This window comes from Ammospiza caudacuta, chromosome 2 (genome assembly GCF_027887145.1).
Source record: "Ammospiza caudacuta isolate bAmmCau1 chromosome 2, bAmmCau1.pri, whole genome shotgun sequence".
Taxonomy (NCBI): domain Eukaryota; kingdom Metazoa; phylum Chordata; class Aves; order Passeriformes; family Passerellidae; genus Ammospiza; species Ammospiza caudacuta.
In genome coordinates this window covers 11,374,307-11,518,485 of record NC_080594.1, presented here as the reverse complement: position 1 = coordinate 11,518,485, position 144,179 = coordinate 11,374,307, and the positions used below count along the sequence as shown (strand labels likewise).

General features: G+C 39.1%; 1 protein-coding gene and 1 long non-coding RNA gene across 3 annotated transcripts in view; both read right to left on the bottom strand.

Moving 5' to 3' along the window:
- Positions 1-34,579: 34,579 nt before the first annotated feature.
- Positions 34,580-122,150, bottom strand: USP25 (ubiquitin specific peptidase 25). Of its 2 annotated transcripts, XM_058800480.1 has the most exons (26): positions 122,002-122,150; positions 100,779-100,856; positions 99,514-99,658; positions 90,493-90,616; positions 84,242-84,404; positions 72,666-72,752; positions 67,939-68,076; positions 67,013-67,089; positions 66,140-66,213; positions 64,529-64,677; positions 62,152-62,279; positions 61,304-61,399; positions 60,856-61,017; positions 58,609-58,817; positions 58,328-58,398; positions 54,671-54,899; positions 53,221-53,418; positions 51,704-51,843; positions 48,968-49,081; positions 47,126-47,221; positions 43,675-43,853; positions 42,839-42,917; positions 40,998-41,077; positions 36,515-36,638; positions 35,632-35,827; positions 34,580-35,176 (listed from the first exon to the last, which is right to left on the bottom strand). In XM_058800480.1, the coding sequence occupies exons 1-26, from the start codon at positions 122,044-122,046 to the stop codon at positions 35,004-35,006; spliced, it is 3,354 nt and encodes a 1,117-aa protein (XP_058656463.1). In that variant the 5' UTR covers positions 122,047-122,150; the 3' UTR covers positions 34,580-35,003. The 2 variants fall into 2 exon arrangements, with proteins under 2 accessions (XP_058656463.1, XP_058656464.1); XM_058800481.1 differs by lacking the exons at positions 47,126-47,221; positions 48,968-49,081 and having other exon boundaries at positions 122,002-122,149.
- Positions 122,151-136,183: 14,033 nt separating this feature from the next.
- LOC131554856 (uncharacterized) overlaps positions 136,184-144,179 on the bottom strand; it is a 9,591-nt gene continuing 1,595 nt past the window's right edge. Inside the window, exons 2-3 of the long non-coding RNA XR_009274454.1 lie at positions 141,495-141,616; positions 136,184-137,360 (exon numbers count right to left, since the gene is read on the bottom strand). This is a non-coding gene — a long non-coding RNA (uncharacterized LOC131554856). The remainder of the gene's footprint in view (positions 137,361-141,494; positions 141,617-144,179) is intronic.

The following is a 144,179-nucleotide window of genomic DNA, read 5'->3' as shown; positions in this document are numbered from 1 at the left end:
ATCTCAGGGACACCTTATAACTCTCTAGAAATACCTGAAATGTGGGTGTAGAGAGATGAGGGTCACTCTCTTCTCCCAGGCAACCAGTGAGAGGGAAAGAGGACATGGCCTCAAGCTGTACCAGAGAAGGCTGAGGTTGGACACCAGGAAGAATTTCTTTTAACAGAAAGGACTGCTAAACATTGAAATGGGCTGCCCAGGGAAGCAGGGGAGTCATCCTTAGTGGAGGTGTGCAAGAAATGACTGGACATAGCACCCGGTGCCATGGTCTGGTTGACAAGGTGGAGCTCAATCAAAGGTTGAACAAAATGATCCTGGAGATCTTTTCCAACATAAATGATTCTGTGATTCTGTGACTGTGAGGAGCAGCAAAGGGAAGATCTGTAGTAATGCACACACTGAGCAGCTGAAACCAGTCCCCAGCCACACAGGTGGTGTGTACTCTGCACACTCCCAATCAAAGCCACCTGAAGCCATCTGGACCACGCAACAACACAAAGTCTGGACATAGCACAGCAAATAGGGCTGTTAGAAAAACCAGGGCTTGGCCTGCTGCAGAAACCAAAGCTTTGGCAGAGAGCAAGAACCTTTCTGGTAGGAGCATTTGACAAGAACAGCACTGAAACCAGCATTATTTTAAGAGAATGGAATGACTGGATGTAACCTGATATTTAAATGGAGCAAGCTCATATCAGTGTATAACCAAATGTTGCATATTCTCCCACAGAAAAATCTGGCACTTTGGAGGCTGAACTGGGAGTGTGGGGGTCTCCTTCCTACCCTTACAACTTATGGAGCATCTCACATGCCAGCTTTCTTCTTACATAACATAAGGTGATAAATCTGCTTGTCACAAATCAGTTATGGAAGAACACAAGCTTACTAAATGCATCTTCAATCAAGGACAGGATTCTCCCTCAGTACTAGATCAAAAGTTATATTTGAGCTCTAATAAGAAGAAGCCTTATTTATTGGTGGTTGAGGCATAGGGCCAAGAAATCTTCTGTGTTCCAAATCTGTAGCATACCAAATTCTTTACAGTTTTGAACAAGTCTGTGGCTCCATTTCTCCATCACATAAATAGAGATTATAGTATTTGGTTACCTCAGTCTCAGAATAATATATATAGTCCTTTTGTTTTGTAGTTAACAAACTCCTACACTACAAGTTCTGCCATTTAAATCTGTAAATTTTCAGATTTCATTGAAAAGAAAGCATAGGGAAAGATGTGAAATAGAAAAATAAAGTGATTCTTACATTAGAAAAACACAACTTCCGGTCTGATGGGTTATATAAAAATATCCATAAGGGAGAGTCAGAGAGATCCTTGTTTCTCCAACTGGCTCAGCAATAGGGGAAAACCAAACAACTCCCCAAATGATAGGAAACAAAGAAAGCTATTCATTCCTAATTCTTTCTATATCTGTTGGTTTCATACACAACGGATATTTCTTACAGAAAATTATGCCTTCAGAAACCCACAGAAATCCATGCCCGAGGATATGACTTGCTCCGCGTGCCTCTCCCCACCATGCTCAGAGGGAGTGATTCCTGTGGGAACCCACTGGGAAACAACAACAAAGCCAAATATTGGCCTTTGAGGGAAGAGCAGGCACACTGTGGCTCTCCATGGAGCCACACATCACTCCAGAGGGCACCATGGACAAGAATTAGTGCTGAGGGCAGGGAATAACCTGGCAGCAGCTCCGTGTGCTGCACCAAAGGCTCCAGGGCAGGCTCCCCATGTGCATCCATGGCCCCAACACTGCCATTCCTGCCAATCCAGGCAAGAAGAGAGGCTTTCCACTTTCCACCCAGTGTTAAATATAAGGAGACATGGAGGCAAGCACGACTTTCCCAAAGGAGCTGCATGGTGTTGCACTAAGGACAGAGCTGGAGATGGGGATCTGGAAGATCTGGGATGCAGGTTCAGTGTGAGCCACCCACACAAGATACGCTCAGGCACCAGATCCCAATGGAGTACAAGCAGGTGCTAAATCCATATGACTTTAATAACAAGCATGTTTGTGGTGGTGCCTTTCACACTTTGTCACTTGAAGCCTATCCAAGCACTCCCATGACTGACATTCTGGTATCATCATAAAGGATAGGGACCACCTCTCCTTTTGAATAATCTCAAAAATATACACACGGTAAAATTTCACTGCATGCAGCAAAGAGAAGAAAGGGAGGAAAAAACCTTTCCAGTCTCAGACCAATTTTGCACTATTTCTTGAACTGAAACAGTTTCTCCCCTGAAAATTTACAAATCCAGTGGAAGTGTTTGATAAGGAGAAAGTGATAAGAAGGAAGAGAAGTGATGGCCAAAGCTCACATTTGTAGACACAAGCTCAGGAGACTGACAGACATTGCTGCAACAGTCTCTATTTACAAACATGATGAAGTCAACTCACTGCATCTGGGAATTGTGAAGAAAAGTCTGAAGGACAGGTATTCTACAGGAGCAAAGAGCAAAAGATTGTACATACAACTAAAGAGAAGATTATTAGGCAATAATGCCTTTCTCTGGCTATATACAACACAGTAAAATTCCTGCTACTAATTATGATATTGGCATGAAAGTTATTCCCACTATTATGTCAAAAATGCAAATTTAATGTCAAATAGATTAACAGAAAGACTTTTAAGATGTAACAAACATTTCAAAGTCATGTCTTTTGTTTCCAAGGCTGGGGTATTTAAGTGGTTTTTATTTTTAATTTTTAATAGTAAGATCAGGGCAAGGTACCAATAAAGGTTCTAGACCAGAATAGCTTAATGAAGTAGTACTATTTATACTTTAAATACAAGCAACAAACAACTTTTAAAAAGAACAGCAGATAATGTTTAAATGTGAAAAGTTTCTTTCAAGTTAAAACTGTAAATCCAAAGCTGGAAGCCAAGCCACAATTCTTCATGCACCAGCTGCTTAAATAAGATGGGGGTTATTTCCTAGAGTAGTCCTCTACCAGTAGGACTCCCAAACTTAAAAAATATTTTCCAAAAACCCACTGATCATGCCATAGATTTAAATTACATGGAAAACAAAGGGTACAAAGAGATGCCTTGAACTACACACTGAAACTCAGTGAGGTTTTTCCCACTTCTGCCAAAGATTTCTTATGTTGCCTTTTTAAAATCAAGAACAAGCTGACTTCCCAATATCCAAAACTCAAATTCTTCAATCAGCATTGTCAATTTTTTCAATAAGTATTTGGTAATTGAAATACAGAGAAGATATATATATATATATATATATAAGGAGCCTACTGCTCCTTATGAGTGCTCAGAATCTGAAATTTTAAAATTTTAATAATGTAAAACTCCTTGTTTTGAGGCCATGAAAATCTCCCGCCTGTGTTTTTTATTTTTTTCTGAGTTTCATTCTACTCTCTCTGCAAAATAAGCAATACTATTCTTTTTTTTTATCTCAGAGTCTTCTGTAATGAGACAATAAAAAAAATCAAGTTTTGCTTCTTTCCACATAAAGTGAGTCAGCAAAACCATAATTGTGAGTGGAGTTTTCAAGCACAACTACAGTAAAAATAACACTCAAGTCCTTTCTGTTTATTACTTTTTCTTAAGGGTCTCTAGGAATGAAGGAAATCATATAAGTCATGTAGTAAACTAGAATGTTTTGACAGTGGTCATTGATAAACTCTTTCCATCTAAGCACAAAAGATGAATAATTTGTAACTTGCTACAGAATATATATTTTAGACAATATGTCTATAAATGGAACTGCCTTGCAGAGGGGACAAAAGGCTTTCTAAATATAGCTGAACTTGGATGCAGATCACAGGACAGAGCCTATGATAAGCTGTAAGAGCATTCAAGGTAAGCACAAAATGGTCCTAAGAGCAAATCTGTGGGCAGCACAACACTGTCAGTGCTCAAATTGTTTCAAGTGGACAGTCTTGCCTATTATTTCTACATAATGATATTATGTAGAAACATAACAGCCACTGTTCCCTGATGTATATTATATTTAAACATGTGCTACTGTATTTGCAGCATCTGCTTCCTCCTCAGGAGGAATTAGGATAGGTAGCTTCTAATGAAATTGACTAAAGGAAAATTATCCAACTTCTCTAATTTTTCCATAAAAATAATAAATAAAAAGAAAATCATATGCAAAATCATACTTGTACATAACACTAAGTTAAGCAACTATGGAAAAAACAAAACAAACAAACAAAAAACCAACAAAAAAGACCCAAAATCAGCTGCACCATTGCTAGATTCTCTATTCCTTTTTTTCCTGTTGAGTCAGCATCTCCCCTCACAACTTCCCATGTAAAAGCTGTAGGATCATTTTTGCTGCATCATTATTCTTCTTCCTCTTGCTCTCCTACAATAAGGATCTCAAGGAAATATCAATCAAAATACCACCTTTCAAAATATATTTTCATGCCTGAATTTGCATGTACTGTAATATTCAGAAGTAGAGACTGCCAAAAATGAATCCTCAATAAGTACACATAAATCCAAGTAAGGAAACCATCATCAGATCTGAAACTGCAATCCAGCTCTGGAAGAAAGCAATCTCTCCCAAGCCTTTTTGAACACTCAGGTGCATGAAGGTTTTTATTTTTCAGACCATTCTGATCATCTTTCAGAAGTTCAGCACGCTTTGGCTCACAAGTGTTATCAAGGGGGACCTTAAGGCATTTTCAATGGGGTTGAAAGTACATGGGAAGCAAACAGATTAGAGAGCACTGTACAGAGAATGTTAAGGGTAAATTGCATTCATGTCACAAAGCATTTTCACTTTTTCAAGGATTCCAAGCTGCAGGCATTTTGCTGTCACTAAAATAAAAGATTTTTTTTCTGAACATCGCATTTGAAGAACAGGATGTTAAAAAAGCACATTACAAAACAGCATCAGCAGCCACTACAATTTTTTTCAAATCTGAGGGTGAGGGGCCATACTATCTATTACAGATCACATACACCATATGAAAAAAAAAAACTCACAAAAAATCCATACAAAAAACCCTCTTTAAATTGTGTGGAGCTGCAGAAACGAGGGTAGGTTTGGTGTAATAAAAGTTGAGTTTTACCACTGTGCAGTTTGTGCTGGTCCCTCCTTTCCTACTTGCCCTTTCAGTTTCTGGACAACTGAGCAAGCTCATTTTATTTACAGTCTAAATTGTTCTCCTACTGAGAAGGACAATATTGCACTTCTCAGCAGAGCAAGATCAGTATATTATTTATAGTCCAATTTTAATTATTTAATTTTTCATAAACCACTGAGAAAAACACACTAACCAAAAATACAAGCAACTTAATTGTCCCAATTTCTCCCTGTGCACATTTGGGAGTGAAATTCCCTGGTGTCTACTGCCTGAGGAATAGAAAAGTTAATGCTACTCCCCAAAAAGAAGATAATGTGTGGACGCTATCTGAAAAGTATGATGTTATATCACTATGATACACAGACCAGTACTCAATGGTCTCTGAACAGTTTAGGAAGAACTAAAACTCACTTCACCCAGGTATCTCTAAAACTCATGCACCTACTTCTTAGACAGACAATAATTTTTTGTTTCAGAGGCAGAATTACACAATCAGCTCTCTTGTGGCGAGCTACCTTTTATGTAACAAAATCAAATCCTCAATCAATTGTCCACAAAGATAAATTAAGACCCCTTTTCCAAACTCTAGAAGAAGAATATTCTTTTTCTTCTGTTCTGTTTTTATGATAGGACACAGCGTCTTATTGTTTAGAAAAGAGGAGTAACACTAACCCTGTTTTACACATAATATATAAGCTCCAAAACAAATCTTCAGCCAAAATTTTTGTCTCAATCTTTATGAAATAGAAATTCTAAAAAATATTAACTAAATATTCCTAAACAATATTAAAGATAGCAAGCACAGAAGCTTCCAGTAAATAATGCAAGCATCAAACAATTGACAAGTTTTTCTGCATTTAAACCAGAATAACTTTCCCTTTCTTGTATGTCTCTGCTTCAGTTTAGTCTTAAAACTAAATGGAGTATTTTAAATTACACTAAAACCCCACTGATTTATGAAAGACTGTATAAACAACATCATCTTGAACAGGCCAGCACTAAAACATCTCATGGTGACTGGTTCCTGTCATTTACATTTTCTCCTTTGAGGGGAACAAAGATTTACAGGGCTTCATTTGAGTGCTAACTTTGAATACAGAGACAAAGTGGCTTAAGTGCCTTGTCCTGAATGGATGAAAATTGAAACCCTTTCAACACAGCAAAGGCTTGCAGTACATACAACATTTACAATTACTAATGACCAATTATCTGCTAATTAAACATAAGTGGCATTGCATGCTAACCAGTGGCTGCACTGGGGTACCACAACATTTCTTTTATTCTAAATGGTAATTACTGCAAAGCTTAATGTAAGGCTGAGGAGGCAAAGTTTGAATATTGGTGTGTAACTTACATCTGGGTAACATGAAGTGCTGAGACTGAAGGAAAAAACCCATCTCTCCAATCTTATGTCTCACCTGGAAATTAAATATTTTAATCAGAATTTCAAGAAAGTATCTATATGCACTGGGGATCCAAAGCTGAAAAAGGAAAATTATGTCCACAATTTTTCCTGAGTTTTTTTCTTGTGGCTTGAAAATTTCTGGCTGATTTGTCCTTTGGTTACCTCATCTCTTATCTCTTGCTTTTTCCTTTTAATAAAGTTGGAAATTTCCATGAAATTTATCCTAAAACCAAGTTGCACCAGAGACGGTGCAATAGGTAGATTATACAGTTACTACAGAACTTTATAGGTTCTATAGTAAAGAGAAAGGTGGATTTAAAAATTAAAGGAAAGCTGTCAGATGCCTTGGCACAGTTTTGCTGTGAAATTTGACATATATCTCAAAATATTTTGGTTTACTACTTTTCTAGCTTAAATTGAAATCTTTGCAAGAAGTTAGCATTTCTCTATCCTAAAAAAGTACACTGAAAGAAGGCAGTAGGAAGAGGGCTGAGGCACCTGTGCAGCCTTCCTTCCATTCTACATCATAGCACAGCACAGAAATGTTGTGCTCATGAGGGGATGGAATGGCAGGAGATGCCATCCAACCAGGAAGTCTGGACACAGGAGGCAAAATTAAACATAAGGAAGAATAGTGAATAAACTTTTTGATTCTTACATAAAAATGGGAGTCCTTGATTAGAGAATGCCAAGTGAAATAATTATTCTAACCATTCTCCTGAGTGCTTCACATTGTAGTGAAGAAATAAATAAACATTTCTCTCATTTCAAAGATAACTTATTCCCCCCCATGGCATAAAATTCCAAACCTTGATATAATATCCTGATCTTTCTCTCATAACAAGAGAGTTATTCTCAGAAGAAGAAAGTTCTTCCTAAAGTTTTGGAGCTATTCATCTGACTGAACTCTTCCCTTACCTAGCAACCCTCATATGAATTGTGAAAAGATCTCTCAGCCATATGCACAACTTCATATTTTGATGGAGTTTAAAATTCCTAATTCCTTCTAAACAAGGGTAAATCACTTTAAAAATAAGCATTCTTTGGCCAAAATCACATTAAAGTAACACTTTCTCTCAGCAGTTTCTCTCATAAGTGATGGAAAAAATTATAAGAAAAGGTAGAGGGAGGGAGAAAGGAAACAAAATAAAATCAGATTAAAAAAAGACATGAAGAAAAGCTTGAGGAAGGGGAAGCCATAGTTTCCTTGGGGCACAGGAACAGTAAGTGTGTATGTGTGTGTGTGCAAATAGCAGAAGCTGTATAGGCAAAGAGTAATGTAAAAGAATAAGGAGTTTGTTTTGCTTGTAAAATATACATTGATTTCTTTCCAGAAATGATACTTCAGGCTAATAATTAACTCTGAGTTTTACATGCTGCTTGTTTGGGTTTTTTTTTTTTTATTTTCTCAGAGCACAAAACAGGTAAAATGCCAAAGAAGTTCTGATTCAAGTTGATATCCCAAGACCTTGTTGGTAGTCAGTACAGAGAATTCCTCTGTAGCATGGAAAAAGAAATATTTCTGCCTTTTTGTACCAAATCTGTTTTATGTCTTGCTATAGTTTAACTATTAACAGGACTCTGAGACAGTTAATGCAACAGTAAGTCTCCTAACTCAGAAAATACTCTATATTTTATACTGGGTTGCAACAAAACCATCTTCTGAAACAGATACTGACAGAGACTAATAGTAGATGCTGTAACTTAATCTCAGAACCCCAATGATGTCAAACCTCTTGAGCATCATATACAGTTTATGGTAGGGTATTATCACAATCCTTCAATGGAATTACAGTTTTGTAACTAATCTCTCCCTATCAGTTACACTGCACAGAAACTGTGAAGTCCAAATACAAAGAGGCCATAGGTGTGAATGATTGCACTTGAGTCTTTCCCCCAAACCATATTTCTAAGCCCCAGAGTGATAAATGGCACAGCAGTTATAAATGGGCCACAGGGTCAGTGGAACTAAAAGCTGAGAGTTCAAAGAAAAGTCACAATTCTTCAGAGTTCAGCAAAAGGCCAGAGACTGATGTTGCAATGCTCAGTGATGAATGGCCAGGGTTGTTATGCTCCAATTAGAGAAGATAGGAGATTGGCAAACAACCATGGCAATGGGAACACTACAGCCTCAGACCATCCACATCACCTTGCAGGTCTCTAAGTGTTATGGCTTTCCTGCATTTGTCTAAAATTCTTCATTGACAGAAGCTTAAAAGTCACAAATAAACCAGCCATAAGAGGGAAATTATGTACACAAATTTAGCATAAATTGATCACATCTACACGAGTTCACAAAACAACTCTGAAGTGTGAGGAGAGGGACTTTGTCACCAACAAGAATTATCACAGGAGACTGAAGGCCAAATCTGCTGACAATTTAGGTACCTAAAGGGAGAAAAAAATCAGGAACTAGAATTGAGGCACACATGAGTTCAAAAGGCTGATTCAGCAATAAACCTAAAGATACCTGAATCTCTACCTGTTCCACTCAGAGAAGTGGAGGCCAACAGCATCTTTCTTTTGTGGAAAAGGAATCATATTTAAAGCATTTTCTTAGGCACTGAAACTACTGGGTTCCAGACACATGCACATTTTACAATACACTCTTACAATCCAAGTGAACACCCTTCCCACCAGGAGTGTTTTCCATCCTGCACTAGTTGCAGTTGGGAGATGAAAACTGGTGGATCTGTAAGGATTGCTGGCAGGAGGACCTGGCCTTTTGCCACTCCTGTGCAGGAAGGAAAGAATTTAAACTCATTTAAACTCCAATATTACTTCTATTTTTTAGACAACAGGATAATGTGTAAATAGTCACCATTGAAGTGAGGCCTGCAACAAATCTCCTTCCTGCTAGATAAAGATTCAGATTCCAGATAGGCTAAATTGGAAAGATCTCCAGGCATCTCTAAAAAAGATTTCCTGAAGAGACTTTCCAAGTGTTTGTTCATTGCTGAAAGCACCAGATTTCCAGAATATTCTTACTGTGATCTTTCATGGTTGAATTTTAAGGACCATGGTCTAAAACTGGATCTCAAAAGTGATCACACAGTGATATACAGAAAGAGTTGCAATTTTACATTTATGAAATTATCAATATACAGAAAGATTTGCAATAGGAATTAAATTACATGCATTTTCTACATATTGGTCTCAAAAAAAAAAAAAACACAAATGAATCTTTGCTTATTACTTTTCATTGCATCTCTGCAATAACAACAAAAACAAATAGTTTTATGTTGAATATTTTTACACAAAATCTTGAATAGTGATGAACGAAAAATAGATATCTATTTGTCAGAAGATTCTTAGAGACAGCATATGAGGAAATTTTGCATGAAACAGCTATTCAGGCTGTCTGAAAGTATTCTCCAGAGATGTGTATCAGTGCCTACAATGAAATCACATAAACAGAATAATTGGTCATCCTCACTTTTGTATTATTGTCTCACATGATGGATTAAATGTCCTACTAATGCTAAACCAATTCACCCATAAATGAATGATCAGGCTCCCAGACTTTAAAAAGTTTACTCACCTTTAAACACTAGAGCTGCAACAGGAATAGGAAACACCGGTCACAATATCCAGAATACTTCTTAACATTTTTTTAAATATGACTCTTTGATTTCCCCTATCAAATCACTCGTTACCATGGGACTTCACCCTTGTTTTCAGAACTTAACTAAAATTACTACAAATGTTCTTAAGTAAAGCATTCATAAGGCAGGAAATGGGAAAATTAATTCCCCATCTCATTTGTATATACAGACTGAACAGACCTTCTTTATGTGCTCATATAACATTTGCTAAATGAGAGTTGACTCCCTCACCACAAATACTCAATGTGCAGCTATTTGGTTTTTCACTGCAGAGTCACTATCCCTGGTTCATAAAGTTCCTGAACTGCAAATTGTTGAAGGTTAGGAAAATATTCCTGGGAAGTTTTACTGTTTGCTGATAAGTTACACTTTCTTCCTTCAGCAGCCAGTGCTGGTAACTGCCAGGGATGGAGCACTGGGCTCTGTGCTCCCAGGAACTTGGACTGGTTTCAGTGCTGCAATCTCACACACACTGCACGTGCAGTTAACACTGCTGCCTTTATTTGCATATGTCAGAAAACTGCATTTACTGCACCAAGATTTTTTTCAATTTGTTCTGGAATACATGGTTACCTGAGTGCAAGAAATTTGTCTTTGTCTAGGTGTACATTTTGATATTTTAAAATATTTAGAGGTAATTTTCCAATTTGGCCTTCCTCAGAAAGACAGAAAGCCCAACTGATCTATAAATTCTCTGCAACTTAAAGTGCAATCATTTAATTTCATTTTATTGAAATCACTGAAGCATGCCTGAACACACACCTCGGTAGCACATGGGCAAATCTTGTTCAGTCTGATTTCATAGTTTGGGTGGGAAGGGATCTTAAAGCTCATCTTGGTCCAACACTCCTGCCAGGGAGAGGGACACCTGTCATTAGACCAGACCTCCAGGCTCAGAGACCCATCCAACCTGGCCTTGAACACTTCCAGGGATGGGGCATCCACAAGTCCCCTGGACAACCTGTTCCAGTGCCTCACACAGCAAAAAATTATTTCCTAATATCTGGTCTAAACCTACTTTCTGTCAGTTTAAAGCCATTCCCCCTTGTGTGGTCACTACATACCCTTGTAAATAGTCCTCATGCATTCTGTAGGCTCCCTTCAGGCAACAGAAGTCTGAAATTAGACCACCTCAGAGCCTTCCCAGGCTGAACAATCCTAATTCACTCAGCATCTCTGCAGAGGAGAGGTGCTGCATTCCTCTGATCAACTTATTGACCCTTGGCAGCAGTAGCCCAGGCAGGGCAGACAAGGAGGCAAGGAGCAGATGGCAGCTGTTTGATTGGAGGCCTGGAGTGGACAGTGAGGGAATAAAGCCAGGAGGATGCAATGAGGAGAGAGGTGCAATGAAGAGAACAAGGCTAAAGGAACATGGATGTGTTGCTACAGATTGATCTGTAGGAAGACAGTGGTTCCCATTTACTGAAATAAGAATCAGTTCACAGAAGTCCACTATCATGCAGTCATCATCTATTTAGCCAGCCAATTTGTGGTTCACTTAGTGGGGACCACCCTTATTTTAGGCAGGAATACTTATTTCACTGTGTGTGGGATAATATTTAATTTATCTATTCCTCTTTGCCTTCTTTTGCACTTCCCTCCTTTTCCAGTTCCCTCATTACCTCCATACCTTTCATTGCAAAGCTGGGATCTCACAGACAGTCTAACACCCTCCACAACCCTGACTCACCCCTAGCAGGTGATGGCAGCAATGCCTGGCATTTAGCAGGCATTTTGCAAGAGCTAGGAGGGAGGTAAGAGAAGGTCGTGTGGCCACCTGCCCTTTTCACCCTGTCAGCAATAGCCATGTGATGTGCTTACAGACTGCCCTACCAACAGAGACCAACAGAGACCAACAGAGAAATCCTGTGGCAGATCAACTGTTGAACAACAGAAGTCTCATCAGGACAGAAATCAAGGAGTTCCAAGTTTTGCTATTCACTCACAATTATGGCCCCATATTCAGAACACCCTGGTTCTCAGGGCTCATCTGGCCTCCTGAGACAGAGGCACAGACACATCTGATTTGCTCAGAGTGTGATTTTACATGACAGAGAAACATTGTGCTCAAGCTGTTCCAAAAGGGAATTCTTCTCAGTGATTCAGAAGGAGGTTTTCAACTTTGCTCTCCAAGATCCCAAAGCTGTAACCTGATCACCAGTTATTTTGGATAAAGTACCTCTGGCTCTGCTGGAGCTATCCCACTTTGTATAAAGAGTGCAAGAAGACTCTGTCTGGATAGCTGGTGGCTGGGGAGCCTCTCCATTCATGCAGGCAAGGCAGAAACCTCAATATGAACCTCAGCTTCCTGGTGAGATGTTTCACAATGGTGTTACTTGCTACCTGACAGCCCAACCTTCCTCTCTTCTCCTCTTCCACTCACCCAAAGGGTGGTCAGGAAGATTTCTTATGAATCAGATCTGGTTTCTTTAACTAAAAATATTCCCATCAGCTCCACTTGTACAAGGCAGAGCTGTGCAGGCATCCTGACAATTCCTACCTGGAAGCAGGCTGCTGAAATGAAAGCTAGAATTCAGCTAAGGAGGGTCTGGCATCTCTCTGACAGTTTCAACCTCTGAGACAAAATGAGTAATTTTGAGAGCAAAGATCAAACTCACTTCAGAGTCTGGACATCAGAAACTGGCAATTGTTGCAAGGCAAACACTGAACTTTGAAGTCCTTCTCTTTCATTTAGTACAGCAAAAAATCCTTACCACTCACACTTAAACCACAGTGACTTCCCTCCAAAGTGCACATTGCACTGAAGCTCTCCTGCAAAGGACTCTGAACTCATCTCTCCCATTTTGAGAATACTGCTTGAAAAAAAAATACAATTTGGCACTTCAAAAGAGACATTTGACTTTTCCTTGTCTCAAATGATTGCCCCTTATAGCCCTTGAGCAGCTGCAGCTTTGGGAGCATTTCAAAGATAAATGCTCTAGCATTTGATATCAGAGAAAGTAGTTTGAGGTACTGTAATCCCCATTATCATATTCTTAAAAAATATACTATTGCTTAGTGAGACACAGCTTTTCTCAGTCCTATTTTTAAGCTGTGGTACCTAACAAGGCTGATGTTTAAGATGAAGAAAAGGTAGTTTCATGTATTTAGTTTCATTAAATCTGAAGAAAATAATAGCTGCATCCATTTGGGGTAGGTATAGATAAAAAAACATCATTAAGTTCCTAAAGCTTGTGTTAAAATACAATCTGTTATCCTTAAGAAAACAATCATTATCTTCCATCACTATGAAATATAATGTGTGTGCACACTCATACATATGTATGCCAATGCACAAAAACACAGGGTTTTATTTTCTAAATTTAAGTGACAGCATATGAAAACAAACACACTTCGATGTACACACTTATGCTCCAAAATCATTTACCATACTTGAAGGGCCAAAAACCCCAACAACAAGAATAAAATCCCATCCCCAAACTGAAAGTTACCAATATTTCTCTGCATTTCATTTAAAACACTTGATTATCTATTTTGCTTTCTATTACATTCTCAAATATGCTCCATCTGACTTAAAACCTTATAGCAAGGTTACCAGGAGGAACAGAATCAGGTCAGCACATTAAACTAGATTTTTCTTTTACAACAGCTTCCAGGCAAATCTTCAGATTTTCCATGTTATTTACAAGGACATTAAGAAGGTCTTGGGCTTTCTACCTCAGTGATTTATTCTTCCCATATGCAGATGTGGTAATTCTTTAAAAGCTAGTTAATTAAAAGTTCTAGCAATAGCAGTAGGATCTTGACAGACTAACTTTGATTTACCAACCTTATAAAAAGTCTGTCCTTACCTTTCAGAATCTGACTTTACCAGGGGATGTGCTAAATGAGAATAATAATTCTTAAAATAAATTAGCTAAAAAATTTAGTGTCTTACACCCCAAGTGGCTGCAAATACAGTAAATGCTTTCACATAAGGATTTGACGCTTTGTTATATAGTATTTATGAAAACTATTTGTAATATCAGGGGTATCAGAAGTTAAGTTATTATTAGAAATGACTTGGTGATAAGACATGCTCTTAAACAGACACCTACTGCTTTTGTCAAATACAATTTGCAGAGCAGCAGTACACTCCCACACAGTTTTGTAAGAGATAAGGGAAAACAAAATCTTCATTCAGATAAGCTTTTTTTTTAACTAGTATCTATTTTGTAGTCTATGTGGGCTCTCTTCATAACCTTGTTTTGATACACATCACAGAACATCTGGAACCACATGTGTTTTCTTGACTTCCTTCATGCTGGATTTGAATATTTTTATTTTAAATGATACACAGTACATGATATACATATGTAACACAATATTAACACTAGAAAAATTGTCAGAAACCATCTCCTGTGTATCCTGCCTCCCCTTTCCAATCTTCTTCCCCACATCCCCTCTGCTGCAAAAGAATGATTCACCAGGATTATTAAATGTTAGATGTGTGAACCACGATGCCCCTCTTGCAGAGTTGTAGGTTGGTTGTAAGAAAGTTTTCAATAATTACTGGAGGATTTGTATCATAACTAAGTGATAAATCTGGAGTTACCCATTCTCATTCAGTTTATTGATAGAAGCAATAGTGTTACAGCTTTAGATAGTGAATTCACAGGAGAATTAATTGCTTGCAGAAGGTTTTAGACAAGAAGAATTCCTCCAGAAAAAAATATCTGGGTAATATCAGATTTCCATGAGAAGAAGTGCAAGTGGCAAATGCACCAATGTGTTCTGAAAGATATTTAGGTAGAGGCATCTTCTTCAGGAGGTTATTTCCTGAGAGCGTGATATTTCTGAATTTACATATTCCATCAGGCCCAGCAAAAAATTCAAACCTTATCTAAATTGTAACAGCCTGTGCAATCAGGGAGCACGTTCTATAGCAAAGATGCTAATATGTGCTACCTTAAATGCAAATTGGAAATTACAATTTTTCACATCAGATAATGGCACACCACCAGTCAGTCATACATACAATCAGATTTTATCTATCAGCTTTATCACCAGACTGGCAATAACCAGAATACAAGTACTGGGGTCCTGCAATTAATGGTGAGATATAAATCCCACCACTCTTGCTACTACCTAAACATGCTCAGCAACTTCCACGACTGGATACTAACCACAAAACCAAACTGGGGCAGAGTCTTCCCTAGGCTGCTTTTGTTTAATTTTAGGAAAAATAATATTCTTCAGTTACTTTAAGTTATATAGCTCAACAAAAAAAAATTATTAACATTCTTCCTACAAAACTTAATAGTACATTTATATCAAAGACACAATTAGCTTGTCTGGAAAATCCCTTAGGAAAAGTCTTACCTTACGTGGAGGAGACAAATTAAACCCAAGTTTGCAGTTTGAGACTTCCTTTTTTCTTCTAAAGATGAATTTATCTCTTTTCAGTTCAGTACCTCTGTGCTCTCTTCTGACCCAATTTTGTCTGTGATATATGCCAGAGTTTCAGTGGAGTCACTTGAGCTCCTGTAAGAAAAGAACTGAAGTAAAAAATGAATGCTCTCAACATTCCTGCTCTGACAGATTGCTTGACAGGCCACTAAAAGCCTTGCAAGGCTATAGGTGAGGTAAAGCCTCAGAACTGCCATTCTCTTAGACAAAATTGCATTTTGGTTTTCTGCTAATTATTCTGTACTAACATAACAAAGTTAAAGCTCATCCAGATTAAGCAGGTCTACAATTTGTACAGGCCTGATACAGGCTGTTTTAAAGGATTCATTCCCAGGGTATTGCATGACAAGAAGACATTCAAATTAAATTTCAGTCTTAGTTTAGACAGGAGAAAGACAAAAAAAAAAAAAAAAGGCTTTCTACTGAAAGGCACTGCAAAGCACAGCTGGCACAGAAGTTTCTCAGTTTCATTACTTTCTGTTCTTCCCCTATCCAAGCACCTTGCTGGGATTGGTTTTTCACTTGTTGATGGAGGGTCAGCAAATTGCATGGAAGACTGAGCACAGGTGCACCTGCTCTTGCAGAAATGGGCAGAGAACAGCCATAGAAGGTGCAGAGAGGTTTCCCATCCCAGCCCTTCTGGGGGGATCCCAAGGTGTGTCAGAGGAGCCACCGCAAAAGTCCACATTGCAGGATAAGGCAGGCAAGATGGCTCAGACCCTCAGGTAACAACAACATTTAAAGGGCTCTACTGGCCCGAGTCAAAAGCTCTTCCAGCCCCATATCCTGTTCCAAATGCTGTGCTAGGGGTAATACAGGAAAGCACACCATGATTTTTACTCTACTGTTTGCTCCCAGCTTCCAGCACCCTGCAGCCTTGGGGCATACAGAGCCAGCAGGCATTTCTTTCCAGGGCTATAGCAGGGCTAAACCCCTCCTGAATTCATAGCACTCATTTATCCCCACCTCAACAAGCAAACTCCCTCACAGAGCAATGAGTTCAGCTGGAGGGAAAAACTGAAGAAACTAGATCAGATAAGCTCATCACTAACACATTTAGGAAGGAGTCTTTTTCTGGAAAGCGAACCAAAGCATGTGACACCTTATGAAGTAATTGGTGGGGGGGCCAACAGTTAAACAATTGTGGTTATATGTTATACAATCTTAAGCCTTAATATGATGTAATAAAACATTTTTAAATGTTTGCTTATAGCACAAACTTAACCAAGTTGGGCTATTTCAATGCCATGATCAGTTTCACTGATTCACTGTAAATGCTCCAAAGTAGCTTTAATTTCCCAAAAATCATGCAGGTATATTCTGAAGTCTCAGTTTGTTGAACAGACAAATATTTTGTTATGTAAGATCAAGGAATCCCCACTTCCATCTTCTATCAGCAAAAAAATCCATAAGATACTTTACCTGAATCATATGAGAACAAAAACTGGCTGGTTTTGCTGCTAATGAACAGCTGCTTCATATCAAAGGAGCAAGAAAATATATTTATCAGAAGAGCAAGATTTCCTTTATTAAAACTGCTCCATTTTTTTCTTAGTGTCTCCTCAGTCCTCTGGAGAAAAAAAACCAAAACAACAACAACAACAAAAAAAAACCAACAAAAACCAAACCCACAACCCAAAAACACCACAAACCCTTTTTTAAGGAATACGATTATCAGATCTTTGAACTAGTATTAAAACACAGTATTGCAGACATATTAGGAGGACGGTGTTTCCCAAGCCTGTGTAATAAAATTCATCAATATCTTTAAACAATTCACGGAGGCTCTGAAAAGCCAATGTTTAAAAGTACTATTCAAGTCTGATTTGCCCAAGTGAACAGTGGAAAAAAAACCCAGTATTTGAAAGACTACAGCCAGAGCTTCTCTCACTCCATTATTGTTAGCAGATGAGTACATTCACATGAACACCATAAAACAGCATACCCACACTGTTTAGGTGTTATCAAAACTTGCAGATCTACATAAGAGGAACAAATTCATGAAAGCATTTGTAGATTACATTCTAGCTTTTAAATGAAGAACAGAAAGTTTTCATGCATCCTACCACTTAAATACTTCTTCAATTCCTAGAAAACATTTGGATTTTTAAAGGTTTAAGGAAATTTAGTGTTGTTCCCCAATGTCAATGATGCTAAGGTGTTTACTGAAGTAGTGTCACTTCTGAAAGCTCACCTTTAATTAAAAAGAAAATGTGAAAGGCACAGACAAAGATGTAGCAATCATTAGTACTCATTCTTCACCATTCTTCTCCATCTTTTTCACAATACTTAAATGTCTAGGTGAAACAAAAGGAATCTGATCATGTTACATTTAGGAGACAGCTGTAAAAACCAAAACCAAACAAACAAACAAAACTCCCAAAAATTCAAACAAAAAGCCCACCCAAACAAAACAATAAAAACAAGTTAAAAAAGGTGGGGTATGACTAGACATCAAAATCATTTTGCAGAAGTGAGAGTTAAAAACCTCATACTATCATTCACTTCTAACAGCAAAGTAAAAGCATTTCTTTTCTAATGAACTTTTCTTACAGTGAGAAAAAGAAAACATAACCTTGTATAAGTAATAGGTAACAGTAATCAGAGTACCAGCTATAGAAAACACAGCAGCAATATATCCATAGTTTCATATTGCTGCTGTTACACATTTTCCCAGTTTTGGCACTCCTTTTATAAACACTTTTTACCCTGTGCTTGAATTTTTCTAGCACTTAAAACTTTTCCCCAAAGTGCTGATATGATTCTAGAAAAAAGAGTTGGGACTGTACCATAGAAAGGTTAAAAAAGTCATGTTCTACACATGTGTCTAATGTTGCTCTCTGCCTTCCACAATTATATAAAAAACAGGATTTCCAAAACTAGTATACAAAAACTGCTTGTTTCCTCCACTTCCAAACCAAGCAGGGCATTTAGCTCTGAAGACTGGAGGAGGGATTTAAAGGACTACATTCAGCATTGGTTTGTAAAGCAAAATGGTAATAACTTTTGTCAATATCACTACTCTTATTTTAGAAGAGGCACTTCGTGATGCCTCAGGTTTTAACTTTTATATTTTTCAGATTCTATTCTGCTTTAGTGTGTAAGGCTAGGCTTCATATTAGGAGATAGTAAGTCTCTTCACAGAATAGGTAGACAAGGCAATCCCTTCTCTAGCTGGGGACCCATGGACAGATCCAGATCTCAGGCCCAAGGGCATAAACAATGGTGGACTGAAGAGAGAAAACAAGAAGGATGGGACTTCTAGGATGTGCTAAAGCTGTAATTGGACAATTAGCTCCAATATGCTAATGGACCAAAACTTATAAAAGGGAGAGACCCTGTGACCTGTTGTCCATTTTGTGGCCATTTTGGGTTGTGCTTTTCAAGGTGGATCTATTTGAGGCCTCTTAATAAATCCCTACTTTATTCTTTAGCTCCATCTAGTCTCTGTTCTAGGTCAGCCTTCACGAGGCATCACTGGCACCAAACACTATCATGGCTAAAGATTGCTAAGGCCCATCCTCCTCACTCATCAGTCCCTGTAGTCCTGGTGGGGCAATGGGCCTTACTATTAATTGCAATTACTATTACTATGATTGTATCACTGCTACCAGCAATTGCACAGCGCAGTGCTGAAGATTTTTTGCAAGGAAGCATCCCCTGTGTGAAAGCATCTCCTGTGAGCCTCTCTGGTTTCTGCAGCATCATCAGTACCATGCCAGCCAACTCTCCATTCAATTCCTCTCAACTTCCTGAGGATCATGGGATGGGAGTTGTTTATTGTGAGCTGCTTTATTCCACCTGCTCCCAAGAGGAGCCAGCACAGTGATTTGATTTAATGTGAGACACTCATAGTAGCTCAGCTGGGCAGAGCACTGAATTAGTAACACCAAGGCTGTGGCTTTGATTCCTGCCCAGGCCATACATATAAGAGCTGGACTTGCTGATTGATAGTTGTGCACAATATTCTGTGCAATCTGAAACAGGACTGAAAGGACTGGAAAGCAGCTCATTCTGACATGAGTGATGACAGAAAGCCTCATCCCCTCTTCTTCCTTCAACTAAATAAGGACTAAAAGTTGGCTCCTAGGAGGAGTTGCCACTAAATGGTCATTGGAGCAAGGGTGTTTTGCATTGGTATCCAAGTGGCTGCTGCTGTTTGTGCAAACAGGGATCCATGGTAGCCATGCAAAAAGCCACACACAAAACACTTCTGACCTCTGGAATCTTGTAGTTCACTTGGAACACCAAGGCTTTAACAGAGAGGAAAAAAAGGTACAAATTAGAAGCTGAAAATGACAGCTTAAGTCCACTTTTATCTTTAGCATTACCCTCCCCAAAAATAGCTTTTTTTGAAATTCCATTTAGCACAGAACTGTCTAATAGGTGAATAATTCCCCATGGTGCACTCGCTCCAATAGTTTTAATATCAGCATAATAAACCTGAATTTTAATTGACTTTGACATTACAGTTACCCTAAAACGAGTCTTATTCTGTTTCCAACTAAATCATAAGTAACATTTGCTTTATAAAGTGATAAAATTATTCAAGACTTGTGATGTGAACATATCAGATACTCATGGTAACTAACATTCTGGAGAGTGTTGGCACCACACAGCACTCTAAAATCTGGACACTTGTATTTGACCTATGATCTCCATAGATTTTTTCAAGTTTTTTGTGCTTTTTATATGGTTCATTACTTTTGAAAGAGATTTTTTAAAGTATTAACTTTTTAGAAGTCAAAACAAACAAACATAAAACCTTTAAAGTTATTTTTAGGCTGTGTTCTTGCAGATGTTTGAGTCACTTTGAATTAAAATATTGATTATCAGCTTTCCAAGTGGAAGTACCAAGCCCTTGCAAACAAATCTGCTAGAGTGGCAGCCTACAGCCATCCAGGACTGTTAAAAAGCTAGTCTGAAGGGTTTTGCCTTTTTCTGAACACACAGCATATTCCATTTCCTGCTTTGTGGACAAAGAATCACAATAAGCACACAAACACATGCATGCATCTATGTCTATTCATACACACATTTGTGCAATCCCAGATTACAGAGAGCAGCTGTTCTGTCTGATCTACAGGAGGAGCAGATGAACACTGACTTGATAGCATATATTCAAGACTTTTTGGTTTTAAACATATTTTCAGTTTTCCTGAATGGGAAAGAAGGACCATTCAACCAGCTTCACTAGAAGCTCGTGGCTCTAGAAGGAAGACAGCACTCCAAATAGAAATACAGTCCTCAAACACACGGCCCAACCTTACCCTTCTTTTATTTCTGCTCAACTTCCTTTCCCTACACTGGAGAGGACACATCTTTCTCCACTGTGTCTTTTAAAATTTAAAGATTCTCAAGGTCATTATTCACTCTTACCATTGCTGGTTTTACTACACTAACAGCAGAAGTTTTCTCTCAGCTGGGGTTTCAAGAACATATTCTAACACAAACCAGAAGGTGATGATGAGACTACACATCCCCAGGTCTTGTGGCCCTCCCTGCCTCAAGTGAATGTCAGGTCCAATTGCTGCAGGGTTGGGTTTGCCCTGGGGTACCTGCTCATAAACCACAACTTGGCTCTCCAAAATTGAAACCACACTTCCAAGAAGCATATAATCAATCTTTCAGAGGAGGAATAGGGCAGCAATCTATTTTTCATGCTTTTATAACCCCTCATGACAACATATCACATTAAGATTTTTTCCAAGTGTGCGTCATTTCAGACTGTACAGGTCACAACTACATATTCCCAGTGAATGTTTCCATTACAGCACAAACTCTGCTGAATGAACCACACAGAAGACTTACAAGCCTTGAGAGGTGAGGGGGGAATAGCACTGCACTATGGTAGTTTTAACACACAGGACAACTAATCAGTTCAGAAACCTCCCAGTATATTCTAGAAAGAGTTTAGCAACTGCAGGAACAAGGACTATAATGGAAAAAAAAAAAAGCAATTTACTGCATGCTTTGGTTCTGCAACAAGATACCAATATAGCTGGAAATAATGTAAGGGAAGGCAAAGTACTGGGGGTTTTGAGTTTATATTAAAGAAAATTGTCCTTTTTATTTTACTTCTTCCACCAGTGTAGGTGCTCCATTAAGAAAAATTCCATATCTCAGCCTGTAATTCCATAGCTACAGGTTTCTCACTCGGGGTGGAACTCAGCAAATTTGCATAAAAAAGAACAAAGATAAAAGAGCTGAGTGTTATCATTGAGTGCTACTACTGCACACATTAACTCCATCCTTGACTCTTGGCACTCTTCTCTCTGAATATTTCCCAGTGAGTACATACAACGTGCAGCTGAAGAAAGTCCCTGATGCTTCTCAGCAAAGCATTTGGAAGTGAAACCATGGAAAAAGCTCGGCACCAGAAGCATGACATATTTCCTTCTGTTCTGTGCTAGAGAGCAGGCTGGCAGCTGGGCTCTGCTGTCAGCCCTGGAGCTTTGAGCACTGACAGAAGTCCATTGTCACCAGGCTGGCAGCCCTGTGACGTGCTGCCAGCAAAGCATGGTGTGACAGGGCTGGGAAAGTCAGGCTGAGCTCTCTGGAGCAGGTAGAGCATGAGCAGCAGGGAGGGGAGCAGCAAGCATGGAGCAGCTGCTGTTAATTAAATCCATTAAATGGCAGCACTTTAGCATGAACACAAATGGCTCAGTGCTGGCCTCAAGTCTCCAGCTCTTGCAGAGTAACTTACAAGCCATGGAAAAGTAATTATGATGGCAAGAAAGAAAAATGCAATAGGTCTTGGGAGTTGGGGGGGTTAAACTCCTTGTTATATGAAAACTGAATATCAGAGAGACTTTCTTCTGTAAGTTGGCTTCTCTTTCATAGGGCAACTTTGAGTAAACACACATCTATCTTTTTTCTTGCCCATATGACCTCATACACTGCACATTGGGAAAAAAAGAAAATTTCACAAGTCCTAAAGCACGCTGGGTAAGGAGAACTGCCTGCAGGAAAGCTCCATGCTACAGCAACACAAATTCATCCATCTCTATAACTTTGACCACGAGTCATGATTATCTAAACATCTCAGGTTATCTCTGACATGTTCATGTAGGGCTATTTTGGTCTTGCACACGTGGGACTGAGTGGCACAGAATCACAAACACTGAAGGCCACTTAAATTCATCAAGAATTAAAAATTCCTCACAGAGCTGGTCCAAAAATTCTAGAAGACTGATCATACCTTCCAGTATGCCCAGAAAATAATATTTTTTTTTTTGTAGCTTTTCACACACACACACCCCTCCAGTCTGGCCAGTACTCTGTAATGTGCATCTCAGAGGAAACCCCTTACAGTCTGTGGGAAGAAGAAATGCAATATATGCCACAAGAGGGGCAAACACAAAGGCAGGACAGCATCAAAGGTGAAAAAAAAAGCACTTTCTTTGTGAGAAAGATTTTCCTTGTAAAATCTCAGCTGGTTCCATGAGTGATGGAGAATGTAAGGCAGCAGCTACTTGGGCACACTGAGAACCTGCCCCACATTCCTCTCCTGTATCCCTGCCACTGCAGAGCAGGGACACAGAGTTTTCCCTGCCCTCCCTTCCCCAAGGAGCAGCTCAACCCTGCCTGCCCTCTGCTTGTCAGCCCTGCAAGTGGAACCAATAGCTGGCTGCACATTAGCTCAGAACATGCTGACATGCCACTCTGGAGAGCCTATTTGAAAGGTTAATAACTTTTAAAATCCAATTAGAGGGCCTAATTAGCTAAAGCAATCTTTGACCTGCCTACTGAATCTCAAACTAGGTGAGAACAATAAAGATTAATCAGTTCTTCGTTCTTTTGCAGGCAAAGCAAAGAGGATGCTGGAGCTCCTGAATGCCTCAGTTTTCAGGTGGGCACCAGAATGGCCTGAGCTAGCTCAGGTCTGAACTTCAGAGCAAGTTCAAACCCAGCAGAAAAGCTCAAGCCACAAACTTTGTGTTCCATTGCCACGACATCATGATGCTGATACTTTGATTGTGACAAGCACAGCCACACATGCTATTTTTGCCATTCTTGAGCACATAAGGTCAAAATGATCTGATTTGTTAGGAAGAGTAGCAGAAAAAAAAATCAGCAATTTTATTTCTCACTCAAGTATCTCTGTGGAACTTTTCCTTTGTAACATCAACTGTGACAAATCATCTTGCATGCAGTGTTGCTCCTTCACATGTACACACTTCCAAATACACAAGAAAACCATCCGTTTGTTATTAACACACTAACTCCTAGTTAGCCTGCTCTAGGCATCCAAATGAAACTTTATTTCATTATTTCACAAGCTATGCTTTCTCTTTCCTGCTAGACGTCATTAGCAGACATAAAAAGTGAATATATATAATATATAAAGTGAATATAAAAATGTACTATTTTCATAGACATTTAAGACATACCAAACCAAAAATGACCTTCAACACAAGCTCCTGAAAATTTCCAGTGTATAGCTGTCCCAAACCCCCATTTATACACAACCTTAAAGGTAGAAAGGCTAAATTCAGAATGTCATATTTTTTTAAACATCTACTAATAAAGTATCCAAAGTATCCTAAATTCCCTTGTTCAGAGGCACACCTGAATCTCAAAAAGCCCTACTGATTTTCCTAGGAGTGCTTCCTGAGGGGTGGCACATGCTGCCAGAGCCATGGCAGCGGTACCAATGACAAAGTGAATTTCAGAGGAAAAAGATCAGCTGCTAAGAGCACCACCCCAGCCTGTTTTAAATTCAGAAAGCAGCTTGGTACGAATCTGTCACAGGAACTGCAGCCATTAGAACAAACTACTGAGAAAAGCTGCCTGTACTAAAATAGCCCCTAATCACTTCAGGCTTTCCCTGGTAAAAAGGGAAATTTCATTTCCAACCCAAGAGAAGAAAGGAATCGTTCTGATTCACGCGGAAACTCCACTAAAAGTGAAAATGCTTAAAGTGCCGAGAGAGCAAAACCTGCTCCCATGGGACCTCTCCGGAGCCCTCGGCCCAGTGGAGCTTTCACTGCGGGAAACACCAAGTGTCCGAGTTTATTTACACAGCCCGTCCGGGTCCCGGCGGGCTGGCAGGGCTCTGGTTCTCCCGCAGGAACCATCCCGGAGCTCACGGAGCTCCCGGCCGCTCACGGAGCGCGGCATCCCGCCCGCAGTGCCGGCCAAGGCCCGGCAGGGGCCGCTGCGGCCCCGCGGGAGGGCCCCCTGCCCGGGCTGCCCGGCACCGGGAGCGGCCTGGGCTGGAAAGGAGCTGGAGCTGAGCCAGGCTCCAACCCCTGCCATGGGAATGGAACTGGAGCAGCCTGGGCTGGAAGGGGCCTGGAACTGCACCCGGTTCCAGGCTCTGCCATGGCCAGGGAACCGGAACGGCGTGGGCTGGAAGGGATCTAGAACTGAACCCGGGTCCAAGTCCTGCCATGGGCACAGAACTGGAATGGCCTGGGCTGGAAGGGACCTGGAACTGCCCCCAGTTCCAAGCCCTGCCATGGCCAGAGACAGGGAACGGCCTGGGCTGGAAGGGACCTGGAATTGTACTCAGTTCCAACCTCTGCCATGGGAATGGAACAGGAGTGGCCTGGGCTGGAAGGGACCTGTTCCAACCCCTACCACAGGCACAGAACGGGAACAGCCTGGAAGGGACCTGGAACTACACTCAGCTCCAACCTCTGCCATGGGCAGGGACCGGGAATGGCCTGGGCTGGAAGGGACCTGGAACTGCACCCGGCTCCAACCTCTGCCATGGGCATGGAACAGGAATGGCCTGGGCTGGAAAGGACCTGGAACTGCACCTGGTTCCAGCCCCTGCCATGGGCAGGGACCGGGAACAGCCTGAAAGGGACCTGGAACTGCACTCAGCTCCAACCTCTGCCATGGGCAGGGACCGCGAACGGCCTGGGCTTGAAGGGACCTGGAACTGCACCCGGCTCCAAACCTTGCCCTGGGAATGAAACTGGAGCGGCCTGGGCTAGAAGGGACCTGGAACGAAGCCCAGTTCCAAGCCGTGCTGTGGCCAGGGACACCTTCCACCGTACCAGGGTGCCCAGAGCCCTCTCCAGCCTGGCCCTGAGTGCTGCCAGCGATGGGGAGTGCACGAGCTGCCTGGGCAGCCCACAGTTCTCACCATCCAAATCCAGGCTTCAATACTCTCAGTAAATACATACGGACTGAGGATATTCAGAGTGTTCCAGAATCCTTTTACCCTGGAGGTCACCACAGCCTTCCCAGATGGCAGAGGTGTCCATGGCTGATGGCAGCATTTTTGTTTTTCGTGGAGCACAGCAGAGATACACTTCAGCCCTCAGCAGATCCTATACCCTGGGACAGTGCAGCATCAGAGGATCTGAAGAGATCACTGTCAGCATTATCTCTTCAGAAAACAAAAAGTCATAAAAGCAAACTAACTCCAACCCAGACAAACCCTTAGGTTCTTAAAAAATTGCAGTATAAAAGCATTGTCAATAGCACACATATTCTATACATTTACAGAAAAAATGCTGTCCAAATTAATGCATTCATTTTAAACTATTTCCTATGCAGGTCAGAGGGAAAGGTCAACAAGTTTTTTAAAAAGATCAAAAAGTATGTACATTGCTACTGAGCACTCCAATGAAAACTTCCAGATTTTTAGTTTAACTAGATGGGACATATAAGAAATAGAAACTTTTAAAATATCAAAATACAAACTGAACTTCAGGTCAAAACTGAAATTCAGATATTTTAGCTGCATTCCTAATCATTAGGCTGTCACCATGTAATATTTGCATTTAAGAAAATTTTCAACATGTAAAGTAGCAAAAGTTTCAGTTTCATCACATCTGTGTTCATTTGCAGTGTGTTTAATGTCATTTTAACATTTTTATCCTTCTCCAGTGAAGGAGGCCTGAATCAGTAGGACTGATGCTGAAATTTGTAACTCTGAGGCTTAACATGTAAAAGTAAATTCCCACATGCAGTCCTGATAGCAAACGTCAGAACATTTGCTATCACTGCAGACCTGTGCACACTGTGCTGGTGTCAAAGAAAGCCTAGTGCTAAGACCAACTCTACCAGGTGATCAATAATTTCCCTTCAGGGAGACCACAAATCACCAGAGGAGCTTTCCCATTACAATCTCATGGCTTTTAATGCTGTCTGAAATGACTACAAGACCAAAATTTATGATTTATTGCAGAATCACAGACTGGGTAGGGTTGGAAGGGAGGGACCACTGGGTCATCTGGTCCAACTTCCCTCCTCAAGCCAGATCAAACTAGAGCTCATGGCACACGATTGCATCCAGATGGTTCTGGAACATCTCCAGTGAGGGACAGTCCACACCCTCTCTGGGGGATATGTTCCCGTGTTTGGTCACTGCAAAGTGAAGAATTTCTTCCTCATGTTCAGGTGAAACTTCCTATGCATCAATTCCTGCCCATTGCTGGGCACCACTGAGCAGAGCCTGGTCCCTGCTCTGACCCCTCCCTGCAGGCACTGATGAGGTTCCTTTCTTAGTCATCTCTTCTCAAGGCTGAACAGTCCAAGCTCCCTCAGCCTTTCCTCATAAGAGAGAAGCTCCATCCCTTCCTCATCTCTGCAACCTCTGCTGGAGCTGCTCCAGGAGCTCCCTGTCTCTCTTGCCCTGAGGAGCCCAGGACTGGGCACAGCACTCCAGATGTGCCTCACCAGGGCTGAATAGAGGGGTAGGATCACTGCCTGAACTGCTGACAATGCTCTTCCTAATGTACCCCAGGATGCCATTTGCCTTCTTGGCCACAGGGCACAGAACTTTTTTGTTTATTCCATAGACATTTTTGTGATGTCATGACAGGAGGGGTTTCTTCTTACTAAGAACTTCTTTCCAGAGGAAGCACTACTAGTGAAGGGAAGGAGTCATATCCTGCAGACCTCTTCATCAGGGAGCTGAAATACCAGCAATGACTACAGAGATCTGAAAAACCTGAAGGGTACATTTTGCCATGAGTCAGTCAGTCAATCACAAAATGTAGCTGAGTACTCAGTGAGCTGAATTCAGTTGAGGACAGAATAAATTAAATTATTAATTTTATTTAATTAAATTATTATTAATTAAAACAGGATATGTCCCTTCACTATTTAGAAAGTAAATTTCCTTATCCAAGAGGGCTTGTACCCTAGAAAGGAGAGAGGGCTCAGAAGGGACTTGAAGTAAAAATGAGCTCACAGGTGTGACACTAAACAGGAGTGTGGAAAAGCTGGCACTCAGCTGAGGAAGCAGAAGGCTGAGACACTCAGCTGGTGACAGGGAGGGGAACAGCCAGTGTGCAGACAGTGACTCTGGTGGAAAAGACAGGGTTTTGCCCAGCTGTATTCAGCTGTCCCTATTCCAAAGAAAGGCATGCCTGTCCCCTCAAGGTTACTGTCCAAAATACACCTGCTTCCCCTCTTCTACAGCAGGGAGCCCCACTCCATCATTTCTCACAAACAAACCCAGCTTTGCCTACATTATTGAGAAGCACTGAGTCCCCTCTGGGCAAAGAGCCTGTGGTTAATCAAACACAGAAAGAAGGAATGAAGCCACTTGCAGAAATCCTGCAGATATCTCTGTCCATTCACACCTCTGAGTGTCTCTGTAGTTGACACCACCTGTCTTTTCTGAACTCTGCAGGGATCAAACTCCACAATACTCTCCCTCTGGAAAGAGGTGTTGGACAACAGTACTCAGAAGCCCTCAATACTTACTCATCATCCAGAACTTCTCTGTAGACATTCTTTGCACAGCACCCTTTTATAGATGGCTTGTAAACAGCATTTGCAACCACTCCAAATTTTTCAGTCTTAATAGCAGAAATAAGACAGGTAAGTTTAAACCTGGCTGTGTCTCTTCCTCTCTTAGCCAGAGCTTACCAGGATTTGGTATATATATTAAACCTCTTGTAGCTCTTTGCCACACAACTGGTCTTTTCCTTGAAAAAAAAAAAAAAAAAAAAGAAACAAAAAAGACCCCTAACAATCAACAAAATTATAGTTTGCCCTGAGCCCACTACTTAGTTTTAGAAGACGCTTTGTTGAGGACAGTAGGGAGTTAACCAGGTAACAGCATAGACATAAGAGAGAATAATTACTGCAGTTTCACAGCTTCACTGAATTGACAGAAAAATCCCATTGGAATGCATCATGCTTTCTTGCTTAACACCAAGAACTGAAATTAGGTATTTACAAAACAAGCCTACCAAAAAAAAAAAAAAATTACTACAGACCAAATAAAAACCCACCATATATACTTTTAAATCAATGTGTTTAGAACAAAGACAGGAGGACAAACACACTTTCCATGCAAGTGCCCTCCTGAAGGGACTGTGACCAGTTTGAACACTTACCAGCTCTTACCCAGAAACTTCCCCTTTTCTTGTGCGAATATATGTCAAGGGAGAAAATTATTTCATTTTACTTTGTTATTAAATAAAAAACAACATTATGGCTCTTCTCTGTCAACTGCAACCAAAAGGTAATTAACTCCATTACCTTCCATTTCACATAAATTCACAGAGCACAGAGCACCATAAAATCTCTTAAGAAGTCGAAGTAGCACAGAGATGTCTCTGCACTATCTCCAGTGGAGTAGAACACTGGCAAACAGAATCAGTGCTGTTTCACTTGCTCAATGCAAAGCATTTGAGTAACAGCCTTAAACTGAACCAAGATAAGAGAGGAGTAAATTCCTAAAACACAGCAGTATAAACCTTAGTATGCAAAGAATGTTGAGGATTACATCCCACAGAGGGAAGCTGAAGTAACAAATCGTCTGTTCAAGCTTCTTGCAACAACCACATAATTAAAAATCACCATCACTTGAGAGTGGAACAAGTGCCAGTAGTGCCAAATACAATGACAGGTCTTAATCTCACATTGAAAAGTATCAGAGATGACAAGTTTTCCTTCAGAAATTCAAAGAGAAATTATATGCATTTCAAAACATAATGTACTTGTTCAAACAGACTGAGCAAGGGAGGGAGGAAATAAGTTTTTTTAAATATCCAAACTAAACTTGGACTTCACAGAACAGAATTATCTTCCTGGAGGAATTGGGGTGGGAGTGGGAGGGTCATTTGATTCTGTGGAGACAGTTTTTTTTTTTGGGTTTTTTACTTTCCAGATAAAAGACTTCATAAGCAGATTACAAGAATGTATTACCTTGAGCTATTAAAAGTTACAAGTTTTTCAGTTTCACCAATCAAGGTTGCTAACAAAAGCCAAACATCTTCCCTAAGAACACAGGAGGTTTTCTTCAAATTGCATTATGTAACACTGACTTCTTGGCTTAAAACTTAATTCAACAAATTAAGATTTTTTTTCTAATCCACAAAAAAGTTTACTATGTTTACACAGCCATTTCCTCCATCTCATGATCCTGTATTATTGATAATTTTTTCTTTAAAAGGAACCCCTCCCCAAACTCCCCCAGGTTTCCCAAGCCCTTAGTCCACATCCAACTGAAAGTTCTGCTGTTACAAATTAAAGGTCACAGACAGCAAGGAAATTTTGTTTCTTAGACAATATCTACAGGAATTAGTGCCCTTCCCCTTTTGTCTGTATATCCACAAAGTACAAATGGGTCCAGGGAACCTCCACACAGATAACAAAGCAGGTACAGTTATGGGCACTGATAGGCAACACCCAGACACAGAACACAGACAGGGGCAAGGACTGCAGAGTTACTGACTGAAATCAGCATAGCAGGAAAAGCTGCTTTTTGCCAGAAGTTGTTTGAAAGCAGTTTTAATAATTCAAGACAAAGTATAAAGATCAGGGTAAACTGAAAACTATTGCACAAGAGTAACAGCCTCTATGACCTTCATAAAAACCAGGATAGTGCCAAGATACAATGCACAAGACACCCCCACATTCCTTAAGTGCTCAGTTAGTAAATGAGTTAGGCTCAGTTAGGCTCCAACAAATTATTTCCTTTTTTCTTTTTTTTTTTCTTGATATGTCAAGACATTGTACAGAAAACTCTGGTGTAGTTAGCTTTGGCTAACTATCCATAACTTTCCTCTTTCAGACTCTCAAATGCTGAGGTGCCAGACAGTATGCATGTGGATGGTGTTATATGACCTGTACAGGCATTTCCAGGACAAGACAGAAACTGAAGCCCACACTAATCAGATGGAAGCAGAGAAATCCTGGTTCTGTATCCTGCTGGTGAAGGTACAGTTGAAACTGATGATGAATCAGAGACTTCATCAACTACAAAGCCTGAAAAGTGAATATTTCCCCAGTGACCTTCACCGGGGGACAACATGGGAGGGAGAAATAAAAAGTGAAAGAATGAACCATGGAGCCCAAACTTTATTTAAGAGGTACTTCACTTTAGATATTAAGAGAGCAATGAAGAATGACCACATCCTGACATTCATGATGAATGCATCCTGTGACCATCATCCTGAAAACAAGCCTTTCCCACTATGCATTTCCCAGCCTGTGAGAAGGGGATTTGGGTTGATCCCAACCACCAGAAAGCAAGCCAAGCTGCTCTTTCAAAGTGCTACCTCAAGAAACAGTTTTTGAGAGGCATGAGTCCTTTCCTGCTATTTACAGAAAAGATGTGAAATTCATAATTGAGAACATTCCATGGCCAAGGCCAAGATTTTAAGGGCATGACAATTAAGCTGGAGCACACGTGTGTATGGCAGCAACAGACATGTCTGCAAAAGTCCAGAGACTTTGCTCTCATATGGATCAGAACAAAACTAGAAATGCTGAACCAAGCAGGAATGTTCTGCTGATTCTTGCCTACAAAGATACTCTTTAGGAGTTAAAAGTGTTTCCAGTTAATAACTTATCCACTAAGACCAGGACCTCAAAAGATTTTCAAGGACAGAGTAGATTAAGAAAAACTGGATCCCAAGCACATGAAATATAATTGTTTCACTTGAATCACTCCCCTTTGGAATTCTACCTACTGCACTTTGCTAAAAGACCTCTTTAGATAGGAGCATTTTCATATCCATATTATTGTCCTCTCCAGAAAAGAAAAATGGAAAGATACCACCACTTTCACTGAGAGGACTGTTACTCACTTTTCTTGCATTCTTACAGGCTCACACCTAGAATATATATATATTTTTTTTAAAACACACATTTCTGTTTAAAAATGCTGCACAGATGAGGTGACTCATTGCAGACCTAGAGTGGTGCATTGTTCCATGAAAATTCTTTACCTTGTGCTTATATAAGGCCTCCCACAGACATCTGGAGTCACTGGAAATTGAGAGAAGGAAACGTGACAAAATGAAGAATATGGGCAGCAACCATTGTCTCCCTTTATGAACCTTTACATTTGTTGGACATTATCCAGCTGTCTCCTGTGTGCTACTGATGGTGTTCAGTTCCTTCTGGGAGCTTCAATCTTCACAGGAGTAGCCTAAAAACAACCTGAAAGATACTTAATGCAGATATTATCAAATTGTGGTATGTTAATGCTTGAACACAAAGCATTTTGGGGCTGCTCATACTTCACATTTTCTCAAGCAACCCTGTTCCCTGGAGTAAAGCACAGACTGCCCACAAAGCAACACTGACTCACTAGGGAAGGTCAAGTTCTTCATGTCTGGTGTGATTCCAAATGTTCCACATCTAAGAAGGACTAACTGACTCCATCCACCCATCCTCTTTGTTTGTTCAGCTCAATTCTCCTGCTGCTCATGGTTTTCTGCTAGGCTGAGACTGACAGGCCTGCTATGGTAGCTTGAACTAGAAACAACAGGATTCCTGATACTACCAAAATATCACTTCAAGTAAAGCAATAGGACTGGGCAGCCAAAATGAAGATACATGTTTGGGAGAGATTAAAAAAAGGCAATTAACTAAATCAGGGTAAATTCAGGCTTTTTCTCACGATGAAGCAACAACTGGAAAAATCCCCACATTTTACTTGATGGTACATATGATTTTGTAAATGAATTTTGGTTAAATTTCCTTAATCTTTCTTTGTTCTATTAACTGAGAGAAAACCCTAATAAAGCACTTCATAATCCCCATGCTGAAGAGACCATATCTCACATAATTCAGCCCCAGATTACCAGGTAGCCACATGGACTGTATGCTTTCCTACCTTACAGTTACTTGTAGAGGTTTTGTGCTGGGCATTGTGAATCCAAGCTATCAACAGCAGTGAGAAAAGCAAGGCTTTCAAGACAAAGTTAATGCAACCATTAATGATTTCACATTAACATAATCATTAATTATTTCACATTAATGTAATCATTAATGATTTCATTGAAGGCCTAAACTCAGATATTAAAAATATATTCAATATATATTTATTTCTTCTCTTCTACCTTCTCAATTCAACTCAAAAATCTGTCTTTGCAAAGGAATACACATTTATCTTCACCGCTATGAACTTCAGTGGATTATTTTCATACTTTCAGAAACTGAATAAAAAAAAATCTGAACCAAAAACCAAGTCTCATCCTTCCTGTCTTCCTTTTAATTTAAAAATCTTAGTTATTTTTCCCAGATGAAATAATTTATTTTTCTTTTTTACCTTAGAAAGTGCCTTTCCCCATGTGTTTACCCATGTGTTTGTTGTCAGAAATTAAGCAGATGAGGGTTACTGGCTCCTTTGGGGTAAGAGGGGAGCTTTCCTTAAAACTTCCACAAACAAACTCAAAACCTGTTAGCCATAATGAAATAAAGCTGCTCTTTCACATCTAATTCTTTTTACTATTATTAAAATGTAGCAAGTCTGATCTGTTCAAAACCTTGTTTAAAAATACAGTGCTAAGTAGGCACATTCTTGAGTTTCAAATCAAAGTTGAACAGGTGCAAAATGTAAAAGCTTTTAAAATGTATCCTCTCCCACTTCATAATAAGCATACCTTTTTCTTTAAGAGGGATATTTCACACATCAACATTCTCAGACCTAAAATAATGCTCCTTTGCAGTATATTTCACTTCTAAAAGGTCAATATTCTTTTTTTTAAAAAAGAAATTTGATAAAATAAATGGGTGGTTTGAAAAAGCATGAAGCACTGCAATACTGAAAGGAGGAGCGGAGAACAGCCCTGAACAGACTTGGAATTGAAGGCCACATTCCATTCCCTGTACATTGTGATCCAGTGTTTCTCCAGAGAGAACAAATTCTCAGACTGATACGTGCTAAGATTGAACTCTGCTGCTTCTTGCTTATGAGATGCCCACATTTCTGCACTTCTAGGTGGTCTGAACTTCATCACTCCTTGCATTCCCTTCCCTCTGTGGTTTTTATTAGCAGATACTCAACCACCACTTGAAAATCTGTAAGGAAAAGTTGTGTCGCTCCAATAAAAACATACAAATAAATATTCACATATTTTACTGATCTAACACAAAACGTTCTCTAAAAAGAGAAGGAATCAAAATAGTGTCAGGTAACAGGATTACCTAAGGACGCATTAAATCTCTTTTTCCACAAAATAATTAAGTTTCTTCATTAAAACCAGACAGTATTTCAGTTCTACAAAACAAGCCCGATAGATATGTTCTTTTACTTCCAACAGAAATTTAATTAGGACAGATAAAAGATTTTTGAGATATTTTGTTGCAACAATAGCAACCCATTTCAAGTAAAGAATTAAAATTAGGATTTTCTTTCTGGTCATTTACATGACACAAAAACCAATTAAAATTGATTAATCTTTAAGCTTCATAAATTCAGTTTTTTAAAATCTTTATTTTCTTCACTTACACCAATTCAAAGAAGCTTTGCTTAGAGGGTGTAATATATTTAGACTGAAAATATTTTAATTTTTTTACTTAAATTTTTTTCTAAGAAGAGAAGCAAGGTGCCATTATTGTTTTGCTTCAGAAGCCAGTCCCTACCATTAGAAAAGACTTGGCATGGCCATTCACACGCACACTAAAGTGCTCAGGTGCAGTATCAAACAGACCAGTGAAGAATATACAAAACACCATTGTGTATAATACTGTGACAGTTTTTCAATATATTCACATACAGTAATCTCTGAGTACCTGAAAGGAAACTGGCCATAAATCCTAAAGAACCTTGTCTATAAAATTGAGTAACCCATCAATATACTGTATCTCTTCTAAAAATACCCATATTTTACAATAATATACAAGGTATCTGCTTGCAAACACAGAAGTAGCCATAAATAAAACTTTATTCTTTCTTTTCATTTACAAGCTACCAAGTACCATGTATTTACACAGCACTGGACACTTAAAGTAGTTGCAGTCACAAAATGATCCAGACAGCTGTTGATAAAGTAAAGGATCTTAAGATAAAAGCAAAGTAATACTGTAACAGATAAATGGCAAAAAAGCAGTTTTGCCATAATGATCAGACTTGCATGTTGCATCAATTCTGGTTGAAACGACTGAGCGCCATGCGATTCTCAGCTTTAATCGTTTGCAGTCTGGCTAAAGTTTGTACAGTCATTTCTCTTTTGCAGTTATTAAAATAAAAAAGTTAAAAACTATAGCAGCAACAAGCAAACCCTGTGACAGGAAGGCAAGGTTTAAGAACTAAAAAAGTTTATACAATGTGCTTAGGAAGGTATGCAGAATTTATCTTCCATCGGCTGGAGTTCGACTGAGTGACAGCATGATTCGGGCGTATCTTTCACACAGTTCATGTGTGGAGTAGGAGGGTAACTTTGGCGGGTCATTGAAACCTTTAATCTCTGTAGAACAATCTAGCAGTTTTGGCAGGAAATCTGTCAGTTTTTCTTGCAAGTTGGCTGCAAATCAAACAGAAAAACAAACATAAGCATTGATGTCCACATGTAGAATTGTCCTTTTTCTGCCCAATGTTGACTTCTTTTTAATTAGTGGGTAGAAGAGGAAGAGTTTCACTTGGAATAATTCAGATTCATTAGACCTACCAAGCAATAACTAGGACATACCAATTCCTAGTAAGATGTTGATATAAACTCCCCTTTAGATAGTCTAACATCACAAATCTTTTCCCATTTGAAAAGCATGTTTCCTTTACAGCTTGATAGTGCAACATATGAAAAAATCTTTTATGTGTACAGAAACAATCTTAAATGTGTACAGGATTATTCAAAAGTCAAGGTAGCTCAAAAAACATTAATGAGGTAAAAAAGATACAGGTTTAATTCCAGATATTGAAAACATCATACTTATAAAAAAGGTGCACAAGAGCCTTTTACCTTGATAATAAATTACTTACGTTCCATTTCTTGTCCAAGATAGGAACACCAACGGTTCCTCATATCTTCCACAGCAACAATATCTTTCTCTTCCATTTCATCCACCAGCAGTAATGGCAAACAGGGGACAATAAGCTCATTCATTATGATCAGGCCATTATTTACTTCCTGATCGTCTCCCGATTCAAACAGTGCTGCAGCATGTTCATTCAGTTTCTTCAGAAACCACCACAAAAAAGGAAAGCTTTTAAGTCCACAGCATTTCACAGTCTACCATGCATCATTATCACTTTGTTTTAAAGCACAGTCTTCCTACAGAATTACCTGGCAGTTTGTATTAATCACAGCTGTATTTTAACATTTACTCCATGATGCATATGGTGTACTAATCCACTTGAACTTGTGCTGTTCCTCAAGCCACTTCATTTCATACCTGCCAACTCCAATTTTGCAGCTGTTTTGTTAAGACTGAGATTCTATCAGCAGCTTTTATTTTTTCACTATTGTTAAAAGTGACATAAACAAGGAAAAAATCCCTTGTTCCAGGCAAGGCATCATTGCTGATGCCTTTGCCAATATTTGTCTCCCCATCAAACCATGGCAGCAGGGTGAGTCTGCTCACCAGCACTACCAACCACTGCTCCCACCCAGCCCAGACATGATTGCAGTGAGCCCACTATAATCATAAAGAAATTTATTTGCTCCTCACAAAAAATCAGGGGAATAATGTTTTCTTTTTTACTTGTGGTTTTTTTTTTCCTCTTACAACTTCACTATTAAATTACTAATGCAGGGAGGTTTGAGGTTTGTTGTACATGATGGCAACACTTTACTATTAATTAATATTATTAGAGATATGCAGCAAACTCAACATTTTGAGACATACAGTTCCCCTTCACTTACTAGCAAACACTCTCGTCTGTAGTGAGATATCAGCTCCTCGTCATGCCCTCTGTAGGGGCCTTTGGACAAGAGTTCTTTGTTATTCTGGTAAGCATAGATAAGGTAGAGCAAGGCTTCCATGTAACTGAAGTGAAGAAACAAAAGCATTACGTGCAATATCCACATACCACCTGCCTCAAGGTAACTATTCCAAGGACAGATAACTCCACCTGCTGGATGGCAAGTCCACCCCTTCCCACCAATCTCTTCATAATTTTATTTTTAAACCATACAATTTTGTCTTTTACACACACTAGAACAAATCATTTTATTATTAGGTTAGATCATTACAAATGATGTCTGATCCAAAGCTCACTGAAACCAACGGGTATCATTTCACTCACTTCAAAAGCATCTTTAGATTGGCCTTGAGTATCTATGAAAATTTAATTTTTCCTGACTGCATTTATGTCACATTGGGTTTGAGTTTCCATTGCAATGAATATCTTGACAGCATTCTACACCTCAGCAAATAAGATTTAAAGTTGTCGCCTTATTTCTAAAACAACAAATGTGAATTTTTAAGCTTCACTAATTGAAAATTCTTCCAAGTTACTTGAAATCTAATGTGATGGAAGAAGCCATCACAGAATTTCAGCAGCAGAAGTGCTGTCAGACTGTTGATATTTCTGTCTTTAATCTGAATGCAGCAGATAAATGCAAGGCTAATTGGTAGAGAAGGAATAAGAGAGCACCCAAGAACCTGTCAGTTAGTAATTGACAGAGATCCCTTCATGCACAGATGAACAATCTCCCCTCATACTGCTGCACATCATCTCCAGCTAACACACCTGAAATGGTTAATTCTCTTATTTACAAAGACCCAGTTATGACAGACAAGCACTGAAAGCAGTTCCGGTAGCTACCCTAAAAACAGGCAGCTTGATATCTCATTTTTATTCAAATAATAAAAAATAAAATTTAGGAAGAGAAATTTCCTAAGGGAGTGGTTAAAGGAACATGAAATTGTGCACTCCCTCTTGATGAGATTCAAGTTGAAACTACAAAAACTACCAAGCTACTGAAAAAGGCTAAAAATTATGTGGACACACAAAGCATATCTGAATGCAAGTCAAGAATTTTCCAAAGTAAATAACTCAGGATGTAAGGTAATACCTCCCAATGAGACAATATAAAAATAAAGGAAAAGGCTACTTCAACTCCATTTTTCCTAGCCACGAAAACTCTTCATACCACTGGTCACCAATAAAACTGACCAGACAGCTGGAAATTTAGTATGGGAGGAAAGGGGAAGAAAAGATGATTACAAGAACTGAAACTGCTGGTTATAAAGCCAGAGGGGGCGGACCTTCTCCTGTTCTTAGTTCAGTTATTTGTGAAACTGCAGGTTGGAGCTACAGTGTCAATAGCTCTGTTGATGCAAATTAAAACTCAGTGGTGGTAGTGACCTTATTTCCAATCACCCTTTCTTGCTCCTTCCCTCACCTATGTGTGACCCTTTCCTGAAACAACTGTGGTGCCATTTAACACCAAGGTAAATTATATTAGATTATCATGACCATATGTCCAAACTCAGACTCCTTATATATCTTGGGTCTGAGGAGTGGGACTACAGTAAAATTAGCAAACAGATCCATAGAATCATAGTGTGGCCTGGGCTGAAGGCCATGGGCATGGGGACACCTTCCACTTGACTAGGCTGCACAAATCCCCATCCAACCTCGCCTTGAAGATTTTCAGGGATTGGGCAGCCACAGCTCCTCCAGGCATCCTGTTGCAGTGCCTCACCAATGTTAGTGTAAAAAATTTCTTCCTGATAACAAATCCAAGCCTTCTCTCTGTCAGCTTGAAGCCATTTTCCCTTGTCCTGTCACTCCATGCTATTGCAAAATGTCTCTCCTCATCTTTCTTGTAGGCTCCTTTCAGATACTCAAAGGTTGCTTTCAGGTCTCCATACAACTTTCTCTTCCTTCAGGCTGAACAGCCCCAACTTTCTCATCCTGTCTTGACTGGGCAGCTGCTCCACCCCTCTGATGCCCTTGGTGCCTCCTCTGGCCTGGCTGCATCAGGTCCCTGTCCTTGCTGTGCTGGGAGCCCAGAGCTGGATGCAGCCCTGCAGAGGGGCAGAATCCCCTCCCTGCCCTGCTGCCCACGGGGCTCAGGACGAGCTTTCTGCCTTCTCACAGCTGAACTGCACATAAGTTCAGGTGTGTGCAGACTAAACCTAAAATCACTGAAGCTGCTCATAAATTTCTGGAGCGCACTAGGTTGAGGCATTGGAAAAGACAAGCAAGCACAGAATGGCAAAATTTTAGCACTGCTTTCAAAAAGGCATTTCAGTCAAAATTGAAAAGCTGTACTGGCTTTCCAAGTAACTTAAAAGGCAACTGGTAAAGCATACAGTTTGTTCACTTTTAAGTTGCTGCCACAAGAGTGAGCTGCAGGCAAGGTTCATTAGCTGCTGCCTGGGTTGATCTCAGCCAGAGTAGGTTACTGCTCCACACTAAAGTCAGAGACCTGCCTGAAAGACCCCTTAATTCTCCACCTGCAGTGAAAAGTGGGCCTTGTCACTCACCATCAGGCATGAGTGACAAGTGACCACTGAAAGTAGGCATGAAAAAGATATACCAAACTAATGTTGATTTCTGTGTTTGTTCAACACATTATAATTAAAGAAATAAATACTGCTGGAATAAAGGCTGACTTTTGGCTCCATCAAGACATTGAGTGCTGCTAGGTTATTGCTTAGTGTTATTGAAGCTAAGAAAAGTTTGTCAGCAGAGAGGTGGGTTTGTGGGGGAAAAACAGCCTCAAAACAGTCCTACTAATGAAGATCATATTTCTAGTATGAAAATCTATCCTTTCATGAAATATTTCTGAAGTTATGTTTTTATGATTTTAGTGTTGAATGAACTGACAGGGATCAGCAGTTTAGTCTTGTTTCTAGCACAAGGATGGTACCATTGCTCTCTCAAGTGTGCAAGGTGGGCATCTCTGTAAATCTCTGAAACCTTTGGGAACCTGAAGCTGAAACACAGGTATGTATTTGCACAAGATGTCTTTGGAGCAGGCCACTGGATAGCCAGATCTCACTCATCCACTAACTATATTTCAGTCCTACTATCTTTGTATCAGAAACTTCATGAAGCACTTCTGAAATTGTACCTTTTATTTCTGACCCATATTAGAGTGTAATATTATCACCTTGGTGATAATAGGCTTGTTTTTTAAATTATGAAGGTGCTTTCTAACAAAAGAAAACCTAATTCTGCAAGTTATTGTAAATAGTGGAGAACGTCATTTAGCACATAGTACAAACCTGTGCTTGCCTCTCTCCTCCATGACATAACCAGATTATATTATGGCAAGAAGGAATTTATTGAAAACATTGGTATTTTATAATTGAAGGTGCCACTCTGGAGTCCCAGTGCCAAAGAACTTGAAGATGTTTCACCCTCCTGTAATCTTAGAGAATGCATGAAGGGCTTCCTATAAACAACACCAAGGCCTGTAACATTTCTGCCTCTTTAAGGAATGAAGCATCACCAGACTTCAAATAAGCCAGGCAATCTTCTGACTAACCTTTGTCCACAAATTGTTTAGGACCAATAGTGTAGCATATTTCAATTCAGATTATTAGTAAATGTACTGTTTATTACATGGTGGTAACCCAAGGACAACCCAAGACTCTGGGCTCATGGTGTTAGTCACTATTAAAAGAGGTATCGTCACAAAAGCAATGCTGTGTCTTTTGCAATTAATTTTCCTGTACTGTTTGGGGCCTTTCTTTTTTGGGAAGATATAAGATGAGAAATATGGAGCAATTTACTACTCAACAAAGAGAGAAAGAATTAAATTTGACTCCTGCTACAAATTTCCCTACCTATTGTTTTATACATGAAAAATCAGTGATTGACTACATTTATACTGTAATCAACATTCTTGTTGCATGTGTAGATCAGAATAAATATAAGCTGTTCTGAATTAAGTACATAAATGTCACCCATTTTATACAGCCACAATTTCTGACTTGGTTCAAAAAGAGAAGGGAATGAATCACCACAGAGTTAAGGACAATCAGCTACAACTATGACAGCTATGCATGACAGTTTTTCTCAAATATGTTGTTTTCCTGACCTTTAAAGGCCACCATAGGTGAAGTTTTGGCTCAGACTAATGCAGAAGGTAAAACTGCTTCAGTGGGAAGTCCCAGCCAAAAAGCAGGAAAGACACAGCCTTGACTAATTGTATCTGCTAATGAAAGCAAATAAAAGTATGTGCACAGAGTGACACCCAGACCATTTAAGAACAGAAGGAAAAATAGGGATGCATGTGGAGGGTGCTCTGAAAAGAACCCATAGCTTGACAAAAGATTGGAAATGGAAATTAAACACTTCTTATTTTATAAAACAGCTTTACTTATTAATATTACATTTTGCTTTCACATCATTCCACTACATTTGAGTTCTATACTACCACTTACCTCTTTTTTTGGAAAAACTCCAATCCTACCATGAGAAACATGGTTGTTTCCCTGAAATGTCTATAGTCTTGATGCCATCTCTGCATGTAAAAAGAGGGTAAATAGAACTTCATCCACAAAAATGAAATATAATTTTTTTTAAAACATAAAACCGCCTCCAGTTAAATTCAGTGTCCAGTCACAGTAAGTACTAAGGATGCCAGTAGGCTTGCATATGAGAAAAGTCCACCAGAATCCACCCTTCCTCAATAAAAAAAATTCTTAAATGTCTTAAACATTTCTAGATGAGATTATTCTTACAGAACCTATTACCATTTGAAAGGAACACAAAGCATCTTTGGAGAACCACAGGTAAAATTATACAAGATCTTGTTTTTTCTTCCCTACATTACTCAGGTGGTGTTGGCAAGCTTTTTCATACGCCAGATATTAACCTTAATTTTCAATACAAGAATGACACAGAAAAAGCCTGAACACTTTACATGGGAAGTGCTAAAAAAACCCAAAGGCAGCTCTGATGAGATGCTGGTGCTGAAGCAGAACATTTATCTTACTGCATCACCATTTACACCAAGTGACTCCTGGTTCACTTTACAAGTAAATGGCCCAGGTGAGAAAGGCACTTTCTCTACAGAGGGTTAAGTGCTGACTTTCAATTTATTAAAAATAAAATAGACATAAGACACAGCTACTAGGAGATTCAACAGAAAGAGCTTGAGAAAACATCCATAAAATGCCAGCTCACTATACCGAGCTGACACCATCTATGGTGAAACCCCCAACTACCTATTGCAGAAGCTAAAAAAGGGGCACTTTTCTGCAGAAGAACAGAAGATCTCCCCACTCTTAGAGCCAAATTCAGAATTGTTTATTCTCTCTGTGCAGCATCATTCAGAGAATGGTAAAACAATGAGCTCTGCAAAGCCAAGAAAATGCAATTAAAATGCCACTCTGAGGGTCCCCCCCTCTCAGTGGCTAGGGAGGCACACTGTAATGCAGTAGTATCTACTGTAGGTCTTAAACCTAGTAATGAGAAGTGGAAATTAAAATATTTTTCATTGGATTTGTGAGGGGAAGATTACTCTCATTATCCTCCTGATCAAGTTGTTTGGACCTACCAACACAACAGGGAGGTTCAGGTGCTGCACTGGAATCTGCCCAGGACATAAATACCCACTGTTAAGAGGTCTTAATGAACACTATTACTCAGACTTGAAACTGAGGCTGGAAAATCAGCTACAGCTTAGCTTTAAATGTGAGATGAACTATTTTAGTAACTATTAGTCACGATTATTTAATGTCCAATTTTCACTCTCACTTTCCCTCCAAGTTTTTCTAAACAACCCAGGAGGAAAAATTAAATGCATAAGCTGGTTATGCATGGTCTCAGCAAAGAAAAGAATCTGCTGCTCATAAGACAATGGGAATGGCTGCAGCGATAGCTGGAGGAGAAGCACAAATGGGACTGTGCCTGCTATGCAGCTCTCAAGATGAGCAAGGCTGGGCACAGACCACTCTCCTCCTTCCTTGCCAGCTGCCTAGACAAAGCCATGTGGCTCATGTGGTGATAAATTACAAAATATTGTTAGTGACGTCAAGACTGGTTAACAAAGTAAGGACAGATTCCAACCTGACACTTATTAATGGCTCAGACACTGGAATTACAGAAGTGGAAAAAACAGCTTTGGCTCAAGAGCAGCCTTTAGACAAATAAGGGCTTTAAATAAATAGCCAGTTTTAACTTCTCAGTCTGAGACATGAAGAAATTTGTAAAAACAAAATTCAGCTTTACTGATAACTATTTCACATTACAACTTCATTTAAAGCATAGAAATACTGACCTCATATTCCTCCATGTTTACTTCATCTGGCTTTATCATTTCAAGTTTGGCTTGAGCAACCTTCATTATGTTACGGCACCTTACGAAAAGCAAAAAAATAAAATCATTAAATATTACTGGAAATTCACAGAGGATATTATCCTTACAAAGACAGGAGCCTCAAACAGTATGAGCTACAGCCTTATGCAAACCAGTAGGAAAATGCCTTGGAAAATGTACTTTTTATTATGCATGGTATAATCAGCAGGAGAAGGAACACTTTTGAAGTATGTGTGATGGAGGCCTGTGCTATTTAAAGGATTATTTCTTTTATTTCACTAAATTGCCACATTGCTCAGTCTTGCTTTTAATTTTAAATTTCAGATAATTTGAAACTCCCTGACAATTACTTTGCAGAAGTTTAGAAGATTATTCCCTACACAGAAATCAGACTGTTTTCTAACTTTTAATTTATCTATTTATATAAGTAAGTAGATGAAATTTTGAGTGGAAGAAAGACATAGTCTTGATCTGGAGGCAGTCACTCAGTTGGAAAGGCTTTGCTCTCTCTACTGCCTTTCAGAGCAGTGAGAAAACAGTGAAAGAAAGTACAAAAAACTATGTGAAAGATTATGAACAACACTGAGCATTTCTACTTATTTTAGATGAGTAGAAACTCAACCTCTTGATTAGTCTTTTAGCAGGGATTTTTATAAAGATGATTTGTTTTACAAAGTAAGCGTGCAAGCTATAAACCAGGAGATAAAGCTAAACACACCAGCCAAATATGAAGGGGTGTTTCCACACATCAGAGAATATTCATGAACACAGGAAATGAGATGTGCAGATCTTATTACCTTTCATCAAAGCTGAGATTGTGATCTCCAAACTGCTCCAGTAATGTCCTCTCAATTATCTTCTTTGGTGCCTGGTTTTGTATGAAGTAAACAATGGCATGACGCAAACGATAATCACATTCAGGTGGCGGATCTTCCTGGGCTAATTTTAGCAGACGTGTGTATTCCAACTTAATTGCCTACATAATTTAAAAGAAAAAGATATTATTCCTTCTGGCTTTCAACTCAGACATCACAGACACAAGATACTTTATGTGCCATAACATTTTGCCTATAAAAATTTTTAACAGTTCCACAGACTAGTCTTCTAAGACATCTAAACTATATTTTTAAAAACTCCACAGACAAATTGTCAAGTTGGTACTCTCTCTCACCAATTAAGCCTGACAATATCCCAAGTAAACCTTCCCTTTAAAAGTAGTTCCAATCCTGTGCTATGTCTCCCTGAGAGGAGATTTATCCAATCCTTAGAAAGGTTTCTTTAAACCCAAGAACCCAAGACAAGTATAAGATTTCAGGTACTTGACCTTAAGAAATTTTCTGAAGACTCATAAGATAAAAAAGTACCTCTAATACATGGTTAAATGCAAAGACATTAATAAAAATACCCTACAGAAAGTTTAGTGAATGGGTATGATACAGAAAATACCAAGTGGGAATGGAATATCTCCTTCAATGAAAAACAATTGATCGGATTTCTGAAAATAATAATTCCATATGAACAGCACTGCCCTATAGGGCAGGAAGAAGCCCTCCCTGAATATTTTAGAGAAATTTTAGAGGTCATCAGAGTCATTTACTTTTCCAGCTTTGCCACCACATTAGGTTTTAATGAACACCATTTGATGTGTTCATTAGATTTTACTCACTGAAACTATACAGCATGAAGAGGAGCAACAAGAATTAAAAAATGGTGACAAATGTTAACACACACAAATTCCCTCTGAAAACAAGGAGGTTATCAGATGGTTTCCTAACACATTTGCAAAGTTTCAATACAACGTATGCACAAAATAAAGCATCAAAGCAGTCACGCAAAAAAAACCAAACCCACAACAAAAGAATCCTGCTCAGTATTTCAAGTGTCTTTATGCTGTAATACCAGAAATCTGGGCTCCCATCCTCTGCTAATAACACATTTTGTTTCAGGACTAAACATGTAGGGTAATAATCATACAGGTTTAAACATAGAGCACGTGGAGATCTTTAAAACTTAGGGGAATGTTCTGCATCAATATCTTTAAATACTCATGATTTGCATTACCATTAAAAAGGATGTTTAGGACAACATTATAAGTGCCAAAAGCCACAGAGGTTCGATTATCTTACATCAGAACTTCCACCATTAGAAAGTTAACATGGCTAACAATTAAACCTTGTTTATTGAGGATGCAAAAATAAATTGATTTAGACATTTAATTTTTCATATCATTACTTAGAAGTAGGAAAAATGCAACACAAACCCTATATTTTTATAATAATTTTAAAATAATGTGGTATTCTAGATTCAGAAATCTTTAACAAAATGGAAAAAACCCCACTACTTCTCTACACAAAAAAGAGACAGTTGAAAAAGTATTATATGCTTTCATTTTCTCACTAAGGATAACAAAGATCTTAAAAGGAAACATTCTGCAAGGAGTTGTCTATAAAGGTTAAAGAACAATGATTGGAAGAGATCATTGACCAAGAAATATCTGAATGTTAGTCATGTTAAACCTGAGGTCTAGAGGGGGATGGAATCTTGGCTGTAACAATGACCCACACCAAAGGAGTTTCACCTGAGTAACATTAAAACAAAGATACAGAACCCCCCCAGTTTTTTTGGAAACACTAATTTCATCAAAAACAAACATATGAAGGAACACAGTAACAGTATTAAAAGACATCATAGAAGCTTTTATAGTAAGCTAGGGGAAAAAGTGAGATTTCATCTGATGTATCCCAAACCAAAAATTTTGCTCCCAAAGCAGCCCCACTTCATCTGCATCCATTCATACTAATGTATTCCTTCAAAATGAACCACATTTCACCTCTTCCAAGCTATTACAAACACAATTCAGCAGAAAATGAGTAAGGAAAGTTTCCTACTCTATGTCAAAACATTGTCTCACTCAAAGACATTCTGCCCCCATGAAGCCTAAATGTTTAAGGACTCAAAATTAAAGACTGAAAATAATTTCAACTGAGCATTGTTTTGATAACTCTAAAGCATTAAATAGAATTTTATTTTGAAGTAATTTTCTGCTTTAAAATTTTCAAAACACCCTTCATATTAAAAAATATAATTAGATATAATTGAACTTTCTGATTCAAATCAAGGAGTTATTTGATCAAATGAGTTGTTTTTTTTTTCAACCTGAAAACCACTTTACATATTTTCATTAATAAATTTAAAAATAAAATAAGCAACCAACACTAAATCCCAAGCAAACCCAGTTTCACTGAACAGAGGCTGTGGCAGATGTCTCTCCCTTCCCTGAGACCAGGCACAGTTAACAGAGACAGCCCTGCACACACATTATGGTTAAAACCCTTCTCTAAGTATCCACGTCAAACACCCACACAGACAAACCAGGCAACCAATCCATGAGGTTTCAATTTCCTTACCAAGGGGTTGCAGAGCTTTTTGTTGGTGATGTTAGGGTTTTCTGTTTGTTTGTTGCTTGTTTGGGGGTTTTGTGGCTTTTAGAATTTCTTCTACATCATAATGATTAAGAAGAAAACACACTGCTACTCAATGACAAGCAAGAAACTTCTTTCTCCTCTCCAAATCACATTTGAGAGGATTTTACACTTTACATCATGTCAAAGCAACTCCCTTTCTAATATCCTGAAAATTCAAAAGGCCACGAGCTAAAGGTGCTCAGAAGTTTGTGTATTTAAGAAAATGAACACATTTCCAAATCTGGTGTCACACTGAAGACTAATCACCATAAAAAGCCTAATGTCTAATTCCCAGTAATAAACCACTGCTGAAATAAATAGTATTGACACCCATGCAGTTACACAAAAGCAAGAAATTTAAAATTATTAAAAATCTTCAGGAATACAAACCAAGAATATCTCTTTGAAATAAACAACAAATGTCTAAAAGTCCATAGGTAAAAAAAACAAACCTTATGTCCCACAGTCTACCAAAGGCATGAGTTTTATTACTAAGAGGAGAAAAAACCATATACTTTTATCGATTACACATCTAGGTTTCATATTACTAATATGTAACTCACTACTATTACTAAAAAAGCTAAAATGCAGAAAGGTCTATGAGCTGCTGACATCAACAGGGCAAATATCTGTATATTTCAATGGATAAACATCTAAATTAGGGACTGATATAGACAAGCATGTATAAATGCTGGAAAAGACTTTATCTACAGAAAGGGGTAGAGGGAGTAGCATATCTAACAGGAAAAGTCAGAGGAGAAAAAGTTGAAAATGTTAGTTGTACCTTAAAGAACCCTGCTTCTGGCCCACACCTGTCATAAACATTCCTGGCTTTACCTATAGCCATGATAATACCTTGCATGTTCGGGGTCAGCATGACCTGCCACAAGGGATTTAAGGTAAAAGTTTTGAATGATTAATATTTTAATGACTAAATTCAATATGCTTTTAGTCTCATGCAAAATGAAAAAGCAACTTAATGCATGCATACATTGATATGGCACACTTCAATACAGATGTGGTGAGCATATTCTGCAAATCAAATCATGGCATGTGTATGTATAGTTTTACTGTAACAACATTAAAGGAATCTTACAAAAAAAAAAAAAGGAAAAAAAATCTGTGTTAAAAAAGTTACATGGACCAAACTTCCCAGGAAAGGAACATGCACAGTTCAGCATTAGTACCAAGCAGAAACTGCACACTGAATGAGTGCTACCCATGGCCATGAAAGGATTAAAAAAAAATTTCAAGTAGAAAAATCATCCAATCACACTTGAGATATACTGCACTAAAGCCACCTATGTTTTATGCATATTTCAAGGTCAAAAGAGGAGACTCACTGCTGCAAATGCAATCAATCCCTGAAACATCTGCAGACAATCTCTTAAACATCATACCCAAAACAATTAACAAACACCAAGCCAAACAGAAGACATCTCTCACTGCTATTCACATCAGTTACACACAATTTGATACATCCAAGCTACTCAGAAAAGCCTCTCCCCTTTTTTATCTCTAAGGAAAGGAAAACATTCCCTCCCTGCCCAAGGTATTGCTGGCGCAGCAACAAATGATGAAGGATCTTAAACTCCCTCTGAGTCTCCCACACATAAAAACATTTTCAAAAGTGAATACACTCACAAAACAAATAGGGAAATAGGTAAGAAAGTTATCCTCTAGAAAGACAAGGACACGGGGACAAAACTAAAAACAAACAAGCAGGTCATTATATGAGGTTAAATCTCATTTCTTTCAAAGTGGAGACTACACATCTGTGAGAAGCTAAACTCAGTGTGATGATGTCAATTAAACCCATTTTATTCCCCATCCTCCCAGTTATAACTGATCACACTTCCAGGTCAGAATGACCTGAAACATCCATTTGCCCAGGGAAGCTAAAGCTCCCCAAGAACCCATGTTCAGAGCCCTGAGAATATGGGCTGCACCAACTCTATTCCCTCCCAAAACAAACATGGAGTAAGCAGTGACAATGAAGGGGAGTTTGATGACCAGCAGTGTTGCTTTCTACTGCTGAAACTGGGCAGCAAAAAACAATGTTCCTCAGAAAAACAACAGGCCCCTTAATTATTCCTCAAGTACTAGCAGATACATGTACCACATGAGTCTGAATTATTTTTAAGATTTTCAAGATTCAGTTCTACCAGCCATATCAATTTCAGCTTATTTCCATGGCTAATTTAATCCCCAAAGCCTGAAAAGCTTAACCTTGGCAAATGAGAGATCAGACTTTACTGGACTGACAAGAAAGCACAAACATTAAGAACATTTCTCAGTGTCCTGTCCCCTTTTAAATAATGCAGCAGTGTGCAGTCTTATCACCAGCATTTTGAAGGCTACCTGGCCTAACACAAACATTCACCCTCCAGAGCTGAAGAGACAGATACACCTCCAGTGTAAAAGGCAGCATGCAAACCGTGCCCAATTAAGAGTTTGTAGTGCTTTCCTTCCATATTCCACAACAAACTATGACGTTGTTAAAGATCACAAATCACTAAGCACTTAGTTTTGCAGAAGTCTGTTAGGTGTCACAGTGTGCAGACATGCCAAAACTCTCATCAGGCAGCACAAGGAAGCCCCGAGGAGGAGCAGTGCACACGAGTACCTCATCGTCATAACCCCCCTCCTCTGACTCAATGACAAACGTCCCCACATCGGGGATCGCCACCTCCACCACTCGCTGGGTGGGAGCTGCTTGAGCTGGGGCATTAGCAGAGCTCTGCAGAAGAAAACCATTATCAGTACATGCTTGGGGGGAAAAAAGGAATAATCATAATCATTATCAGAAAATACAATAAAATTATGGAGAGATGCAAACTGACAGGATGATCTACAATGATGTCCACTGCTGAAATTTTGAAAAAATTCAGAAGCTGTATCTAGTTAGAGAATATAAGTGATATTTCTAATTTTTTAAGCAGTACATTTTAAAATAAAACCATAATTATTAAAACTATTTCAATTGCTCTTTATTCACTAATTCTATCTTTACATGTTATTATACCAGTATTACAACTCTAATATCCATTACAAACTTAAGTCACTTGGCAAAGGATGTCAGTGAACCACCATTTTTTGTACATTTCACCCCAAAATTACTAAGTATATTATAAAATATCAGAATAGTTTAGGAAGGGACCTCAAAGATCATCTAGTCCTAAAGATGCCACCCACTAGATCAGGTTGCTCAGGGACCCATCCAGCCTTGAAGAAGGCCAGGTCAGATACTTCATATCTAAAATACCTGATAAAGTCACACTAAAGACTTCATATCTGAAATATCTGATAAAAGTCGCACTAAAGGGTAAAAACAAACTGAAAGCTAACATTTCCCGATGCTCTGGGAGAGAAAAAATGCCAAAAAAAGCCTTTTAAAGAACATTTAAAGAAGCATTACATTAAACCAGATTCCTCTTAGAAGACAAATTAAACAGAATATCAGGAGAAGACTATCTTAGTTACTAAAATTCTTGACATGTTAAATTAAGTTTTAAACAGCAACAGAGACAAATATTGCTATGCTACTTGTTTTGCAACTGTAACAACAACTTCACTTTTTAACCAAGATTCCAAAAACACAGCATCTATTTACACCCAACACTGTATAAATACAAAGGAGGGCTATGCAATCAGAAGGCAGAAAAAATAGACAAAAGGCGCAAAATGGAAAAAATGAACATGTGGTGAGTAACCTACAATCCTGTTACATGTGCTGATGTTGCCTTTCCTTCTTTTATAAATGGACAAACAAAAAGGCAAGTAATGGGATTTATGCCTGCATGTCTGAATGCATATGAAAGCGGAATAATTTGAAAGCATGATGATACACTGAGAAGGAAGCACAATTCTGCCTAAGTGAAATTTGGGAGTACAGAGAACAGCTTTTAAATGTTAAAAGAGTACCTTCAGATTAACTAGAAATTGAACTACATTTTTTTCTAAATAATGTTTGCATGGTTTGTTTTTTTTCTTATTAAACAGATCATGGTGTTCCCCAACCACAGTCTTGTGAAGTCCTAAGGCTGACCACTGTGCACAGTGCCATTACCCTGAACTATAACACTTGATGCATTGAAAAAAGTCTAAGAGTCTTTCACATCCCACTGGGATGGTGCCCACAAACCCTGGAAGGAGGACAGCCTTATGAAAGACATTTTATCATGTATTATGGTGTCTTCACAGTCACTTTTCCAGCTGGAGTAACACATATTAAACAGCTTCCCACTAAGCTGTTTTGAGAACTCAAAAAAGGCCAATATGCAGCAGCCTAAGGCTTTGGTGGCAGAGCATCTTCTCACCCAGAGTTAGGCGAGTTTCCCTGTTAGTTTCATTTCAGTTTAGCAGAGGAAGTGTGCTTCCCTGCCTTCCTGACACCACAGGAAGAGTGGAAAACACAGCTGGTCAACAGGGTGCCAACAAGCTGTCAGATAATTTTCAAAGATTGTAAGGTATCTGGGGCCAGACTGCTTCTGTTTAATGAGGATTCACACCTGATGTTGGGAAATATTTTGTACAGATCTAAACTGTTCATATCCTTGGTGGTTACTAGGGATGCCTAAGGAAGCCATACTGTACATTTATGGATACAGTTCCAAGACAGATGAATATATTGCTTTAATGACACAAAGTTTTCTGGCAAACACATTTGTCATTTATCTACATACTTATAGGGAAGTAAGAAAGTATTTGCTGCAAGAAGAAAATGTCAAATATTAGTTTCATTAATAACCCATAAAATAGTTAATGCCCCATTCCTCTTTCACTTTGTACAAAGTGAAAAGAAACATCCAACACTGATTGTTAAGGCATCCTATGAATCACAAAAAATTATTTTCACCAAGTTGTAAATCTGCATTAAAGCTACAGAATACTGTTGAAAAACCCCTTATTTTTGAAAGCTACATTAACTTCCACAGGTCTATCAAAGGAACTCAATTATGTATTTACATTTCCCAGATAAAAACCAGAATGTCTAAAGCAATATTTTTCAAGTCTTTCACATGGACTGTTAATGTTTACTCCTCAAAAATACATGGAATCATCTAACATTTTTAAAAGATGGTGGGCACACACAGCTGATTCTAATTTGAACAATATGCTGTACTCCTGGCAAGCACTTTAATCCCATAGAGAACAGCTATCTTAGTATTTTTATTTTTGCACTACACCCATTACCATCGTACACAGTTTTTGGATGGACTTTAGTGTTGGACAGTCCTTGAAGAAAAAGCAATTGTCAGTTCAAAATTTCCAGACTCACACCCTTTTATCAGTTTTTGTATCATTTTTCACTTGCAAAATAAAGGCAAAATAAATATTTCAAGCTTCAAAATGTCCTCACCGTATCCATTATAGCTTCTGGACCTCTATCTTCTTGTTCAGCTAAAGCTTTATTGATTGCTTGTACAGAATCTTCTTTTAAGTGCTTTGAAATATCAGTTCTTGATGGCTGCTCTAAATACTCTGGTTCTCCAGGTTGAACTTAGTGACAGAAATAAGACAACAATTGTGTGTGTTAACATAAGCCTTAATTTTAAATTGATTTAGTTTTATTTAGATCACTGTCTCATAGATAAGGTAAGCACACAGAAAATGTAGGGTAGGACACAATTCACAAATACAACTTTACACCAGTCTGTGTCTCAGGTAATTTTAAACACTTCCTTACAAATGGATCCCTGATTTTTTATTAGGAACTAATATTTTATATTAGGAATATATTATATTAGAAATTTTATATTAGACCTGTCCTGTCTATAGATCCATTGAGGCTCCTGAGTGAGGGGTATTCATCAACCAATCATCAGGGATGACTGAGAACAAAAGTGAGATTCTAGGTGGAGTTTCTGTGGGATACAGACTCAACATATGGAATGACCTCCAGCTACCTGAGTGTAAGATCTACTTTTGCTTTGTAAAATAATAAACACATTATATTTTTCTGCCTTAAGGGAGATCTCAGTCTCCTCCACTTGAGAGCAACAAATTGATTAGTATAGTGTCTTATATTCCTTACATGATGAAACCAAATTTTGACAGACTAAACATTAATTTTGTACTTTCCATTACTAACAAAAGAAATAGCATAAATCTCAAAGTGTTTGTGAACTCAAAGCATAACAAAAGATGAAGCAGCTCTCCATAGAATATGCAAAACAAAATCACATTAAATCACTGCACTTCTTACACTTATTTTGCAGTCACACATGGCTATGAGAAATGTATGCTCAATCTGTAGGACTCAAATACAGCAATAAGAACATCTGGACAGAAAATTCATCATCATTGCCAGTGGTCCTTATTATCTGGGTTCCAACAAGCATTACAGTTGCTGGTCAGAATCTTTTCCACCCAATTTTAACACCCTAATTGCCACACAGTAATTTCATAAGCAGGCCCTACTCTCATTATCATTAAATCTATTCAGTGCACTGCATCAAATACATTATTCTGCTCTTTGGATCTAAATGCTACTCTAATTTAAAATGTTAATGTAGGTCTCACACTAAATCATCCTGAATAGAAGAAATACTCATTTACAGGCTAACAAGTCCTCAAAACAGACTGGTAAGACCTAACTTAAAAAGACTCAGTTTCTATGGGGGGAAAAAAAGAATCAAGAACCTCAGGACAACTGGGAGGGAAAAGTCAGAAGAATTAATGAATAATTATTTTCTTTAAATAAAAAATTAAATGGAAAAACCGACCCCAACAGGCTAAACTTGAAGTATAGTTACCTTGGCCAAGTAAACAGCTGTAATTCAAGATTACACTAATTAACCTTTTCTTCCTTCCTTATGTTCTAAAATATATATACAAACCCCAGTGACTTCTGGTCAACAGGTGGAAGCAGCTAACCTGGAGCAGGTGAGGGTGCTGGTGCCCTGGGTATCTGAGATAACAATTTCTCCTGCTGTGCTTTCTGAGCAAGTTCTGCATCCCACTCTTCAAGTTCTTTTTCAAAACGTTTATTGTCTTCCTTGACATAATCCCTTAGATCAGAAGGCAGTGTGTCCATCCCAACAAGCATCTGTCCTGTTTCTTTGTTGAACTCCTCTGTGGTAACATGAAATATAATTTTCAGAAAAAGAAACAATAGGACAAAAGAAAGTAAAAAGTACGTTCAACAGATATCCACAAGTAAATTACCAGAAATGTACAGCATAGCATCAAATCCCCAAAACTATAATAGTTTTAACTGGTTTTACTATCTGTTGAGCACTCTATGTGAACAATCAGAGAATACTCACAAAATCCCCACCATTGCTTGATTGTATTAATGCCACAGAGAGCTGAACACAACTAAACTACCCAAGAGAAAAGGGGAAGGAGAGTAGGAGAGTGGACTACAGAAATTCAGAAATCTAGCTGATAAGAATACTAACTAAATTGAGTAATCTTCCTTTTGCTTTGAGAATGGTCTCTGCAGGGGTATCCCACATCCCAGGGGATCCACCAGCAGTAATTGCCATGCAGTGGGCAAGCCTCAGATTTAATCAGAATGGCACAGGCAGCCTATGGGGCCCAAACACCCTATGGCCGCAAGTGCACCACAAACATGGCAACCTAGGAAGGTCAAGGGTAATATTGGTTCTCATTTAAAAATTGAACTAATGAGCACTTGAGCCTTCTGCCCTATGAAAAAACAGGAACCTGAATATTTTCCATGACCTTCTACTGAATATCTGGACACTTTCACAGATAGCTCTCTGTCTACCACTATCCAAAACTTTGTATTAAAGGATCACTGTCCTCTCTTTAATCACTTCCATACAAAGTCTTATGGCTGCATACTCCTATATGACCTGAAAAACAATTCCCAACCCATGTATTACTTAGGTTTGATGTGTGGTTGTTAAGTCTAAGTTATTCACATTTCAATTTACTGCATAAGCTTTCAAGTTTTCATGCTCCAGTAGAGTGTATCAGGGCTCTGAAGCTTATGGGGAAAAAAGCAGCTACACAAGGATTTTAATGTCAAATGGCTCATTTCTCCATTTCCATACCTCTCTCCTAATCCTGAGATAAACCCTCCAAAATTCTGCAATCCCTTCTCTAAATATTTACAAATTAACAGTTTGTTTTTTTTTAATCTTAATAATGCTGAAACACAGGCATTCTTTTTATTGATCTATAAGCTGAACAGCAATTGCTCCACCCACAAAAACAAACTAACAGTTAGCAGGAATAAAATTTTCAATAACTATTAAAAACATTTCAAAAATCTGGAAATCCATCTGAAAGAAGTTTGTTCAACCAATGTATTCAGCTATTCTGTATCATGCAGAATCTGTGTAGATAACATTACCTTGTATCAAGTACTGCTCCTTGTCATTGATGTACATTAAACAATATGCACTGGCATTCCTGTAACCACCAAAAGAGTCCCGTTCCAACTCTTCCCAAGTTGACTTTGTCACAGAAATATCATTATATTTCATCCATCTGTTCTGGTGGTGGTCATAAATATATGCCCAGTAGTGTCCTGCATTTGCTTGACCCTCATGAACTAGGACAGCATGCAACCTATAAGGAACCTTAAAAAAACAAAAGAGGAGATAAAACAAATGTCAAACCCTCCCTGACAGCATTTAGTTCCTATTGTATGCTACCAGTAATTGCTACATGAAATAAAGGTAATTGAAATAAAGTTAATCAGAATGAAAACACAACACAGAGGAAAAACAAGTAAAACTAGCAACCCACTAATCATAAGGACTTGGAACTATGTTACTTACCACTACAAGTTACAGGAGATCTTAAAATATTAGTATATGACATATATGTCTACTCTGTTGCCTTTACTGCCACTCATCCTCTTTTCTTAATTCCTTAATATTCCTACCTTCATTGTATCTATCAAAAAACCCTCAAATAACTCAGCCTTGACTGTCTCTGATTTGCTTCAGTTCCAATCTGGCAAACCTGTCAAAAAGTCTGGAAAGGCGCATGCAAATTCAAACTCAGTGTTTTTTGTGTGACAGTAAAAGAATTTATTTAAATTAGTATCTGCATCAGTTACCCAAAAATAGAATTCCTACAATAGAATAGGAATACAACTGTTTTCCATTGTTTTAACTGTATCAGGAAAAGTTAAATAAAGCACAGAAGACCTGAAAAGGTCCCTTCCTCCTCCTGAGGGAAAGGATGATAACAGTTTCTAGGATCAGTGGAAAATGAATTACAGGCTACATCTGTAAACCAACAAGTAAGAACAATGGGAAACTCAGTTTCTACCTAAGTAATTTGGAGTCTGATGGAAAGAGAGAAGCAGAATTAATGAGTTCTTTCTTACTTATAAGTCCTTTGAGAACATCTTAGTGATTGACTCATTTAACCTGCTGTTGCACATGCAACATAAAAAGGAAAGCTGAGCTTCTCTGCTATGCTCAGTTTGTCTCAATGACAACAGCTCAGCTGGGATGAAAAACTCCAAAACCAGCTTGTGCTGGTATCACAATCTGGACTGAAGATAAACAGTCTTTAACTCAAGGTGTACTCAGTATTTTTTGCAAACATCATTTGAGTACTGCAACAATCACAAACACACACATATCTGTGACTGGAGAAGCTCCTTGAAGTTATTTTTAAGCTGATCATTCTCTTCCAGGCTATATGCAAGTGCTGGAGATATGCAACTCCCCTTGAACTGTAAAGCAGAGTGACTGCACAGCAGCTGGAATCAAACAGCCTGTCTTTCCAGAGACCAGACCACACTCTAAATCTCCCAAACACAAGAAGAAATCCTGACAAGTCCTTAAATCTGAATGCTCTGGGGTTTTTAACATCTGTTATTAAACCAGTGTGAAAGCCTCCTTAACATGACTGCAAGCCTCTGTATATGCACACAAATGTATGCAGATCCTGATTTAATAAAAAAGGGGTCTCCTTACGCTTTGTCAAAACAAATTTTCTTACCCTAAAATCAGGAACTAAAAATCCCTGTTGAATTTAAATTGTTTTACTTAAAACCATGCAAACTGAGACAGCTTGAGGGTCCCCACCCTTTTTTCCAAGCCAGGAGAAGCAGCTGTCAGTCACCCACACGGAGCTTTCAGGAAGGTTCCCCACAGAGGTCTGTGATCAGGGGACAGGTGAGTTCAGTGCCAACAGGCATCTCTTGTGATAAGCCATTATATCAACAGTAATTAACAGCACAAGGCAACACAAACATGGGTGGCATTAAACTTCTCAGTTTACATTTAGTACTTGTAAATCAGAAATAGAGCTTCACCAGCCCCATCACATGTAGCTAGAACACAGATATGTCAAAGCTGCTATATCCAAGATGAACTCCCACAGAAAAAACAACTGTGCCTCTTTCCCAACAGCAAGTTCACAGAAGGAAGGAAATAAATAAGCAGCTGATAAAACATTCATTCAGGAGAATGAAACAATAAAGATTTCAGGAATGCATTTCATACGACAATTTGACAAAGATTTTATGGACTACTGTATCTGCTCAGAATCCTAAAGGACAAAATGAGAAAACAAAGAGCTTATCAAATAGTTCATAAATATAATATTTGCAGGATGCTTCCTAGTGTATGCTTGTCTTAAAAATGTATCTAGTTTTATGTGCATAGAACTTGACTTCAAGACTGCAATCCTGCAATTGTATTTTGCAGAGGGAAACTGTTCCCAGGGAATGGGGCAATACCCAGCTATCAAATCACCCAGAGACAGAGGAAGCAGGGAAAAGCAGACAGCTCTGTGTACCTGCCTCCTTCCTATTGTGCCAAAACAGCAACAGGGACAAACCAGGTGAGCTGCAGGAGGGCAGCTTCCCTCCCAGCCTGTGATTTCAGATGGGTTCAGCACCTACTTTGTGTTTTACTAAGTAATCTCTTTTTTCTTTTGTAATGAGAGCTGACTAGTATCTTTGCTATCCAGAGGTATTTCTTCCTGCTACACCTCAGCCAACACAGGTAGATTATTCAGATGCAAGTGACTAAATTAATTAATTTTACAGTTAGATGACATGTAGCTTGTGGCCTTCTTCTTAGAACACAAGTATTAAGGGAAAAAAGTGCCTGCTAGTAGCAAGCTTAAAGAAAGTCATCTAGGCAAATCTGCCTGAAATCCTTAACATCACAGTTCAGCTGCCAGTAACTATTAGGAGCCATGTACAAAATGAAAACATACCTCAAGAAAAACTGTAAGCTGAACAGATCTTACTTGGAATGCAAATAATTTTTTTTTACTAACAGAAAGTAACAGACAAAGTAATCTTTAGCCTTAAAACCTCTCAGAGTGAGAGAAGATGAGTATGTGAACATAAGAAACAGCAGAGGAGCCACAACTCACAGCAAAACATTCTAAAAACACTGTTCAGACTACACAAAATAAGAATTTGCTACAAGATAGCTTAGACTAATAATCAAAGTTGTGAGTGATACAATTTCTAGACAAAGTTTAAAAAAAAAACCCAGAAAAACAAAATAAAAAAACAAGCCAATAGCAACAATACCACTCACTGGAATTAACTACAAGTCAAAATCAGGAGTCTTGAATTTCCATGTATTAGCATGGAAGTTGCAATTTACAGTGGCACTAAGAGCAAAGTAAACAGTTCTTTCCTGTGTCTAATGCTTCATCACCTTAAAGCCATAAGTTACTGAGTAATAATGGGCAAATCAGGGCAAGAAAAGTTTGTTGTGCAAATCTGCATTCAAGTAAAAATGGGGATCAGAGGTAGAACATGTTTGGGCTTTTCATCATAGCTGCCTGAATTTAAGCCTGTCACCTGTAAAATACTGTAAAGCTGTCTTTCATTTGACTGCACAACTAAAGGCTTACAAAACCCACTATGACTTTGCAATGAAATTTCTCACAACACTACATAATTGTACAGTTGCTCTCAAAACACTACATAATTGTATACTTGCTCTGTTTTCAAGCATCTAAGAATTTTTTAAAAGTGCCAAAAAAGATCTATTTTCAGTTATGCCAAAACTGTACTTACCTGGACCATTGTTTTGTCAGAGTACATCAACTCAATTGTCCGATGTATTCGGGATATACTTTCTTGTAAATCTGAAAGACAAAGAAGAAAGAACTTTTCTTCCACAAGGCTGTATAACTGCACATGACTACATATTTATCTCACGAAAAACCAAACAGGGGTGCATTTCACACATGGTACATCTATCTACAAGCCAAATGCTAAACCTTCTGGGATGAAAGATGTCCCCCATGTGCACAAATCCTTTCCTACAGCAAATGCCCTTCCCAGTGTGGCATTACCTCTTGTGTCATTCTCTACTTCAGTCCTCCAGCGGTGCAAGCAGCCCTCCAGGACAGACAGCTCCTCCTCTGTGATGTGCCTTGGTGCTGGATGCATGGGCAGGTCAGGGGGAATCCGTGATTGTGTGAATGGTTTATGTATTACTGATCTCTGTACAGGAGATGTGCTTGGGACTTCTGATGATGAGGGCCCCTGCTGCTCTATTGCGCTGCATTCATTCAAAACATGAAATATAAAAATTGAATCATCACATAGACAGACTAAATGTTACACCATAAAAATAAGCTTTTCACCTGAAAATGGGCATTTTAAACATAATAATTTCCTCAAGTGCAATCCAGAACATGTAACTACAATAGCAATATGGAATTAGTTTTTAAATTCTGAAAGCTTTGTGGTGCATTACATATTAGCACAAACTGCAAAGCAGCCACCTTAGGAGAATTCTGCAAGAGCAGCAGGGTAATAAAAATGTTACTTGTTACAGATTTTTCTCTTCCCATCAACAAGATCACTTCTATATAATTACACTGCATAAGAGGAATCTGAAGATCTTTCTTGCATGCCACTGAATTTTTACTTTGTGTATAGCATCATGATACAGCCTGAGGAACTTGGATTTTTCATGAGTTTAGAAAGGTCTGAGAACATTAAGAGCTAAAAATATCACTCCATATAACATGTTGTGGTGTTTCTACAGATAGACAAAAAAGCCACAATACTTACATTTCTACAGAACAAACTTCCTGTACAGGAGTTTGACCAGTTTATTACTTTCGATAATACATTTCATGCAGGCAATGGTAACTTTTAAAAGTTTGTCTTCTCTTATCAATCATCACAATTTCTGCTGGCATGATACCAGTAAGGCATTGGATATCTTGTTAAAACCTTGTTAGATTAATGTGCTTCACTTCTCTGAATGACAAATTTAACAACCTTGACTGACCCAGAAGACAGAACCCTACTTTCCAAATACAACATACAAAGCTATGTAACAAGCTGTTAAATGTCCACTTATCCAAAATTGCACTCTATTACCAAATAATTTTTTAGGTTGGAGAAAACTTCTAAGATGAAGTCCAACCATTAACCCAGCACTGCCAAGTCCACAACTAAACCATGTCCCTCAGTGCCACATCTACACTTATTTTAAATAGAGGAAGACTCCACCACTGCCCTGGGAAGTCTGTTCCAACATTTGACAGCCCCTTCTGTGAACAAATCTTTATTAGTATCCAATCTAATCCTCCTCTAGTGCAACTTGAGGCTGTTTCCTTGTGTCCTGTCATTTATTACCTGGGAGAAGAGGCTGGTTCCCACCTGGCTAACTCTCCTATCAGGGAGTTGTAGAGAGTGATCAGTTCTCCCCTGAGCCTCCTTTTCTCCAGGCTGAATCCCCCCAGCTCCTCCTTATCACAGTGCTCCAGACCATTCCCCAATCCATTGCCCTTCTCTGGACACATTCCAGCACCTCAATGTTTTTCTTGCAGTGAGGAGCCCAAAACTGAACACAGGATTGAGGTGTGACCTCAGCACAGGAGCACAGTCACTGCCCTGGTCCTGCTGCCACACCATTCCTGATCCAGGCCAGGTGCCATTGGCCTTCTTGGCCACCTGGGCACTGCTGGCTCATGTTCAGTCACTGCTGACCAACATCCCCTCCAATCCTTAACTGTTGGGCACCATCTGCAAACTGACTGAGCATATACTCAATTCCCTACACCGAGTTACTAACTTAAATAAAGAGAAAAACATTATTGGACATTGATTTCTATGGTACTTTAGCTATTCTGCATTTAAGAAGCCAGATTATTTAGATTCCTGACAAATTTGGTAAGATATGCAAACTGCATGGCAGAAAAGGAGCTTAGCTCCTTGGCAAAAAGTAAAAGATAAATTGTACACCAGAAACCTTGATGCTACACAGCACATACACACTGCCCAATTCATATTCTTAAACAATACACATGGGAATCAATGACCTCACCAGAATCTTCTGTCTATTTAGAATTGTAGATGAAATTGGGCTGTGCTTAAAAATGGTAATCTCCTTGTGAAGACATTTTTTTAAGTGCATGAGACAAACCCAGGTCGTTAACATTTTTATTTATTTAAACCTGCTGTGCTGAAAGAAAAGAGCAGAAACTTGATGCTACCTCCCCTAGAGATGCCTGGTTTTACTGGTCTGGTGTACAAAGCAGCTGAATGTGCTGGTTAGCTCTGGGAGCAGAGGCAGCCCTTACCTGGGGGGGATCTGTGGTGGCAGAGTGCCACTGGCAGGGGCACTGGCACCCAGGTCATCCACGGGGGACGTGCACACCGGCTTGCTGGAGGCAAACTCCAGGGCATACTGCAGGACATCTACCAAGGGGAATCGTTTAGGACCAGAACCATAGCTTAAATATCTGTTAACCACAAAACGTATTAATGCCATGACTCACAGATACAAAAAAAATTTAAAAAGAAAAAAAAAATATTTTTTTTTTCTGATTGACTGCAATTAATTAAAGCAAATCTTTCCTAGCATGTTTCATGAATCAGAATTACAACACTCATACATAGCTTCCAAAGAAAGGTTAAAAGAAAAGATATAGAAAGGAAATCTCAAGTAATACACAAAGTATACAATTGCAAAGAGTTATTCTACGTAGCCCACAATACTATTTGCATTGACACAGTTATCTATAGTACCGTTCTAATCTCTGCTGTAAAACTGTGAGGTACTCTTTGAGTCTCTTGATTTCATCTCGTTTAATTCTTGTTATTTCTCTGTTTTTGTGCATATACCTGTAAAACAAAATTTAGAAAGTATTGTCAGCCTCTAGTATCCCAACAGTGAAACTGAGGTGTGTCGCCATCAGCCATGCAGTTCAATACTCATAAAAACTCACACCCTCTAGAACTACAACATACTCAGCACTAAAACAGAACTGAGAAGAAAATGAGCCTTCCCTTCCACAACTTTCAGAAGATCCATTTTCCCCAGTGTAAAAAGCACTGTTGATACTGAGGATGACAAAAATGTATTAGAAAGCCACTATTAGAGAGATTCTAAATTAAGTAGTTTTAGTGGCAACCACAGAGCAATACTCCTGTTTCATTATTTAGGTTCACAAATAACTTTACTGAAAGCCATCCATTTCTGCTCTACAGAGAAACTGCATGCACTCATGCTGACAACTGACTGCATGTTTGAAGAGTATCTGCAACACCACAAAACATCCAACTTGTCACCCTGTTTCCCAAAGGGACCCATAAATGGTGGGCATGAATTTTCAGAGTATTTTGCCTGTGTACACAAGTACCGAGCAATAAATGAAAGTGGAAGCAGGTTTTTGACACAAAGCAGCAGTATGTCTTAAATTGTGATCTATGTGTACTTTCTGAAACAGATGAAACCCATGAAAACTCTAACTTGTGTAAATAGAACATAAATTTACTATGATTCAAGTGAGCATAAGACACATCATGAACTTTACAAACTTACAAGATTTATTTTATATCCACACTAGAATTTTGTTGATAATATTATACCATACCTGTCTAGATACAAAATTGGAGGAAATTCTAATTTGTTGTGTATCTTCTCTGGTCTCCCCAAAGCCTGATTAAACTCAAATCTTGATAGCTCAAACGTTAAGACAGGAGGAAGCTCTGTGAACCAGTGCTGGATGAAGAAACAGAAATCCCCAAAATTAATGCCTTCCAATAGCAGAAATTCAGTAATAGTGATACAACACCTGCAGACTGACACAGCTATGACAGAAACTGGTTTTAGAGTGGGTCAGCATAAGTTTTCCAATGCTACCACCCTCTCCCTTCAATGTAAACACAGACTATTAGTTGCCTGTGCCCATAAAAGCTTTGTTATCTGTATTGCAGCAGAGGAGGCAGAAATACTTATTCCACTCACATTTATTTTGCTCATACAGAAGTCAGCTCATGCTTGAGCCTACCTGCCTTGTCAACTCCTCAATGATACTGAAAGGGCTGTTTACACTGTTAGCAAGTGCTCTTCCTGCTATAGTTCTCTCAGACTCAGCTTCCTGATCCTTTCATTCACCTAGCAACATTCAAAGTTTCTAATGATCCCCTCTGAAACAGGATCAGTGAGTGTTTGACATTTCCTGCATACTAACAGCTTAAAGGTTCTACTCATGTCTCTAATCATCTTACAATCTTCTGCTCTCATCATCTTACCCCATTTGTCTTTGACTACTCAGCAGAGGTCTATCGCTAGTCCTCATTTCTTTTTCTCATTTCTCAACTACAATACAAATCCAGCTCCAGCTCCAGCACTGAAGATCATTTTTTTCCTGTCCATTCTCACACATAACAACCACAGTCTACCCATTTAAATAAGTTTGGGGTGTCTAACCACCACCTGAAGTTTCTCTGATTGCTGCAGACACCATTGACATATTTGTCATCAGTGCCATAGCCCAGATGTGGCATTTGACTCAGGGCTCACTTGAAGTTCTCCTATCCAGCCAAATGTCTTGAATAGACATTTCACATAATAACTGGCAAACAGCCTTTTCTTCCAGTGCTCATGGCTAAAATTCTCTTGAAGCAGGATTTAAGTTCCTCAAGACACAGAAAGTTTCCTTTTTCTATTCCTACATTAGCTCACTAGCTGAGACCCTGCTCTGTAACTGAGGCTTTTAGGTATCATGATAAAAATACTTATACTAATAGCAGTCAAGCTAAATACCCCATTACAGTCAATGGTAGGAAAAAGGAAAAAAACCCAGAATGTTACTTTTAGGATCTTTCAACACATTTGAGTACCACGTTATTTTTCTCTTTTAAGCTTTGATATCAATCAGATCAGAGAAAAGTTACTTGAAGGCTTTGTTCAGTTGAGACAGACCATGTTGAAGCTACAAGAAATTCAGAGTTCTTTAGTACTTCCAAACCTTCCAGTGCACTGTGACATCTTTCTGGCATTTAAACACAGCTACTAAAAGAAGCAATATCACTATAGATTATTTCAGGGGCACATAACCAATTCACTTGGCCCCAGTCATAATGAAGCAATGCTTTTCCTAGAGTAGGACTTGACACATTACTTTTCTTGTTTTTCCACCACTAAATCTGTCATGTGTCTATTTCACTTCTATTTCCACATTCTAAGAAGCAAAGCTGACAATTTCACAGAACTCAAAGCTTAACAGTATAGAGCTGTACTTCACTATCCTGCTGTTTCCCAGTTTCCCAATATTACAAGTTAAAAAAGCCTCAAAACCAAAACAAAAAAGCCCACAATACCCAAATATGACATTTCTAGTCAAGCATTTATAACAGAACTGGCATTTTATGCATGAATACACACAGGTTATAACTGCAAGACAACCTTCAGTTCATAAGATGAATAGTTATGCTCTTGTAGTAGGTACAAACAAGGCTTCACCTTGCATGGAGAAACTAAACTTGGGATTGCATCAAGAAATTTATGAGATTTTGTTTTCTTCAAATTACATTTCAGGAAATACGCTCATTGTAGAAGAGATGCCATAAGACATTTGTTGTAAAACACAAATTGGTACCAGAACTTCAGATTGGAGGATGATTTCAGTGTGTGTCACTGGGCTTCACAATTAAACCCCATGTGTACTTTGACATTACAGGAAGCAAAATTGCATTACTGCAAAAGCTTGACATCAAGGAAGAAATTACACCTGAACTTTTTACATAAGTAAGAAAAAACCTCCTAAGATTTCACATCTTTAAAATAACTGTGATGAAACATGAACGACTGTGTAAAGAGAAAGCAGCTCAGCCTTTACAGGCAATGGGGATTCCCATCTATACAGCAGGTGCCATGAACCAGAAAACCCAGACATGAAACCCAAAGAAAAATAAAGGGCACTACAATAACATCCCAAGAGAAGTCCACAGGAGCACTTAACTCACCTCCTGACCAGACTTTGCAGAGTTTTCTGAATGGAGAGATTCAATTTCCCCTTCAATCATTGCAGCTTCTAGGCACTCATGCAGATCTTTAAAGCCATTAACCTGTAGTGGATACTGGCCAAACATTTCTGTGTTTTCAAATTTTTTACCTTCACATGAAAAATTAAACAGTTAATGTTTTAGAACAAAAATTTACCTCTATCTATCAAAAAAACTCTATCTATCCTAGGTCAATTGATCTAGTCTACTAAACAATAGCCACATTTTCTTGTTTAATTTAATTATATGCCAAAACACAATTTATTCAAAAATGTTGCTCCAGCAATATTGAAAATTACTGTATTTTCCTCTTCAGCCCACTTTTATATATTTTTAGCATCTTTTGGTAATAAGAAAACTGAAAATTACTTGGCACCACAGACATATGGCAAGTTTTACACATATAAATCAAAGTCCTCCCCTGCAAATAGGAGCTTCATAATACAAATGTATATTGTATCAGCAAAGCCAGTGGAATTGCTGGTATGAAAGAGCCCTTTGTATAAGTACATTTTGCAAAACTAAGCCACAAAAGAGAACATTCATTTCTGCCCTGAAAACAAGATTATATTTTGGTAACATTGTATTAAGATGTAAGTGCAAAAATGAGGACAAATATGGGGGACAAGTGATTTCAACCTAGAAATTCAATTTATTTCAGCCGAAAGTCAGTAACAAGTCTTGCATCCCCTAGTTTCTTTTCATTTGTTTGATTTTTTCATATCTCCTCTGTTAAAATGAGAATGTTAGGGATGAAAGTAGCTAAATATAAAGAAAAAAGAATGCTACTAGCAAGAAATCTGCAGAATGGTTCTGAAATCTGACAACAACTCATTAGAAATATGTTCAAGGTCACAGAATAACCTGGAAGCCACTTAAAAGACTACACCTGCTTCATTCAAATACAAAAGTCATTCATTTGGATGAGAAGCAGAATCACCAACATTAAAATGACTCAAAAATACTTTCATGGCCTATTGGAAATAAAGAACAGTACAATTCTGCAGATCTACTAATCACATACAAATAAGGTAAAGGGAAGCTTGTTGTACAGTGTCTTCCTCCTTAGCACTCTCTCCAACACTGCCCTTGAGCAGGTTTCCACTGACTTGTTTCCCAACAAGCTGTACTTGTGGGAGGGTGAGTTTTCCATGTGAGAAATTGTGCATAAGGAAATGCTGTAACTCAAGCTTTAAATTGCATTAAATGAATCAGAGGGAGCATGAGAGAATAGCTCAGTGAAATACAGTATCTTGCCTTCTGGTAAGTGGTAACAGTGCCCCAATAATTTTTTCCAAGCATCTTCCCTCAGCATCTCACCCCAAGTTCTGCTGCACTGAGAACATACACTCAGCTCCTGAAGGTTATGAAAACATGGATGCAGCTCACTGCATTTCTCCTCAGTCTCATACCTCACCAACCATTTGTCACAGACAAATTTATATATGTGTGTTCTCCATACCTGCTTCTGCAGAAGCAGCTAAAATCCTAAAAATGCATCAGTCACCTGTGTGCTTGGACAAGCACAGTTCAGACATGACCAGAGAAGTGCAAGTAAATTCTGATGCATACCTTCAAGTACACCTACTGCTAGAAATCTTCCATAAAACAGCTCCACCATTGGGTTCTTTGGTTTCTCTCCATCCCTAAAAAACAAGAGCTGTGTTAGCGCAAAAAATAATCCAAGTCAAAGCTACAACCTTTGATCTATAAAACCATGAATTCTTCTCAAATTCAGAGTTCAGAATGAATGAATTCAGAAATTTAAGAACTTCTGAATTCGTTACAGAAATTATGTCCATTTTACTGTTAATTTATTTTTGTACTTTCCTCTAATGACAATAACAATGATTCAGATATTTGCAGGGAAAAGTATATTCTGTAAACTAATTTTCAGAAGCGTTTCACTTTAAGACAATCTATGCAAACCAGATTCAATAATGAGTGTTTAAACTGTACAAAACCCTTGTAACAACTGTTTGTTCAGACATTAGAGAAAAAAAAAAAATGTGTTCAAAAGAGTTTCCAGATACTCACTAATACAAACAAGAAGTATTTTCTTCTGAGATGAGAAAGAGGAGCAAAATTTTGAAGTACTTTAACTACAGGATTGAAAAGCAAAATGGCACTAAAATAAAAAAAAGCCTAATTGACTATCTACAAAACACCTCTTTATTTTACTCTTTAAATACTTTGGACTTCATGGAGCTATATTTTTAACATGAAATAAGAGGGTGAAAAAAGACAACTTGTGGAAAAAACCTAAATAAAAGTATTGATGTATGGAATTGAAAAAAATCACACTCGAACTAAAACAAGCTACAGGGTCAAAATTTTTCAGCCATACAGAGAAATGGATTTTTGGTCATTTGGTTTGCTTTTCTGTCATCTAAAATGTTCAACATGCAGAGCTATAAAAAAAAAAAAAAAAAAAAACAAACTTACCTCTCTTCTTCAGCTTTAATTTGGAAGGCATCTTCTAGCCAATCTAATAATTTGTGTGTAAATTCACTAACATCTTGCTGTAAAAAAACAAAGTGATCAGTACACATTTGCAGCAGAACACAACAAAGTGTCACCTTACAAGACCAGTTTAGCAGAATTCCCTTCCCCCTCCACCAGTGTTCCAGAATCACACAATGTCTAAGACCATGCCATGATTGTTTTTTTTATGAGTGGCTCTGGTGTTCCTCAGCAGTGACACTGTCCTGTGATCCTTGTTACTTGGGCTCAGCTTTCACACCACGCTAGTCCAAAGGCATCTCTTGAATCCCATTGTTCAAACCCTTTGGTATCTAGCAAGTGGTGACTAATATTACTTTCATCAAGCAACAAATTCAGTGTGCTATTGTAATTAAACAACTCAGTCACATAACCTCATGTTATGAAACAAAGTATCTGAAGAAATAGAATATTTCTCCAAAAAAAGCAGAATATGCACATTAAGATTTGGGTAATAATCCTGAATATTTAGATCCTCCAAACCAGTATCTAAACAAGCAGGATAATGGCATTGTACATTAACAGTACAGTCCTGGATGTACTGTTAGATCAGAATAGTATTTTTCCTTCAAAAACCCCCAGACTCAGAAGCTAAAATAAATCCTAAAAGCAAGAATGTTGAACTATTAGTCCATTTCTAAAATAATAGGAAGAAAGTGTATTGAATAAAATAGTCCTGTTGTCTGGAATTATATTTTTTTACATATTTCTAACAAACATAACCAGAAACCACAAAAGTTCAAAGACTGTGATAATTCCAAGTTGCTTTTCTGTGGACATTTTCAAATTCTGTTGTCTGTGGTATTTCCTATTCCAATATGACTATATAGAAACATGCATAAAATTGATTGAAAATACATGGAATTTACCTGTTGGGAATCATTTGATTTAAAAGCATCTTTAAGGATTTCAACTGCTCTTGATGGATCAACATATTTTCTCTTTGAACCAACTAGAAGTGCAAACAGGTACCTCAATTCACGCATGAAAGGCAGATTCCTATGTTCCTGTATGTGAAGAATAAAAATATTTAACTAAGGGGTAACAGAAATCTACTGAACAGAAATGTTATCCAATAACCTGAGTAATGTCATAATAATACATAAGGTCACTTGTACCAAGGTAATGCTGCATGTCTTTTACTTGTCAATATTACAAAATAATGCAGTTTTCTGGGAAGAAAATTCCATTTCAGAAACTAAAGTTTCCCTGAAATAATATCTAGATTATACTCTTTGTCTTTAACAGGGCCTGCATTGACAACTGGACAAGCAGAGCTGCATTTAGGACAAAAACGTTTCTCTCAAGACTTAAAAAGCTTAAAGTAACACCCCGCAAGAATGCATTATTTTACCGAAATTAGTATTCCTCTGTACCTCTAGAAGAATTTCTTGTGAGCCTACACACTACTCAGCACCTTTTTTAAGCTTATTTTTTCCTGAAGACTAAACCGCTAAGGTCTAAATTAACCTCTGTTATTTCTCTTGACACTAATAAAATAGCCTTCTCTCCTTCCTACCAACTTTGAAGTACAGTTCATGTGACTATGGCATTCTTTTGCTGGTTTTCAGAAGAGAAGAAATATTTTCTGCCTGCATGATGAAAAACAAATAAACTGAAACACAAATACCATAGATTAAATCACAGGTTACCAATGCTGCAGAGATTGGATATCTACTTCTGAGTGGATAGCTGGCAAATACTTGTGAAATTAAACCCCATGTAATATCCACTTGTATTTAGAACAAAGTATCATTCAAAGGCACCACAGATGTCTGATACTGGTCAAACTGGAATTTCTTGATGACAAATTGTGACTATTTCACATGCTCATCACACAGCAGACTTGTTTGGTCACTCCTGTGTCAATCCAGGAGGCATAAAGCTTTTTATATGTAAAATATGGTTTACTTCAGATTGCAAAAGTGCACAGTGAATTCCATGTGTTCCACATAACACCTAGGAAATACTTCTAGCCATGTAAATTTGAATTTAACTTGCTCTTCCAGTCCACCTAGCAAAATACCTGCCAGTTATAAACACTGCTCTAAACACTGCTCACAGAAAAGGTTGCACTTCAAGTGCCACTCTAATTCAGCATCAAATCATCCTAATTAAAAAACAAAACCAGTCTCCCATTTAGATACTTAAAGCATAATGTAACAACAAAAGAAGGAAACAAACTGCAAAAGTTGTATTTTTCTTGCTGTTTTCTGAAAGTGTTCTATTAAAACAAATGGAATTTCAATTTTTAGATACATTTTGTAAAGACGCTTCAATATCAGTGATAGTTCATATGCATAAAATAAATTATTAACCACAGAATACTATTTTTATTCAATCTGAAGTAGATAGGCATTATTATAAAGTACATAGTACATTACTGCATTACTCAAATTTACACTACAACTTTGGCTGAGTTTTAGCCAAAGTTAGCTTGAACAGCTGCCTACCAATGTAAGAAAGATTACTCAGGACAAATATCTACAAAGACTACTAAAGTTCTCTAAAACTAAGGAAATCCTTGCTGCTTTTGAAAAAGCTCAATTTAATGCAATAGACATGACTCTTGACCAGAACTAACCCTAAAATCTTCAAAATAAGGTAGGCCAATACCTAAGATAAGGTATTGAGCTCCACAAAAGGACTTGCACATCAAAACAAAGAACTGATAAAGTGAACACAGCACAGCATACAGCTCCCATCTCTAAAGCATCCTGTACATGCACCAACACAAAAAAAAGATGAAATAAGGTTTTAACTAAGCACTGCATGAAAATTTCATAATCTAAAACATTCTCCATTTTATCAGCTATCCTGCCTGCATAAATAATTTCTTAATACATATCAGAATAATTTATTGTTATAAATGTCTTTTAAAGTTGTCTACATATTTAATACATAGCAAACATCCACTATGGCCAATCAGTTTGCCAGGAGAGTAATATAAAGATAATATTACAATAATATCAGACCAGGTGGAAGGATGTGCTGACTTGGAGCGCAGTAACCCCTTTCCTCTGATAATAAAATGTTTCCTGAAGATATTACTGAAGCCAAATATTTAGCTGGTCTCAGTGTGTACAGGAAAAATATCTGTTCATGTGACAGCAAGAGCCAAGAGAATTGGGACAGCAAAGAAGCTGCAGTAACTACAGAGAACTGCATTTGTTCTATAGAAAGAAACCAAGGAAGAAAAATTATTTTCAAACTAAAAAGAGCAACATCAAATCAAAGATTTTAAGTGTATGCCCAAATCCAGAAAATCAAAGCCCAGTTAGCTGAGATAAATAGGATGGGGCTGTTGTTTGTTTGGGGGTTTTTTGAAGTAAAAATTTATACCAATGGCTTCTGGATTAAAAAGTTTAATGCCAAATTATTCATAGCATTTGGATTCAATATATTGATGGGAAAAAAACAAACATCCTGCTCTGTCATATTCCCTGAAGTACAACCACATGCTTTAATTCTAAATCAAGAGATTGTCATGACCCCAGCATTAACCTGTAATTTCCAGCAACTGGAAGAACAACAGGATGTAAACCCAAGTATTCGAAATCTGGGATTATTAAAACATATCCTTTATTAGCAAGGAAATTTGATCCTGGAGAATGTCAGTCACATATGGTAGTTAATACTGAAATAAAAACAAAAACAAAACCAAAACTGAGGCAAAATAGTTTTAAAATAAGTAAGCAGTCGGAAGTAAATTCCAGGGCTTTATTTTTTTTTTTTTACTGTCAACTGGTAACTTATATTACAATTCTGAATCAATTTCCCTCTAATTGCCTTCTCTTACAAAGAAATAAAGGCACCCATATTTGGGGGCATGCATGCTTATGTCTTCTATCCATCAAAATTCCAACTAGTGCAGCAATCCCTTATCCTAAATTCTCCTCTCCTTATCCTAAATCCTTTTTCAGCTGTAGATAAGACAGATGAGTACACCAAGTAATAATGTTACTTCCTTCTGGAATGTAAGTTAACAAAGGAAAGGATACAAACTACTGCCAGAGATTCTTTCTAGCAAGGTTTCTGCCCAAATCCATGCACTTGCCTGGTGTCACACCATTTCTCACCAACTTATTGCCTGTCATGGTCAGACTTTCTAAAATAAAGCACTTTGGCACAGCTAAAGGCATTTGGCTGCAAGTGTCAATGCTTGGGCAAGATGTTTATGATGCCAACAGCTTGTTATCAGCTATTTCATACCATTTTTTAGATGCCAATTGCTTTTTCCATGCTGAAAAATGAACATAGAATTTCTGAGTACTGAAGAATATTACTAAAACAAATTACATGATGAAAAATTAAATACTGAGCAGAAGGTCAATCTAAAAATCAAAATAAAAAAATTTAGTGCAACCATTTGTAAAGCATGACTTATCTTTCTCATTAAAATACACTATCCCATCCCTACCTTGTGTTGGGAACACTACCCATGTTTTCTTTTCACACCATCTCATGATCTAATGCAAATATGCTTTCCAACCAAAAAAGTGACCTCTTGCACTTTGAATGTGGTGAGGAAAGAAGGGGGTAGGGCAGGAGAGAAATTATCCAGGCCTGACTGAACATTCAACTTCCCTTTTATGGAACATACCCAGAGGTTTAGAAAATGGACACTGGCTTCTCTTTGTTTTCTTTTGCTTCTCTAATTACAGTTCTTACTTTTGATAGTGAACATTCCAGAGAATCCTGAAGGGACAAACAACTAAGAACAGGCTGACAACACACTTGCTTCTTTAAATCTGACAGAAAGGGGCAACAGGCAGTACTCTAATTTACTGTGAGGGTGGTGAGACCCTGGCACAGGCTGTCCAGAAGAGCTGTGGATGCCCCATCCCTGGGAATGTTCAAGGCCAGCTTGGATGGAGTTCTGAGCAACCTAAACTAGTGGAAGGTGCACCTGTCCATGGCACAGGGGTTGGAAGTAGTTAATCTTTAAGGATCTTTTCAACCTAAATAATTCTAATTTCTAGATATGCAAAAATTCATTGCTCTATAAGTCCCTGCTAAAAATCAGGCAACAAAGCATCTTCATAAAGCCACTTCCTTTTCCATTTCTTCCTTCCCATTTCATAGCATAGAAACCACAGGGCCCCCACTGCATCTGTCCTCAAAGCAGGCCCATGAAGGAAGAAAAACTGATTTGTCTTGTCCCCCACTCCACGACCATTCCCCTTTGCCAGTCTGAAGCCACAAGAAACCTAAGCCAAGACCTTCCCCTTCCCAATCCTATATGAGTACCAGGATAAGTATGAGAAAATTTATACTTATAATCACCTCCTGAAAAAGCCAGAAGAGACAAGCTAATGAATGAAAGCTCAATGTCAGATCATGAGTGGGAGGGAACTGGAATAAAGTACATTTGCTAAGACAAGCTACACTCACATGAGAAATGCTCTGCACCCTGCCCCATACTGTGCTGCCAGGCTGATGCCATTTATGTAAGATCCACAACAGGAATCTCAGAGAACTGTTAACTGGCACCTCTAAAACCCATGCTGATATGAGCTAAAGAACAGTGCAAAATTCAAATACAAGACAGAAATGCCCTCTTCAGCCATGAGAGGAAATCAGCTTCTCCTTTTACCTTTTGGTTTCGGGGTAAATCTTGAGCATTTGCAGGAGGATTGAAATTCAAAACTAGTCTTCGAAACTCCAGTAGGTTAAATAATGACTGAAAAGAAAAAAATTAAGAAAACTTTTAAGCACTTCTACAAACAATACAAAACTCTTCCAAATATGCCTTAGCAAAATAAATGAAGTGTCAAACATATGCAGTGTTTTGTTTCAGAAGGCAGAGTATTGCTAAACATATTTTCACCAGAAGACAATTACTTTTGCCAAGAAAACAGTGTAATAAAAAAATAACTCTGCATTTAATCACATAAAAGGAACAATAATTTTACATAATAGGCAAATTACATTTTACAACAAGAATTTTATGAATTGTATAACTGTCGGTTTCCAAAATGACTTGAAACACAGTTTAGCCATCTAAAATTTATCTTGTAGGCCCTCTATCATCTACTCCTCAGTGCACAGAGACTACATCTCTCCATGTGCAACCCAATTCCACTTGCATTAGCTGAACATTTTGCATTCTGTCCTCTCTTCCCATTCCTACAAGATCTGAAGGATGCACATTAGAGTAAGGAAATTGGGTTGTACAACTTTCCAGGTACGGGACTGATAACATTCCCATTTTATGGAAACATGAACAGACAGGTGTCTGTCCATCTAGGACATGAAAACAGGTGTCTGCAGGCACATCCGCAAAGAACTCAACAGAGCCTGGAGCCAAGAGAGTACAAGAGCAAGATGACTCTGGGCTGCAAGTCCAATGCATTGAGCTGAGAACTGAAGGTCTCAGAACTTGTGGAACTGCATCACTGCTTTTCTGTACAGACAAAAAGCATCTTAACTAAAAATCACTACGTTACAGAAGAGCATTCTGATGAAGACAGAGCAGGAGGAAAGGTCTGAAGTACCTTAAACATGCTCATCAGAGAAGCACAGGAAAGATCTGCCTTCCTATTTGTATTTTATTTGGTTTACAATCTATAATTAACTCTCCTCCCACTCCATCACATACTTAGCTATTTGTTTTGGAAAGGCAGAGTTTGCCTACCCCAGCAATAGACTTTGATCCCAGAAGTCATCCTACCCATGCAAAGACTTAAGTCACAGATCACATCAGTTTAATAGGTTTTCAACACCACAGTGCCAAATAAGTGAAACACAAATTGTGAAGAGGCTCTGCACTTATTGCAGTAATTTAGAACATATTGGTAGGAAAATAAAAAGGTTGTAAAATACTGCCGTGTTCCTGATTCTCCTTGTGAAAGAGCCCATACAGAGTCCAACCTTTTCCCACACCCCACAGTGTACAGCATCCCCAACAAAACAAAGAGGCTTCCATTGTCACATTTCTTTTTCGATTTAAAAAGTATCCAAAACATCAGCCAGAAAAAGATCTCTCTGACTTTGCTGAATCAAGGTAGACAACTGAGACAAACTTTTTTCCTATTTTGCTGTTCAAAATACACGTTCCCCTTTTATCCATCCTTGCAGAGAAGGTAGATTAAAACAGAGTCCTTTGTTTACTTACTCAAAGCATAGAAAATGTTAATATTTAATTCAACTGTCAGTCTAGAAGCTGATACTAATTGAAGTTATGTCTCATGATGTAACAGCATTCCACTGGTGGGCTCTTCGGCAAGCAAAACACAGCAATGTTTTATGTACAAAATAAACCAGCTGCTGAAATATAATGTCCAAAGGCTGAATTCTCTCCATAACTAATCCAAGTGTCATCCAAATGCCAAGCAGCTGAGCAGGCCAATTTCATAATACAAACACACAAATTATGTACAGAAAACTCTACTCAAGTTTAGCATTTTTGCCTGGCATTCAATCCAACAAGTTTTTCACAAAAAATCAGTTTCTTAAATTCAGAAGTCTACTGAACACAATTCCATGCTTTCTGACTGACCTGAACAAACCCATCTGTGCAATCCCCTGAGAGTAATTAAGAGGATTGTCCAATTTGCTCTTTTCTTCTTCCACCTTGTACTATTTAAAATTTCTTATGCAAGATGTTTAGTTGTTAAACTTCTTGCCAGAAAAGCTTACTCTGTGCATGGCTGTTGTGAGATACAGCAGAACCCTCACAGTTTATTTGCTGCCAACACCACTAATGCACACAGGACAGAGTCATGCTGTAGCTCTCCTATAGTGAGCTAAATCAACTTAAGCAAACTTCTACCTTCATTTAAAAAAGATCATTTCCCAGTGTAAGTGTAAACAAGTGCCTGAAACCAACTGTTTTAGTGCCTGAAGTATCTCAGTGGGGAACATGCAGTTCTTCCTGAGGTAAGGAGATAAAAAGGAGCTCACCTAAGCCCAGCAGAGACCTTCCAAGGCCAACCACCCCAGAGCCCAAAAAGAGGCAAAGCAAAACACTTGTCAATTTGCTGAGCCAACTTTGTCCAGGCTCCTTGCACCTAGAGTAAGTGGCCCATAAGGCAGAAGCTGCTCTTCTGCAGCCACCAAGAGACAAAGCAGAGACTGTCCCTGGCCCAAGTGCCTCACACTGGCCCTAGCCTAAAGCTCCAAACAGATTTGCTTTCCAAACTGCATGGAGCAGCTCCTCACCTCTTACCCACTTGGCTTCAGCTACACTGAAGGTGTAGGAGTCCCAGGGCAAGAAAACAGGCTGCATCTAAAAGGTGGACACTTCACATCTACTGTCCTTGATCAAAACCTTTACAATTGACTCAAGTACGCAAAACTCATGAATGAAATAAAAACTCTCTACAAGGTGGGTTTGTGGCTTTTTTTTCCCCCCAGTTTATTTAAACCATTTAAAAGTGGTCATCTCAAAATTGTCTGAGCCAAGCTAAGTTATACCAATTCAAATTGCCACCAACATAAACAGATTTTTAGAATACTGCCTTGTATTCTGTCAGAACAGAATACAGAAGACCAGAAATCCAGTCTCAGTTTAAGGCATTTACACTAACAATACTGAATAATGAATACATGACATTGTGGCTTTCCCCTGCTATAGGTGGTTATGATGTATTTTCATTCATACCAGAGAGAACTAGGTAGAGCTGTAGCTTCTATACTGTAAGATACTAAACATTCGCTTTTATGAGTAATGTTTACTTACATTGAGTTCAAACACAATTTCTGAATCTAAGTTGTCTGGGTTTCCCTTAAAACACTCTGCTTTATCCCTTTTCCCCCCTTAAAGTCTAGGATTATCAAACATAAGGACCTTGCCAAAATTTAGGTTGACTGAATAAAGAATTAATTCTGAACATTCAAGAACAGTGATGAAGAATATAAACAGAATTAGTGCTGCAAGAATATAAATTAGTCAGTATATTAAATCTATAAATGTCGGGCATGCAACACAGGTCATTAAAAGCCACTAGCAGAGTCCTAAATTAATAAAGTTACTGACACCAATAACAGTTAGAGTAGGAAAACACTGCTTCTGAGTCCAGGTACAAGATGACCCAAGAAGCTTCTGCAGAGAGCTTCAGACAGGCTCTTTGGTGGATTCTTGCAAGTTTGTAAGCATCAGGAACTAAAACCAGCTGTTTCACTAACAGATTAATGAAAACATTTGGTTCTCTTTGACTTCCAATTTAGTATTTGTTTCCAGCACTGAGAACAAAAAAAAAAAAACAAGAAAAAGGCAAAAGTCCACAAGAACTGTGCATTTTTAATATGCATCACCTTTATATAAGTTTGCCTAAGACCATGAACAGGCAGACAGATTCCCCCTGAATTTGCAAAGGTTAAGCTTGGAAGGACAGAGGGAAGACAAGACAGAAGGAAGAAACTCAAAAACTAAATATATCTTACTAGGAGAGCTTGAAAAGCAGCACTTGGCAAGAGAAAAGAAAAGCATGCATTCCTACAGAGCTCCTAAACAAATTCCTTTAGGTACTGGCATTTAGCTAAAACATGATCTTGTATGAGTTGAAAACTTATGTGTATTAGCACAGCACAATATCCATTTTCCTCATTTAGTCATCTGCAGCCTTTTATGCACTTCAGTTTGACATTTATTTATTTATTTCATTTTTTCTTTAAAGCCAAAAGCCAAGATCATATTTACCTTCATTCTATGTAACAAGCAGAGAGCAATTTTAAATAGTGAATACATCATTACTGTTCTAATAATAAAAAGCAAAAATATAGCCCTATGTCATAAAGTATATTATTTGGAATAGTTTGCCTCTGCCAACATAACAAATTAGATTTGTGTTCCTACTTCTCCTTACAAACAATTTTGGTGGTTTAAGGTATATAGAGCCAGTTTTAATGGGGTAGACTGAGTATTATTAGTGTTAACATTTGATTCATGTTAATAGATCAAAGAAAAACACAGAGCTATGGAATGTATGGTCCTACTTGCATGCATTGCCATGTTTCCTCCAATAGAATGAAGAATTTGAAATTTACTAGTTACCAATATTTCGAAGGTTCAAAGTAAAAGTACTCGTAAATATTGCACAAATTAGTGATTTAATACTCTCTGATTAAATTTTAGCATTCAAAGCTCCATATTGCAAAAATATGAGCAGCTGACAGCTGAGTCTACTTCTCACCAACTTGCAAGCCTTTTGGACTCTATATCCCTATATCTTGAGAGAACTGGGATTGTTCAGCCTGAACAAGAGAAGGCTTCAGTGTGACCTAAACTGTGGCTTTCCAATACCTGAAGTGAGCCCACAGGAAAGATGGATAGAATCTATCCTGGAGTGATAGGATAAGAGGGAATGGATTCACACTCACAGAGCAGGTTTAGATCAGATATTAGGAAGACATTCTAAACTGTGAAGATGATGATGCCCTGGCACAGGTCCCATCCCTGGAAGTCTTCAAGGCCTGGTTGGATGAAGCTCTGAGCAACCTGGTCTAGTGAAAGGTGTCCCTGCCCATGGCAGGGGGTTGGAAACAAATAATAAATAACCTTTAAGATCCCCTCCAACCCAGGCCATTCTTTGATTCTAATTTTGGAGAATCACTTCTCTCTCCTCTTTAAAGCTTTCCAGACTTTTCCTATTTATTGATTATTTTTCCTTTTTTTGGTTCATATTCTCCAAAGTACTTTCTCAAACAAAGTCCATAAAGTGGCTGCTTGCTGCTACTGCACCAATTATTCTGCTGTGCACAATGCTCCCTTCTACTCTGCTCCTCCTCCTAACTTACTCTGGGGTTGTCTCCTGCTCCACCTGTTTGTGTCTTGTTCCTGTTAAGTGGTAAATCCTGTTTCCAGAACAGAGACTAATAACATGCATTAAGAAAATTAGGAAGTCACCCAAAACATACTTTTGTACCTCTTTATATATACTGAGGATTTGGCACAGTCCAAAGTTTCTCTCACATTCTTTGGAAAATTTCATTTAAGGAAGGCAGAAGGGAAGTGAGCAAAGCAGCTTCAAAGCTGGGACTTGAGCAGGTTCCTGTTCAAACTTCACTGAGAAAGCATAGGAAGAGGAGTTTTCTTTTGCCCTTCCCCTCTCAAACAAAAACTCTTACAGACAGATATGACACTGTCTGAAACTCTTTCAGACAGATATGACACTGCCTGATGGCTCAACTTCAGCACAACCACCCCACATGTACAGTGGTAGTGAGAATCACAGATTCAATCCCACATCTCAAAAGCTTTGGAAAGTACCTCTAAAAGGACATTTTTACTTATAAACCAACAACCAATTAGCACTCCAAACTGCTGAAAACCTAGGTACAATTTGCAGTTTTAAGCTATCATGTCTTACATCTTCAGAATGCTGAGGTACAACAAGGAAGAAGATGGAAAACAGCTTGCATACTGTTTGAGCTAGAAAGTCAAACTAAGACCTCCAGCAGGCTTGGGTTAAGTCAACATTTTAAACAAACAGCTCACCATGGAATTACCAGTCTGCATTTAGAGAACATTTACTTGTTTATAGCAACAAACTCAGAACATTACTACAATTCAGAAGACAGCTAAGTATGATATGTGTCTAGAAGAATTCACTTTATGCTTGTGTCTTGGCACATACTAAGAAATGCCATCCAGCCATTCCTCTACTACATGGTCAAAGCAAGGAAAAAAAAAAGGACAAAAAAAATCACAGCCAACATTTCCTTACATGGTTACAGAAGTTTTCAGCTTCTTGACCAAATTAAGTGATGTGAATTTAAATAACACACCTAAGCAATGCATCCTGTATCCTTTATTGTAATTAAATAAGAACCATTTATGAGTAAAAAGGAAAGCCATGATCCATTAAAGCTTTCCATACCTTGGTAACAAATTTTGCAATATTACAAATCACTAAATGTAAGGTAAGAGTTTGAAATACCATGCAAGCAACCTGAGGACGCCAGAGACTACAGAAACACAAAAAGCAGGAAAAGGAATATCCTGTCAGCAAAAATCATAGGATGACTGAATTTGGAAGGGACAGGTTCACTTCTCAGAGGAACAGAGGGAGTGACAGAGGAATGGAAAACCAGAAACTGGATTTCCAACATCATTATTGCTCTGCCATGAAACTCTACAGAGCAGTTTCTATCATATCCCCCGCCAACCTCTGCCTCAGGCTGTTCCACAGTGAAAACAGTGGCAAGAAAATATTCCATCAATGACCATTTTAAGTCATATGGGGACTGAACACTGAAAGTTCTTCAGCCTACAACCTGGCACTGCATGCCCAGCAAAGCAAGGGACTCATGTGCAATGTATAAATGTCCACATTTAATAATATAATGCTAGGCTTTTTGTATGAATGCACTACCACATCATCCATCACAATCCTTTCCATCCATCATGACAAATCAGAAACATAAAATAATGCAAAAGTTAGATACTTGTGGTAGGCTGCTTTAAAGGAGAAGAAGCAAGTAGCTGAGCTACCAGCTGGGAAGAAAATACTTGCTTGATTCTCATCCACCAAGTTGGTTCATTTCTTCCCAGAACTAGAAGTCTAGGATCAAAGGAGATCCTAACCCTAAATACACTGACATCAGGAAAACAAGAAGCCTGCTCCTAAACACAATGCAACAGAGTAAAATGCCAGAAGTGGTGCTAGGGACCCTGAAAAGAAAAGTTAAAGAGCACCCTAGGAGATTTATGCTTGCTGACTTAATTCAGCAAGCTATGCACTTTTGGGGGAAAAAAAAACCTAATCCTACTCTGACAGACTCACAGGGGATCCCTCATTTGGTAAAGGGAGAAGCTGCAACCTGGCCCTCTGGGAGTCATGAGACAGAGGGAGAGAGTGCACATGGTACATGAGGAATGGCACTGGAGAAAGAGCAAACAGCAGCATTCACAGTACAGTCTTCACTGATTTCCCCACACACAGAAATCTACCTTGGCACACTGTGACATCCTCTGAACCATCTGGGCACTTCCCATGGCACCTTTTCCACAGGGCAGGACCTGCCAGGACATTTCCTCTTGTACATGACCAGAACCCCACTTGGGACTCCAAAAGATAAAGTTTGTCTGGTGCAGGGTCTTAAACAAAAACATCTGGGGGAGAACTTGCACAGGCAGCAAACCTAAGATATGATTCCAACAACATATCCATGTCCTGTCCTTACTTGCTTTCTACATCCCATGTCCTGAAAACTCTTAACTTGTGCTCAGCATGGGATGAAGGAGCCACTCCACAGGCTCCATAAACTTATTATTTCTAAGCCATTTTCAGGCTGTAAACTCTTACAGCTAAGAAAAACCATGATGTTACCTTTTCACAAAGGGGCCACTAAAATCTACTGCAGAAAAGTAAAAACATACAGTGGTGTATCTGTGTTTTGTTTCTTTAAAAAATTTGATGTCTTAAATTCTAATTCAAGAGCACATATGTAGTTACAATAATGAGAATTTTTAAAAATTAATAAATAAAAAAACAACATACAACCAACACAGAAATATTCTAAAGCCTCAAGATTTATGGGTACTTTTATAAATGTTCATCTAACTAAACAATAGCAAAATCATGCATGGGTGAACTCCTGTCCCAAATGTAGGTTTATTAAAAGTTCAAGAAGAGGTAGAAAAAAGGTTGAGGAACTTGATTCATTTTTTGGCAGGTAACATGATTTAATACAGTTTTGTTTTGAAATACTGTCTTGGGGACGCAGTTTTAAATTCATGTTATTATCAAGTCCTCAACAGCAAGGCAGATTTTAGAAGTTACACTATGGGAAAAATATTACTTTTAATTCCAGCACTGCTGAATGTACCTGTTGAAAGCAAAACTTTATTTTGGAGCTCTCTGAAGAGAGACTCCCCTCTTCCTGTGCAGAAGAGGATGCCTTCCATATATGCCTATTTCTCTACAGCACAAATAAAGACAGGGTAAAGGCAACATTTCCAGTGATGTTTGAATCTTGTTAAACCTTGCTGTCACTCACTACGAACGTCTCTTCAGGAATTTCATACTCTTAATGCAAATACACAAACCATTTATGACTGCATTTCACTAAGTCAGTTAATTGGTGCCTATAAAAACACACCTTGCAAAAGGAAAGCATCAAAATGTCAAAATCTTTTTTTTCCTTAACAAGCACACCTTAAATAGAAAGATGACTTTTCTTTCTTTGCAATTTAGTTTTAGATTATATTACACAATATATCATTGTGACTGACAGTAGTTAACATTTAGATATTGTTGACCTATGTGATGTGTCAGGTTACAAAAGTCTCCCAAAGAAAGCAAAAAAATACTTCTACATAGTCAATGCAACCCAAGTAGTCAATCTGCCCTGTGGATACATAAGTATGTTATTAGCTAATGTTCTAAATTAACATGCATTAAATTTCCTGGGATGGTTGCTGGAAACATAAATCTTCCTGGCTGACAGATAATATTAATACCCTAAATTTTCAACCAACTGAAGTTATAAATCTTTCAATGATTTGCTTAAATTACATTCCATAGACCTAACTCCAGAAGTTTCACTATCTTTGAGGATCAAGCCATTATAATTCCAGACACCACAGATTTTCACATGGTATGGCTGGTGGCCATAAGAACCAGCTAGGTCTCTTTCTAATCTGTTTGCAAGGTATAAAGTTGCACACTGGGTATAAATAACATGAGATCATAGGTCTAGCATAGGTTTTTACATTCTCTGCCCTCTGCTCTTATCTCTGTGATTAACAAATTAAAAATCTAAGTTCCCATAAAAACATTTATCTAAAGATTTTCAATTTCCTATATAAAAAAATCTTTAACAGAAATGCACATGCACATAAAATCAGTCCTTTAGATTTTGGGCTGCTAGGAATATAAAATCTGATTACACAACAGAGAAGGTAAAACACCAAGTTTACATTAGCCCCATCAAGATCTTAATGGAAATAAAATGTTTGCTTCTGTTAGGACAATGTTTCTGCTACTGAAAAAGAGCTATGCATGCAATGGAATAAGGAAAGGAGGAGAAATTAACAAGGGAAACATCAAAAGATCGCCAGGAACACAGAAAATTCAAATATCTGTTAGATTCCTAAATGCTGAAAGAAAAGAACATAAAAACTACAGTGGGAAGTGGGGGGGTCATAGAACAATTAAAGAAATCTTTCAATTTCATGATCTACAGCATTAACCTAAACAGAACTTGCAGGTAAGTAAATCCTTCCCATTAAAAACAAAACCAAACCAACACACAAAATGACCCACTTCAAACAAAACCAAAAAACCTCCAAGTCAAGCAGAACATGCATAACAGCAATCCAATTTATGCAGTCTACTGGGATTTCAGGGCAACTTCAGAAGAATTCATTCAACAAAAGCTTTTAACTAAGCACCAGTGAGGTGAGATGGAAGTCCAGGTACAAACAAAGAGGCAATCAAAAATTAAGAGAGGAAAAAGAGCCAACCATCTGTTCTAGCCTGAAGGTAGGTTACTGTAAATTCACCAACTCTGCACTGGTAAGTAAAATTCAGAAGTGATTGAAAAAGGACAGCAAGTTTTGAACACGTTTGCTCAGTAAAGAGATCTGCAGTGTACTAGCAACAAGAGTTGGCAAGCATGAACAGACAGAAATATCATATGAGATTGAGTATCTATGTAAGAAAAAAGCTATTTTCAAAACTACTGTGTAGTGAGGTACATGGTGGAAAACAACTCTGGAATTTGTAGATGATGGTCATTAAAGTAACTAGCGTTATTCACATTATTGACCTGTGACATCAGGCCACACTACTCAGAGCTTTTTTTCAGGCATCTTAAAACTTTCCCAGATTTGACAAACCCTGCACAGCCTCTCTGGGCAACCTCCACTGCCTGCCTGCCTTTATGAGGAAAATGCTTCTTTATATCCAGGCTTAATCTTCCTTATCTCAATGACTCCTATTGCCTCTCATCCTCCCAGTATGCACTGCTCTAAAAAGCCTGGCTCAAGTACATCAGAAACCTCTTTTATTCTCCACGACTTTGCAAAAATGAGAGAGAGCTGCCTTGCTAAGACTTCTTCCCTCTGTCTCTCATCACCACTGGATGCAGCTCAGTGGGTCTTGTGGACTTGTATGGGTCAAGTTTGCACACAAATCCTTGTTCAGAGTTCCCTCAACTATGTACAGGTCTGAGGTCTTAGAGATAGATCCCACTGGTAAAGACTGAGGCAAAGCAAAGCACTGAGAACCTCACCTGCTCTATTCAGCCACATTCTCCTAGCTCAGCCCTTTATGCCCAGTAGAACATCAAAACCTTTTCTTGTTACCCTAGACAACCTTTTAGGCACCAACTCAGATCAGCTTGCACTTTACTAATACCATTCCTTCATGCCTGGACAACATCTCCAGTCTGCTCAGCAGCCCATCTCTGCTTCCAGACCCTGCACACTGCCTGCATGGCTATGAGCTCCCTGAGAGCAGAACAGACTCTTCTGGCAATCAGGGAATGCTGTTAGCTTTCCTAAGCATCTCTGCACTTCCACCTATGGAACCCCAGACACCAACTTCTAGAAAAAGACAAAGTCTGCTCTCCTGAACTGGGTCTGGGTCCTGTTATTCCTTTTCACTCCCAGCAGTATCTTGAACTCCACTATTTCATGGTTGTTGAAAGAGTACCCACATTTCTCCATCTTCAGTTCTTTCATTTTTGGGGAACAGCAGATTCAGCTGTGCATCACCCCTAGTTGGCCCATCAGTGCTCATACCAAGAAGCTATTCCTCATGCCCTTCAGAAATCTAGTTTGTTTGTGTCCTGCTGTGTTAGACCCAGCAAGGGTCAGGATGTTTATTGAAGTGTCCCATGGGAACCACAAACTGCAATCCAGAGATTTCCTTGCCTTTCAGGAAGGCTGTGTGCACATCCTCATCCTGAGGAGGGTATCTGTAGCAGACACAACTGTCACTGATGACAGCATGAGCTGCATACACACAGGATCTTTAGAGAGTCAACTCCTTGTCTTCTTCATAATAAGAAACATTTTGAAGCTTCACTTATATATGCTACCAGCACCTTCTACACTTCAATCTGACTTAGAGGTAGACACATTAAGAGATGTAATAAATAAATAATGCACAAACTTATCTCTTGCAGTGGCCCAAACTTCCCAGGAAAAGAGATTATTTTAAATTATTCACTTAAAATGAGCTGACTCACCTCCCAACAGATACAATGAAGAGTGCTTACCTGAATGACAGCACTAAACCAGCACGTGTTGCCAACATTCTTTAATCCTACTGGGCAGTTGTCTTGTCGCTTTCGATCATAAGGGTTTGGAGAGTCACTCCATACCTCTGGATGTGTCCTCTTTAAACTCGCCTTATTTTCTGCAATACTGGCTTCTAGAACTCTTTGAGAACAGAAGGGAGGGAAAAATGTGAGAAAAAAAGCTAAGACCTCAGAAAAACAAATTAAAAAAAAACCCCACGACCCCACCAAGTAGTAAAATATATGCAGGTAGCAATACAGACATCATAATGACATCATTCACTTATTGTTGCTGAGCAATATATGCAAAATTATATATATTATATGCATTATATTATATGCAATATATATATATTATCTTATATGCAATATATATTATACATTATATTATATGCAATATATATTATACATTATATTATATGCAATAACATGTCTCCAAAAATGCTATTTTACTTTTAGCTATGCTACAGCAATTCCATATTACCTTTTGGAAAATCCTATCAGCGAGTGCATGAATCTCCTGTGAGAGCTCTAGATAAAAGAGCCATGTCTACAAGTCATCAATTATTTAAGAACCAGGTTCAAACAGGATGGACAAATTTTAGGCAGCACTAATAGTACGACGCTTTCATCCTCAAATGCTTTTATTGCTATGTGAAGCACAAAGTCACCAATCTTTTGTTTACTGACAGGAAGCCAAAGCTAGCAAGGCAGCTTTCAAAAACAAAGGCAGTTTTCTTAGTTTTTCCTTTTTGCAGCTTATACAACTGTGTTAATCACTTTACATGGCAAGTAATTACTTTATGAGCCATGGAAAGTCTTCTCCCTGCAATTTTTCAAATGCCACCCAACATTTTAATTGTATGCTTCAATGACCACTTTCTTTGCTGGAAACTGTTCCTGTGTGATTTATGCTGATTATCCATATTTCACATGACAATAGGATCTGATGGCTGTGAAGATCTCCAACTCAAGCCTCATCTGATACATTATTTCTGTATCAACAGGTGGCTTAGCCTGGTGACAAAATACACCTTAAAAGTAATTTGTGGTAGGTGTATTCTAAAGAGAAAGATGGAGATGGATGCACTGAGGTCCTGTAACAGTGGCTCTAGCTCTTAAGCCAAGAGTCCGGCTTGGGCACTACTGACACAACAGTCACTGTTTCCAACCATCCAGTCCAACCCTCAGACAAAAGGCTGAGCTCCTGTCCAACACCAAGCACAGGATTTCACAGGCTGCATCACAACCATTAAGCAGTCTGAGCAGCATGAAGAGTTGACCCCTCTCAGTTCTCAAGTCACTAAGCACCAAAAAAAGGCAGATTTAGGTTGGCCTGTAAAGGGAGCTCCTAAAGGATAAAGTTTGAACATCTTAGAAAAAACATAGAAACAGACAACCCCCCTCCTCATAATCTCTCCATTTCCTACCTACATCTTTATTTCAAGCTATGTTCCTATCAAAGAAAGAAAAGCTATCTTACCAAGAACTATGAAATATCATATGAATTTACTGAAGATAACTGTTCTGGGGAACATACTAATTTGTCATTGATACTTATGTCAGAAAAAATACAGTAAAGGAGAGGCATTCTAAATCTGAGAGACCATTTGACACAAATACCACTTTTGTATCTGTCTCAGAAAGAACCTAAATCTAGTAATTTCCTAAGGATTAATCAATTTATTTTTTACAGCACCCTGTAAACAGCATTGAAAGGACAGGCACATAATCCACTAAGAGTTTCTGTTCTGACATTTCTTCAAACATTGCACAGAGATGGAACCTGACCCTGATTGTTTTAAGTGTCTTCTCTGATATTTTTTTTTTACTAAAAAACCCCAAAAATATAAAGAAACGGTCAATTTCATTTCCCTTTTCACTAACAGAGTCTTTCAAAATTATTGGATGACCTACGTATCTCTGGTTTGAGAGCAAAAGCTGGTCAACGTGACATTAAAAAAATGCCACACATAGTTCAAATAACTTGTCATGAAAGTAGAATTGCTTAAAATCTTGTTTAATCTAAATTGAAGGGACCTTTAAAGCTGACAGGAAGATTGACAGACTGGAATAAATTTAAATGATGTTGTAACAGGATTACAATACCTACTTCACACCACTTGTGTTTCAGGTAAAAAACCCAAACTCCTCTTTTTTTGTTCTCTCCAGAAGTTCAAGAATATTTCAAGGTATTTTAAGATTCAAGTTCAGAAAAATAAATACTCTCAAACTGAAAGAGTTCCCTGATCCTGTGAGCATTACCATTCATCAGTTTAATTACCTACTAAAATTTCTTTGTATTTTGAGTTTGTGTTTCTTTAGCAGTTAAGGGATTTACTCCCCTCTAGCTTGACCTAAAACGTGTTTCCATGTGTTAATAAAGTATTTGTTTCTGAAGGCATCATGGTATTTTTCTATTATTCTTTAATCTACCTATAACATTATCTTTCCTCAGAGAGCACATGCAATAACTGCACATTTTATCTGCTGAATTAATTTTCCAACATAATGATAGCTGTGATGCAGTTAAATCAAAACTGAAAAGTGAAATAAAGTGCAATAAGCACAGCAAACAGGAAGCTAATGATCAGCTAGAATGCTACATAAATAAATGTATTTACTAGCACAGTGAGGATATCTCATATAAAATGCTCACTGTCTTACATTCATAGTGTCACAAATTTGGGACATCACCTAGATCAAGAATTTTACATTGCTTGACAAAACAAGCATCCTTCCAGAGAGTTCTGACAAGGATTTAGCAATTTTGATGACAGAGCTGAAACCCCACTTGGTGACTCTTGGGGCCAACAGCACAGTCTCAGCACAGAGCCATCAGCTAGCTGAGTGCAGAGTTTGACAACCCCCCCAAACTCACAGGACCTACAGCTTCCACACCTCCAAGGGCTGGAATCCTGTTTGGTGGGAAATGCTGTAGCAAGGGTTAATTAATGCCAGGCTTGGCATGACACTTGAAAGCAGTGTTTTATTTCTCTGTAACAAGCTGGGCACAGCCAAGCACCTTTGCAGAACTGCAGGGGGTTCACCAGACAAAGCAAAAACCCCGCAGCAAGGCAAGTCCAGGGCACAAAGATTCTGTCAAACCACACTCTAAGCGAGCCCACTCAGCATGCTGCAGAAAAGCCCACTCTGGCAGCTTACTCAGCTAAAAGAGCATAGGAAGGTATTTGTACTGGGACTGTCTTACAGCGGGACATCCAGGAAGATATCCCTGACTCTACAACATTCTACAACTCCACCTTGGATCTACACACACAATGCCTAACCACAGTCTCAAGCAGTTTCAATGACCCTGATTTAAAAAAAGCCCAGGGGCTGTGCACATCCCTTATGCACTGACAGTCGGACTGAATTTTATTGGGGCAGTACCACAGCCACAGCTGATTTCTCCTTCCAGCAATATCTCACTGGCTTCCCTAGTGAAGCCCTCTTCTACCATCTTCACACTTCAATCCACAAAAAGTAATATAAAGAGGAGAAACTTCTTCACAACAGGAAATACACTGATCAAGCACATTTCTCTAGGAGATTTAAAGAGGAAACAGGAAAATAATTGAAACGTGCCATGTACAAGATGTTCAGCTCGGACACTTCAGATGCACTCTCTCAACACCTACACAGTAATCACATCTGTCCTCACTAGGTTTAAAGCAATTACATTCAGGAAGACAAATTCTACATGCATTACAACATTAATTACACAAGTCAAGAAATTCCATTAATTCTCCCTTGGAAACCCTAACAAAATCTGCACAAATTAGGTTCCAAACCACCACGAATACCTCTGAAAAAATTATCCACCATAGCAAAAACTATTTAAATATGCACATAGCCTACATTTTTTTAAATAAAACAATTTCACTGTTTAAATTTGCTTATTATTGACCTCCTATTTGATTTTTGCTTCTTGTTTTATCTAGAAAATCAAAAGTAAATGGCTGTAGCTTGACTTGTTTACAACCACAGCGTTCTATTTTTTGTTTTGTGAAGTTCTGCACAGCTCATGCACTTTCTGTAGGAATGCCAACATTCTTCTCTGGGGTGTTAACTACAAAGTGGGGTGTTTTTTTTCTTTTGTCTTTTTGTAATAAAACCAGTCTAAATTCTGCCCTTAAGGAAACTGATTGAACAGTTTCGATTAAGAATTCAAGAACTCTGAATTTCCTATATTTGTTCTACACTGACATAATCTGTCATCAGCTTAGGGTGCTTCTTGCTAAATTACTGAGTTGATCTAATGTCTCAATGCTGCCAAAACCTTCAAGATCCTCATTCTTCTCTGCCTCCATTCACAAGCAAAGTCCCATTCCCTTCCTTGTGTCATGAAATACTATGGATCCTCCGGTGAATATTTTTGCATGGCTTTGTGAAATGAATTTGTGCAATAAATGATCCAAAGAACCCTCCAGCAAGCATAGAAAGTGTGGTGCAGTGCACCAAGGAGGATATGACCTGCAACAAGCCCTTCATTTGACATTGCACATGTTACTCTGTGCAATTTTGCAATTAGATGTGAGTCTCTATTTCATAGGACCAACTTTTTCTCAGCAAATAACCAGATTGTCTAGATGCCTTTGTACACACAGAAAAAGGTCATCCTTTGTTATTTTCTGCAGCCAGAAAGATACACACTGTAATTTAAGTTAAAAGTATGTATAATACTTCAATATTAAGTATTTATAATACTAATAATAGTACGGGCTAAGGTAGGACCAAATGGTGTGGGGGGGAGGAATTTAGTTTCAAAAGTAAAAAACAGTCTACAGCAAAAATCCTAAATCTTCAAGGCTACAAAGACTTGAGCACAGCAGAAGCAGTCAAGGCTTGGGTAAAGAAAAAGAGGGAGAAAATTTTCCATCTCCAGAAATAGGTCCATCTCTCTGAGTGCCTGCTTAAATCACAACTCTGTAATTACAGCAATTCTGCCCTTCAAAAAGGAACATGCAAGAGCTGACCTTCTGAAAAAAACTGGACAGAACTTCCATCATCCTCTTGCATACATGCACATACTGAGGTTTTAGAAAAAAACAACCCCTTAAATCCTTCTTCCAGTTGTTAATGAGCATATAAACCTCTTTCATCCCACCCTTCCCTCCTAAAATATGCTATCTTAAATTCATATAACAAGATATCTTTTATCACAAATGGAGAGGTAGAGGAATACATTTATCCTCACAATTAGCATATTTATTTTTCAAAAGGGAAAAGAAAACTACTGTTGATAAAATAATAAAATATCCATATTCTCAGAAATGGAATTTTCTAATAAGTCATTTAGCCTATCAAACACAGTGAACTGAGGAAAAAAAAATATCATGGTTAATCTCCCCCATCTAAATTATTCTTTTATAAAATTGGTCTTTTACGAGGAGGTAGTACTTTGCCTCCTATCAAGGATCAAATCATTGCCTGTTTCCCTTAGAACAAGGCCAGCCACAAATGAAAAACTCAACATTCCTCCCAAGGCCAGTGACAGATGGAAAAAGAGAAACAACATCCCTCCCACACAACCCTACACCCAGGCTTAGTTCAAGTCCCAAATATTTCATAATTGTATCAACATTCCCAAAAAACATACACTGTACAAAAAGTTATCATAAAATCTGACCAAAAGTTAACTGAAAGACTCTTATCACACCCAAACTGAGAGTTATGTTTATAAAACTTGAAATCCAGAATTTCACTCAAAGCCTATAAATCTTACTTGTTAAATAGGTTAATAACATTCTTCATCTGCTCTTAGTGTCCTCAAGTCACAATATTAATACCCACTCCCTCAATCTCATCCTTAGCAAAGAGGGAAGAAAATGTCATTGTAAAATGAAAATTGCAAAAAACGGGACAAAGTATTTATTAGCTTCTTAATTTATATTTTGGTTTTGTTGCTTTTTACCTGTTACACAAGAGAAACTTCTGGGTTTAGTTCCTATTTAAATATGACCACACATTCTCTATCTCCATCCACTTCCTCCATATTTAAAGAAATACAAAAATATGAAACATTTTATTAAACCCTAGTCCACACATAATACACTATTTTCCAGTGTAGAACATACAATACATTAAAGCAGCATCCTGAAGCCAGGCATATCAGTAGCACAAGTAAAAGTAAACAAGTTATTATTTGTTAAAAGTTTAAAAAAGCAATACAGGCCAATCTCCAACTCTTTAATTTAATTTCTGCTTTATATAAGTTGGTTGTTTACCTGCTAATGGCTTGTTCCTCATCTGTTATTCCAGTCTCCCTGAATGCCCTGTTTGATTCCTCCAAACTCAAGGCAATTGCCCTCTGAAGATCATCTTTATCATCTCCAGTGAGATCAATCACATCTGAAAAGCAAAACTATCTTTCTCAAAATTAAAAGTGAAACAGAATGAAAGGTAAGTCTTACTGTAGAGGAGAGAGCCCACGTGGATTGCTGAGCACCATTCCAGTCCATCCCTCCTGCACCCTACACTCTTGTGACCACTAACCCTGCAATAACAACTCCCTTCTGCCTCCAAGGCAGACAAAAACCTCAGCAGCTCACTCTTGACATGATGGGCTGTGGTTCTCCTTGCTCCTAATGTTCTTAACTTTCACAAAGCTAAGGGACAAATTTAGGAATACATGTTTTCTGAAAGCCCTCTTAAAGCAATACACTTAAATGCATTATTTCAGCTACTGAGATCAATTGCTTCAAGGAACACATGATGAAGAGGACCTTATTTTAAAAGGATACCTTAATTGAGCATAGTTGATTTTTCCTCCTCATGAAGGAACATGTAACAGTGTTTTCCCAACACAGCCCGAAATTCTACAAGTATTTTGTACCCTGGTAAGCCAAATACTTTCACACAGTTTCATAACAAGTGGAACAGTTCCTTACTCAACCTAATTATTTTCTATCCTGTTTGTGCATTCCTTTTCTGAACATATTTAAATTCGATTTCATCTACTGAAAGTATCTCATCTCAGCATGAAAAAAACAAATACTGGAGAGAAAATGAGCATCCATACTTGGATAAATGGGGAATTCTGGATGGACTACTGACTGAAAATAGCTCTACTTCCGCCTTCTTCACCAGCACTTCTACAAAGAATCAAAGACTGACATTCCCCATACACTTCCTTATTTCCTGAGGGCAACAACAACACCCCTGCTCCTAATTCAGGTGGGATCCTACTACACACCACAACACAAATCATGTCCTCATCAGGCACAGCCGAGCTTTTAGAGCAGGTAGGGCCTACAGGAATGTCCATCAGCTGCACAAGACCTTCAAAAAAGCCAAGGTCACTTCACTGGTTATCACCATTTCAAGGGTCAGAAGTCTCATTTTCCAAGTCAGACAGAAATAAAGGAATAGTGTAAAAGAGACACTTGTGTGCAATATCAGATTTGCACATGCACATGGAGCACTGACTGGTTTGAGCCTCCCTCTTCCAAGGCAAACTTTACCCAAAGAGTTATGAAAGGGACCTGTCTCCAGCCTGGGGTTTGGCCATTGGAAGCTGAAAGGCTCAGGGAGAAAGAGATGCAGATTTGAAAGTGGCAATTGCTCACAAAAAGAGACAAAAGGCTTGTCAGCATATTTCTCCTTCCACAGGCAAACCCAATTACTCCAAAGAGCTTGTCTGTCTACGTTCTGACTTTGCTCCTGTGTGGGCCACCCACTGTAGAGACTGTAACTTCCCCTATTCCCCTGAGCTTTCTTTTATGGGATGCTTCTCATTGGATCAGAACAAAACACTAAACTTAGTATACAAAAATTATTGCCATAGTCACACACGAACAGAAAATGGGATGACCTGTCTGTGCAAAAAGCTGAAACCAGAAAGAAGTTGTAAAGAAACTTTCCTGTTAACACTAGCATCTTCAAAACCTAGTTTTAAATTCAGTTCTGTTTTCTCCAAATAATGGTTGATCTTCTATTTTATTTAGTGGGCCTTTAAAGGGAGCACTCTTACCTGCAGAGTATACTGGGCAATCTGTCCTGACCTAGAAGTATGGAAAACCACTATTGGTACAAAAGCAGCACTTTCTAATTTTATTCTTAGGCTTTCTACAGTCAGCTCAGATCTTCCAGTGTAACAGAAGGGTACTTCAACTGAGATGCCTGAAATTCTCCTTCAGAAGTACTAAAGCAATTACAACCACCACCAGCAGAAGTCTCTCCCAGAGAAGTTTTGATAAATATGCTGCCATGATGAGAATAACATAATTTGGACAAAAATACCACCTCAGCCTGGGTCACATGCAAACCCTGCTCTGTCCTACAGCCTGACAGCAGGAGGAGACCAGAAAGGTTGACAAATGAGAGGATCTCCTCATCACACACACACTGCCTATTCTGTTCTGAAATGTGGTGCTTGTGTTGTATTTTCTGCACATTTACAAGGAGCCACACACAGCTTCCCTGGAACCAAGCTGTATTTCTCAAAGCAGGAATAGTGGTCACAACCCAGCAGCCACACATGCTGATGGACAAGGATGGGATTTCACTTCCTCACAGAGAGGAATGTTTCTTGAGCAAGTCTCTAGTCAGGTAAGAGTGATGACATTTTCACATGACAATAAAAAAGTTAAAGTAAGAAGTCAGTTTCTCTATATGGGAACGATTTTCTAGAAAAGAAATTTATGTAGATGAAAATGAAGTATTTAACAAAAACTCCCCCATTATACAAAAATCTATCTGGATCAACTCTAACTCTCACTTCCATTAAAATATTCAACTTCTTTGCAACTCCTTAGCTCTCTAATTTTTATTAATCTATATCAGCACCTTAAGTCTTTAGAAGTTTATTACCATTCATATTACCCGAAGTTACATAATTTTAACATTAAAACCCCAAATCTTTTACTTCCATTTGCTTCCCATAAGCAGATGAGCCAAAACAGTTTGTTTTGACATGCAAGGGTTTTGGAGCAGACAATACAGGATTCTCTTTAGAAATGTTCTAGCCATACATTGCTCCAGCTCTGCATGAAAATAGACAACAGAGTGAAGACTCACTCATAGATATTACCACTACATGTGAGTGGTGCAATCAGTCCAAGTCACAGAGGGCTTATCCAGCATAATTTATGTCCCAAATTACATTTATTAATATCAGCTCATCCATGGTAACCTATTTCATGAAAGCTTTTAGTTCAGAGCAAATGTAACATAAAAATGGTTTTGACATTTAAGTTAATGTCTTTACAGCTCACACAGTAACTCATTAAGCTGCAACACCTCATATACAACTTGAATCCTAAATCACAAGATATTAAAGAAGACTTCAATAGAAGTCACAAAAGAAAGGTAAATCTGAGACCAAACTCTTTGTTCTAAAAACAAAAAAAAAAAGTATATCTATTACCTTGTCTCCACATTTTGCATTCCTTGGTTATACACTATACAAATGTACATATAATACATGAAATTAATATAGTTTTCCTATTTTATAATTTTTAAAATATCTTCATGTTTTATAAATTCTTGCATGGGGATGTTAATGTTGCAGCTATGAGTAGTAGAACTCATTCATGAAACTGAGCTGCTGATGTTTCCTATCTGACCAAGAGATTACTGTTTTAACCATGAGACTGAAGAAAAAAAAAAATATGACTTTTACTCAAAGATTTTATCAGACACACAAGTTTTTGCTGTGATAGGTTGAAGGATGCATTTCATAAAGGTGTGGGACTAATGCCTCTTGTCCAGATTTAGTGACTTTAACTTACACATGCCAGTTTTGTAATACTCCTCTCATTTAGCTCATAGAACACTTCAGTTCTCACTGGCTCATCCTTGTAAAGGTACTTATTACTTTAATGCCAAATAGCCTTAGAAAATGCAAATATTCTTAACCAGGCCATGACTAGGAAATAAACTTTGCTTATGAAAAAATTCTCCCTAAGTGAAGAAACTTCACATCAACACAATCTGGTTTAGTGCATATGTGTTTATTCAATGAAAACTAACATTCATAATCAATCATCTGTTTTACTAAGATCTGTATTCTTGGTTTACAACATTATTATTATTATATAATAATGTGTCCTTCTGATACATAAGATTCAGAGAGTTTGACATTGTTTGTAATCCTATAAAACAATTTTAAGTTGTATATTAAAATTTGGGTCAAATACTACTGCATGTATAATAAATGCACACAATATATCTATCCCCATAGATCTTCCTTTAAAAAGAAAAATTATCTGTTTACTTAGGAAATTTCAATCATCATTTAAATAAAGGGTTCTTACTTGGTTATTGCCCAGGTCATTAAAATAATTACTGTGTTGTTGACTTAGTACTTATATGAGGAGGAGGCAGAGAGTAGGAACTTCAAACTTAAGTAGGCTGGGAAACTCAGCATGAGAGACAGATCAGAAGTAGCAATTGAACTCAGGGATAAGCAATAAACATCCACAGTGATGCAACAACTGGAACAGGGAGGAAAATGAAGGGGCAGCCTTGATGGGTTCAACAGAGCAGTGCCAAGAATGAAAATTCAGCAGCAACATTCCAATTTCAACACATAAACAATACAGAAGTTTCTTAAATGGAGTTGAGACTACATCTGGTTTATTTATTACAAGCAGAGTTAAGCAAGATCCTACATACTGCCACCTATTCTGTGAAGTTAAATTCATAGTGGTCTCAGGCTCCTAAGGTGAAGATTTAAAGGAATTTATGTGGCTGAATATGCCAATTTTGGTTAAAACTGGATGTAGGAAGAGCACCCAGCACCCCTGCAGCAATTCAGCCAACTCAAACCACTGTACTGGTGCAAGAGCTTGTAAATATTGGCCACCACTATCCCACAGCTTCCTCATCTCAGCTGTATTTACAACACCCTGCAATTATAACACCTTAAACTGAAGGCTCCCACACTGAAGGGAAAGGAGAGAGGCAATCATGACACAAAGCAACAAGTTAACCTGTAGGATGAAAAGAGGACCTCAAGGTACAGGACTCCTGACATTTGAAGCGGGGACCTTGACATACCAAGCTGGCAAAACTCCCAGGAACCTGGATGGAGATGATACAAATAATCCTTGAAGTAGAAGGAAATGTCATGAAGACACATAGAGATGGCTGAGTTAGGCAAGGTGACAGAAGAAGCCACTGTCAAATTCTACTGACAGAAACAATAAATGAGCAGCTAGAGAATGAAGACTGACTAGGACTTGTGCCAAGAAGGATCCAGGAGCTACAGCCGACTCATGTTCAATCTGCAATTCACTTCATCACAGCACTGAAGAAAATAGGAAGTGTTACACTTCTGTCAGAGTACTACGTGGATATTTATAGAGATTCACCTATTTTTCTGAAGAACTAAGCTGATGTCTTCATTATAGTTCTGAGTGCCACAGCTCAGGAAAAAAGCATACTAAAGAAGGTGTAGATGAGAAGAAAAGAAATTACAATAGGTATAGGAAATGCATCCAACCTCTTGAAAGGAATTTAGGCTGTTTCATTTAGATCTGAGAGAAGTCTTTTGATACACTGTCTTCACATGCAACACGTCATCTGAGACAAAAGGAATGAAGTGTGCTATAATTTCCACAGGGGCACACTGGAGTAAAGGACTTAACCTGAAGCAAAAGGGATTCAGGCAAGACACTAGGAGTCTAAAAGGAGGGGCAGTGAAGCTTCAAAAGAAATTACCCTATATACTTTTCAGAGTCTCTAGAATGGAACAGTAAGAAATGTTTTATAAACACCACTTCAGAAGGATGTAGGTACCATTGAGCCTAAACTCCACCTGACAGGAAAGGGCTGAGTGACTTTTGAGATATATGCAAAGGCTCAAAGTACGAACAGGAGGATATAAAAAGCCAGAAGCCATGAAGTCTACAATCCTCAAATTGCTGTGTGTGGCATTTCATAGTTACACTGTAATATGCCCTTATAAAAGGGCTTGAAATCTTTTGTTTTGGCTGTGGAATGTGCAATTGCAAAGACTAATAACTTAGTTTTAATGAAAAATAACTGTGTTTTCAAAAGAAGGGAAGGAGAGAATTTGTCCTGACAGCTGTTTCACTGGAACACAACACAACTTCCAAAATACATCTTTTCACTCTGTTCCTTCCTTTAATCCTGGGTTCTTCAAGTTCCTTCAATAATAAGAAGAAAATGGATACATTCTTAGCAATCCAACAGTTCTGTTGTGCAGCCACAGTGGGAAATACACAAAATTATTTCAAATGGGAATAAAAAGGTTTCTAGAGAAATAAATAAAGTGAAAATATTTGGAAGTACTACTAAACTTCTTTTGTTTTTCTTTAAGTACAATGCCTAGGATTTCCTCTACCAAGTGAAACATTGAAATTACCTTGGACTAAAAAGTGTGCATCCATACATTGAAAACCTAATGCTTGAGCACTTTCTCTTCACAGAGTGCAAGAAGGGACAGAAAGTCAAAATCTTAAAACAGCCTTTGCAAAAGGATCAGATTAAGTTTGCATCACTGTTGATGTGAAAATACTACATTTGCAGGTGCTTGCACACGCCATTTTGAAGAGACAAAAAAGCAAGCATCATGAGTAACACTGGTTGTGCAAGGCCATCTTTGTTTAACAGACGGAGCAGGTTTAATGAAAACCTATTATTTTTTTGCATCTGCACTTGGTAATAAGACAAACCAGGTTTCCTTACACCTCCTACCATCCTGGCTGCAACTCTCAAACCATTTATGAGCATGGTCACTTTTGGAAGAGCCAGGGAACAATTCTGGCTGTTATGGTACACAGTAACATTTCCATTTTACCCCTTTAATTAAGTAACCACATCAAAGAAATGCAGTCAGTCAAGCTGACATCTGATACATCTTTATGCAAGGAATACATTCAACAGCCTTTGTAAATGGCTGGAGGTTTTCTGTGGCACAAAAGACAGCTCTAGTATTTATATGTGACTTTCTCCTTCCCAGTTTGGATGCTTTAACTGGGCAGGACCACAAAGCTCGGTGAGTCTTAACATCCCCAGTTCCAAACACACAGAGGTAGTTAAGCAGTAAGGAACAGTAAGGGTGAGTGTTAATAAATTAATGTAATTGTACCTATGTAGGATAATAAAGGGAGTCAAATTTGAGAGACAAGATCCTGTCATTAACTCAGCATAGCCACTGAGAACTGCTAATATGTGTTCTTTTGCAGAAGGGAGCAGTGATTGTCAAAGCCATCTGCTGAGGATTTCCCATCCTGTATCCTTTCACACCCCCTTACAAGACAGTGTTTACTAACACAGGGCCCTAAGGCTTGGCCTTTTTGGTGCACTGCATTTTTTAAATCTAGAATCCAAACAATTACAGGCAAGCACATTACAAGAAAAGGTTTCTTCCAGAAGCATTCACTACAGATCACTACAGGAGCTTGGGGGGCACTCCATGGCCACACTGGTTTTGACTTTTGTTCTGCTGTAGGTGTTCAGTTCTTACCCTTTAAGTCCTCCAACATGATAAAAAGTTCACCAAGATGACTTTATCTCAAAGTGCTTTCAGTCTAACTAAAACAGCAAAGACTGGCTAAGGGCTCCCATCTTTGTTGCCAGTGAGGACCTGACCAGACATTAAAGATGTTAAAAAAAATTTCAGAACCTGCTTTTCCCACAGCAGTTGGTGTTTCTTGATCACTGACTTGTCATGCTGTATAACTGTAAGGAATCTGCCTTCAGTCCTCCAGAGAAGAGAAGAGAATCCTGAAATTCACCTTGGAATGTACAACTCATGACCTACCCTTCTCAATTTGACCATCTGCCATGGGTAATGTGGGCTCTTGCAGATTTGATCCATATCCCTTGTCACCTCATTTCTTCAGTAAGGTTGTACAGCACACTAAGTGACAGCAAAACTAAATACTTCTATTAATGGGATTGCTATTAAATCTAATTAAACACAGACTTCAAGAGAATCCAGCTTACTATTTCACTGCCATAGTAGGTTGTCAGTACTAGAAACTATGACACAGTGCTGAGTTTCTTCTTAATAGACTTCATTCCCTCAATGGCAATTTTCTGACACTGAAAATTAAACACATGGGGAAGATCGTGTGTGTTTTCTCTCCAAAGGAGTGAAAAGAAAAAATACACAAAAAACCCCAAGCCACCCACCACAACTACTGCATGGCTAACACAACTACCTATAAGGCACTCAGGACATTTTATATAGGGTTGCTAATAAGACCAAGGATTTAAATGCAGTTTTCAGATTGGACATGCTGAGAATAAATTCATCTCCAATTAAATAAAAATATTTAAAAGTTCATGCCAAGGTTCTACAGACAAAAGATAATTATACAATTGATAAGGAAATCTAACTAAACTTATTTACATTGAAGCCACCATGAGCAAAACAAAGGAGGAAAAAAAAACCTACTGCAGGAGGCACTAAATAATCCTACTTGTTTAATAAAACGTACATAGATGTACTAGATATATGGCCATAGAACTGGTATGCAATTAAAATATTCTCCATCTGCATTGGAAATGGTGTAAAGTAACTATACCATGAAGAAACTTGGATTTTACAGATATCAATCCCACTACAAAATTTACTTTGACTTTTACTTCTATGTTATTTCCTATATTTATTTCCAGAACATTTTTATTTTTTTCTCCCCATAAAAATTACTATATACTAAAACAAAGGATAAGAACCTGCAAGACTTAGAGAAATGCAGGTTGTGGGACCTCCTGTATCAACTAAATGAAATTGTTTAAAATTGGGTATATTTAATGGTAACTTAATATATCAAATACCTACTCTTTTAGTACAAAATTCACACTTAACCTCCCACATCTCCCTTTGGGAAAGTCACTCCTGTCAGGGAGGAGCTACTCTTAACAATATTAACCTTTAACATATCAAGACAAACAATGACAGACTATTCTCCAATTTTGTTTTGACAGAGGAGTACCCAGCTTTTGCCCTAAATTATTTACTGCATGACCCCAAAACAAAACTTATAATATGGGGGAGGAAACAAAAGGTAAAAAAAAAGTAAAGCTCAGTTACTCACCCTTTGATCAGTATCATACATATATGTAAAGGTAATGTCTAAAGGTAGTTCAAACAAAAAAAAAAAAAGAAAAAAAAAACAAAAACCTCACTGAGATAAGGAGAGAGAGACTACATGATAATCTAAGAATTGATAAGGAAGAATTATCTGCAGATTAATAGTTACGTCACAGGCAAGGTTTTATTTCCCATGCCTTTAAACTGAACTTAGGAAAAGAAAAGAAAAGATACCTACTGGTGTCTGCCTGGCTGCCCACGCTGATGTATCTGTCATTGCCAGGAAGGGCTGTTTGGTAGTAAGTGGCCTCCTCTAGCTGGGGAACCTTGGCATTCTTCGCAGTGAGAAAAGCCACAGCCAACTCCAGATTACCATTGCTGTCCTTTAAGCATATTTAAAAAAAAAAAATAAAACAACAAGTGAGAGTCCTCTCACCCCTTCTTTAATTTTTCCTAAAAGGAAAGGACATGATTAGCAACTTCAAATCAATAGCCATTGTACTGTCAGGTAAAATAATAACTCAAAACCAAAGTCTGCAAACTCGAAATATTCTGCGTATTTTGCTATTTTTTTAACCAAAATAAAGATAAAACATCTTATAAAGAAATTGTTTTGGTGGCCTTTCACTTATTTCAGGAAAGAAAAAATACTGTCTTGTAGTGTAGGTCAGCCTCTCAACAAACCAGCACATTCACTGGAGTCAGACTAATTCTTCTGAAAATATACAGTTTCATTTTTAAAGCCACAGATCCCAGCTTTTGAAAAGCAGTTGTGCACATGACTTAGGCTAATAACAACTACCTGGTTTTGTGTAGATAAATATTTTTGATTTAAATTACTAAATCCTCATATACCATGTATTAACAGCTAAAAAGTTCTGCTTGAGGGAGAGAAAGCATTTTTAAATGTTTATATATTTATATTTATATAAATAGAATATTTATATATGTGCAGACACAGAATACAGAGAGACCTGCCATTTTTTACTTGCCTCAAAGAACTCTTTGGTGCTGTGAAATAAATTACAATGGTTGAAAAAACATTGAAACAATACCAAATTAGTAAAGGTTGGCAAGTTCAAGCAGTTCTTCACTCTACACAGTGAGCAAGGCCTGTGCATGGTAGAAAACAGCCACACCTTGACAAGAGAACACCACCTGGTTCCCCAGGATTTGATCATCTGTAGTAGCACCAATGGATCCCAAAAAAAATCACACAAGGTTAAAGGCAAGTCATAACAGTCCTGTCTTTTCATTTTTGAACACTTAATTAATTTTCAGGTCAGTACCAAAAGAGAACAAGATTTCATGCAAAGTGAACAAGCAATCACTATTAGCTTTCTTCCCCCCCCCCCCCCCCGAAATAAATTCAAGGGGGGAAGGGAAAAGGAAGGAAGTGAAAGAAAGGAAGGGAGGGACAGAGTAAGAAAGGGTTGGATTTATGGCTTTCACAGGTAGTTAAGATGCATTCAGGTTCATCCAGCTACAAGTCAGTTATCTTACCTTCAGTGCCTGTTGTAGTACCTGGATGTCATTGATACCAGTGATCTCCCTCAGCTGATTTAAAAATGTTTGCTGGTGCTGAAAAGAAAACAGATCATTGAAATTAGATTAGAGCCAAAAAAACAGCAAAACAATGTCTTAACAGAGTACACTCCTCCACAAACATTAAAGGCATCTCCATGTGAGGTTTATGCATCACAAAGGGGTAGAACCTACATTACTCAAGTTTGTCTTCGTCTCTGGAATTTGGGCACTTTTTTGGGAATCCTTAATTCCCAAATGCAATGATTTTGCATTTTGGTGTGTCTGCTTGGTAAGCTTATGCAACGTGGGTTTAAGAAGCTCATATAAAGCCACAGTTGGCCCATCTAAACAAATAAAACTCTACAGCTTTGGTTTCCAGTGGAAATAGCTGACTGAACACCCACCAAAACGAACTTCTTTAACTCCCAGTTATTCTCAACCCCATTATTTCCTTAACATAAACAATTCCTCATCATTCTAAACACAAAACCTGGAAATGCAACTTTGCTGACCACTGAGGTGTTTTAAGATAAATACTATAAAAACTCCAAACAAAACAAGTTTCTTGATACTGAAACAGAACTTAAGGAATCTGTCCAAACTGCCTTCCTAGACCAGTTGAATCCAACTCTCCCAAATCACACAAGTCAGCACCCATGACTGAGTTTAAAGCAACACTTGGAATTAGAAAAAGAACAAGAGGTTCTAGGTCTCTTAAATATTCACTTCATAAGAATTTTGAGGCTTGGTTTTGTTTTACTTAAATAAAAATCTGGTCCCACCCCAGTTTAGAGCCAGCAGATGATTCACTCCAGTCATGCTCAGCTATCCCATCACAGAAGCAAAAAGCAGGCACTAAGCTGGAACAATCTTTGAACTCCTGTAAACCATTAAAAGCATCTTAACCATTAAAACCATGAAAAAACAGAGCATTGACCATTGCTCCATACCAACAAATTCAATTGCTCCTTTGGCAGATGGGAACTGGAGAAAAAATATTTGCAAATGGTTTTTCTTTTTTATTCTTTGCCCACAACATCCTGAACTCAAAACAGTAATTTCGTCTATGAAAGAGAAAATTTTTGTAAAGTACAGGGTTTTGTTCGCATGACAAAAAGCGTATTTCCTATCAGGAACAAATAAACATTCTCCTGCTACTCTCCAAATTCATTTTAAAATAGCAACTATAATTGTCTTGCAGCTTCTTCTAAAAGATTTATTTTTGAGCTGAATTATCTGGAATCAAATATTCAAATACCCTTATTCTTCCTTTATCACTGCTTTGTATAGAGGAGGAAATTAAGATCTGCATGAATGCTGAATTCCCCAGTGAGAAATTAACCTGGCAGGCACTACTTCATGCCCTAATAAGTTGAAATAGAAGGCGTATAGTTCAGGATGTTTATGAATTACATACACAATCTTCCCTTCATTTATGATCCTAAGAGACACTGCTAACAATCCAATTTGCCTCTTTCTTTTTTCTTTTCCTTTTAAAAACCCTTCTGTCGGCACAAGAAAAGTGAAGTGATGCAGGAAAACAAACTCACACTCTATCCCCATCCCTCACCCCCTCGTTTGTTTACTCTGTGCATTTCATAGCACTGTACAAAGCCATGACTTGTTTCCCCTATAAAGTTGCTTTCCTGCCCCTAAGCCTGGCAAGAATCAAAGAAATTAAATAGAGTATTTGGGAAAAATAATTACAACAGCATTAAAATTGGCAGCATCAATTCAAGGGCTTGACAGTAAAGTGGATTTCTTTTTCTATTTGCCACCAACACAATGGTGAACAGAACAGAAAATAGTTTCACTGTAAATTATTACAACAACAAGTTATAAGAGATTTCTGTATCTTCCATAATATATACAACACTTGGAAAGGCTGATTGGAGGATATTCATCGTTCACAGAGACTGGGAAAAGACAGAAGAGACAGTTTACCAACAAACAATCTCTTAGCAGTTCAAAATATTGGCTGTTAATTTATGAGCACAGCTGTGACTTATAAACTTAGACATCTGTAGTTTCCATCCACATTTCAGCATTCCAGCATAAAAGCTGTGTTTCAAGGCCCCCTTCCCATGGACGTCCACATTCAACAGATCAGAACTTCACCCAGAGATGCTCCTTTCTCATCAAGAGATTATATAAGTCTCTTCTAATACATATATCTAAATGTATAAGTATATAAGCATATCTAAGTATACTTTTATATAAGCATATATAAGTATATATAACTATACTTTTTTTAAGGCCAAGAGTTTAAGGTACTCAGCTCCAGAATTATTACTGGTATTTATTACTATTATTACCAGAATTTCTTACTGGTAATTAAAAGAACAACATGGAGAATCCATAAGCACCATTGTTAGAAGTGACAGGAATTAAAAGGAAAATTAACAGTTCTCCTGAACACCTTAAATGGAGCTTTGGGGCATTTGTCTGGTTTAGACATTACTGTTTCTTCAGCTAAATGTGGACAAGTTGCCGCTAATTTCTAATTGACTTACTTCAAATTATGCAGAAGATAAATAATGGACACATTCCTTTTCTAGGAGTATTGTAATTGACATTATTTCTACCTGACCAACATGTTCTTTTAATACTTGCTAATAGACTAACAGATCTTCAGAAACAATTGTGAAACTGCATAAGGCAGCTAAAATCTCCAACTGGTGGCCTTCTCTTCCATAAATTCACCATCTGCCCTCATCCTCACAGATCTGCTGTAACTGCATCCATCATCTTCACTATATGCACTGACCTTTTTTGTATAACTGGATGTTTAACTTGCCATTAGTCTTCTTCACTGTTATAATGACAGTATGTTATTACCCATGAAACTGAATTAACACAAGTAATTCTATTTCTTTTCATTACAAGTGGCAGAGCAGGCACTGTCAAACCCTCTCCTCATTCACTATCAGAGGATGAGATTCAATTTTCTTTTTGCTTTTCTTTTCACTTAAGACACCTATGAAACAATTGCAACCACATTCAGAGAGCTTGTATTACTGAATTCCTGATATTACTTTATTTAGTGCATCTGTACCATTTTGCAAAGTCAAAATGGCTGAATTTCATTTGTTTTGAATCATTATTCCTTTAGCTCTGCTTACTGTGGAATACAGAAAATTTATGCTACTAAACTTATGCTACTATTACCCATGACTGAAGCTTAGAGATCAATTTCTAGTGCTAAGCAATTAAGTCTCTTCTGTATGGTAAGAAATATTTAATACTACAGACAGACTTGTACATATGAAGCAAGCCACCCTCCTTACTCCTATTAATGCTTATTCTGATTACATTTACCCTAAAAGCTCAAGAAGCTCAGGCTAACTTGAGTTGAAGTGACTGTACCATCTATACCCTCAAATGTCTAAAATCACATAGATATATAAAACAAGTATAATAATAATTCACTCACAAGCTATAACCAAAAATACCCAAAAGAGCTCATCCTACGCTAAAACAAAGATAAGAAATAAAGAAGGTAGCAGACAAGTATTTAGAAGTGTCTGAAATATCTACACCAATGTATGCTTATGAAATCAGGCCAGTAAGAAAAGTTTCAGATCACAACTACCCATTCGAGCATAAAAAAATTATTGTATCTTTTCAATGCAGCTCTTTCCTGATTCCCTATTTTTTCCAGCCTTGCTGGAAAAATTCTGAATTATAACTCACTGTACTTTAATTCAGTTTAATAAGCAGCCTCTCTTTTCAAATGGACATACAAACCAGGTCCATTCTTTCCACTTCAGTTCTTTCAGGTTTGCCTGTACCCACTTCTGTTTGCTATCCTACCCTCAAATTTACATGACTGATTCCAGATCTTGTCTCTAGCAGAGATTCTCCAGTTTAGTGAGCCAAAGCTCCAGGAATATCTGCAGTGCCAGGATGTATGTGCACATATGTCACACACATACAGGAATTCTCCATCGAAGCCTGAACAGCATTTGTCTCAACCCTAAAAAGCCCTCAGGACCTGATCTGGGACACCAGCCTGTGCTGGTACAGCTGCTGCAGGGTGCCCCAAATCCTTGGCCACACAAAGGAGATGGTATGGCTGCCCTGGATCCAGCTGTTCACACCCCCCAGTCCCACCACATCCAGCAGCAGTCTGCTCCCTGCGGCTTTCATGCACAAGCTATTCCCAGCCTTTCCCCTTCCTTTGGCTCCCTGAGGTATGTAGGCACTGTATCTTCAGGCTTTCAGCTCTTGGAAGATTTTAACTAACAGGAAATTCCCCCATTTTCCTGGATGGAAGCCAAATTTGTGTATTAGGAATGCATGCCCTTATTTCCAAGTCTCTCCTTGTTCAGCCATCTCTGCCTTGCTCTCAGGAAATGCCCAATTAAGATTATCTGGTTTATAACCTCACACAATAGCATATTCAGTAGCCGTGCCAGCACCAGTGAAGCAGAAAAGGATCTGCACTGCTATCAGCTTAGGGAGATACTGTACCCAAATTAGTTCCACGACAGTACTGTAAACTCTGATAACTTCCTACAACCAAAGCAAAAAGCTAAATTACATAAATGTTTTTTTTAACAAGGCAAATCTCATAAACTGACTAATACTGAATTACAGTAAAGATAAATTTGGGGGGGAAATTAGCCACCTTTTGATCTGTTTATTTTCTCCTCTCTGCAGCTGAAGAGGCACATGTAAACTTAAGCTTTATTCATGGCAACATCCAAATATTTGCATTTGCAGCACAACCACTTAAAAACTCAGAAGATAAAACAACCCTTTTCCATTTTCAAGCACAGATAAAGTTGTATGTTCAGGAATGAATGAGATGATCCAACCATTAGGAGGAGAAAACAGGATCTGTGGCCTCACTACACAGTTCACATTTCAATTATGTACTACATAATGAAAATGCACTAGGGGCACCAAGCTGATTAGAAGCATGGAACACTTCTCCTGTGGGGAAAGGCTAAGAGAATTGTGATTGTTCAACCTCAGACAGAGATGGCTTAGGGGTAACTTGCAGCCTTTCACCACATGACAGGAGCCTACAAGAAAAATGGAGATTATTTACAAGAGCCTGGAGCGACAGGACAAGGGGCAATGGCTTCAGACTGACACAGAGTGCATTTAGATTGTATCATCAGGAAAAACATCTTTACTGTGAGGGTGGTGAGGCACTGGAATAGGTTTTCCTGGAAGGTTGTGGGTGCCCCATCCCCAGAAGTGTTCAAGGCCAGGCTGCTGGATGGGGCTCTGCACACCCTGCTCTAGTGCAAGGTGCTGCTGCTCATGGCAGGGAGGTTGGAGACAGATGATCTTTAAGGTGCCTTCCAGCCCAAGCCATGATTCTGATTCCTGAGGGATGAATACTTTTATTAGAGACAAAAAGAAAGAAAGAAGAAAATGCAGATGCTGAGAATGGCATTTTGACTCAGGTCCTCCACACACACCCCATTTTCTTTACTTTCTAGTGCAACACTGATTTATAAGACCTATTTATTGGAGGAAAACTCAAATGACACTGTACAAATATTTTATATTAAAGACAATTCTAATGAAGCCTGAGCTGCAGAGGACCTACTAATGGCATTGCTTGCAGACAAATAGCAAATAAGCTGGTTTCCTCATATGATGCTGCTGTAATGAGAAGAACACTGAGAGCTTAGAGGAAAGTAATCCTCCATAAAGAGGCTTTAAGTTTCTGCTACAAACAAACAAACAAACAGAAACAGTTTAACATACAAAAGACAAGCATTCTAAAGACCCTCAATTACTACTGTGAATATAATTTTCTGCCACATTAATAATTTCTCCCAGGAATAGTTAAAAGGCCCACAGACACTGCTGTACATTACAGCTTCCAGCACCACAGATACATCAACCATTTCCTAAATATGCTGTTGGTCAAGTTCCAAATAGGCAAATAAAAACTAACTCCTTCCATGAAACTATTGAGCTGAAACACAGGAAAAAACATGCAGTCAGCTCCAGAAGGCTTTGCTTTTCCCAGCTTTCTCAAGATTTTTCTCCATGTATGTGCAGAATAAAAGTATTTATAAAAATATATAAAGTAGAAAGCGGTTAAATGTATACTTTTTTATTTTAAGCACTATTTTGTTAATGCAAAGACCAGGTTAAATCTCTGCACCAGCTCTAAGGTGCTCCTTAAAAGTACAACAGAATGAGGTCCCCTTGCCCAGCATCTGCTATCTGGGCTTCCTTTTGTTAAGACATGAAAAGAGAAACATCTTACATGACATTGTATCCTCTAAGAAAGTAGGTAAAGATATATTTTTACACACACTGTAATGCCAAATGCACCTCAGCTTTGGTTCAGACAAAAATCACCTGTGGAGAGCAAAGGACATGCATAAAGACAGCAGATTTTCAGTCTGGGACTGCTCTGCACAGGCTGCCAAAATCAGGCTATTACAGCAGCAGCTTGTACAAAGTGCAGCTGGACTGAGAGCAAAACTTACTTCAAGGAGCAAAAGGACACAGTGTATGGCAGGAACTTTCAGCCAACCACAGACTAGCCCAAATAAAACTTGCAGGGGGAAAAGGCTTGAGTGCACTACTTAGGTGTGTACACTCTTCTCACAAAAATTTAATTAAGGACTCTACTTAATCATAGCTTGATGTAACCTATATTGATCCTAGACAACACACAGAAAATCCTCACCAAATTTCCACGCTTTTCATGCTTAATTAGTAACTTTTCAATGAATTTCAAAGTCTGATATTAAGATTTCTACTCAACATGAGATCGTGCATTCATATAAACACTCACAATTCTAAGCCTCATTTGTGGCCAAAAAGAAAAATCTTTTTCACTCTCAGCATGTACATTTGTCCTTATTCAAACTGATAGTTAAAGATTTCGAGATCATATTTTAAGGAGAGGCTTGAGGAGTTTGGTTTGTACTCTCTGACACTAAATATAAGGCAAAACCCACCTCTGACAGTTATTTACATAAAACCACCCAGAAGTTATGAGCCAAATAATCACCTGCATGGGGAATACTCTCACAATGAGCGGGAAAACCACCTGCTCAGTTCACAGGGGAAAATTTTAAAATTAGTCTATGAACTGATTTATGATCAATGTTGCTTGATCATAAATGTTTTGAGTTATTACTGACAGCTAGCCCTAAATGAATCTCAGTGACAGGATGCTAATCAAGAAAGGATAGCAACCTTAGTACTTACTGAAAACAAAAAGGTGTCAGAAATGGAAAATTACCAAGATTTTTGTGGTCTTTTTGTTTTAAACCATAATGATTTCTCCATACCCTGCTCAGCATAACAGGGAGCTTCCCAAGAGTAATGACAGCAGCTCTGAAATTAATTAACTACACTAAAACCAATGAGATCTTCAGTTTCACTTAACTAGACACAAGTTAAACGTCAGGTTGTATTCACTGGGACCACCACAGGAAAATCTGCTTCACAAAAATTGCTTTGATTCTTACACACTCCACTAACTGTGACAGTAATTAGCAAAAATCTCTGCTCCAGTTCAATTTTGTTGAGTAATTAGTTACTGGTAGCAGTGGAAGGAGTCTTTTAAAACACCAGCACATATTAGCTGTAAACTACACATAAATTCAGGAGGATTCCTCCAAGAGCCCACCATGGACAACAGCTGGGCAGTGACACAGTACCAGTGGTTCACAGCCCATCCCACCTCAACACCAAGTGACCTGCCAAAAACATGCACAAGCCACGGCAAACTAAATCCACTGGGGTCAGTCAGAGGCAACATTATACAGATAGAAAGGAGGAGGAGGCTAGAGGATGGCAGATACACAGCAAACTGTGTGTCCATAAATACACAAACAGAACCACAGGGGCAGCAGCTGGAAGGGGCTTGTGGGGATCATCAGCACTCTGCTGAAGCAGGATAGAAACTCACATATATGAGGAAAGGCTGAGAAAACAGGGCTATTCAGGCTGAAAAGGGAAGACTTCAAGATGACCCAGTTGTGCCCTACCAGTACCTGAAGGAAGATGGAGAGAGACTCTTTACATGGGCCTGGAGTGATAGGACAAGGGAGAATGGCTTCAAACTGAGAGGAGGTTTAGATTAATATTAGGAAGAAATTCTTTACTGTCAGGGCAGCGAGGCCCTGGCACAGGTTGCCCAGAGCAGCTGTGGCTACCCCATCCCTGGAAGTGTTCAAGGCCAGACTGGATGGAGCTCTGGGAAACCTGGGATAGTGAAAGGTGTCCCTGCCCATGGCAGGGGGCTGGAACAAAATGAGCTTTGAGGTCTCTTCCAACTTAGATAATTGTGTGATATTTTTCCAAATCTTCCTGGCTACTTTCTGTTCTTAAAATTTATTTCTTAATTTTTATCTTCAGTTCACATATATTTACCATCATGCATAAACATCCCATTTTACAGTGTCTGACCAGGCAGCACCACCAAGACTTAAGCTTTCTCCTCACAGGAAACATTATTGCCCTAGGGTATAATTTTACTGTAGCCACTATTAAAAATGTTCAGTCTTGTCTTTCTGGTCTAAAACAACACTTTCATAAGATCCACATTTTTACACTTTGAGATATTTTCCTTTGCATCCCAATCACAGTTTAACCATCATACCACAGACAAGCTCCTCTGGTTCATGTTTGATGCTATTCACAGTCCTTTTACAGGCCTAACTTTCAAGTGGAAAAGGCAGTCCCACTAGCCCCTTCAAACACTCAGCATATTCATTTTTCTCCAAACAGACATCATGATAGCCTCACCCTGCTCTGCACAACACCAAAGAGCTCCCAAGGAAACACCAAGCCAGCCCCTCACTGTCACTCTGCTGTTACGATAACAAGGGCTACTATTCCAGGAACAAACAAACCAACTCTGGAAATTCCAAGTATCCTCAGATCAGTGGGATCCCAGGCCCTGCAATACAAACAATAACACTCACAGGGACTGTCAGACCACAAGCTGCTTCCCAGGAGTCAGCTGTTCTTCCCAGGCTGTAGCTCCTGCCAGTGCTGGCCAGCCCAGGCTGGTGTTGCCAGATGCCACTTATTCCTAGGAGCCAGCACCACCAGATGCCACTCATCCCTAGGAGCCAGCACCACCACTCATCCAAACCTCTGGCAAGCCAGGCCAGGGTCCCAATAACCCATCAGAGAGTCACTCTCTGCATACACTGATTTTCTGCCATCTTAGTGAGAGCCATGGCTGGGACAAGGGAGGGGATAAGACAGAGATTGCATCAATTTCCACACAGTTCAACTGTTGTGGAGCCTTAAAAGAATGAGTTGTTTCTCTGCCATTATTTTAATCCTGTTTTTATCTAGTGAGAGCAACTGATGGGGGGAAAAGCCTCCTGCAGTCCCCATCCCACTTAGGCACATAGCAGAAAACTTACATCAATGGAAGATGAATTAAAAATCTCACAGTGACAGAGATGTGGTGCTCCTGGTGTACACTTCTCACAAATGAACATGCACAATCAGACCTGCTCCTGCATGGGCTGAAATGCCATCCACTGTTCTCCACTCCCTGCTTTAGGTGTGCACATCCAGAAGGATTTCATTTACTGCAGCTGTTAATGGCACAAAGATCAAAGCTTCCACTGCACCTCAAACAACTCTGCTACATGCCCTAGGTAAGTGATACCAGGAAGATTTCACCATTTTTCCACACAAAATTCAGCATAGTACAGCAGAGAAATCGTAAATAAAATTTAAATTGCACTTTTTCACAGAGAGGTCTGTATTACAAAGAGTCGACTGTATTCAGCAGAAGGGACACATTTGGGGAAAGAGTTCAGCTGACTGTTTTGAATAGGAAGGGAAAAAACCAACAATCAAACTTAACAGAAAGCCTTTCAATAAATGTCTTCCATTGAATTCAATTAAAAAAAATAGTAAAATGATTTCCTACAGAAACAAGCCTTGTAATCACAGAGTGGGCATGTACCCAGGCATGTCTACCCTCCTACCTCTCCAGCTCAAGGTCACCTCCAGCAACTTGGCCCAGCCTCAGGGATCCCCAAAAGCCTCAGCAGCACCCCCAGGCTTCTTGGGGTGCCAGCCAGCATGTAGCTCCTGATCACACTGCCTGCTCTTGCCCACATCCTGCGCCACAAGAAGTTAGAGGAGACAACACAGAGGGCTTGGGAAGAAGAACAGAGGGGAAGCACCTCCACTCCACTGCAGTGAGGTCTGCCAGAGGTGAACTCATCCCACTGCCTCAGCTGGTCACACCTCCCAACTGTTGTGCATTCTAGGACAAAATTACACCAGGAAATTCACACAGCCCTATTTGCAGCATTCAGTAAAATTATTTGATGGTTTATCCTGCCCTCCACTAACCACCTACAAAGAAATCAAGTGAAGAGACATGTTTTCAGCTGGGGAGGGGCACGTGGGCATGGACAGACACAAGGCACAACTCTGCACAAGAATGAGCCTACAGATAACATTAGGCCACATAAAATCTGGGGCAGGGTTTAACAGGTTGCCTGGAAGGTGACAGGCTTCTGACAGCAGTTCCAGCTTCTGGGGAGAGACAAGACAGCCTTTCCTTGCTGAGTCGAGCACCAGGCAGGCACTGACACGTGCTGTGTCCCTGTGGAAAGGCCACTGCCACACCACAGTGTGAAGGACAGCCAGCAGCTTTCACTTGCATTGGGTAATAACCTCCATGGATGCAGGGGATGTTAGAATTGAAATGAACCTCAATCACAACAAAGACACTGCAGTATTCAAAGGTGTGGTGAGATTTATACCAGGGATCAGCATGTAATTTTACTACCTCACAATTAAAGAAATAGTAAATTCAGCATTGAATAAATAAGAAAGAATAAATTCTTTATTACTAAAGAAATAGTAAATTCAGCATTGCACTCCACAGAGGGCAAATGAAATTTTCTAGGCCATTTTCTTTCAGGGAGAAAGAAAGACATTGCTTAAAGTTTGGGGGGCACTTTTTAATGGATCTTATATTGAAGTACACATTTGCTTTACCTCCCACAGAAGCTGAAGGTGCTACATTCAAATACATTTGGACACGGTCTCAAGAAATCTATAACCACCTTGGTTTGTCAGCACTGTTTGCTGTAATTTAGCCCTCCCAGTGTCAGTGGTGTCATATCAAAAATTACTTTCTGCCATCACCACACACCTACCTGAAGCTTCAGAAGCTGACTTGAATAAAAGGGGTACAAAATACTCCCATAAAGAGTTCACATTTTTGGAAAAATTACTTGAAACAAAAATTTCAATTCTGTGCTGACTTTTTAGCAGCAGCATTACGCCAATCCATTCTCCATCAAATGACAGAGATGATAAACTCTGACGGTAAAATCTTCAATCCTTTTCTGTTCAGTTAGGTCACAAAGCACTCAGTACCTTCTTCCCTGGCCTCCAACAACTCAGCAGAGCCTGTGCACTGCACACACCCTCCACTCAGCACCAGCAGGGTGGCACATTTACCAATCACCTTAAAATCAGCCCCAGGAAAAGCTTCAAGGCAACACAGCAACTTAGCAAGAGCTGGAACTGGACAATGAGGAAATCTGTCTGTCTTCACCATCAATAGAGCTTACCCTGTAGACCTGCAGGCTGTACCAGAAAAGCATCCCAGGCAGCTTCAGGTGAGGGGACAACTGTGTGGTCCAGACAGGGCTGTCACAAAAGATATTCTGTGGCTTTCAGCACTAAGTCCCATAAAACACATTCAAGACCAGAGAGAACTTTTAAAAGTTGCCAGTAAGCTGTCAGTTATTTTTTAATTTCCAAACCAGTAATGGGATGCAGACAGAGAAGATTTAATTCTAGTACCCCATTAAAAAAATGTTATAACCTTAGATGCTAGAATTAAATAAAACTTGTGAATTACTACCATCAAATCATTAAAAGATTCTAAAGTAACAAAACTTTAGAATTTCCCACAGTAGTGGGAAATTCTCTAAATGAAAAAAAAAACAACAAAAAAACAAAAAACAACAAAAACCTCAAACAAGTGGGAAATTTCATAAGAGATACAAGTAGAATTTGAATAAAAGTACCTGACAGACAGGAAAATAGGTAATAGCAAGAAGGGAAATCCCTGTGCAAGCCATTTCTAAAGCTATTTAGCTTTTTAAAAAAATCATATTTACAAGTTTAAAAATGTTCTGATATATTTTCCCACAGTTCTACATCAAAACAAAGCAAAAGTTAAAACCTGCAAACCTGCAAAGTATAAAAACCTGCAAAGTTTCTCAGTCATAACCTAAGATTTCTGGGATATAATATAGTATTCAGTCCTCTAACCAGGCCATTCATAACTATACAGTGTAAAGTTTTAGGGGGAAAAAAGATAAGTACTTTTGCAGCAACTGTGGTTCCAGAAGAAATTTCTGTTTCAAAGTAACTAACTTTCAGAAGAACAAAACAAAACCAAAACCAAAAGGGAAGTGGAGTAGGAGTCTGTTCCTGCCACCTCCTCTTCTGAAGAGGACGAAGAACACCATGTGCCAATGCACACCCAGTCTTTTCCAGATGCTTACTTTAAAGCACTCTCATAGCACACATCTGAATGCAAATTAATATTATTTTCAACCTCCATGTGACACTCTTCTTTTTTTTCCAGCTTAAACCCAGTAGAAACACAGCTAAATTCAACTTTTCAAAGTGGCTTTATGTTTTAATGGAAATTTGAAAATCAGAAAGTGTAATTTTTGGTTTGCAAATAGGATAGAAATTTCAAGCACAGGTATCTGACTTTCCTTGGAGTCACACAGTTATCACATAAACCATGTGTGACCTCAAGCCTACCATTTACTATTCAACAAAAGTAAAAACTGGCAGGAAATACAGCTGGATAAATCACAATCCAAAAGTTTTACACTTCAGACTCAGACCCTAATTTTAAGTGAACATCCTCTTCTAAAGTGAGCCCTCTGGAGTTTGGGGTACAACACCAGGGAAATGATGACAATTGGCAGGATGAAGCCACAGGGGGATAGAATGCCATCATATCATGTGCTTTTATTTCCACAAATTCTATGTATACAATATACAAGGGTCAATTAGATTTAAATAGCTCCAGACCATGCCTTGCAAACACTAATGCCTCTCTGACAAACTTTTATTAAATACATTGTTCTGTCTACCTCTGCTTGCTGTAAAGCTGAAAATACGCTTTCACCTGATGGCTAAAAAGGCTGCAGTCAAGGATATTTTAAACACAATCTCCATTTTCTTGGCATCTAGACTTTGATAAGCTAGACTGTTCCCAATTAGATGACAACAGAAACATTTTAAAATAAATACTGTGCAGAGTATAATTTTTTAAGTCAGAATCCACCAGGTAAAATAATTCAAAAACCAGCTATAAACAAAAGCATCAAGTCAAAGCTGGGCACCTCAGAATAAAACTTGTTCAAATTTGCATACCAATATTTCTTTAAATGACTTTAAAAAAAAGAGTGGTTTACATACACAAATCTGTGTCAGGTAATGTTTTCAAAGTTAACCTAGTTGCATTCCAGCCTTTAAGCTGTTCCACATCACATGTCCTTTGGACTCCACCCCTCCAACACCCTTAGAAGGAGAGATACTTTTAAACTGTGGATACTCAGTGGCGTTACTGCTCACAACAATGCTGCCCCTGTGGAAGTCTCATCACCAGGTAACACCAGATTTCAGGGAAACTCTCATGCTGATGCCTTTCAACATGCTCCTGAATTTCATCCTTTATGGCAAAGAAAAGCCAATGACCTTTACAAAACAATGAAAACCACAAAACCCAGCAGAAAAAAAAATAAATCAGGGCCTTCTTAAATTGCAAAGTCTAGTTTGAATAGATTATTTTCATTGTGATTTTCAAATGCTTAGAATGAATGGTGCTACTAAATACATGGGAAAGCCACCCCATAATTAAACAAAGGAAAACTCAGAAAGCCTGTCACCAACTGAAGTCATCAAAGTGTCCAGCTCATGATATTTTGTGTCAATCTGTCCTTTACACCATCTTGAAACACAGTTCTTCCTTTACAGCATTTCCCAGTAATCTCAACATTTTGAGTCAATGTTGCTTAACATTTCGCTCAGCTTAAAGCCCAAACCCTCAGATTCTGCACAACACCCCCAGGAAAACTCCTGTGTAGCTCAGTATGCTAAAACCAGTCCTCTGCCAGAAGCTAGAGCCCTGTGAGTGTCAGCAGGAGTCAGCACACCCCCACAGCCACTCCAGAACACAGACTGGGGTACCACCCTCAAATACTGAGGCAGGGAGGTGTAACCCTCTGCAGCCAGGAGGTGCTTGATCCACTTCAGAAAAATGGGGTGTAACACACAAAGGTGCTATGGACAGGATCATTCAAAAAGAAGTTTCATGAAAATTTCCCACTAGTGGTCTGTGGAGCTCTTAGTCAATTGCAAGTTTTGAACTCCTACAGAAATTTATCAATGAAAAACTGCAAACCCTGCAATACAATGAGAGAGAGCAAACAGCAAATTTGGAAGAAAGCAACATTTTAGATTTACCATTTTACCACAGCACACACTACAGCTGCTCCAAATTTTACCTGCAAGCTTGGCTGAGGTGTGCAGGCACAGTTCAGCTTATGATAACATCTATATTCAGCACAGTATTAATGTAAAGTAACATGGAAAAATCCAACACGTGCTGTTCAGGACACACTGTGTTGCCAAGGAAGAGTTACAAGTGCTCACAAAAAACAGCAAGAGACGGCATTCCTCAGCCTGAGGAAACAGGAAAAAGTATTTCCTTTTGCTTGGCACAAAGCCTGAGTTTGTACCTTTACTTGGCACAAAGCCTGAGTTTGTACTATCATGCAAGGTAAGCTCTGCAGGAAGGCATCTCACAACCTCGACTTTCCTTCAGCCCCACAGCTTAGCATTCTCTTTTTTTTCTCTTTTCCCTTTTTAAATAATAAAAGGAATAAGCTTATAGAAAGCTTTTAACTTGAATGGTTTTGCAAGCAGCTAACTTCTGTGATTCACAGTATCAGCTTTTCTCTATTAATTACGCTTGACCAGCCATTAACCAGAACACTGAACATATCACAGTCCCAAAGGGAATGGAGGGAGCTTTTATCCCATCTATCTCACACTCAGCTCCCTGGCAGAAATCACACCTGAGTGACATTAGAGTCACTTGACTACTGAAACTGAATTTTCACTCCAGTCAAATATTTTCCACTCATGGCAGATGTTGACTTCTTTAGCAGCACCCCAACTGATAAAGTGTAGCCATCAGCTAAGAAAAGCCATCTTTATTTCATTATGTGAAAAGAAGACTGAACTCTACCCTGAACTCACAAAATCCTTTTGAAATACATTGTCACAACAGCCTCTCCTACCTTACTCACCTAATACTCTTAACTTGTGATTTGGATAGTAATGTTACACTGCTCCCCCAGGCCCCTGCTGAGAACCTGAATGCTTTCAATTTAAAGGTGTCCATTTGCTGACTGAAGACCATCACATTGGCAACTTAGTCACTAGGGCCTGATGGGCAAGTGTAGTAACAGAGCCAGCTAAAAAAAACCCAAGCAAACAAATGAAAACAAACAAACAAAACAAAACAATCAAAAAACAAACAAACAAACAACTCCCAAACACCTATACACACACAACCCTTCACTGTGACTGAGGCAATCTCCACCCACTTTTAAATAATCACAGTGACTCTCACAAGAGAACCAGAAAGTGAAAGCCATCAGGATACTTTCATTTCCCAGAAAATCTGCTCCCACACCTCTGGCTTTTCTACTCAGAGAAAGTAGAAAAGACTTCTCTCTTTCAGTCAGGTCCCAGCAACTCACACACACACATCTCCCTCAGCTTTTTAAGAGTTCTGTTCTCTAAAAAGAACAGAAAATCAATTAAAAAAAAACCAAAAACACAACCAACTAAACAAAACTGAAAATTCGGGCCTTTAAAGGAATTTATTCCTACATGAATACATGTGACTGAAGACACAGCTCTTAAGCTTTTTGTTTACTTTTTATGCTGTGGAATACCAGGAATGTCACATTTGACTCTTGACCAGCTGGGAATTGAAAATCAGTACCTCCACTGGAGAAAGTGAAGAACAATATTATTTTAATACATCTTTAGGCACCTCTGGGCACGTCAATAATCCCCCTGTCAGTGGCACTGCCAGCAATGGCTGTAAGGGGGTGACTGATGCAGCTCCTCAGACAACTCCTGGCACAGCTGAGTGTCAGAGACCTCTCTGGTGGTTCTGCAAAGATCAGGGCCCAGCCTGAAAAGGCATTCTCCAAGTCCTCTGGGGCCTCAGGCTGATTTACCAACCTGGCCACTCAGTCCCCAGCACCTGTGACATCCCTCATCCTCACCATTCACATCACTGGAGCTACAGAGCCAGCTTCTCAGGGACTGAAAAACTGGGCTGCCAACTCCTGGATGGGTCCTTCAGCAGGGAAGTAGAGAAGATTTAGCCAGAAGCAGAAGAGAAATTCCATCTTTTGTTCTACCTTTCATTCCCCTTCAGTTACTCAAGTCTACGGACACCAGCTAAACTCACAGAATTAAGGAGATGCCAGCCACAAATATCTTCTTAGGCACAAGAGTGTAAGAAAGGCAACTGTTCAATTACCCTTCCACTTTTCTTTATGAAGCACTTTTTAAAGTGTTAAATACTTTTCTATTTTAAGACATGGGTAATTTGTTTTTTTTGACCTTTTCATAGAAGCTGATGGGTTTTACTACCTTTTGTAGCTGCTGCTCATAGTAGCTGTGAATACAGAGTTATCCTAAAAATATTGAGGGGAGGGGGGAATGTGTGTTAAGGATTTATTACAGATATTTTAAAATAATACTACCAAAGCTTACCAGGAAAATCTATAAACTTTCATATTCTGAAGCAGTATTTTCCTTTCAAGGTGTGGACCAAAAATATTTAAAGACATTATTTCAGACAAATTCTAATGCTAGTACTATACTTGTAAACTCCTGCAAACACAGCCAAAATCATTACTGAATTTCTGTGAAAGGTTTTCTGAAAGCAAAAAGTTTTAACCTGATGTTAAAGGTTTCATAAAGGTGCTGATTCATAGCATATATCAATAAACACAACCCTCCAAGATTCAGCAAGCTTGCATAGATACTAAACAAAAAAAAGACCAAAAAAACTCCAAAACTAACCACATACACACCTCCACCCATTCCCAACAAAATCCATCAAAACAGTCACCAAACCAGAAGGCATTCAGCAGACCAGTTTGACAAGGGCTTCCAAAATTACTTTAAATGACTGGCCTTTGCACCTTGCTCTAGCTTTCAGAAATACCAATAGGAATCTGTGTCAAAGGTGTAACTACAAGTATTACAAAGTTTTTTGATATGAGCTTCTTAAATACAGAACAAGATGCATATATTTAACAGCATAACTCTGCAGTTCTTGAAGTAATGTTTGCAAATTACTCAGTAGTTGGTGCAAATACTTTCAGTAAACCAGTGTTGTTATTCTGCTCATTCTGGACAAAGAGGTACTAAAGCTCTGGGTACCAGCACTTGGGGCTGTAACACCCCACATTCAAGCCCTCCAAGCTTGGCTGTCACACAGTCCAAACACAGACAGCTTCCCATTCATGGGGAAATGCAGAAATCATCCTCATTCTGTGACCCAGGGACCATTTCTCAGGTGCAGAGGGACATTGTTCACAGGTAAGAGTGACTTGGGCCTTGTGATGAGAGAGGGAACCTGCAGCCTCTTGGATCCACCAGGCAACTCTGAACTCAGGTTTTAAAGATTTGAGGTTTTAAAGGTTTGAATTTTAAACCTTGGAAGGTTGCCACCTATTAAGATGGGAAAAAAAAAAAAAAAAGAAAAAAGAGTACAGAGCTCCCAAGATATCTTCCTCGTGTACCAGGTGCTCAGTAGATACTTTGCAATCACTTCCTGCCATTTAGGACTGCATCATGTCAATTGGTGGAGACAGATGACTCTCTCATCATCTGCATGAAGCAGCTATTGCTATTGCTCTTAGGAAAAAAAACCAAAACAACTCAGTGCCATACTATTAGCTAAATCTTTAAATAATAAGTACATCAATAACATGGGACAAGCACAACAGAAGCAAACACAAGCTAGCACAATTTTCACTTTTTTACCCCGAGAATTTATTATCAGACCTTGCTTTAAGGCAGGTATTATTTCAAGTGGTAAATATTCTTAAAAGTTTGTGCTTCTTTTAGAAAAAGAAAAATGAGCTGAGCTGACATAGCCCTATTCTACTATTATTCTACTATTCCTGAGACTACACTGCCAATGCACTGCTGAATCACAGGTCTGAAATAACAGAGGGTGTGGGAAAGCAAAGGACAGATAAAACAGCCTTTAAATCCATGTATCAACCAAATGTCAGGCTCTCTCCAGAAGCAGCAGAACTTGATAACACACATTGCTGAGAGGCCAGCTAAGTGCCACCAATTAAAAGCCAGCTTCTTCAATCTGCCATTCCGAGATGACCATCACAGTAATTATCTGAGCTGAGACAATGCGGAAACACGTTTAACCTCCCCACATCACAACTTCCAGTTAGCAGGAAAATCACATTCACCCAGACTGTGTAGGGGACACTGGCCAAGGGAAAGATCTGCACAGCACATGGGGCAGCTTGGGAAGATCTTCCTCCAGGAAGAAAATTGAGGTACACAGCCATCAGCCATGTAGGGCTGCCTGGAGTACGGGAAACCCTGCAACACTCGTGCCTTATTTCCTCAGCAGCAAAATGTCTGACCAAAAAAAAAAAAAGATTGGACAGGACAGAAATACAGATTGGACAAAACAAGAAGCAACTTTTTTTTTTTAAATTCTCTCATTGTTTACCTTTATTCACATGCTTTAGTCTTACTGTAAACAGTACCTATAACCTTCACCACCGAGCAATGTCAGAGAAGCACACAAGGGCCGTGAGCAACAAGAATAATTTGATTAATTATTTGCTTCAGGACATAATTTACAAGTTTTAACTAATGGTCAAGATGACCAGTAGAGATGAAAGAAAAAACTTCTTTTGACCTGACGCAGCTGCTTTAACTACACAATAAACTAAAGATAGCTTCAGTGGGAAGCAGGCTGTTTGTAGTTAGAGCATTTATTAATACAAACCTACATCTCCAAGTGCTGCTGAAGTTTGACACACACTTCCTGTATGGCAGTAAGAAAACATCTGATGAACAATGTTGGGAACCACGGCTCCAAATAAGGTATGCTGATGACTCAGGCATCTCTTGTAAACCCAATGTATTTCTGCTTGTATGTGGTTTCTTCACGCTAACAGAAAACAATTGTAACCAACTTTGAGGTCTCCAGAACAAACTCCCTTATTTGTGGACATTGGGTTTTTCCTCTTTTGAGGGAAAATAGTAAGTTATTGCTGTAGTAGCCTCTCCACCTTTCGTCCATCCATCAGGCCACTGCACCTTCACCATTTGCCTTCTTACATGCAAATAATCAATGTTAAAGTTTGTAATCCAATTAGCTAGCCAGTCTCACTAACAATGAGATACTCACTTTGGAGTCATATAAAGCTTTTTTACAAAGATTTGCCTTTCCCTCACTCTCTAAATGCATGCAATTAGGGATAAAACAGGTTAAAAGCAATTGCAGATAATAAAATAATCAGACGATTCAACAATATAATAATAAAAAATCCCTTCCATGAAAAAAACCTTGATATTTTATTCAGTTTCTCTAGACACTTAAAAAAGTGGCCAACACCCACAGATGCTGATTACAACTTCAGAATTATTACTAGCTGTATTTTTTATTGCAGCATGGATTACCTGGCATATACCACAATCAATCCTCAACCTCCTTTTGGATTTGAGGCTCAAGTGAAACTGAACTACTGACCCACAAGCAGTAGTTTAGCTGAAAACTAAGGATCCTTCTAGCGCAACTGAAGACCAACATTACTCCTTCAGGATTATTGTCAGAAAGCACAAATAGGCAGCACTGATCTGGGTCCAGAAAGCACTATGCAACTGACGTGATAATTATGATATATTAACTAAACACTGACAAGAGATTTTGGAAAAGATAAACTTGCTCACAGAAGCTGTCAGATGCACAGCAGCAACATCAGTTTTCAAACACAGCAGGCACATGTAGCAGCAAACCTGCTACACTAACCTGCGAGCACACCCCAACTGAAAACAGTGAGAGAGGAACAAAATCGGAGCGCTCAGCCCTTGCCTTCCTGCTGAAGCCGCCAAAATCACTGCTAACTACTTCCAACTATGAGAGCAGCCCTCGGCCAGACACGCCCTCCCTCATAAAAAAAGGCTTCTTAAATGCGAGCTGTACCACTTTAACCAATTATACCCTAATCAGCACATTCCCACTGTCCACTCTTAGGGCTGCAGCCATTTAACTTCCACCCCGACTACACCAAAGCACATCCACCTTTATCATCCTGTGAAGGCAGTACGTGCCATTAAAACACTAATAAATATCAGGGAAAAGGCAACAGTCATACCACTAACCGCAAGAGTTGCGTTAACCTACAAATTACCTTTAAAACATGTTATTTTAAAAGCGTTGCAATTTAATTTTAGACATTTCTCACGATAGTTCAGTTCAAGGGAAGGAAAGCTTTAGAGGGTATCCTTTTTTTTATTCTTTTGACAGAGAAACATTCTCCGCCGAGTCCTGGCGCGCAGTAAAAGGCTGGGAAGCGCCGTCATTCCCCTAACCCCGTTCCATGATGCACGTTACCACGAGTCCCCAAACCCGGCACTTTTTCACTCCAGCAGGAGCGCGTCACTCGCTGGAAATAGCGTTCACCTTTGGCAGGCGCGGATGCCGGCGCTGCAGGGTCACGCCGGGCATGTGCAGCATCTCCCCCGGGCCCGCGGGGGGCTCGGCCGGCACCCCGCGCTCTCGCTGCCCAGCCCCGCTCCCGCCGCGCTGCCCGGCAGCCTGCGAGCGCAACAGGCCCGCCCGGGGCCGCGGGCAGCGCGCCGGGGCTCCCCCGAGGGCAGCGCCCAGCCCGGGGCCGGCATGACCCGCGGCCGGGCCGGCAGCGGCCCCCGCTGCGGCTCCGCGGCTGCCGGAGCGGCGGGGCCCAGGCGAGGCCGCGGCACGGGGAAGGCCCGGCAGAAGCTCGGCACGGGCAGGAACGGCGGGAGCCGGAGCGGGCGCGGCCAGGCCCGGGCGCGGCGGGGACGCGGAGCCGCTCCAGGCCGGGCCCCGCCGGAGACTCACCTTGGCGGCGCCGCCGGGCTGCAGCACGTTCTGCTCCACCGTCATGGCCCCCGCGCGGCTCCCGGCGGCGCCCCGGGCTCGGCGGGTGGCGGCGGCGCCGTGCGGCGGCAGCTGGGCCGGGCCCGCGCTGGGGGAGGCGGGGCGGGAGGGGGAGCCCGAGTCACCGCCCGGCGGGGGGGGCAGCGCAGCCCCGCTCCGGCCCCGCCGCCACTCCCGGAGCGCCGAGCGCCGCCCTCGGCCCGGCTGCGGCTCCCGGCGGCGCCGCCCCGCGCACCTGCCCCGGGCGCAGCCCCCGCCCGGCCCCTTCCCCGCCCTGTCACACCGCCCGCCTCCATCTTGGGAGCGCCCGGCGGCCGCGGGCTCGGCGGGGCCGCCCCGCTCCTCCCTCGGGAAGGGCTCCGCGTCCTTCGCCCGCCGCAGGGGCGGCCCCGCCGCGTCCTTGCCCGGGGAAGGCAAAGTTCGCTCCGCTGCGGGGGAAGCGAGGGCAGCTCGGACCGGTGCCGCTTTCCAGGGGATCGCCAGGGAATTTCTGCTTCCAGCGTTGTCGCTGGTCGTAGCGACAACAAACCGAATCGCCACATGAATCACAGAATCACAGCATGGTTCGGGTTGGAAAGGGACCTCCGGAGATCACCCGCCCCGACCCCCCTGCCAAGGCAGGGTCACCCAGAGCAGGTGGCACAGGAACGTGTCCAAGTGGGTTTGGAATGACTCCAGAGAAGGACACTCCATACCTTCCCTGGGCAGCTGCTCCAGTGCTCTGCCATCCTCAACAGAAAAAAAAAAAAAAGTTCTTCCTCGTGTTGATGTGGCACTTCTTGTGTTTTAGTTTATGGCCATTGCTCCTTGTCCTGCTGCTGGGACTCACTGTTGCCCCACCATTCTCTTGGCACCCACTTTGGAGATCTTTGTACGCATTAATGAGGTCCCCTCTCAGTGTTCTCCAGGCTAAGCAGGCCCAGCTCTCCCCATAAGAGGTGCTCCAGACCCTGATCACCTTTGTAGCCTTTGCTGGACCCTCTCCAGGAGCTCCTTGAGGAGTCTAGAATCAGACACAGTAATGGTGCATCCTAAAGTTGCAGGTCATCCCTTTCCCTGAGGTTTGACTGGGTGAGCTGTGGGGTGATAGTGTTCAGCATTCAAATTGTACAGGAATATCATTAATGTATGGGGGGATGCAGCTGGTCTTGGCAGCCCACAGTGAATTTTGGCACCACAGATAAACAGTATTAGGGAAGAGATTGTACCTCTTCCACCCTGGGTGTCAAGGAAAGGGCAAGAAAGGGCTCTGCTTTGGGCAAAGTGACTTGGGTGGCCAAAACATGTTTGCCCAGCAGCAGGTGAAGGGCAGCAGAGAAGCCCACCCCACATCTGGAATGGCAGTGCATGGTACCCATGTCCCAGCTCCATTTCCAAGGCCAGCAAAGCTTAGTCTGTAGGAAAAGCTGCAGAGAGCAGCACGGTTCTGAGAGCCCCAAGTACCTAAAAACATGAGCTGGGAGCCTAATGCAACAAAATGAATTACAGCTACTGCTTGTGTGTCACACACAGTCTTTATGAGACTGTAATTCAAGGCCTTCCTCTCCCCACAGTGGAGTATGGATCTTTTTAAAACTGAGGTTATCAGGTAATAACATCACTGGAAGATCCTGGACTTTAAGTAAAACACAAGCACAACCTGCAACCACTGCTTTATTTCACCGTAGATCCTGTTCAGGAAATGTTGCAATGTAATCAATATTTGCACTTCTCAGGTTTGTTGCCCACAGATTGTATCAGTTTTAATGTTGTTTTGTTTTTTTTTTTTCCTTTTATGCTGCAATATACAAGGCAATTTTTAAAATTAATGTTCCCAAAGAATTTATTGTGCAAAAGACAAGAAAGTATGCAGATAATGTAACGGGATCAGAAATGGCTTGCAAATTACTTTACTGGAGATAGGAGTGGAAATTTTCTCTGCTCAGACTGATGGCTACATGTAAGAAAGGCAACAGTAGCAGCTTGGGCCCTTCTTAAAAACCTTTTCTGCAGCAGCTGTGTGGGAGTGCTAGTCCAATTCCTCTGTCCTCTTCCAATCATGCTTTTTCTTATACATTTTTACAGCTTCTTCATCACATTTTTGACATGTGCTATATTCAGATAACTCTCATCAAAACTATTAATTATTTACATTATTTGAAAATATTATAAACAAATTAGCATTTAAATTAAATACATTTGTCTTACAATATTTTTTCAAGTGTTTTCACTGTTTCATTTAATAGCTTTCCTGTGTCCAAAAATAAAATGTATCCAAAGAAAGAAGAAATCATACATTGTGTTCAATTCTCTTTAAATCATGATAGCATGACAAAATCACCTTCCATTAAATTCCCCTCCCCAATAAAATGATCACTTTTAAGGGCTCTGGCTTCCTAATTTGCTTTAATACAAAAAAAGGCTGAGCAATCCAATCCCAAGACAGGGATTTGCCATTGAAATACATCATCTGAACCACAACCATGCAAATGAGGATTCTCTCTTACTTACACAGTGTTGCTGGGAACCAGAGGGAGCAGAGTTCCCTGTTCTGTTTGCAGCTCAAGCTCTCTATGAAGTACAGTGAGCACAAGGCTGGAATTTGTACCTCATCAGAAAACACTAATGATTTTGTCAAGGCCACAGTTTAGGAAGAATATATGTGTATATTTATATGTTTATATATATATGTGTGTATATTTTCACCGAAGTTTGTCAGGTTTCCCCTTAGTTGCTCCTCACCTTTTAACAATATTACAGGGTTTGGCTGTTACCAAACATGGTTTGGTTGTTAAACAATTGGTGACACATTGCACAACCTCTGCCTCCAGCTGCTTGGTCCCCTGAGCAAGGTTCCCCCTCGTCTGCACCTCCTGCTCACCAGCAGGGCTGGAGAAGTGATTCACCTGAAACACAAGCACAGACTCCCCTCCCCCCTAAACTGGTTGTTTTCTTCTGCTAGATCAGTTCCCCAAAATGGTTCACTGACTGGCTGCAGGAACAGCTGTGCTGGCCCAGAAGAGAGAGTGACCCAGGCTCAGTGATGGTACCCATCAAGTTTCATTTCACTCATTTCTCAAATCAGTAAGTGATTGTGCCTTCCTGATCTGCACACTGCCAGTTGGAGAGAAAGCCTGTGCCTGCTCACAGGAATCCTTGTTTTCTTATTTTTGCAAAGAGCAGCCAAACATCAGCCAACCACAAAACACTTTAGCACATGTTTTATTGTATACAAAGATCATGTACAACAAGAAATAGCTCATTATTTCCCTCCATTTTCAATAGACTTGGGTTTGCCCTTAATTAAGTGCAACATTTATTTAGGGCTTTAATTAGACTGTGGCTGTATAAGTTACAGCTGGGGAAGTACAAGTCAGGACTTCTTGGTTTTCCTTTCCCGAATGTGTAACCTGCTACACTGGGGATGAGAAAGCCCTGCTTTAAAAAGCACAATGAACACTGCAAACACAGACTCTGTAGTTAACCCTGGATTCACATTTCTAAACCCCACCTCAGAGCACTTTCACTTAGGCCTTTTGGCTCTGCAGTAAATAGTTCAGCCAACTGACAAAACCACGGCCATTCAAGCAGCTTTTATAGCATGACACATTTGAAATCATTTGGCAATCACTCTCTGTGTCACTGGTAACCATTCAAGCATTGCTTTGGCACCTGCAAAATCTCCTGGTGGTTATCAACCAAGGCAACCAAAATAAAAACTAACCAAAGTTGTAACTCAGGAAAGAGAGCAATCATTTTCTGAAAACCCTTTGAAAATCTAAAAGTAAAATTTAAAATGAGCTGAGTATAGGTTTTGTTGCTATGCAAAACACAACTTCACATTCCATTGTTTATTTACCTTAAATTGAAGGTTCCTTACCTTCTAATTGCTTCCTGACAGCAGATGTCTGCTCACGTGCCTTCTTAAAGTCAAATGCTACATTCAAAATAAAAATTCTCAGATTTAGAGTCCTGAGTTCATGTAATTGCAGCTGAATTCCACAGAAATTATGGATTTTACAAGAACCTGGTTAAAGTGCCCTTTTTACCCTAGCTATCATCACATTTTATTTACTTTTTTGACCACTCTTGCACATTGATCATATTTCACACAGCTTTCCTGAGAAGCTGTAACATTTTTTTGTATGTGGCTGAAAGTAATTTAGAGCGCAGCAATGACTGCTTGTCCTTCCAAAAGGCATTACCCATGTTTTTCAAGGAGCAGAAACTTACAGAACTGTTCCCAAGATACTTCTTTCTGTCGTTGAAAAGGTAACTGATTTAAACCAGCATGTTCCAAAACAAATCACTATTTCCACTGAATTAATTTTAAGCAAAATAATAATTAGCATTCCCCCTGATTTAGACTTTACCTAATGATTACTTATAATGTTTATTTTGAAACTATTTCAACTCAAACACTTATTACTTTTAGCACCATAAGTGCGTAACACTCACATTCAAAATCTAAACAATTTTTTTTGGATTACAAAGTAATAAAGCCAGTACTATATATTTTTTCCCATTCTTACTTTGCATGTATTTTCTCAAGTGGCAAACTCCCTGTCCCTCTCTTCCATTCAACTACTCAGTCATTTCTTGCTTTTTGTTGAAGCAAAAGCTCATTGACCATGATGACAGCCTATCAGAACTCCTGGTCAAGATTCCCGTACACACAGTCATGTAAATGCACACTGCACCCTTCCTTAAATAAATACTGACAGACAATTGTTTTCTTAGATAATGACCTTAAATTCGAGGGTCTGTGTGGACAAATAGGGTTGTTCTCCATCAGGATCACGTAATCCACACATAAAACTAGGAGTCAAAGCTGACAGGACTAGCACAAAATTGTTATAAATGGCAAAAGTTCTATTATCATTATAGTGCAAGGATTCCATATTGCCAGTTTTGTGCCTCCTCAATGTTTCTCACAGGCAACACCTCTAAGCACTGACTGTTCCAAGCCCTTACAGTAATCATCTGACTCCTGACCCCACCAACCCACTCTTTTATACCACTTGTTCTTATTGGCTACAGGTGTGGCCTGTTAAGATCAGGCCTGCTCCTAATCTTTAGTTATTGGTCCAGCTGCAACTCATTGGGGGATAAAATTACATTCTACACCACCTTCATTTACCCATAATGTATCCCCCTACACAAAATTCCCATGTTTTGCTTCTGTCATTTTGGATGCCCTTCTTTCTAGCCACCCACAATCAAAGATAATAATAAAAGGCCCCAAAATGTAGTGCATAATTTCACAAAGGTTTCAGGTATTGAGTTCTTAGGGTGATATTAAAATATTTCAGCTAGTTACCCAAGTTCCCTGTCCTAGGCATGGAATGGCCTTGGATGCTTCAAGCTGGGATGTACAACATCCAGCAACCTACAACCTTCTAAATTGCTGAGGGAGGCATGTGCCCAATATCCTACCCCTGCTATGGACAGGGAAAATACTTTTGAATGGGTGGGAAGATGCTTTACATAAGGATTCATGTTTCACAACTAAAGCTTAATGATCCTTGCTCAGGTCCAACCAGCCCATGTCCTTATCACAGCCTGGTCTGCAGCCTCCCTGCCTGGCCACTCCTCTGGAATGAGGGGAATGTGGACACCAAACCCCGACAGTGTAGGAGGGAGCAGCTCTCAAATCCTCCATCTACTGGGACAGTACTCTATATACAAGGGTCTTAAATAAGGAACAAACATCATTACTGCCTCCCTCAGTGGCTGTATTTTTAAATGAAGAACCCAAGGCTCTGCATGCCATGTTGATTCACCCTGTCAGCATGCTCAGAGCTCAGCTGTCAAGTGCTCTCTGGGAAGATGAACTGGGGAATACCACTGCTTCCCGCTTAGGGAATGTTCCTAGGTATTCAGCCCTGGCAGGGCAGAAGCACACACACAGAAAGAGCTTCCTCAGCACATAGGAAACTTTTCTGATAACTATTTGTTTGTCTAAAAATGTACATGGCAGTTTGCCTTTTTTTGCGTGTTTGGTTTTTGGGTGGGTTTTTTTCTTTTTTAGTTGTTGTTTTGTTTTGTTTTTCCTTTATTAATCTTCATTTTCAGCCTACTCAGCTTCAGGCAGGCAGGTTTCTATAGACCATGGTGGGCATTAGCACAAGTTTCATTGTATTCATCCTGTAAAAAAGTTAAGGAAAGATCAGGCAGTCCATCACAAATGACTATGACTTCCACAGTAGGATTTAATTACAGCTTCTGGGCTTTTTTCCCCAAGAAAGGATTTTAGTAGGATCCTGTAGGATTTTTACAGCCTAAAATTTTCATGCCCTCAGACTATTTAAAGATTTTTTTTAACTTAATAGCTCTTAGTCTGTATCACACAAAACTACTGAGTAAAAGGTGTAAAAATTTCCTCAAAAGGAACTGCATGTTTACATTTTTACATTCTCTGAGCAGTTTCCTCTCTTTTACATCCAGATAACATGTCCTTAATTTCCTTAAATAGCTGTTAGTTTGGTTTGTACCTTCCTACTGATTGTAAGATATATGTAAAAAAAAATGAGTAGATACAAAATATTACTGATGTGTGCATGGTCAGGCTCACACCATCTTGTATTTTTACCTGCATATAGAAACTAAATGCTTTTAAATATATTTTTTGGGCAGAAAATAACGTATTCCTTGGTGTCTGACCACATTTACTGACTGTAAAAATAGCAATTTTGTAAGTCAGAATGAATAAGAGAAAACAAAAAACTGTTTTGTTTTCTTGTCATGGTTTCAACCAGCAAGCCTGCTTTTCCTAAATGGTACAGAAGAATGCTGACAGTTGCAGACCATTTCACCTGACATATCTGTCTTGTTTTATCTGAAAATAGTGTTCATTTCGGTGATTAAAAAGTTTTCATTTTAATAATTAATCTGGGGAGGTTACCTACCAGAAAGAAAGAAAAAAAAAGTTTTTAATCAATATATATAATATATTGAATAAATAATTATATATATATTATATATATATAAAGTAGCCCTTTAAGATTCCTTTATTGCTATTCATTCTTCTTAGAGATGAATTGAGGGTGGTTGTGTCTGTTGTCAGTGGCTTCTCTAGACACAGCTGTAGGCCAACCTCCAAATAAATATGCAACTTTACTCTTTGTGTATTCACATGAGGGAAAATATTGGGCTCCAAGAGTACACTTGACACCACAAAATCTGTCACTTTATATATTCTAATGAGATTTCCATTCCCCCTTGTCCTGAGAAGACCAACTGAAAGCAAAGTCATTTAATATGTTCAACATTTAAAGCTGCTCTTGTCAACAGATTTGACTGTGACTCTTCCTCATCACGTTTGGTATATAAAAATGAAACCCACCTAATAGTAAAGTCAGCCTAGTGACCTTTACTACTACAGTATCAGGCACAGCTCATGCAAAGCCTTTAAATGTAAAAACATGGACAGCTGGGGTGAAACATAAGATTGAAAGGGTGACACATTAGCTAAACAGGAGCCTGAGGAGATGAGATGGGGTCATAAATTGCATTAGTCAGACTGTTTGAGAAATGATCTCCAGTGGCATTTGCTTCTCATTGGGGACTTCCATTGATGATATTTAGTATGCACTGGTAAAACTCTATTAGCTTCTTACATATTTGGTAAATGTTCCCAAAGAAAACCATCCTCGGGGTCAGCTTTCCTGCCACAGAACTGAACATGCAGAAGGGGCAGAGTGCTACAATAGCTAGGAGTCCATGCTGAACAGCTACAGCAAGGGTTAATTTTGGAGAGGGAGAATCTAAAATGGAGACAGGAACTGAAGTGGTGGCATTAGGCAGTGCTTTTGGGGAACTTGGGAGCAGTGGCCTCCTCAGAAACACTGTGCAAGGACTGACAGCAGGAGCTGCTCAGAACAGCACTTCATGCATGTTTCATTGAGGCACACTGCACATGGGCACACTTTGCAATTTAAAACAAGCTCAATATAGTATTCCAGAGAGTCAATGAAACAAGAACATCTCCAAAGTGTTCTTTATAAAAACGGACAAAATTGAGACAATAAAATAGTTCATCACATGAAAAAGATGGAGACTGATTAGCTAAGTGTGCAGGCAGAGACAGAGGTTCATCATCAGTAGCTGGTCAGCATTACAGGGAGGTGATGTCATACACTTAATTTAGCTGTCCAAGTAGAAATGTGGGCAAAGCTGTTCATTGTGAGGGCTCTCTCTACTTTTGTTAACCAAGGCTGGGAGGTGGAATGGCTAAACAGAGCTCAGGGATGGCAAAGCATTAACTGTAGAAGGACACAATCACAAGGAGGGACTGTGGGAAAACCCCACACTATGGGGGGCTCTCTGCACCAGGTTAGGCAGGTGGCTGGTGTGGAAGCTGTGCAGAATTTAGTGTTCCTCCACTCTGGGAGCCTTTGCAAACACAACTTCATGGCCTGTCAAAACATTACTATGCTGCACTGGAAATACGAGTTCCACACACATGTGACAGAGCAAGAGAAACAGGACAAAAAATTTGAAATTACCCATCCCACCTGTGTATCTACAGTAAGGTGAAAAGTTCAGGTAAACACATCTGAAAGATAAGGGAGTTTCGTTGTTGCTGGTGTTTTTTTTCTTTCAGCTAGATGATAAAAAATAATTCAAAATGTTCTTTAGTGAACTCTGGTCACCACAGAGGAGACATGTGGATCAATGTAATAGACAAATTCAACATCTTTGCGTAAGGTTCAAAAGGTGTATTGACTAATTCACACAATGACATGAGTTTGGATCTTCACTAGGTGAAGAAACTTCGGCTCTGGGATCTTTAAGACCAGGTTTTATGGATTGTAGTCAGTTTGACTCAAGTGGTCATGGATTTGAGGACTTATCTAGAAAGACCCTAGATGAAGGCATTTATTTCCTCAGAATCAGTATTGATTCCTAGATAAAGGAATCTATATTCTCAGAATCAATGTTGCTTCTTCTGATACATTCGATTTTGGTCCATTCTTCACACCTGCAATATTTTTAAAGTGATCTAAACTCAGGTTCATTAATGCTGTGTCTTTACTGACAGTCACATCCCTAAGACTGCCACAGATGACCAGGAGAATTTATAAAGGCCAACAGAGACTCTCAACTTTCAGAAGACCACTACTCTCCCTTCTTTGTAGTGGAGCTTGGACCCCAGCATGTCGCTCAGACTGCAGGGAAGCACTCTGCCTCTGTCAAGGCACTCATTTCATTCTTGCCTGCTTACAATTGCAAATATTTCAAAACTGAAGAGTCTTCCGCTTTCTAGCCCTTCCAGACTGACACCCTCATGACAAAGCAGGAAAAGGCAAACTAGGGAAGTGGATGGCATCAACCCTTCTATTATTACTATTTAGGAAGTTGCAACATCTTCTGGTTCTGACACAGCTATCATTGCACCTGCACCAACACATCTAAAAGCCTTGCATGGCCTTTTCTGGAACGTTTCAAAACACAACACAAAGCCAGCTCATTGCACCAACTAGACAGACATCTGGGTTTGCAACCTATATAAACTTCTATCCTCTTTTTTTTTTCAGGCAGTTTCACTCTGAACCACAGTGCTGTAACTTCAGCCCAGCTCTCTGGGGAGGTTGTGTGAAGAAAATGCATGGTGGTACAAGAGCAGGCAGCATATATAAACTGCCATGGCTGGAACAGCCCTGCTTTCTCTGGCTACGCAGCAAAGCACTGCAGCCCAATGCCATGAGACCCGTCCTACTTGCCAGGAAACACAGAAAAGAGTAATTTGGGGAAAAACATAACTATCAGGGGTGCTCCTGCTTGTAGCTGCAAAAGTTACTGTTTGTGTCTGAGTTTAAGGTGAGAAATTAACAGACTTTAGCTATAGGCCTGCTTTGGTAACATCTGAACCATCTAAAACTGGATTTCTTACCTTGCCGAGTGGAAAGCTGCACCAAAACTACTGTCATGTTGTCACACATGCAGGTACCTCTGCCTTCTCCTATAATGTCTCTTTACTGTTTCAGCTTGGAAGAGTAGAATCTCCTAGTAGTGAAAAACATAAAAACCCCAATCCCCACATTAAAGAATTCATTTTACTAGGATAGATTAACTTGTAATTAAAGACTCAAGCTATTGCACGACTGTGGCAATAGTTAGAAAAGACTGCCTTTCTTGAATGTGTGCATATGTTATGTTGCCATTTAGGTGGCGCCGCTTTTTGCATAAATTTTACTTTGCATAATTACAGGCAGTTTTGCAAAATATATATTTATAATCTTTAGTACTTGCTTGCCACATATTTTTTTCATTTGGTTCAGAATGTTTGTAATAGATGTCTGTTATATGGGGCTAAGAACTGACTTCTGAAATACAGAAAAAAGTCCAGAAGTCTTTGAAAATTCATTATTTATTTCCTCCTTCTGTTTCTAGGCCCTTCACAATTTGCTATCACATGTTTGCCAGGGAAAACCATCCCTGCAGAAAAGCAGCTGCTGGGGCTGTGTGTACATGACTCAGATGCAAAGTCCAGCAATTTTCTTTAAAGTGCTGACAAAAGCTGGTTTGGGCCAAGAAAGAAGACACAGTGCTGAGGCACGTGCAGGTGCTCCACCCCTGCAGGCCAGCTGTGGAGGAGACAGGACAGACAAAACAGCTGAAAAGGTTCTGCCTCTTAACAACCTCAACACAATTTGCAGGACTGTCCCCCTCCTTGTCCCTGGGCTGCAAGAGAGGCTAAACTGCTTTGTTCAAGGAATAAACACAAGTTATGAATAAGAGGGTACTGTGGGACAGGTGAAGTAAACTTCTCCCATTTGTAAGTAGAGTAATTCAGTGGGAAAATTCTAGTTCATTGAGTTCACATCATCCAGTTCACAATACCTCCAGGTTTGGATTCTGTTGAATCCAAGGTAAAGTGAAACCTTTCCATGGTTACTGCGGACAGCTGAGAGCAAAATCCAGCCCTTGTGTTCAGCATTTCTGAATCAGAGCCACCAGCTGCATCCTGGATGATGGAAACCCTCTGCAAATGGCTTGTGGCACAAAATGTGGGATATGCCACTCTGTGGGCTAGGTAAGTTTGCTGGCTCATATGGGGCACAAGGGAGGGAGGTAAGCACAAAGGCCATAAAATGTGGGAGATGTGGGGCATTAACAGGGCAAGAAACATAACAGAGAAGGAAAATAATGATCTAACACACTGCAAGTCATTCTTAGAATTCAGCAACTTTCATGTTCAGATTCATATTTCACAGGCATTTCTCTTCCTCCCATTTCTTTAGGTGCCAAAAATGTCTACTATTTCCTCCATGTTTTGTTCTCTATTTCCCCTTTCCCTGTGCATTGTTTCTTCCTGTGTTCTGAGTATTTGCTAAACTCAGTTTCAAAAACAATCCTTTTTCCTAAGTACCAGGTTGTAAAATACAGCAGCCAATTGCTGCTCACGCTCACTGATGTAGATAGATCTAAAATTGAACTAAAAATGTTGAATTGGGTAAGCTTTTTCATGTTCAGACAAATCTCATTATAAAACCATAAAGAATTATCCTGCTGTCCTTCCGAGATGCATAGTTTAATTAATACTGGATATATTTAGTTTCCAGAGTGCCTCTCCCACACACAAGAGCCAAGGTAAAACAGGAATATTCAGTTGCTGCATAATGGGAGGATATTTATAAAAACAAAGCTGCATTAAGCAAAGCATTGTTCATTTAGATGCATGAGTTGAAAGATGTAATTAATTCTAACTTTAATGTGAACTTGTACACATTACATGTATGATTAAGAACCCATACAAATAGCTAAATAAGATTTTTAACTTGACTATGCAGAGTTTGCAACCTGATTGTTTTGGTAGACATCCCAGGCCTGGTTTTACTAGTCTGTTACCTGTACAACTCCTTGGCTTACAACAGCTCTGCATGGGAGGTGTTACCTGCATTCCTTCATGTGACTAAGTTACTCTGCCATGAATCTGCTGTATACAAATTAAGATGAAGGACAAGATTCTTGAGTCCACCCACAAGAAGGAGTAACTCATTTGAACAGACAAATAATTCAGACATAGCTTGAAGGGCATTTTGAACTAGCACAGACATGTTCATTTGGTGACAAATACTCCTCTAAGGTCTACACACTCCTACATAGTCTCCTACATAGGAGAACTCTAGCTAATTAATTTGTCAGACTATACTTCTTGTTCAGCTTACAGAGTGATGGGAAATGCATGGATGTGACACAAGAAAAATCTGTTTCAACAGGAAATAGGTCAAACTCCCCAGAGGAAAAAAGATAATCTGGCCAATAGATGATTATTACATTTGGTGGGTGTTATAGTCAAAGCATGGTGCAATGCTCATCGCACAGAGATGAGTTGCACAGTACAACTAGTCCTTTTTATTTCATGTTTGAATTTCTACATAGCAAGAAGAGCTAATGAATGGGCTCTGCTTCCTTTATACTAAAAGCTGCTGCCTCCACCAACACTTCTTCCAGCTATGGAGTTGGTCTTTATAATAACAGTTTCCCAGCTTTCCGCTGCCAAAGCTGGCCAGCTCCCAGTGAGACCTGGCTTGAAGCACTCCATGGGGACATGTGAGATGTGGTAACAGCTTATCTGACATGTTCTTCAGGCTTCAAAGGTAATAACCAATTGAAAATATACAGAAATTTAACCCCAGCCAGCACCTAAGCACTGCACAGCCACATGCTCACTCCCCCTCAGTGGGATGGGGGAGAGAATCAGAAGGGTAAAAGTGAGAAAACTTGTAGGTTGAGATAAAAGTTTAATGGGGAAAGCAAAAGCCACATGAACAAGCAAAGCAAAACAAGGAATTCATTCCCCACTACCCATGGGCAGGTGTCCAGCCATCCCCAGGAATGCTGGGCTCCATCACATGTAATTTGGCAAGAGAAACCCCATCAGTGCTAACATTCCCCCTTCCCCCTGCACAACAGCAGCCTGCACTTCAGCTAATTGAGAGCCTTATGCCTTATTGCAAAAGCATAATTAGTCTGAGGCTATTGATATTTACAGCTTGGGAAAATCTCTTCACCCAGTTTTCAGAGAGGAGCACAACTAAGCTTGAGTGCTGAGGCACCATTCCCAGAAACATGTGGAACAGAGCTTCCACACTATGATCAAGCTGTCCCCACTGAAACAAGCAGGTGGCCCAGGAGATCTTAATCCACTTGCATTTGTGAGTTGACATTTAAGAATCTTCTCTCCCTTTAAAACTATCAATCAAAAGTATTTACAGAATCATGACTCATGATTCTATGAATCAAAAGTATTTGCAGATTTAGGAAATTGTCTCTAAACAGACCTGGCCAGGAACTGGATTTTCTGTTTCACAGAATTCTTTTTCCCCAATTTCAATTTTTTTCCCATTTAAACCAAATATATTTGGTTGTTCTGTTGCTGCAAAACATTTCCTAGAATTTAGATTTCTTTTATTCTTTTAAATAACACATTTCACATTTTAAAAAAACTTTAAAATAGTCAAAATATTCTTTGCTGGACTTTTTAATGCTTTATCAGTTCTCCTTTGAACAGACTTAAATCAACTCATCAACTTAGCATATTTTTCAAAGCATTTCAAATTTGATAGAAATAATGCTGCATTAAGAAAAAGAATCTCTAAAAAGATACACGAATCCCATCTGCTGTACTCATCATACACCTTTCTATTTCTTTCCCTAAATTTACAGTTCCTAGACAGACTCATGAGCACTCAGAAAAGAGGCATGAAAATTACAGCAGTCATTCTGGAAAGCTTTCATTCAGGATTTTTTTTTATGGCTTGATCAGTTATTTCTTTAAAGATATTCTTGGTAATATTGCTCTAGTAACTACTTATATCAGAATGAAAAATGCCAGGGAAAAAACAAAACCCAGCTGTGCTCAAGAAAATGTTAAAATCCATAGCAGCTTAGAGAGCCACTGCAGAGCAGTGACCCTCTGAAATGAATCACCAAGAAGCTTCTTCACCTCCCTTCAAGTGTTTTCTTTGTGAGAGGAGCTTTTTAAAGCTCTCATTACAGGACAGAAATATTGGAGGTCTTTTGCATGTGCTAAGTCAAATGTACCACAAGAGCTAATCTTGGATAGACACATCTCTGCTTAGCTCTGTAGACTCAAACCCTTTTCATGTCTGCCTGTACTTTAGCACATTAGGTTCCATCTCTGTGGGGAAGGTGGCAGTGAAGCTCCTGATGCAGCATTTCTTAATCAATAAACTAAATTCATGAGATTGCTTGAATCAAGAAGCTCTAAAACCATCACCAATTTACACATATTCCCTGTTCTTTTAAAGGACTATTTGCTAGACTCATGACTTGTATTTTAGCTTGAGGAGTGGCAGATATTTTTTTTACTTGGTCCAGGGATTAGACATTCAGAATACACTGGAAATCTCTCAACTTACCCAATTCAGTTAAAAAAATATTTGTGTGCAGCAGTTATGTAGTGTTTAGACAGACTTTATTTTCTGCTTAAGTGATTCAGTTTCCCCTGGATACATATGGCCCTCTCTTTGTTATGCAGAACTGGAATTGCACAGAAAGAAGATGAGGTTATTGGTTATTGGCTAAGTTGCAATACATTAATTAAACCAATAATTTCAAATAGCCTTCAATAAATAAAATGTTCTTTAGGTTAAATCTGATTCTACTTTAAACATTAGTCTACCAGGCCAAATGAGAACAAAACAAAGTAATATCTATTAATAAAAATAAACACTGCTGACAGCAAAAGCAACAGCACAGCCATTACTGTCAGAAGACACAGTATCCTCCTGACTTCTGAACCACCAAAATTTCAGAATCAAGGAAGTTTTATTTGTCTCAATTACTGTGGAAGAGCTGAACAATTTTATCATATGAGAATGATGACTACTAAAGAATCAGGCAATGAATTTCAAGATCCAGATACTTAAAGCATCCTGTTTGGATAAAAGTTTAATAGAAACTAAGAAGATGGAGCAGTGCAGTACAAAAGAACATCAAATTGAAGGACTTCCATCACAAAGATGCAGGAAGTCAGTGCCCACCTAGAGAATTGTCTAAATCAGTCAGTGCACCTTGAAGTCTCTTGGTGACTCCCCTTTAGTCCAGTTTTGGGTAGATCCATAACTGTGATATTTTAGATATCTGAATCCTGGATATGGGTGAATAATTCACCCACAAATTCAAGCAGCTGAGCAGCTCCATTCTCATAGATCCAAGCGGCCAGGCTCCACATGGGCAGTCTGAGACAGCTGTGGGGACAGCACGTGGCAGGGCAGAGGGGCTGCAGTGCTGGAGCAGGTTCCTGAGACCACTCTTCATGTGCACAGGCAGAGTCAGTGCTTTCTGAATGCAGACCTTATCACACACAGCTGACAAACACAATTGGAACAAAGCATTAGTCAGAACTTAATGTCATGGAATTTGCTTGCTGTAAGCATGAGCAAGAAGATCTCGTCCCAAAATGGCAGATATGTCACGTACAATATTTTTGAAAAACAAGACAGGTGTTAGCAGAGAAACTGTAAGAGAGGAGAAAGGATGGACTGATACCCCAAAGAAAAGGTGGCTGTGAATTGGTGGCCCCCAGTTCAGGCATCGGGCTCACAAGATGTTCCAACTCACCATGCTTTGTGCAGCAGCTCTGGAAGAGACAGGACACAACAGCAGGTGGAAACTGGCACTTCCCTGTCCATCTGTGCATGGCAGCCTGTCAGGAGAGCTCCCAGCACTGAAAAACTGGGACTACCAAGGCAGATCCACCCCTTGCATACTGCAAAGGGTGTCTGAGACAATCCTCTCTCTCCTCCCCTGAAGGGTGGCACAGAACACCTGAAATAGCCTTCTGACCAAGAATTCCCTGTGAGATCCACTTCCTCTTTGTGGACTACTAAGGGGATCCTTGGAAATTAAAATCTTAATTTTGTTGACCAAAATTAGTGACCTACAGCTAGGGAAAGTGAAGTCCTTATCCTTTCCTCAAAGCATTTCCCATGGACAAAGTACAAAATTTCCCAAGGTTTTTTATAAAAAGGTTTCTAATAAATCAGTATTTGATATTCAGCCAAGTACATTTACATAATTTCCAAAAACATTGAGAAACAATATCTTCTATTAATAGGAATGAAAGGCAGAAGCAAGCCCAAACCCCCAAGTTAAACTCCAACTTCTGGTCACTTCTGGAATTTTGTGGTGACACTGTATCTCTTCAGTGAACAATTGTCTCTGCTGATGTTAATAAAACAGTTTAAAAAATTTATTTAAACTATTCTTTAATAGTTGGGTTGCAGATGCTCCATTGAACATAGATGCAAAAAAAAGGCAATAATCTCTGTTTAGGAGAGGTTATAAGTCAAATGAAGTTTCCTAAAAAGAAACAAAACTATAATGGTAAGCCAGTTTTAAATACTGTCATGGCTCTAGTGTATTATCCCCTCTACAGAGGACAGAGGCAGCTTTTAAAAGCACCTTTGTTTCTTGTTAACCAGTAAACTTAGCAGGGGGAGGGATTCCTGTCACAAGGCAGGATGTAAGGAAGGAAAAAATAACAGTGCATTTCTGTTGTTGTCTTTATTCTGTAATATTTTGTATAATCCAAGTAGCTGATGATGCTATTTTCTTGGCAGCAGCACAAGGAGCTACTGTAATTAGGAGAGGCCAGGCCATTTTCACATGAAGCAGCTTTCTGAAACACTACAGCAACATTCAAGGTTGGGAGAGAAGACTTTGGAGAAAGCCCAAACAAGGAAGAACAGAACTGGACACACTGATATTCCCAGGCTTCTCACAGGCCAAGTCAGGCAATGACACTCACTGGTCCCACACATTGTGTGCTCTGAAGTTGTGATGATGTTACAACTCAGAGCAGGACAAGATGTGAGATCAGCCTGCCCTCTGCATAAACTCTGTGAGACAAGGGCAACAGTGAGGCTGGGCCTTGCTGAAATATGGCACATGGAGAAATCAATGGGATATATTTATTTCCCAGCACTCAGACACTGCAGATACATCTCTCTTTTCTCGTTAATGCTTCTGTCCCATCCCCCTTCCAAAATGAAGGAATTTGTAAAATTAACAAAGGGGACGGCAGAGAAAATCAGTGGACTGGTTTCTCAGTAACTATGATGTTAAAATTGAGACATGGTTTACCTTTGTAACCTTTTTGTTCAAAGATACAGCTTAGCATAGAATAAAATATATCAAATGCAGTACTTTTGGGTTTTTTATAAATGCATTCTCCTTGGTTTTTTTTTTTTTTTTTTTGCTTGTGGAGTTATTTCAAGGATTTTAAGATGATTGTACCTCCCTTGTGATCAAGAAATCTAGGTATCTAGTCAGTTATATCCTGCTACAGAGTGACAAGAGAGGGACTCCTGCAGGAGCTCCAATCTTTTACTCCAGAGCCCTGAGCTCTTTATTAGCAAATGTGAGAGATTAGCAGTGTAGTTTTCAGCACTGAAACCAGGTGTCTAGAACTGTCTGAAGTAAGTACCTGACTTCAGGATAAAAACTGGTATTACAGGTTCTAGCCTGACTTCCATCTGGTCAGTTCTTCCACAGATCTACCACAATCATGGTATTGTTAAGGATGGAAAAGACCTTTAAGATTTTTAAGCCCAACCATTAAATCCAGCATTGCCAAGGCCACCATTAAGCCATGTCCCTCAGTGCCACATCTACACATATTTTAAATACTTCCAGGGATGGTGATTCCAGCACTTCCCTGGGCAGCCTATTGCAATGCTTAACAACCCTTTGTGTGAAGAAATGTTTCCTCACACCTGATCTAAACCTTCCCTCCAAGAAGGACCTATATACAACATTCCAATGTCCTTGTAGTGAGGAGCCCAAAACTGACTGAGCACAGGATTTGAGGTGTGGCTTCAGCAGTGCCAGTAGAGGGGCACAGTCACAGCCCTGGTCCTGCTGCCACAGCACTGCTGACCCAGGCCAGGTGCCACTGTCCCTCTTGGCCACCTGGGCACTGCTGGCTCATGTTCAGCCACTGCTGACCAGCACTCCCAGGTTCTTTTCTGCCAGGCAGCTTTCCAGCCATTCTGCTCCCAACCTGTAGCTCACTGTACACTCTTTAAGACAATAATTTATGGCCCAAATATTCTGAGCTTTTTCAGCAACAAAACGCCACAGAATTTATGGAAAAAATAATATCAAAACCCCTTGAAACTTATGAGTCTACCTGCTACATACCCTCTTTGTGTAATTAGCATTATCATTAACAACCTAGAAATCCAAATTCCAAACTCTGAATGCAAAAGACCCACAAACAAGCAAGATTCTTTTCCAGGTTGTTAAACAACATCAGGCAGTTCCTGTGGGAGAATCTTCTCTCCCAGCACTGGGCTCTGTCCCACCCTCGGGTCCAATGCATTCATCTTTCTAAGCATTCTTTTTTAAAAAAGTAATTTCTCCCCTCCTCCATCTATAGAAAAAACATTGCAGAGACTGTGGAAAACATTTCAAACTTTCACAGGAATTTCTAAAACTGTACTTAACTTTTGTTACTTATTTAAGTAGAAACAAAAGAGAAAGAGAAATGAAATTAATAGGTATAATTTAGGCTTACACAACCCCTTCTTGCCACTTTGCTGAAACTAAAAAAAATGATGATGCTATCAAAACTCTGAGATCTAGCCATCCCTTCCCAAACTCATGCAACAATATTTTGGATCTTTATAAATAACTGCAGTTTTGTATATGTAAACTTTTTTCTTGAATTCAAAGAAAGCTACAAATACATCATGACATCCTCCTAACAGAAATTATCATGGCAAGGAAAGTAACTTTTCCAAGAAGTGGATTTGTACTTTAGAAGCCCTTTCTGCAAAAGTGAATGACTAAATCTCATCTCATACCAACAAAATTTCTCACTAAAATCTCATTCCTTGAACTAAAGTTTCCAGTAAGCTGTTCTAGACACACACACTGTATACAAGCATAGAGATTTTTCCTCACTCTCACATAGAAGAAAAGTAAAATGATGTTTGAAGAATTTAATATCAGCAGGCTCTGAGAGAACATGATAGGTACCATACAGATAGGAACAGTACAGCTCAGACTGGTCCATTCACTTCTCAGCCACATTTGTGGCCTGCCCTTCCATTCAAATCACTGCTCAAAAATGTTAACTTTCCTTGAGACAAATGTTTAAACACATATCATCTGACAAATTTACAGAATTCAGCTATTGCAGAAATAATTTTGAATCACCTGTGATTATTTCCCTCCTCTTTGTCATAAGTTTTCATGATGCCATTAATGCAAACCAGAAACAAAAGAACTATTCAGCACAGATGGCACAGCAATAAAAATCTGGACATTTTTCACATGAATTTCTATCTTTGGACCTATTTTCTAGGCATATGGAGAAGAAACCACTACACACTGCAGTATGGTAAACACTTTTGAGAGCAGTAATTGACTATTACTTGAGCACAATGTTAGGGATTATTTGACTTAAAATACATGTTTTAAAACAGGTTATTTACCTTGGCACCATACTTAACTCACTCTGCTTCAGCTGGTACAGTAAGGAATTCATCTGCTGTTTCTAGATATCTTCAATGTTGAGGCTTGAGGTGGAAATCTCAAGGAAGAGACATCTGAATCTCTGAAAAAAGGCAGGGTTTTAATCTATGGGAATTTAATTTTTATACAAGATAGGCTTGGAGTAAAGAAATTAAATGCCATGCTCCTAAAAGAAAAATATGTCTTGCTTTATGAATGAGCACGTATCACTATTATTTTGGAATGAAGAAGAAAGAGGATTCAGAAACCATTTTAGGCCAGCAACTTAGAGCAGTTTTCACACAAAGAGAACTTAGCTAGAGCAAGCAGCACTGCAGAGATAGCCAAAACCTGAAACTGGCTGCTCAAGTGTGAGAAGTTTTATATTAAAGGCCATCCATGGCAGGAAGGAACAGTTTTACCCAGCTCACCTGCTGAGGGCCAATTATTCCTATCAATCTCTTGCATTGCCACTTCCATTACTTCAATGGCTAAATTAAAGCTAGTTCAAGTATTGATAACTCCAGTTTATTATTTCGAAATAATTCCTTAACAGCCACTTTTGAGATGGAAATGCATCTTCACAGCAGCAACTCCTACACATTCTCTCTGGTTTTAAAAAGGAAATGGGGATTAGTCCAGACTTGAAAAGGTCCTTCAAATTAGGATATATCAGTTGCTCCAAATCAAGAGGCATTTGAAATATACTTCTAAGAAAATCAGATTATTTAGCCTTTCAAGTTGCAAATTACAATTTTGAAGGGGTTGCTACAAAATATCTTGTATGATATTTGCATATATACAGTCTCCTTGTAGCTTGAAATTATTTCTCATTGATTCCTGGTGTTATAATAATTTAGTTTATTGTGCAGCTATCACACAAATTTTTTAAAGAAACCTCTAAGAGATCTCAGACACATTTTTGCAAATCATGAAGTGCCTAAAATTTTTCCAGCTGTTCAGCCCAAATAAAGCTGAACTTCCTTTGAAATTGTCACATAGTTACATTTCTATATCATTAGGCACAACTGTGTTTTAGGAGCCTCTGACAATGAGAGAATTGAGACAGCGTTACTGAACAGAAATTATGTTATAAACAATTACAACCTTCCAAACCGATCTCATAAATAACTGGAAAGGAAAAATTTAAAAAACATAAAACTTGATAGGAACAGTGTTCCCAGACTCCTTCTGTATGATTGCACCTTTTCTTGGGCAGGTAAAACTGAGTACACAATTACCATTGGTTCTCTGGTCATTTAACACAGCTCACAGAAGGTCAACAAAGTTTTTGGAGCTGATTTTTCCAAGTGCCATTCCTCTGAAACATAAATGTCTGCTATGAGATTTCTAAGGAATGAGCCTGTGACATCTGATACAAACCCTGCTACAGATGCAGAAGTGGTGTAAACAAGGTAGAACTTTCTTTGTAAAACACTGAGCCCTAAAAAAGAGTAAGAGCAGGAGACATCCTGGTGAGCCAGGGTGCCTGTAAATGCTCTCAGAGCACCACAGATCAGGCATGAACACTTGCAGCACCCAACAGGATTTATGTGCTCCCTGAAATAAAAGCTGGCCAGCCCCACAGCTCCTCCAGAAAGCCATCTTCCCCCACAGAGGGTGCTCACTCTCTAATTAGTTGCCCCTTAAGGAATAAAATGATGTGCCTCATAATCTATGTTTAAACCCTTGCTGCTCCATAATCAGGCTATTAACACCATCCACTCACACATTCTTTGAGATCTGGGACAATCCTGCTCTGAGCACTCCTAGGTTTTGGAGTCACTTGTTCTGTATTAGTTACACCATGTGAGAGAAGGGTATGAGTAACCTCTTAGTAACTCTGCCCTCAGTGCCTAACACAGAGACAGATTAGGGGTTTATGGCACAGCCTGACTGACAGCTCACAGTGCTACAGTTTGGGCATTTCTGAGCTAGGGAAGGAAGCAACTCCCCATTCACAGTTACCCTTCACTTCAGCTTTAAGAAGTACTCAAGATAAAGAGCGTTATATAAAAATCTCATTATTACTCTGCCTCTTCCTACATTTGAATTTCATCCCTTTTATTATTTAATTCCCTCTGCCTGTGCTGTGTCTCCTCTTCTGCAGGTGACAAGAAGAACATGAAGAGGGACTAGTGATGACATGTAAATAGTACCTAAAGAGGTGAGCTTGAAAGCACCAGCCATAAAATTGCTCTTTACTTGTGTCTTACACATCTTTGCTTCTTGTCGTATTTCCAGCAGCAATTGCAAGCACTTAATAATGTTCCTCAGCTCCTGACCAGTAAATTTAATAAGAATGTTAGAATCCCTTAATTTGATTTGCAGACAGGGTATGAACTGGTAACAACTTAAAAATAGAAAAGTGATGGATTTTTCTTCTCTGTGCCACTTTCATATCAACATACCCTTACCTGTAACAGGTTGTAACACTCAGGCCACATTTTAATAACCAAAGGAACTCTTTACACAATCAATGATTTCTTATTAAGATGCAAATCAAGAACAATCTCTGATCTTCTAGCAGAGCCTGAAAGCAGCCTCTTAATTAGTCAAGCTCCATCTAACATCTGACAAGACTTCCTTCAGCACAGAAAACTGACTTGAAAATTATCTTAAGAATTCAGATTTTTGGTCAGCAATAAAGGGCTAGAACCATATAT

Excerpts from the sequence above, each read along its gene's own strand:
- USP25 (XM_058800480.1), bottom strand. The coding sequence starts at position 122,046 with ATGACGGTGGAGCAGAACGTGCTGCAGCCCGGCGGCGCCGCCAAG. Across the intron at positions 90,617-99,513 it reads GGGCAGCCAGGCAGACACCA|ATGTGATTGATCTCACTGGA; the intron begins GTAGGTATCTTT and ends TTTGCTTTTCAG. Across the intron at positions 35,177-35,631 it reads TCTTGGACAAGAAATGGAAC|CCAACTTGCAAGAAAAACTG; the intron begins GTAAGTAATTTA and ends TTTGATTTGCAG.